This window comes from Heloderma suspectum, chromosome 10 (assembly GCF_057233095.1).
Source record: "Heloderma suspectum isolate Gila_16-S chromosome 10, 16-S_ref, whole genome shotgun sequence".
Taxonomy (NCBI): domain Eukaryota; kingdom Metazoa; phylum Chordata; class Lepidosauria; order Squamata; family Helodermatidae; genus Heloderma; species Heloderma suspectum.
This window is the reverse complement of record NC_139467.1, coordinates 7,409,598-7,513,400: the sequence shown is the minus strand read 5'-3', so window position 1 is coordinate 7,513,400 and position 103,803 is coordinate 7,409,598. Positions and strand designations below refer to the sequence as shown.

The 103,803-nt window shown below is 47.2% G+C and overlaps 1 protein-coding gene across 2 annotated transcripts; it reads right to left on the bottom strand.

Moving 5' to 3' along the window:
• Positions 1 to 9,381: 9,381 nt before the first annotated feature.
• MEIS3 (Meis homeobox 3) lies at positions 9,382 to 71,246 on the bottom strand. 2 transcript variants are annotated; one of them, XM_084814324.1, is made up of 13 exons: positions 70,660 to 71,246; positions 67,327 to 67,529; positions 59,321 to 59,468; positions 52,661 to 52,711; positions 50,716 to 50,766; positions 43,576 to 43,725; positions 35,787 to 35,898; positions 25,186 to 25,331; positions 14,731 to 14,807; positions 13,966 to 14,024; positions 13,329 to 13,415; positions 11,208 to 11,290; positions 9,382 to 10,391 (listed from the first exon to the last, which is right to left on the bottom strand). In XM_084814324.1, exons 1-12 carry the CDS (start codon positions 70,669 to 70,671, stop codon positions 11,241 to 11,243), a joined length of 1,146 nt encoding a protein of 381 aa, XP_084670450.1. In that variant the 5' UTR covers positions 70,672 to 71,246; the 3' UTR covers positions 9,382 to 10,391; positions 11,208 to 11,240. The 2 variants fall into 2 exon arrangements, with proteins under 2 accessions (XP_084670450.1, XP_084670449.1); XM_084814323.1 differs by lacking the exon at positions 70,660 to 71,246 and adding an exon at positions 69,180 to 69,915.
• Between the last annotated feature and the right edge of the window lie 32,557 nt (positions 71,247 to 103,803).

Here is a 103,803-nt window from a genome sequence, read left to right as displayed (position 1 = left end):
GGGACATGGATGCCCCGTAAATTAGCACAGCCTAGTTCGGAACCCAGCCCCCTTGTTTGCTGTTAATCTGTCCCTAGCAAAGGCTTGGAATTGGAAATGGTTCAGCAGCGGTTGTTGGCCTGTGTTGCGTGCATGCGTGTGGGGGTGTGTGTGGAGAGAGAGCAAGAGAGCGAGAGAGAGCAGTCTATCGGTGGATATATGCATCTGTAGTGTTTCCAGGAATGAGAAAGGGATAGGGTCCAGGCTTCCAAAAGGCAATCCCATGTAGGAAATAAACATGCAGTCTGCACTGCACGTGGCGCCCAGCACACACGTCCAGCCATTGCACATGTGTGGCCGTCTTTGTTTAAAACTAAAACAAAAAGATCAAGCCAAGGTCCATCCAGTCTCAGCATTCTGTTTTTAGCTGCTCTGAGCCAGATTTCCCTAGGAAATCACCAGCTCATGGCCATGCCCTATTCCTTGTCACCAGCATTGGTATTTAGTGGTAGACTGCACCTGCATAGGGAGGTTCCCCCCAGCCAGCCTGTCTCATAGCCACGGAAAGCCCACAAATTTGTCAAATTGCCCTCTCTCGAACCACCTCTAAGCCACTACCAGCCAATTCTGTAAGCGAATTGTGCGTTGCCTGAAGAAGTTAGGGTGGCTGCTTATGCTGCATCACCAAAATAGGGCAAATGCATCACCAAAAGGACACAGATCTGCATACAAGTTGCGGGTGCTCAGGTATCAATGCCGAAGCAATGACAATGGGCAATGTCCTACACTGCCACTACACTTCCACTGGTCATCTTGTGCAAGCAGAACCATCCTCTCATAAGAACATAAGAAGAGCCCTGCTGGATCAGACCAAGGGTCCATCTAGTCCAGCATTCTGTCCACACAGTGGCCAACCAGCTGCCCACGGGAAACCCACAAGCAGGACACAAGCGCAACAGCTCTCTCCTACGCATGCTCGCCAGCAACCGCTGTACTTAGGCATCCTGCCTCTAATACTGGAGGTAGCATAGATCTGTCAGGACTAGTAGCCGCGGCTAGCCTTCTCCTCCAGGAATTTGTCGAACCACTTGCACTCCCTCCTTATGGCTCTTTATTTTTATACTGTACTCAGACTGGGCAGCCTTTCGAACAGAGGACTGTAAAGCAGGACACACAAGAAGGATTGCTTCCTTTTGCCCATCAGCTTCTTTGTATGAACCCAAATTCAATTATTAGGGGGCAGGGTTGATCTCTTTGTCCCCACACTAGGGATGGGGAGCAATTTGTTCAGTTTGCATGTTAATGCAAACATACCTAATTTTGCACTTTCGATCATGTCCACAAACCAAAATTCAGTTCCCCTTCCAAATTCACACGTCTCCAAATTTTGCAATGGAATTCTCCAGTCAAGAAATGGACACAAAAAAGTATATCTTAGGGGAAATGTCTTACAAAAATGCATGCATTTGGCAATATTGCGCACAAAAAAGCATTCATTTGGAGAAATGAGCAAAACAAGCATATGATTCTTGTGGGAATTCTTTAAAAAAATATCTCAAACGGATATGGAAATGGACAAGATGAACTGGACTGATTTGAAAAATGAGAAACTGAACTTGACAGATTTGTCCTACTCTGCACCATGCAAAGTTTTATAAACGTTTCCCTAAACAAAGTGTCCCCAGTGCTTTTGCTTTGGCCCTTCCCTTGTCAGGAAAAAAACCTTTTCCGTATTTATTATTCCTACACGCAATTATGTTTTCCAGAGTAGGAAAACCATTTGTTATGGAGGGGCCCCTTGAGAAGTGGGGGGATGTGGCGTGGTGCAGGGGAGTTGCTAGGCACTTAAAAGATTTGGGGCCCAGGGCCATAGCACACCAATCTGCATAAAATTTGCATATCTTAATTTATATCTATGTATGCAAATGTAGAAATCATTTCTAGGATTTATTTAAATTTCACAAGAGGCAAAGCCAGTCAATTAATTTCTCATCCAAATCATTTCAACAGAAATTCCAGTTAATTGGCACCCTGCCCCAAACCATCCCAAACCAGGCCGAGATTGGGGAGGGGGCTGCAGCATTTGGGAAGCGGAGAGTTAACCCTTCCCACCCTAGCTACAATCCCCCTGCAAGGCAATTAGGCTTAGCAAAAAAGCCTTCCATTTGCACCAGCAGACACTCAGTACCATGGGGAATAGATCCTGGGCCCAAGGAAATAGATTCAGGGCCCGGGCCCTATGGTCCGAGGTCTTCTAATGCCCCTGGCATGGTACCCATGAAGGTGGGACACTGCAGCATCCAAATTCCAGGACAAAGATGGAGCTGGCAGGTTGGGCCAGACCTGATGGATCCAAGATCTGCTCACTCAGAGAGCTCTTAACGCTTCTCGCTTGCTCTAATCCCTCTCTGGGCCACCAGGCTATCCATCAGCATGTCTGGCTGCGGGCCCTGAGAGGGCCGTTATCCCCTTCCTCTAATCAAGACAAGGCTGACCCACGATGAGATATCACAGCCAGCCGCCTCCCGGATCGATGGCGGCAGCAGAGCTGAGCAGGCGAAGGGGCAGCCACAGCCTCTCTCTCCTGCTGCCTCGAGTGTGAGACGCCAGGCAGCCACATCCAGCACACCTCAAACTGGTGCTGCCAGCATGGAGAGGCTCTCTATAGATCAGCCTTCCCAAACCTGGCACCCTCCAGATGTGTGGGACCACATTCCCCATCAGCGGGGATGGTGGGAGTTGTAGTCCCATACATCTGGAGGGCGCCAAGTTCCGCAAGCCTGATCTATAGGCTAATTCTTAGGACGGTGGTAAACCCATGCCTGGGCAATTCTGCTTCCAGGTGGAATGGGACAGGACAGGTGAGTGTCACACGGCCAAAAGCAAACATAAACATTCTTCACACCTGAGATAATTAGCATGCTAAGGAGAAAGCTTGGCTGTAGAAGCCTGGTCCCTGACACACTAGTTTTTCTACATGCAGGGATTTGTTTGTTTTGTATTGAGGATAATTGTATAATGCGAGCCCCCAATCAGATTTTGTGATAATGCAGCCTTCCTTCTTTTGATTGGTCAACTCTAAAAACAAAATCCTTAAACTGGGTCAGATTCCCAACACGGAGTGACCCATGGAGTGGTTTGCACCTTGGATAGAAGCTTTAGAGTTCTGAATGGTTCTGACTGAAACCCAGAGCGAATTCACTGCCCCACTGATATCAGAGCCCCCAGCATCCAATGAGTTACTGTTAGGAAGTGAGCAGGAGAGTTGGTGTAGCGATTAGTGTGGTAGACTGCAACTGGAAAGACCCAGGTTCAAGTTCCCACTCAGCAATGAAGCTCACTGGGTGATTTTAGGCCTGTGATGCTCAGCCTAACCTACCTCACAGGATTGTTGTGAGGATAAAGTGAAGAAAAGGATCATACACACTGCCTTGGGCTGTGTATGGCAGGATATATAACGTAACAAATAAATAAAATAAATTCCACAGCTTACCTGGGATGGGCAGAAGGTATAGCAGGATCCACTGGATCATTTCCCATCACTCAGCAATGGTTTTTGTCTCCCATTTGTTTAACAGTAGCCACAACAATAAGGCTTCCCCACTGGCAAATATTAGGCTCTTAGATTCTCAGATCTGTAGTAACTCAGATGTAGTTTTTAAAATTTATTCTGTTTATCATTAAATAATAATTAACATTTAATTCTTTAATATTTAATTAATATTTAATTATTATAATCATTAATCAATTGCCGTTTAATTATTATTTGTATTTGTTTATGCAGGACATCCCAGTGAATGGCTCCTGGAGTAAAGTAGGGAATTGGCTCTGCCTCTTGAGCCACCATCTAGCTCCGTCCTTAGCCACTTTCTTTTGCACCTGGTTCTGGTTAGCGGACCTCAGGATCCAAGTTTAAAAACAGAAGCAGAAGGAGATCCTGCAAGCCTTAAGGCTGCCCGTGCCTGGATCACGCAGTTTGAACAGTGGCATGGAATGATGATAATGTTGCTGCTCCTCAGCAAATTCTGGCCTTTACACATACAAAAACCTCTGCGAACTGGCCCAAAGAATTAAGCACTTCCCACATCTCACTTGATAGCTTTCTGAAACAACAGCCCATCTCATAAGAACATAAGAAAGCCCTGCTGGATCAGACCAAGGGTCCATCTAGCTCAGCATTCTGTTCACACAGTGGCCAACCAGCTCTCCTAAAGGTTATAGCTGAAGATGGCGGGACTCCGACAACACTGCAAAGCCATAGGCTGGTATGCAACGTCTGAGCATCCCTTTGAGCATCCCATCTGTGTCTGAGCATCCCATAGGATCATCGCATTGAGCACCATTGCACTGAGCATCGCTTTGAGCATCCCATTGATGTCTGAGCATCCCATAGGCTGGTATGCGACATCTGAGCTTATCTCCTAATGGTTATAGCTGAAGATGGCAGGACTCCGACAACACTGCAAAGCCATAGGCTGGTATGCAACATCTGAGCATCCCTTTGGCCACAGCCGCCTAATGTGATTATGTACATTTATCTGCCCCCCTGGGGATCTCAGAAGGCCATGCCCCCTTCTCCTGGCCCCGCCCCCTTCCCCCAAACACCACGCATTTGGACGTTTCACAGCTTTGGTGCATTCCCCGCCCCTGGTCATTTTAAATGGCTGAAATGCCTCTGCTAAGGCTTCATGTCTGCCAGTAAGAACTTTAAGCTACAATAGGGTGGTATTTTTGGCATTTTGGCCCCACCCCTTTTGCCTTAAACCCTGCCCACAGCTAGAATGCAGCCCCCAAGAATTTCTCCGACATGGAATTCAGCCCTCGGGCAGAAAGAGATTCCGTGCTTCTGCTTTAAACATTTTGATATCATAGATGGAACAGTCATTGGGTCCCCCTCCTGGCCTAAAGCCAAATTGGCCCCACCCCCACCGCACACACCTGCACAGTCCCAAGGGGACTTGCTTGTTCTGCAAGCAAGGTGCTTCCAGGTGGACGTCATGGCCCTGGTGTACACTAGTAAACAAAAAGCGTGAGGTCTGGCAGCCAAACATGAATACTGGCCATCTAGATAAATCTGGCAGGTAATATTTGGAAGCTTCGGTACGCATTAAGGCAGCCTACCCCCACCTGGTGCCCTCCAGATGTGTTGGACTACAACTCCCAGCATGCCTCAGCCACTCATGGCAGTCCCAGCACATCTGGAGGGCACCAGGTTGGGGAAGGCTGTATTAAGGTTCAAAGTATCAGAACTCAGCATGCCACCACCTTACTTGGTCCCTGGGATTTGTACTCTGGGTACATGGCTGCGCTAATGAACATCTGCAGTGGGAAAGGAAACCATTGTCTTTATTTAGACCCAAACAAATGGAATCAAACTTCATTATTAATTCCGCCTCTGCTGCCATAGGTGGTGGGTGGAGTAAATGGAGACCATGTGGCATTGATGTCTTAAGGAATCTCTCTCTGAGTCAGGGAGATCCTGCATTCAGATAATTGCCAGTTCTCCCATTTCAGAAGAAGAATTATTGGCAGTTCATATGAAGTTGCTTCCTGCAACAGAAGAATTGCAGACAGAGACTCCGGTGTGAAATGGCTGAATTGGAAAGAATGATGAAGTTTGATGTGTTTGTTTGGGACTGAATGGAGGCAGTCGTTTCCTTCCCACTGCAGGTGGTCATTTACTCCTCAATGCTGAGATTATTTTGGGAACACTCACCCACTGCTGCTGTTGTGAATGGATGCTGTGTCAGTCTTGCATACCTTTAAGTTGAATGGAATGATCACAGACCAGACTTTTTGCATTTGATAGCAATCCAGACCCACCTTCTGTACTCCCCCTCCGCCCCCCAGGTGCCTATGCATTTGTACCTGCCAAACTGAGGACAACACTTCATGAGTCTAATGAAGTCAACTCCAGGCCATGAAAGATTATGCCGTAATAGACATATTCATCTTTAAGCTGCTACAAGATTCTTGCTTGTTTTAGCATTTTATATTGCACTTCAGATGGTGCAAAGTGGTCCTCGGTCATCCTTACAACAACCCTGTAAGGCAGATCAGCAGCATCATCCCCATATTACAGATGGGGAGCTGAAAGACAGGAGTTTAAAAAAGCTGCCTTGTGGCAGAGGCAAGATCCAAACTGTGTATCTCCAAAGGACAGCCGCTGCTTGGGGGCATCTTCCACTTGGAGGGGCTGCCCAGTTTCAAAATAAGGAGCCGTAGCAAGAAGGGAGAGCAGGCGGGGGGCCTCGAAGTGGCCCATCCACAGTCATGCCCCTGGACAGCAGCAGACTGAGCAGCAGGGGCGCTGCTCACCTGGCCACAGCCATCCCTGCTGTGGGGAGATGCATTGCATCTCTCTTTCCATTATAGCCATTGGGTCATCCTCAACTGCGTCATTCCGTTGGTGTGAATGATGTGGTGCTGGCAGAAACCAGGTTCCAAACTATGCACAAGAGAAGAACCCAACTGAAGCTATGTTGGCGCAAGCGGTTTTGCATTCTGCTTGTGCAACTGGTTATGCAACTGCTTGCACCCATTGTGCAATGCACCCGTTGTGCAACCAGTTGTGCAACTGCTCGCACAACCGATTGTGCAAGCTTAATGGAGTGCCGATTGCACAACAGATTCAGCGGAGCTCTGATTGCGCTATGTGAGTTTGCGGAATGTCGCAGTTGGGCGCTGCCCGTCATTTCCAAATGTGCATCTCTGCCTATAAATTACCATATGCGAATTTCATGCCTATCGGTGCCATCCTTGGGGGTGTTGTGGCAGTGGTCACCGTAGGCTGGTGAGAGCCACTCCAGGGCACCCCAGGGCGCCTGGCAGCCATGCCATGCCAGTTTGGACTTCTGCTATGCATTCGGCTGAAATGAAGAACTTCAGAAGGGCGAGCATGAAAGCAGAAGACACTGGGCCAGGCGAACAATTTGTATCACCAGACAGAAGGAGGTTTCCTATGTTGCTGTGAGTTGACTGTGAGCTAGGTACTGTAGGCCATCCTTCCCCAACCTGGTGGCCACCAGATGTGTGGGACTACAACTCCCATCACCCTGACTATTGGCCATGCTGTCTGGGGCTTATGGGAGGTGTAGTCCAACACACCTGGAAGAGTGCCAGGCACCGATCCTGGGTGCAGAGGGAGAAAACTGGGACTGAACGTGTGAACTTGATGCCATCATCGGCTGGAGAGGAGCAGTTCCAAGCGTTGAAAGGCCAGAGGAGAGAGGCCTGGTGGCATCCTGTGGTGCGCACATTCTGCTTAGCAGTGTTGCAGGTTTCTGTAGTGCTTCCATGGCTCAAAGAACCTTTTTGACCAGAAACGGCAATGGAATAGCCCCCTACAACGGGCTCCATCACTGCTAGGTTTTCGGCAAGCAGCAATGACTGTTTCAGCCTTCTTCAACACGGTGCCCTCCAGATGTGCGTGGCTGTAACTTGGATCACTCCCAGCTGGCACTGCCATAGCAGGGGACAATGGGAATTGAAATCCAACATGTCTGGAGGGCACCACAGATGGGCAATGTGGTTTCTTCCTGGCTGCTTCGTAATAAATCTGTTCTGTTATTCACTTTGGGCTGGGGACAATTGGCTGTGTTTACATGGAATGATGCAGCTGCATTTCTGGTTAGACTGTTTTATTTGCAGATGTTCAGTAGACTCTTGTCAGCCACCTTGATTACTGCAATGGAAAGGCGGGGTGCATGCAAATAGTGGAAAATATATATATATATATATATATATATATATATATATATATATATATACACATATGACAAGTATAGACAAGTGTATAAACTCCCTCTATCATAACACAATCTACTCTCTCAGGGAGCTGGGGGTGGGGTGGGTGGTGGAAATCTGAAAATCTCTCTGGGGATGGTTCTCTAAAGTGCCAAGAGTATATCTATTCCATAGGCTATTTAAACTACTTCCACCATCATTTTCCTTTGCCGGGACTTCTGCAAATTGCAGGTTTGAGATGGGGGCAGACAAGAGCCAGTGTGGTGCAGTGGCTAGAGCGCTGGACTGGGAGCTGGGAGAGCTGGGTTCTAGTCCCCACTCAGCCATGGAAGCTTGCTGGGTGACTTTGGGCCAGTCACAGACTCTCAGCCCAACCCACCTCGCAGGGTTGTTCTTGTGAGGATAAAATGGAGAGGAGGAGGAGGATTTTGTATGCCGCCTTGGGTTCCTTAAGGAGGAAAAAAGGTGGAATATAAATGTAATAAATAAATAGTAAGGGATCTCTAAGAGAATCTGCAGCCCCCATGCCAAACTTCGATGACCAGAATTGATTGGGGGCAGCTGTGACACCTAAGCTGGTACAAAGCAGGTATGGGTTTGTAGCGTGGAGGTGCCCCGAAAGTTGCCCTACCACAGCCTTCCCCAACCTGGTGCCTGCCAGATGGGTTGGACTACAACTTCCATCATCCCCAGCCAGCATGGCCAATGGGAATGACTGGAGTTGCAGTCCAACAGGTCTGGAAGGCACCAAGTTGAGGAAGGCTACTCAAAAGAATTCAGAGAACTATAATTCCCAGTTTTCATAGGAAGAGTCATTCCAACAGTTAAACTGGTTTAAAATGTGTGATGTAGACAGACCATTAGACATTAGTGCTTCCAGGATCCTGAAAGGTGAAATCCTATGCATGTTTAGACAGAAAAAAAGCCCTGCAACTCCCAGCATCACCCAGCCAGCCATGCTGGCTAGGGTATGCTGGGAATTGTATGGCTTTTTTTCCATCTAAACATGCATAGGATTGCACCCTTAGGGTGCAATCCTATGGCTGCTATACAGCAGCTAGACAGCCATAGGATTTTTCATTTTCTGGAAACTGATCTTGGAGCCTGTGCTCTGAGGTCGGTTCCCAGAAAAACCCCTCCCCACCTCATCCCCCGCCGCCTCGTAGGCAGTGCAGTTTGTCCCCAGCTCCGCGCTCAGAAGAGCAGTGTGGAGCGTGTGAACAGGGGGCGTTCCTGGGGGCAGGGACAGGAGGGGACAGCAGAAGCACCATTACAATGCTTCCTGTGCACCATCCAGCCTCCCCCTCCCACTCCGAGGTGCCTTGGCTAGACAGCTGAAATCGGCAAATGCAGGGTGGCCGGAGCATGGAGGAGAAGCTCCCCTCCACACTCCACTTGTCCTGCATTGAATAGTCAGTCACCTCTGAGTTTGTAAGTGGCCAACTACCCCCATAGGACTGCACGCTAAGTGGCTGGTTTTCCCCCAACCTGTTCTCCTTTGATTTCTCTTCACCCCTGGAAGCATTTTCAGGGGAATTCTTCCGACACTCCAGTTCTAATATGACAAGGAGGAGGTAAACAACATTTTGCCTCTCTGTCTTTGAACAACAACAAGCCAACAAGAACAGAACAAAACAAAACAAAAGACACCAGATTGCGCAGTTAGTTCATTTTGGTTTTCTTTTTCTTGAATTATTCTCATTTAAAAAACAAAAACAAAACAAAACAAAAAGCACATAAAAACAAGAACCCCCCAAAAGGGAAAAAAAAACCGTACAATTTAATTTACTTCCCCTTTCTGAGCATCAACACCAATAATTAATTAATAATTAATCACATCCAGACTGAAGAAAGAAAAAAGAAATGAAAGAAAGAAAGAAAGAAAGAAAGAAAGAAAGAAAGAAAGAAAGAGGAAGGCGGGGGGGAAAGAAACCCGAAACCAAAACCCTGCTTGGAACATTGTCTTGTTTTGAAAAGAGGTCCGTGGAGGGACAATTGTGCCCATAGCTGGCTTTTGGCCCCCTCAGACAGTGGTGGGGAGCATACGAACAGTGCATGTGGTCTGTGTGGGGGTGGAGGTGGGGGGAGAGCACAGACCCCAACAAATTGAAAGTTAACTCCACAGCCTTCCCCTCTCCACTTCTCTCTTTCAAGATGACTGATGTTGTCCGCTTCCCTCCTTCTCTTTGAACGCCAGGGGGGTGGGGTGGATCCATTTCCATCAAAGTTCAGCTTGCTTATTGTGATCCGTTGACTGGCCCCTATGACCTCGGCAGGCGAAACGCTGCTGGAGATTCCTGGACCCTTGAAATTTTTGGCTACGTGTTGTCAAGACAGCCCTTCTTTTGTCAAAGGAGGGAGAGGGAAAAGGAACTGTGTGGGGGTGGGGAACAACCACGTGGGACGCTCTGTCTGTGCTTGGTCCATCCGGGAGGGGTGGGAGTGGGGAGGCCGCTTCCTCTGGTCAAGCGTGGCAGTGCGGACGGTGGCCGTGCATCGTGGCTGTAGAGGGTGAAGGGGGGAGAGGGAGGACAGTCCGTGGCACCTTCTTGTAGAGTGCAGGGGAGGTCAGGAGGACGGGCGCACCGGGCCCTGATGCACCAGGAGTCTCGGGTCCGTAAATCTGGTGGGGTATGTTGCCCGCACACCTAGCCGAGTCTGGAAACCTGTGGGAGCCAAAGAAGGGGTGAGGAATGAGCGTCACTGAGGCTTAAAAAAAAAAAAATATTGCATTTCTATACCGCTCAGCAACCAAAGCTCGCTTTGCTGTGTCCATCCACCACTTAAATCTTGGAATGGCGGCAGTTAATGACTGAAGAGATCCAACTCCCGCACCGAGGATGCATGTTGAATCGATCCGTAAATGCACCGGCCAGGTTCGAGGGGAGCCACCACTTAACATTTCCCACAATACCGCTGCTGTGGTATCGCTCCAGAGCTTTGTGGGGAATTCTAAAGGGGCAGTTCAAAGGGCCGGCCACTTCGCTGGGGAGGGCATCACGGCAGCAGCGCCGGCTCCAGGGTTCAGAGGGCCTTTAGGCAGGACACCCTCCTTGGGCCCCCTCCCTCAGCGAATCCACCTTCTCACTGCCATTGTCACCGGCTGCTCTTGCTCTCCCGCCCTTTTCTCGTCGTGGCTGCCTCTCGCTTGCTTGGCAGGCAGAGGGCCAGGGCGCAAGGAGGCTACGGCGGCTCCTGCTCCCCACCTTTGTTGATTGGGCCGGAGCGAGAGGCAGGGAAACGAGCAGGTTGCAGTGGTGAAGAGGAGGAGCAGCTCCAGGGGGCTCTTATCAGAGGGCCCCTGCTGGGGTGTGGGCCCTCGGCAGGTGCCCCACCACGCCGACCCTTGCCGCCAGCCCTGCGTGGCAGGCACCGGTGCCAAGCCCGGCCTTGCTGTGTGCCTGGCTCTCAATCTAGCCACAAGGACTTGAGGAGGAGCCCCAGTGAGCGCCCCGGCCACCTCACGCTCCCACGATACTCACTTCCCCTCTGGTGTCGTCAGCACGTTCAGGGCTTTACATGTAGTGCCATTGCCCCTCCATACCCATAGCCATACCCATCGGTCCTGGAAGCAGAGCAGAAACACCGAGGTCAAAGCCTTCCTGCACCACGGCCAAGCTGGGCCCACTTTCACCTCGCATGCAAGGGCGCAGTTATGGAGGGCCGATTCACACGTGCCCACTGTGGGTAGCTCAGGGACTGCAGCATCTAAGGGCGCAATCCTGTGCATGTTTAGACAGAAAGAAGTCCTACAACTCCCAGCCTGTAGGACCTTTTTCTGTCTAGACATGCATAGGATTGCACCTTTAGTCATTTACTGAACACATATTTAAGGCAATGGGCGTTGTAGGACCATTTTCTGTCTAGACATGCATAGCATTGCACCTTTAGTAATTTACTGAATGTGTATTTAAGGTGCACCATGCTGGCTGGGGCATTTATTAGTTAGATAGTTAGTTATTGCATTTATATCCCGCCTTTTTTCCTCCAAGTAACCCAAAACAGCGTCCATAAATCCTCCTCCTCTCCATTTTATCCTCACAACAACAACCCTGTGAGGTAGGCTGGGATTGAGAGTCTGTGATTGGCCCAAAGTCACCCAGTGAGCTTCATGGCTGAGTGGGTGGGGACTAGAACCTGGGTCTCCTGAGTCCCAGGCCAACACTCGAACCACGAACCATGCTGGGAGTTGTAGGACTTTTTTCTGTCTCAACGTGCACAGGATTGCGCCCTAAGTGTGCAAACAACGCAATAGAGCTCAAGAGCATACCGCCTCTGACATTAGACCCCAGATTTAACGTTCACAAACATTCAGCAACAGGTCGCTAAATTTCCAGTTCTGCCACTCAGACGTGGACTGCAAATGGTTGCATTCAAATTCGGGAGCTCAAATTCGGGAGCTTTTCTGACTGGACCTGGAGAAAATCAACAGGAACCAATTGCAGAAGAGACCGGGTGGGAACAATCCTGTTTTGGTTCCAAACCAGCGTTCCCCAACCTAGGGCCCTCCAGATGTATCAAGCTGCAACTTCTCAGTGGCCAATGCTAGCTGAGGATCGTGGGAGCTGCAGTCCAAGAACATCTGGACAGCCACATGTTGCCAGCCCCTGGCCTAAACGGAGATCGCCTGAAGCACAATGTTTTATCCAGTCGGTTCACGCACTTTGTACACCTGGTGTAGAACCTCTGAATGTCGCTCAGGTCCCCAACCCCCCTTCTCAGCTTTAGGCGTGCTCTCCTTTGATGGGGGCTCATCGGTTCAGCCTCCGCAATGCTCTCTCATTGCCCAGTTTGAATGGAGACACCACGGTGGAGCACACCTAGAATGCGTCCCGCTTGGGAAGACCAGTGACAACAGACAGAGTGTTTTTGAGATGTGTCCCATTGAAGATGGAGCAAATGCTGCCCCAGAGGGCAGGACTAGAACCAGTGGGTAGAAATGGCAGGGAAGCTGATTTCGGCTAAACCTTAGGAGACAGAAAATGTGGCATCCTTCAAACACCTTCTGAAAATGCACTTGTTCACCCAGGCATTCCCCGGGGTTGCAATTAAATTAATCATGGGGCTCCATCTTACTGCTCCTTGTATTGTATTGTTTTTACTGTAACTGGAACAGCTTTTCATGTTGTGTTTTTCACATTGTATATTACATGTGATTTGAGTATTTATATGTGAACCGCTTAGGGATTTTGTCACATTTGGAGGTCTATAAATATCACAAATACATAAATAAATGCACTTTCTAGATGCAAGAGATGGTTGACCGTGGAACAGATTGTGTGTGTGTGGGGGGGGGGAGCTTCTCTTTTGCTAGAGGTGTTGAGCAAGGGGTTGGACTAGATGGCTTCCATGCCTCTTCCGGCTCAAAAGTTCTGCAATTCTATGTCCGCCAGTACAAGGCTGCTTACTGAAGAGCCCCAATAAAGTTGTGTGGAACGCCAGGGCAACTCAGAACACAGTTTGCATAATGGGATGGACAAGACGGTGTCTTGCAGAAACGGTGTTCCACAACTGAGAAGACTGGTACGATCGTGGCATCCCGTCCAATGCTTTGCATTCTGCCCCTCCGTTCCTTCGCTCCCTCGACTTTGATCTCCGCTTACCTGGGGGACGGATCGTCATGTGCTGTTGCCCGTCCATGACGTAGCCTCCCATCGGCTGCCCGTCAGGGCTGTATGGGGCACCCTGACCTGCGTGGAAGAGAGGAACAGGAGAGCAAAAATCCCCCTACTTGCATTCCATTGGGACTTTACAGGATGTAAAAAAGAAAACAAAAAATGGCCCTCGTTTGCTGGGGTGTGATGCCCGGACACTGTGCTACACCCAGAAGCACAGACAGTCGAGTGCCAGCTGGAGCCATCTGGGTCAACCCAGTGGAGGCCGGTGGCTCCGATGTCAGTGGGACGGGAAATCCACTCTGGGTTTCAGGCAGAACCAGGCAGAGCTCTAAAGGAGCTCTCCAAGGTGCACCTTGGAGAGCTCCTTTAGAGCTCTGCCTGGTTCTGCCTGAAACCAAGGTGCACCTTGGAGAGCTCCTTTAGAGCTCTGCCTGGTTCTGCCTGAAACCCGGAGTAGATTCACCACCCCTCTGACCTCGGAGCTAGCAGCCTCCACTGGTCAGCTCAAGCAGAGGAACTGTGTACAGCAAGAGAGTGGCAATCACAGGAATGTTCATGCTGGCAGCCCATCACCACCACAAGAATGCGCCCCATGCTCCCCCTTGACAGCAGGACCTCCTACCTGTACGATTTGATTGGTCGATCATAGGCTGAACTATGCGCCGCCTGGCATTAATAAACCTACAAAAGCCAGGAGAAAAGAGAAGAGCATCAGAAGAGCCCTGCTGGATCGGACTAAAGGCCTGCCAAGCCCGGCATTCCGTTCTCACAGCGGCCAGCTGGCTCTGGGAAGCCCACAAGCAGGACACGAATGCAACAATACCCCCCTGCCCATGTTCCCCAGCCACTGGTGTACACAGGCATACTGCCTCTGATACTGGAGGTAGCACAGAGCCATCAGGACTAGCAGCCTTCTCCTCCAGGAATTTGTCCACTCCCCTTCTAAAGCCACCGAAACTGGTGGCCATCACTACATCCCTCGGTAGCGAATGCCATAGTTTAACTCTGCGCTGTGTGGAGAAGTCCTTCCTTTTACCTGTCCTGGCTCTCCCGCCAATCTGCTTCATGGGAGGACCCTGTTGGGTTCTCTCTCCATACCTTTCCTCGTTTTATGATTTATTTTACTGACTTGTTTACGTGTATATTTTTAGCCCCATTTTCTAACAAGCAATATCTAAAGCAGCTTGACAACATATCCTAATATGTATTAATGAGAAAACCTCGAGCATGTCTGCCTCCATGCAAGTCCACACAGTAGAACTCCCCCCAGCCACCAACAACCACAGTAACTTCAGGACTAGCCGAGGAGGGAAGGAGTGTGTGTGTGTGGGGGGAATTTGGCAGATGGCCCACAAACCCATCTCTGCGGCCACACAGAGGCCCTTACCAGTTATTCACTTGCAAGATCGTCAGTCCTGTATCCTGAGCTAACTGCTTCTTCTGTTCTTCGGAGGGATAGGGGTGCTGTCCAAGGAAAGAGAAGAGAGGTAAGAAGTCTGGCCCCCATTTACTTGGAGACCTTCCCTGGAGCCGTCCTGGAGTTTTCTCGAGCCACATTTGCAACAGCAAAAAGATGATGACGACACAAGAAGCAGTGGGGCAGCGAGGACTGAAGTCTGGAGCCCCGGAGGCCCCCCAAAAGACCACCCACCACACAGCAGATGATGGGGACAGGTGGCAAACTGGTCCACACCTGGGCTGGCAAACTCAATTTTATCCCTGCAGTCATGGTGGTGCTACTAAGGGCACAGTCCTCTGCATGCTTAGACAGAAAAAAAAGTCCTACAACTCCCAGCAACTGAAGGAGGACCGGTTGGGGGCGGGGAGTAAGAATGCAATCCTATGCATGTTTAGGCAGAAAAAGTCCTACAACTTCCAGAGTGCCCCAGCTAGCCATGGACTTTTTGTAGGCCTTTTTTCTGTCTAAACATGCATAGGATTGCACCTTGCATTTAAAGTGCAAAAAGTGAGTTTAAAATGCAAAAGCACACATCTCAGGCATTTGGCAGCATACAATGAGGTTTTTAATTGGATCCTGGGATTTCTTATTGTTGATTGTTAAAATGATTTATACTTGTTAAAAAGATTGTTTATAATTGTTGATAGACAGACAGACAGTGTGTGCGCATGCGTGTGTGCGTTGTCTGTTTACATGTTTGTATGTAAATTGTTTTTTATTATGTACAATATTGTATTTTTAAGGTTTCCAATCTTTGTGAACAGCCCAGAGAGCTTTGGGTGGTAGAGAAATGTAATAAATGAATGCTCAGGGTATTTTTTTTTTTTTACCCAGGTTGGCAAACAGTTCAATGTTGTTGTTGTTCTAACATATCAGTAATGCAGAAGCAGATTTTCTCTACAGATAGAATATACTCTACAGTCTTCTGAACACTTTTCTGAGTCACCAGTGAATTTTAGTAAGAGATATTTATTACAAGAATTTCTGCAGACGTCTTTGTATGTAAGTCTGCAAACTATCTGCAGTTTGCAATGTTTTATATGTTTCCAGCGCTAAAAATTCTATGCTATTTTAGTAATGTGTTGTCCTGTATTATTTCACAGCCCCCTGAAGAAGCCTTTAAAATACCAATAGCCCGAAATGCATTGGTTTTTTTCCCTACAAATATAATATTTGTTTCAGCATCCTGAGATGTTTCTCTTCTGTTCATGGATCTATTTTGGAATAATCTCCCACCTTTGCACCTTTGTCATTCCACCTTTTCTGCCATGAGCTCAGAAAAGCATTTCACAACAACCTTGGGAGGTAGGATAGGCTGAGATACAGTGGCTTGCCCAAGGCCATTCCAGTGCTTGAATGGGATGGGGGGGGCGAGGGCCTTAATGAAAACCGGAAGCCCACCACCCTCTATTTTAGTCAAACCATGCACACACACACATACCCATCGTCTTCCACAAACAGTAGCTAAGAGGGCATTTCAAGAAGGGGGCGGGCTCGAGCAGTTCCTGCCCCTCCCCCCAAAATTCAAGCTTTGGGCCACCCAGTGAGCTATATGGCTGAGTGAGGATTTGAATCCAGGTCTCACTGCTCCAGGAAAAACAGTACATTCACTAGACCACATTGGCTCTCTTCCAGGCCGGGTTCCTGGGCTTTTAAAGCTTCCAGACAGGCAGAAATTCAACAAATTCCACTACCCCAGCAATGCGGTGCTGGGGAAAGCTCCCCTGGCTGAGCTGCCTGCCTGCCACACTAGGCATTAAAGCCATGAGAGCCTGACAAACCCTGGCGAGAGTTTACTACTGGAACTAACTACAAGAGTGCACTAGCCATGGGAAAGTTTACAGATCCTTGATGGTAGTTCTGATTTTTTTTTAAAGGTTTAAGCAGGAAGATTCCACACTAATTCTGATCCTCCCTTTTCCTCCACACCCCCGGTCAATCCACAGTGACCTATTGTCAAGATTCCTTCTGGGAACCATTTGGACAACTTATGTCGACTCTGGACAAGAACATTTGGCTCAAGAATGCTTTTTGTCTGCTCTTTTCTATCAACAGTACAGCTTCTTCTCAGACCTCCTCAGTCCTCACTCCCTCTGGCACAGGAGAGGAAATCTTACTTATTTAATGTATTGATTTAGTTGATCTGTACCCCACCTTTTTGCCAAGAAAAATGGCACTCAAGGCGGCTTACAATCATAAATAAAACTTGATTAAAACAATAAAACAAATGCATCAAAACACAAAGCCACAACAATAACAGGATAAAAACAACAGACCCACTTACATGCCAAAGGCCTGCTGGAATAAAGCAGTCTTTCCCTGCCGGTGGAAGGAAGGCAGAGAGGGAGCCAACCAAGCCTCCCTCAGCAGGGAGTTCCACAGCCAGGGAGTAGCCACCAAGAAGGCCCTCTTTCACATCATCACCAAATGCGCCTCTGAAGGTAGTGGTCCCAAAAGATGGGCCTCTCCCGAAGATCTTAAGATCTGGGCAAGTTCATATGGGAGGAGGCGTCCTTTCAGGTACACTGTTCCCAAGCCATATACAGTTTTATAGGTCATAACCCTCACTCTGAATTCTGCCTGGAAACAGATGGGTAGCCTGTGAAGCTGCTGTAACAAGGGGGTCGCACGCACCCTGCAACTGGCCTCCGTCAACAGTCTGGCTTGCAGTATTCTAGAGCAGCCGGAGTTTCTGAACGGTTTTCGAAGGCAGCCCCACATAGAGCATGTAACGGTACTCCAGATGGGTTACAGTAGTCCAGATGGGATGTAACTAAGGCATGCGTGACTGTTGACAGATCAGACATGTCTAGGAATGGGTGCAGTTGGCACATGAGCCTCAGCTGTGCAAACACTCTCCTGGCCACCACCCTGGGCACCCAGGCTCAAGGTCGAGCCCAGGAGGACACCCAAACTGCAAGCCTGAGTCTACAAGGGGAGTGAAACCCCATTCAGTACTGGTTGAATCCCTGTTCTCTAAGCTGCCTTTAAGTTACCAGGAGCACCTCTGTCTTGTCTGGATTAAGCTTCCATTTGTTTGCCCTCATCCAGTCCATTACTGGCAGGAGACACCAATTTAAAACCAGAACAGCTTCCTTGGATTTGGATGGAAAGGAGAGATAGAGTTGGGTGTCATCAGCATTCTGGTGGCACCGAATCCCCAAACTCTGGACTCCTTAGGGAGCTGAGAGCGGGGAGCGGACTGATGTGCATCCATCACGATGGCAGAGCTCAGCGCTTCCTCGCTCCAGCGTTTCCTGGACACGCGCTGCTTAAGTGGGGAGTGTCACATGAGCATCTAGGTATGGCCGAACATTTCCCACAAACCACTTTTGCCGTTTCCATCCCTTGGGAAGCTTGACAGGGTCTTGCAGCCAAACATTCAGCGTGTTGTCTCAAACCCAATATGCAAACTTCAGTGATCTAGGCCTCCATGACTCCCAGCCCGATGCAACTGCCCCTATCTTGACAAGGGGCCATTTCTAGGATCGGCAGCAAAATCTAGTGGTAGTCCTTTTTCTTGGACCGTACCATTTCAGGCTGCTGGAGGTGTGGGGACTAAATATTTGAATCTTCCACCACAGAAAAAGGTCCTGCACATCCCCGCTATCCCAGAAAAGAAGCATGTCAGAGAGAAGACCCAGCTTAACGCAGGGAGGTCTTTTCCCCTGGGGACATATGCAAACATGCACACTCCCTGCCATCAGCAGCCTCACGTGGAACAGTGCAGGAAAAAGCGTTATCTTTACTATGTGATTCCACCCATCATATCAACAGGCCATTACAAACTTTGTTTTCTTCTCAAGCTTTTCCCTCCTGTTGCCTTCTCTTTCCTTTAGGGCCAAAACAGTCCCTACTTTAAATCTGTGCCTAGCAGCTACCTATGTCTCCCCCCGTGCTCCATTTTTACTCTAGAGTAGGCACAGAGGGGCTAATCTGTATTGACGCCCTAGAGTTGGCGGTTGTTGTTGTTCAGTCGTTCAGTCGTGTCCGACTCTTCATGACCCCATGGACCATAGCACGCCAGGCCTTCCTGTCCTGTGCTCTCTCCCAGAGCGTGCTCAAGTTCATACTCATTGCAACGGTGATGCTATCTAGCCATCTCATCCTCTGCTGTCCCCTTCTCCTTTTGCCTTCAGTCTTTCCCAGCATCAGGGTCTTTTCCAGAGAGTTTTCTCTTCGCATTAGGTGGCCAAAATATCTGAGCTTCAGCTTCAGTATCTGTCCTTCCAATGAGCACTCAGGGTTGATTTCCTTTAGGATGGACTGATTTGACCTCCTAGCAGTCCAGGGGACTCATAAGAGTCTTCTCCAGCACCACAGTTCGAAAGCATCAATTCTTCGGCGCTCAGCCTTCCTTATAGTCCAGCTCTCACAGCCATACATTACTACTGGGAAAACCATAGCTTTGATTAGACGGACCTTTGTTGGCAAGGTGATGTCTCTGCTTCTTACTATGCTGTCTAGGTTTGCCATAGCTTTCCTCCCAAGGAGCAAGCGTCTTTTAATTTCATGGCTACAGTCACCGTCTGCGGTGATCTTGGAGCCCAAGAAAGTAAAATCTGTCACTGCTTCCATTTCTTCCCCTTCTATATGCCAGGAAGTGATAGGGCCAGATGCCATGATGTTAGTTTTTTTAATGTTGAGTTTCAAACCAGCTTTTGCACTCTCCTCTTTCACCCTCAACAAGAGGCTCTTTACATCCTCTTCGCTTTCTGCCATTAGGGTGGTATCATAATCCTAAAAGATGATGCTGTTAAAGTGCTGCATTCAATATGCCAACAAATTTGGAACACTCAACAATGGCCGCAAGACTGGAAAAGGTCAGTTTACATTCCAATTCCAAAGAAGGGCAACGCCAAAGAGTGTTCAAACTACCGCACAATTGCGCTCATTTCACATGCCAGCAAGGTGATGCTCAAAATCCTACAAGCTAGGCTTCAGCAGTATGTGAATCGAGAACTACCGGAAGTCCAAGCTGGGTTTCGAAGAGGCAGAGGAACTAGAGATCAAATCGCCAACATTCACTGCATCATGGACAAAGCAAGAGAATTCCAGAAAAACGTCTATTTCTGCTTCATTGACTACGCTAAAGCCTTTGATTGTGTGGATCACAACAAACTGTGGCAAATTCTTAAAGTGATGGGAGTACCAGACCACCTTACCTGTCTCCTGAGAAACCTGTACAAGGGTCAAGAAGCAACAGTAAGAGTTGGCGGTAGAGGGGCTTTAAAGATCCAGATCAAGGCCCCTGCACCTCCTCTAGAGTAAAGATGAAAAAAAGACGCAGCTGCTAGACACAGATTTAAAGTCACGTCTGCTTAGGCCCTCATATTCCTTTTCCATGTGTTTTATGAATACAATCTCTCTTCCTTTTTCCAGCTCCCAAGCAGATGTTCCGATATACAGAGTTTGCCTTTTGCTTCCCTCTTTGTCAGGCTGGGGACTCCGGCACCGTCCCCCGCCCCAGCCTTTTAGCTGCCAGTCCAAATGATGGATGAGCTCGGTCCTAGCCCATGGGTCACAGCCGGTCCTCCATGGGGGCCCCACTCTGACAGCCTGGTGACGGATGAGCGAAGGCCCTGCTTGGCCTCTCGGGTCATAAGGAGCAGAGCAACGGCCAGGGAGCCCAATTCGAAGCTCCGGTGTCACCTCTCTCAAGGTCACCGCTTGGCTGGCCTTGTGCCCCTGTTGAGGCTTCTTCTGGAACCACAGTCACAGAGATCAATACATCCATCCACAGATCCTGCCATCGCTCCAGACTACCCAGGACAGGCTGATATCCTGATGTCCCTATTTTGCCTGTTTGAAAACCTTTGGAATATCCTGAAACATGATTAAATTTGTCTTCCTTGAGGGGACTGTACTCCTGAACATAAAAAGTGGGAAATCTGCAGTACAAACTTGCATCAATATTTTCCAATCCCATTTTAAATGTCATGGCTTCTTCCCACAAATTAGGATGGGAAGTGCAGGCATGAAGAGTTTCCCAAGCTCCCCTTTGCACAGCTGCGGTTCCCAGGGTCCCCTGCGAAGAGCAAAAGACTGTCAAGCCAATTTAAGCCTGCAGTGTTGATACTCAAGTCCCGCTCTTCAAAATAATGGCCTGGTTTACATGTAATGACAACCCAGAGTATGGGTTGTCATTGAATTGTGGGTTTTCATTGACTCATGGACACAACCCAACAACAAACCGTGGGGTCTCTTTCTGAGTTGTTCATGGTTAACAACCCATAGTTAAACAACAGTGCAGGGTTCACACATAATGGAAACCCACAATTCAAAAACAACCCACGATTCAACCCATACTCCTCCTGTATACTGGGTTGTCATTATGTGTGAACCGGGTCACTACCTGCCTTCGTTTATAAGCAAGCTGCCACCATCATACCCCTCCACTCTGCATAAATGATGTGCTTTGGCCCCATTTGTACTTTTCAGGGTGGGTGGCAGGGCTGAGCCAATATCACCCAGTGGATAATGGGGAGAGGACACTGCTCAGAGGTAAAGGCGCAGGTACGTTGCAGGCAGAAGGTCCCAGCCAGGTCCATGCTCTGAAAAGGACCCTCAGTTCGCAAGGCTGGGAAAGGCCCTGACTGAGACTAGAGCGACCCCCTACACATCGCAAAAGAAAGAGAAAAAAAGAGGACAAAGGAAGACACAGATGTGCATAGAATTTGCATATGCTACTTCATGTGCCTCAGTGCAAGTCATAGTAAATAATTAGCATAATTTAAATAGAAACATAGCACAACTCACCATAGTGGGGAAGACGGTGAGCAGGTGACCTTGGGGGCTTCCTCAGCCTCCCCCTTGTTGATGGGCAATATCAAGGCCCTGCTGTCTTCCCTTCTGAGGGTGGTGTAGCGTTCAGCAATGGAGGCGGGTGGCTCCAGTGTCTGTGGGGCAGTGAATTCGCTCCGGATTTCAGTCAGAACCAGTCAGAGCTCTAAAGGAGCTGTCCAAGGTGCAAAACACCTTGGAGTGCTCCTTTAGAGTTCTGACTGGTCCTGACAGAAACCTAGAGTGGATTCACCGCCCTACGGACATCAGTTGCCAGCCTCCACTGGCTTTAAGCCAAAACTTGGATTGCACAGTCCTTCAAACAGAGTTCGCCTTCAAATAGAGGACTGTCCTTTGAAAAGTGCCTCACTTGGCCACCCCTACCTGAGACCATGGAGAACGGCTGAAGCAGGCAGTTGTGGGGCCAGGTGGATCGGTGGTCTGACATAGTCGATGCCTCATATGTGTCATGTTATGATAAAGTGTCAGACGTGCGCCAGGGAAACATGATTCAAGTCCCCTGGACTCATGGTCTCGGGCAAGTTTTGCCTTTGGGAGCCCTTTTGTTCCCAACACCAAATATTACTACTCCCACTACTACTAATCATAATAAATACTACAACTCCTAATGGTAATAATAAATACTACTACTAATAGTAGTAATAAATACTAATAATAGTATTAAAAATACTGCTACTACTAATCACAATAAATACTACTACTGCTACTCAATTACTACCTCAGCCTCAGTTCCCCACCTGCATTTCTTTTCCATATCTATAACCCATATGGCCCCAACCTGGTGCCCTCCAGATGTTTTGGACTTCAACTCCCATCATCCCCACCCAGCATGGCCCATGGACTGGAATGCTAGGAGCTGTAGTCCTACACCAAGGACTACATTTAGAGGGCACCAAGTTGCTGCTATAACCTATAGATTCTTAAGTTGAAGTTTGCAACATTTCATCACGCTACTGCACAATCAAGTAACTAGGGATGTCTGGCTTTTGAGAAATCTATTCTGTCTGCGTTTCCCGGATTACCAAGTGCCTTTCGTTCCATTATCCGCTCATTGATGGAATCAGATTTTTTCCAATTTCACAAATTTGCGCAAATTCACACTTGCAAAAATGCATAAATGCCCCCAAATGTGTAAATCCTCCCTTCCAAATACACATTTTCATGCTTTAGGCTATGGGGGAAATGTGCATTTTCAGCTGGTGTTTTTTTTTTTAAATTTACATCTTTTTCTATGACTAAAATTCCGGAAAGTAAAAAAAATGGTCTGTAAGCCTACAGAATCTGTGCAACTTGGGAAATGTTGGTCCACTGCAGAATCCACAAGATGGAGCCACAGAAATCTGAACTCACTTGTTTCCATTCTGGATTTCTCCAACATGCCTACATAAAACAGACTCTCTGGCAGCACAGACAGGGGCAGGGGCAGGCTTGATTCTCAGTGACAGGTGGGGTGCTGGGGCCACCAGTGGGCAGGGATTAGGGTTAGCCCAAGTGAGGCCTTTCACATTCTCCCATGTAAGTAAAAAAATAGTCCCAAGAGGCCGGTGTGGTTCACTAGTTGGGGATAATGGGAGTTGCCGTCCAGCACATCTGGAGGGCACCAGGTTGGGGACAGCTGGGTTAGGGGGTCAAACTAAGACTGGGGAGACCTGGGTTCAAATCCACACCCTGTTCACTACATGGCGTTAGCCTAGTGGCTATCTCTCATACTAATCCTACCTCACAAGATTGTTGTGAGAACAACATGTGTGCATGCTGGCGGTATTGAGGAGAGAACCATGGATGTGGCCACTTGAAACTCTCTTCAGAAAAAGGTGGGATAACAAGGTAATGAACAAAGAAAAATACAACACACCTAGCTATCCCACGGCAGAGCAGAGGAAGGCCTGGCCTGGCCTGGCGACCACTAGGGTGTCCCACCTCACCCCCCAAGTCCTTTGGGTCTTAGCTGTAGCTGCTTAGCTGCGGAAGCCCCCTCTTTCCACCACAGCCCCCTCCTCACTCTCTGCCAATGCGTGCAGGGTAATTGGCTAGAATTGATTACCCTTCACCAGCCTCTAATAGCTTTATAGCTCCTTCAATTAGCCACTAATTGGCCAGCGCTCATTAACTCGCCTTTGTTTAACTAACCAGGGAGAGGCCCTGCCTAATTGCCTGGCAGCACCACAGTGAGCGAGATGAGGACAGGAAGAACGCCCGTCTGATGGCGGGCGTGGAGAGATGCCCAGTGCTAGCCAGCTGTCCGCTTGTCAGGCTGCAGGCAGGGAAACAGAAATGCCCCAAGACTCCCACTGCTGCGGCAGAAAACAGCTTCCCTGATAGAAATAAGCTGCAGCTATGCCACACACACACACACAACCCTGGACAGGGACCCTAAAATGCCTTCCCTAATCGAGGCCGGTTTGACTTTGCCCCCTTCTATCAGAAATTTATTTCCCCAAATCTCTGCAGGCGCATTTCCACGATCCTCTGCTCCACACTCATTTGAGATTTGTAGCAGGGGTATGTCTGATACACTCCTCTTCCTCTAGGTCTGGCAAGCCCCATAAGGCATTGTGGGGTACAAGCCCTAATTTGGTCAAGCTCAAGCGGGGCGGGGGGGGTGTTGCCTGACTTGGATTGGGGCCACTGTATTCAAGATGGGGTGAGCAGTAGTTTGCATTTGAATGCTCTGCTTCCCCCTGTGGAACACTCCCCTAGTTGGCGTGAAAAGGATTGTTCCTGCACATGCTCCATTTCTCTCGGAGTTAAAGCAAGGGCAGGCAAGTTGTGAGCCTCCAGATGTTTTGGCCCACAACTCTCAATTTCCATGCTGGCTGGGAATGATGGGGTTGCCATCCAACACATCTGGAGAGCACCAAGCTGGGGAAGGCTGATGTAAACATTTAGGAGACAGATGTGATGGTTTTCCTCCCAAACAGGGGATGCTTCAGGTCAAGCTATATGTAGGACACAGAACCCTGACTCCCATCAGCCTTTGCTCTTAATATCCTGTTTCCTGCTCCTTCCTCCCTAATTGAGAACATGTCATAGGAGCCCTTTTCTTCTGGCACTTTTCCTTGTCTCTGCCCATTAGATTCCATGTCCCCCCGACCCTCTCTCTTACCTGTTTCTCATACCACAAAATTTCAGGTTCTTACCAGGGATGTATGGATTTGGTTAAATCCGTTCCACCTGCGTTTCATGGTTTGTCGGGCATGTTTTGTTCAATCATCTGCTCATTGATGGAATCGGGGGTGTTTTTTTTAACCAGAATGTCATTTTACTTGTGCTAATGTGCATTAGCGCAAGTGCATAGTAGTGCATTAACACAAGTGTGCATTAGTCATAATGCGCACTTACGTAAATACATACCGCGTAAATGTGCACTTGCGCTAATGCACGTTAATTAAAGCAAATTAACACTAACACTACGCATTAGCACAAATCTACACCAAATTTTAAAAAATGATCTGTAAGTCCATGGAACCCGTGCAACTCAGGAAAAGCCAGTCCACTGCAGAATCCATAGGTTGAATTCATAGAAATCTGAACTCATTTGAATCCATTGCAGATTTCTTCGACATCTGTAGTTCTTACCGACAAGTGTTGGAATAACCATGCACGCATAATGTTTGTGGCCACTTTAGGGAAGATCCCTCGTTTCTTGTTCCGTTTTTTGTCTCGGTCTAAGTCGTCGTCATCTCCCGTGCTGGGGGAAGCCACGCTGTTATCTAGACAGTCTCCTGTGATGGGGGAAAGAAACAGAAAAGGGAGAGAAAGAACACTGAGGCGGAAGACCAGAAACCAGAGCCAGCCATGTTTTAGATCTGTGGGACTAAGTCTATCATGGTTCAGTTAAAGCAGCCTTCCCCAATCTGATATTCTCCAGATGTGTCATGGCCATGATGTCTGGGAATGGTGGGAACTGGACTCCAGGTCGGGGAAGGCTGAGTTACAGAGAAGTTTTGGAATCATACCACATGTGTCCACTAGAGGGAGACATGGCATTATACTCAGAAGAAACCTCACCCTCTAGAGGCAAATGGAAGAATTTCACATTTTGTGAGAGTGCTGTGTATTGGAATCTATGAAGAAGCCAATCCCTTCATGATGGTGGGCAGCTAGATACTTTTTATTTATTTTATTAATTTAAAATTATTTTCAGGTCTACATTAAGGGTAGAAGCCTCTCAAGGCAATGTACAAGATTTTAAAATACAATACAAATCTATGCAAAACAAATACAGTAGAAAAGTAATAAACAAATAGTTAATCAAATATTGTTTTGTTTTGTTTTTAAAAACAGATAACACCATTAAAAACTGCAGCCCACAGACCATGGAAAGGCCAGCAAAAACAAATAGATCTTCAGAGCTTGCCTGAAAACCTGCAAAGAAAGGGCCTGATAAACTCCTGATGGAACCTGAATCCAGAGGTATGAGGCCACCACTGAGAAGGCCCTCTCCCTTGTGCTCACCAGCCTAACCCCCCTTGGTGGCAGGCAGGTGAGCAGGGCTTCTGCTAATGACCTCAGAGTGCAGGCGGGCTGGTGTGGGAGAAGATGTTCCTTCAAGTAACTTGGGCCCAAACTAAGTTGTCCTCCCTTCTCCCCATACTCATTTTGCCCCGCTCACACTCATAGCTGACTGAACTATGCAGAACCGGCTGCTACGGTGCCTACCTGAAGGGTGGGATAGAAACGTAGAAGCAGGTATTGCTTTTATCTCGTCTATTCCAGGATTCACTTTCCAACTGCAGCCAGACAGATGCCTCTCAACACTCACAACCCTGGCTAGAAGGTGATGTCCATCCACCGTTTGTCCCGGTTTGGGATATTCCAAGGTAAACTTCCTCTGATCGTGGAGGAATTGATCTAGTTGTCATGGCAAGCAGCTATCAATAGACACTCCCTCCCTGTGTTTCTAAGCTAGCGGCCTGCAACACATCTGGCGTTGAAAAGATCCCCCCACTCCATTCCCACGGGAACAGAACGTGCACCACAGAACCCTCCACACCATCACACAGAACTCTGGGGCATCCAGTCCGTCTGTGGGTGTGTTGCCCCGGCTGTGGGCGTTGAACTACTAGGTTAGAGGTGCCAAGATAGTGATAAATCAGATTCAAAGGTTTACTTACAAGGAGACTTTATTGGGTAACTTACAGCACACAAGCGTACACAATGGTTGGATCAGACAGCTTCTCTGAACCCCGAGCCATGGGGTACAACGGGTTTTATACCATACATGTTAGCAATAAGGCAGCATGACTTCGGCTATTGGGCGGTATAGAAATGAAATAAATAAATAAATAAATAAATAAATAAATGACACTAGCGAGCGCCCCTCGCATTCATTCCCAGCATAGGCTAGAAGTGTTTGGTTCTCAAGTACAGCCACCTGCAGCTCAGCATAAGCACACAGCTTCACTTCTCAGGCACCACCTGATAAGGCTTTCTACTCAATAGCAAGGAATGCGCTGGGGCTGTTATTGGCCTTTTGGCTCATCTGCACACGCTCAGAGGCTTACTAACAAGGGAACTGCACCAATCATGAACCTAAGCGAGCGTTATAGATCTCTAGGCCCCTATAACACTACAAATGACTTGGCTGCGCTAGGAACTGTGTCCAGTTCTGGGCACCACACTTTAAGAAGGATGCAGACAAACTGGAGAGGGTTCAGAGGAGGGCAACAAAGATGATCAGGGGACTGGAAACAAAGCCCTATGAAGAGAGACTGAAAGAACTGGGCATGTTTAGCCTTGAGAAGAGAAGACTGAGGGGAGATATGATAGCACTCTTCAAGTACCTGAAAGGTTATCACAGAACGGAAGGCCAGCATCTCTTCTCCATCATCCCAGAATGCAGGACACGGAATAATGGGCTCAAGTGACAGGAAGCCAGATTCCGGCTGAACATCAGGAAAAACTTCCTGACTGTAAGAGCAATACGACAATGGAACCAATTACCTGGGGAGGTGGTGGGCTCTCCCACACCGGAGGCCTTCAAGACGAGGCTGGACAGCCTTTTGTCAGGGATGCTCTGACTTGGACTCCTGCATTGAGCACGGGGTTGGACTCGATGGCCTTGTAGGCCCCTTCCAACCCTACTATTCTATGATTCTATGATTCTAGGGGCGCCAGTTGTGCCAGCGTTCGCCCGATAGCTCAGACTCGTGCGGTGCTTCCAGCATCCCGGGCAAGCCTTGAGCGGCGCCACCCTAGATAACCATCTTGTCTGCCTGTGCAGCAGGGACCAGAGCTCAGCGTAGTGGAGGCTGGTGGCTGCCATGCAAGTGGGGCGGTGAATCTGCTCCGGGTTTCAGTCAGAACCAGCCAGAACTCTGAAGGAGCTCTCCAAGGTGCGAAGCGGATTCACCACCTCTCTGACATTGGAGCCATCAGCCTCCACTGGGCACTGTCCTAGGAACCTAGGAAGCTGCCTTATACTGACTCAGACCGTTGGTCCATCTAGCCCAGTATTGTCGACACTGACTGGCAGCAACGGCTCTCCAGGGTCTCAGGCAGGAGCTTTTCCTGCCCTACCTGGAGATGCCAGGGACCGAACCTGGGACCTTCCGCATTCAAAGCAGGGGCTCTGCCACTCAGCCACGGCCCGACCTCAGTGTCCACACGCATAAAGTCTTGGTTCCACCCTTGGCATCTCGAGTCCCAAGGATCTCAGTGCACAGCGCAGAGAAGGCCTTGGAGCGCCCCGCCAGCCTGAGCAGGCAGCCCTGGGCTGAGCAGGATAATCCCTGACCACTGGCCGTGCTAGCAGGGAATTACAGGAGTTGCAGTCCAACATATCTAGAAGGCAGTGGGTTGGCGAAGGCTGGCTTAACGTGTCGGACTAAAACTGGGGAGATCCAGGTTCAAATCCTGCTCAGACATGATGCTCACCAGGTGAACTTGGGCCAGTCTTTCTGCCTCTCAGCTTGACCTACCTCACAGGGTTGTTGTCAGGATAAAAAAAAAAAAGCGGGGAGGACCATGCATGCCCTTTCTGTGCTCCATGGAGGGAGGGAGGCATTAAAATGTAATAAATAGAATAATAGATGGTTCTACTACTCTCCGCCTCCCGGTTCTGAAGTGTGGTTCTGCTTGCAAAAACCACCGGCTCCCATCCATTCACCCCAGCTTCTTTCCATGCAGGGCTCCAACCATTAAAAGTAGGGCTTCCTACCTCCCGTGCATGCTCGACAAAAGGGTGAGGGGGGCCATGCAGTGCGGAGCCCCCACTATCTCATGCTGCGCCTTCCTTTTATTGCACACAAGCTTGGCCTGACAAACAAAAAATCCCAACTCTTTTTCTTTCCTCACCTCCCCCCCACCCCGCAATCTTACCCCAACAGAACAGCTGCTACGCTTTTATATCCTCCGGCTAAAAGGCAGCTTAAAAGCCCTGCCCGGAGGGGGACGTAAATTATGCATCAGAGAAAGCGCTGCTGTCGGGGGCTTCAAGCAGCCATCGCCCATGTCCCCACTTGATCACCAGCCCCACCCTGCTTTTCCTTCTCGCCCCCCCACTCCTCCCCCAAAATGCAAAACTAAATCCACCTCCACTGCCCTTTTCTTCCAGAACTCTGCTGGAGCAGGCGGCGGGGCGGGGGTGGGGGGACATTTCATAGCAGGAAATGCAGGAGCCCTTCATCGATGAACAAAACCGGGAGGCAAAATTATTTTAAACAAAAAATAAAATCAGAATGTCAGAGCTGGACATTTCCAGGCAAACTGAAAGGCTGAAGTTCCAACGGCAGCAGCTATATCACTGCAGTGAAGTGTTCACAACGTCAGCAGGCCCTCGCCAAAAACCGTTTGGATGAAGTGCGTATTTGCATTTTTTTCCCCCAATCGCAGGATTTCAGACGCTGTGAGCAGAGGATCTGGTGCTGCCCTCGTACGCTGTTCTAGTCTATTGGCATAATCCACAGTTTGTGACTATGCTAAGCACACCCCAGTCCCATCCCTACAAATGCCCCCCATATTGATTTTCCCTGCAAAAGCCCCCCCCCCCAATATTAGTGTTACAGGAGTGGTAAGATCTAGTTTGACCTCAAACATTGAACTATGTATGGATCATAGTTGCTGTTTTTAGCTGTCTATTATAAACCCACAAATGGATTTGTGGGTTTTTATAGCCCCTCTAGTTTTACCGCCCAAAAGACTAAACAAGCTCCAGAGTTGCTGAAGACCAGCACTGCTGAAGAGTCATTAGCATGTCTTGCAGGGACTGTGGATGTTTAGATCCTCCTCTCTGCACCTTCCAAAACATTCACTCCTCTTATCAAAACGTTTTTGACTTATCTCAAAATCTCTTGCATGTTTCTGTTTCTACTGAAGCAAGAGGGTCATCCAAATTTGTTCTGAATTTTGCTTTAGGAGAAAATTCTGTGGCCTCTCTAGGTGTATGAATATTGCAGGCACCCAACTCAGTTTTGCTTGTGATTTATACAACTCTGTCCTGGTAAAACTGCTGGGACTACTTTTGGAACTGTTTTGTAGCGCAGTTATATGCATGTCTACTCAAATGTAAGTCTCATCGAATTCAGTAGGACTTACTCCCATGTACATATGCAGAGGATAGCAGCCTGTGTTTGGTTTTCGGTGTGGGTGGGTGTGTTTTAAGTGTGCCTCTGCAGAGCACTCATTCGGTTCTACACACTGAGAAAGAAAAGAGCAGGAATGAAATTGACTAGACCAGAAGCATCTCAAAATCTGATCTAGTCAATTTTACTTCTCCGCTGATTTGTAAGGAATTCGCACAGGGGTGCAGAAGGGCTGAATTCCATTTTGGAGATGCTTTGGAGGGCCACATTCCAGTGGTGGGTGGGTTGAGATAAAAAAACTAAACATACCTGCATATTTTAGCTTACGTGTTGATTCTCCCCTGCTAATCCCCACAATAATTTTTAAAAGGTTAGTCCCTATCCCCCCTGCCAGCCAGGCTCTGAAATCAGAATTAAACCCCCCTGGGGAGGGTGAATGGCCCTTGGAGTGCAACTGCAGGGGAGAATCAACAAGTCCAGAACAGGTCAAGCGCCCCTCCCTCCCATATGCCCCTCCCATCCCCAATATCTCAGCAAACATGCAGGAAAGCTCTGAAGACCCACCCGATTTCACTAGCTTTCCCTTAAGCCTGGGCCATTGGAATTATTATTGTTGTTGTTGTTGTTGTTGTTGTTGTTGTTGCTTTTATGTATTGGAATTGGCAATCTCTGTTCTTATGTATTTTTTCTATGGTTTTTATCTTGGATGCCTCTTTGAGAGGTTTCCATCCTTAAAGGCGGACAAGAAACAATTTTAGATGGATGGATGGATGGATGGATGGATGGATGGATGGGACTACACATTTTCCAAGACAGTGTCTAGTTGAGGCTTTAGTAGGTTCTGCCTATCCCAACTTGGCTCCTTCCATTGCAGGACTGCAACTTCCATCATTCCCAGCCAGCATGGTGCCATGGGAATGATGGGAGTTGCAGTCCAACACATCTGGAAGGCACCAGGTTGGGGAAAGTTGAGAAAGTTTCCTGCACTAATGAACAGGTTCCTCTACATGTTACATGTCTGCCTAACCTACTGCCATTTAAGGGGGGGCTTTTACTTTTTCGTTCTGTCCTCACAATTTCCACTGCATCCCCCACCCCTGAAAATCAGAGAGGCAGACTTCCCCTGCAGAAGAATGGAAAGCTGGGCAAAAATGTAGGCGCATAAAGCCCCTGATGGGCATCAAAAACCCTCCCCCACATTCCACTATGCAAAAAGCCAACTGCCCCTCCCTTTCCCATTCAGGCACTGACCCCTCGACCCTTGGAACACTGCCATTCAGCTTGGAATGAGAGGAGAAGCAGGGGGGGACACCCAGGCCTGTCTTCTTTCTCTTGCTGCCACCATTAATGGGGCCCAAGATGCCAGACAGTGCCGAACTGGAGCCAAGTTTATTGATTTCCAGTCGGAGAGAGGAGAATATGGCCTAGTGGTTAGAGCATGGGGATGGAGCAGAGGAACTGGAATCCAGGCCTCTGTGTTGTTTGCTGCCTGAGAGGAAGAGTCCGATGCTATAATGGGTGAGACGGGGCATGGAACTCAGCCAGACCTAAACCCCAGCTCTGGGCAGAAAGTGGGGTGAGGATCATTCAAGGTGCTCGACAGCACACAGAAGTGAGCAGGTCCCTGCCCAAAGGAATTATGATCCACATTTGACATCTGTGGGTTTCGGGAGAGGGAGGCAGGCATTGTCATACAAATAGGGGAGCAAGGGGAAAAAGGCCTGTTGGCAAGTGAGGCAATGATACGGCAAAGCTAACCTATTTATGGAAACACCCTGCCCAAAAGCCCCTTGTCAGCTCCACCACTCCAACCACTCGCCCCAGCGTCTGTCCCATCTTGTTTTATGTTTCTCTCATCTTCCACTGCTCCCCCGCCCTCAATTGCCAGTGTAACAGGTTTGTCCTGCAGAGACTGGGAAGTTGGAGAGAGATCAGCCACAGCCATCCAGCCCATCCCAGGCTATCATCATGACCCTCTAGCACTCCACATGGGCAAATACAGCGGAGGCTGGTGGCCACAATCTCAGTGGGGCAGTGCATCTGCTCTGGGTTTCGGTCAGAACCAGTGAGTACTCTAAAGAAGGTATCCAAGGTGCAGATAGCTCTTTTGGAGTTCTGACTCACTCTGACTGAAACTCAATGGATTCGCCGCCCCACTGACATCACAGCCACCAGTCTCCACTGGGCAAATGGAATACAAGATATGCTGGGGTCCTTATACGCCCCACACAGGAGAGGGGTGAGGCCCAGTGTCTCAGGACCAGGGTAGAGGGAAAGAGAAGCCATTTTTGGAAGACCGGGCTTTGGTTCTGCTCCTTCCCCCATGGCCTGCCTAACCCGCTGCTTCCAACCTTGATACAGCATTTCCAGGTTTTCCCAGACAAATCTCCCCCCCCCGCCCCCGGGAGCCTGACGTCTGCGCTTTGCAAGGTCTGACAAGCCTGAGGAGATTCCATGGGGCGGCTTGGAGCTCAGCAGCCGTGACCCCCGCAGTGACCCCCAGCTTTCAGGTCTGCCAGTTCCCCCCCCCCTTCCTCTTGCCTTTTCTCTCCTTTTCTTCAGTTGGATGCCCCCATTCTCAGGCTATTTACTCAACAGATGGTGAGTGCTGGAATGCAGAGGACTCTGTGAGAGTGTGCACAACACTGTGTGTGTGTGCATAAACACACACGCTATAATTAGCAAAACCACGATCCCCGGCTCTCTGCGGCGCATGCACACAGATGCTTTGTGCACCTGCGCACACCTGACACGTGTGTGCAGACAGATGTCATGCATTGATGGAGACATGGATGAAGCTTCCTTCTGGCTTCAGACACACTGAGGAAACCAGAGGGAGGGCACTCAGCGTGGGTTCCAGCACAGAGGTGCTTGTAGCACCTGCTAGGGATGCTCTGAAGCCAGGCTGGGGGATCTCTTTCTAAGATGTTCAGTTCTGGAAGGCCTAGAATGCTTGATGTGAGCCAACTTATCCCAGAAACCCTTTGCACAGGGACAGTGTCCGCACATAGCTTGAACCAGATTGAAGTTAGTTTCCATGGTAAGCTTGGTTGACCCTGCCTCATTTAGGGATGTCAGAGGAATCTGTTTTGGGCATAGTGCACAACGAGTCATGGCAGCTGGTGGAATTTCTGTAAATAATTTTTTTGCATTAAAAACATTTGTGCAAATTCCAGCTGCAAATTGCGCAAACTTGCATAAGTCACACAAATTACAGCCATAACCTGCACAAATTATGCAAATTTGCACAATTTACAGGCAGGATTTGTGCAAATTATGCAAATTTGCACAATACGTGGATGCAGTTTGCACAAATCTCTAGTTGTGCAACTTATGGCCAAGACAAAAAAAAAAAGTATTAAAAGTTCCCAGGACTTGGGGAAACTGCATGGCTCGGCTTGCAAAAGCAAGCCAATTCAGGCGCGCTGTGGAAGTTCAGCGAGCCCCAAAAGGGCTGGATTTCCTGGCACTGGACATTCCTAGCCTCATTTCAAGTCAGTGTACATTTGTGCGTGTCTGTGTGCATGTGCGTGTGCGTGTGTGTGTGTGTGTGTGTGTGTGTGGAGGTTATGAAGCAAAGGTGCTTCCCTTCCCATGTCCCTGAGCAAGGCCCTCGGCTCCTGGCCATGCCCCACTTTGCAACACCTGGTGCCCCTGGTTTTGTCTGCTAGCCCTTCCCATTGTCAGAGAGCCTTCTGGCCCCCATTTTTATGCCACAAGAAGCAGGACAAAATTGTATAACTGCCTACGCTCAGACTCATGCCGTCTTCACTCCTGCCTCTCTCTTCCTTTTGTATTGTATGAGAAAGAGTTTGGGTTGGATCCAGGATCTAGAGATGGGTGAAAGAACGAGCCAAGATTCTCAGAACATCAGCTTGCCCCTTGTCTCTCTGTGATTTTTATTTATTTATTTATTTATTTAATTTCTATACTGCCCAATAGCCGAATTGCTGTTCATTTTGTGCAAATGGGGAAATTGAGCAAAACAAAAGCTACCAAATGCGAAAGTTGTGCAAAAAACTCCCCAGCTTTGTGCAAGTTTCAACTTGTGCAAGTTTCAAAGTTGTGTGCTGATGCGCCTTAGTGAGTCCAACCCCCTGCTCAGTGCAGGAAGCCTGATTCCCAGGCGGTCTCCCATCCAAGTACTAACCAGGGCTGCCCCTGCTTAGCTTTCGAGATCAGACAAGTTCAGGCTTCAGCAGAAGCATTCGCCTGCTCCTGCTCAGGTTCGGTGTTGCAAACTGGGCATGCTCACATGTTCTGCAAGCAGAAACGAAATTCTCGTACATCTGTATCAGGATCTGCCTCCCTTGAGAGGAAGGAGAGGTCCCTCGCCCTGATTTTTTGGGAGACACGCCTTCAGCAGGATCTCCTGACTGTGTAATATTTTCAGGGCAGGGCTGCCGTGGGAAGGAGGGGCAAGGAAGTCCACTTCTGCCAGCACAGTTGATCCAGCTTAACCCTGGATCCAACCCACTGTTTACATTTAGGTTATAAGTTCTATGGGACAGGGAGCCTGGGAAGCATTTTTTCTTGCTTTTTTTTGTTGTTGCTAATATTCCTTTGTGAAGTGCCATGTGCTTTGATAGTGCTGTGTAAATAATAATGCAAAGAGGTTCTCCTATTCCAGACTCTATGGCCTCTCACATCCGTCACTGTAACTGTCAGCTCAGCCCCAAATGCAGATGCATGCTCATCACCGGATAAAAGATTATTCACAACATCGCACTTGTACTGCAGAAAATATTTCAGGGTATCATTGCTTTTGCACTAGGGAGCCCTGCTTTTTCAGATGGACTCTCCTGGCATAGCCACCTGCAAGTTCAAATCCTACCTCAGCTATAAGCTGACTAGGTAGCCGTAGTGAAGCCACTGTTTTCTTGGCCTCAGCACCCACACAAAGATTTTGCAACATGATCATAAAAACTTGCCTACCTCACAGGGCAGTTGTACAGCTGACTAAATTAAGGTATGAGAGTCACTTTGAACACTGGAAAGCAGAGTTAGGCCAAAGCCAGGTGGGTGCGTGGGATGCTTTTCACAAACCCTTTGATCTGCTGCAAAAAGCATCCTTGGCTTTATCGATTTGGGGGAGGGGGGCTCAAAAGAGAGAGAAAGTATTCAGAGTGTAATCCTCCCCAGTACCTAATTCAGCTGGCAGGGAATGCCAACCTCCCATTCAGAGCGAGGGCAATGTGACTGTTGCCTTTACTCCGATTTGGCTTCATTTGCTGTCATTCAAGTTGTCTGATTGGCTACATAGTGATGTCACTGTTCCCAGGAAGAAGGCAACTGAGTTAAGAAAAAAGAAATGGCACATTTGCAGCAGCCATACTCAATGGTGCCATTCACAGAACAAGGTGAATGAGGTATGGGGGTTATTCGGGGGGAAACGTCACTTTCCTACAAAAATACTCTGTTCACCATAAAAACATTCATGGGCAAATATCCAGTGTAGACCTGCTTAGAGGCATTATATAAATGCTAAAAACTATTATCAGAATTATGATGCGTACTGAATTCTACAAGCAAAATCGTTTGTTGTCTGTGCAAGATTCGCGCCTGCACTCTCTTCCACACTGAAAACCCAGGCTATGTAGGCAAAGTCTTTCCCTGCTAGAACATCACCTCCTCCTAGCTCATTCTGCCACCTACCTTGTTCACTGGAGTTATCTCCGCTTTGCGAGGCAATCCCACCGCTGGAAGGCCCTGGCGTTCCCGAATGTGTGGATCCCGTCTCATCGTGGTCCCGTATCCAGGAGTTGTTCTACACACAAAGAGAGTGCACATGGCGTGATTTGCTGAGAAGAGGCACCAGGCTACTTGTCTAGGCACATGCTTTCCTTTCAACCAGAACCCAGGGGTAACTGTTGTCAACAGAGTGGTGGATCAAGGATGGTACCTTTGGTGTGTTCCAGCAAGGTAATTCTTATGCCTTGATGTTTCCTTAACATTGGCTATTAAGATAAGCTGCACGGCTATTCAGAGAAGCTTTGCAAAGGGTTAAGTTGCTAGGGAGATCCTTGCAAGAACTCAGCTGTTGCATATTCCAGTATAACGTAACTTGAGTCAAATTCATATGGCCCAGGTATGTTCCACAAACCCATTAGACCTTCCTGTGATGGGTGCTTCATTGATCTTGAAGCATTCCCCCATCCTGTAGCATATGACAAGGAGGAGAATAGTTATCTAGGATAACGATGCCCTCTTTTCTTCTCCAGTCACTGTGGGAAGCTAGCTGCATGGCCACTGATTGTCCCCAGCCATGAGATGAACCAGGATTGAACCACACTTGCATCCAGACCTGAAACGTTGGGAACCCTGAATTTCAAGACACCTAGATCTGCCCTTAGAAGAGGAGAGCTGTTCTCAAGAGTGGGTGAACCTGCCTACAAGTTACGATGGAAACATGGACAGTGCAAACTTTGTATTTGGAAATTTGGCCCTTTGGGGGCTCAACAGACGTCTGCCGCTTGCCCAACTGGGCTTGCATTTGCGAGCCGAGCCACAAGGTTTCCCCGAACTCCAGGGACTTTTTCTGTATTTATTTTGGGTGTCAGCCACAATTTGCACATATAGAGATTTGCACAAATTGCACAAATCATGACAGCAATTTGCATAATTTGCACAAATCAGCTGAAATTTGTGTAATTTGCACAAATTGCAGCCATGCTTTGTGCAGTTTGCACAAATTGTGCAAATTATAGCTGTAATTGGTGCAAAGAAAAGAACATGGAAACTCCACTAATTGCCTCTACTCCCTGTAGTCCAGCCAGTTAGTGGGAAATGGATCAAAGTTGAGGGAGCCGAGCCAACGAAAACTTGTCCAGCTCCACCCCCCAAACAGATTCCTCTGATATCCCTAGTGCAGGATGAAGAGGTGTTCGAGAGGGCAATGAAGCAAGCATACAGACAGGATGTGCTAGTCCCAAATTCACATCGACAGCCTGAAATCCCCTCCACTCCCACTGGAAAACACCTGCTTCCATGCAAAACCTCCAAGCTCCTCTCTCAGGCCAAACATAACAGGATTCAGCTACAACCCTCGCAGAAGGGGCAACTCACCCCCAAGTTTGAACAGACAAATGCCCATTTATGCCCTCCAACAACAAGCAGGCAGGGTAGCCACTGATGCGTTGCCAAAAGGGAACAAATGCGTCACCAAAAGAGCAGGCAAAGGAGGACACAGATGTGCATATATTTGCGTATGCTACTGCACACATAAAGCTGCAATGTTAGACATAATGACTATAAGAATTGATCTGAGCATATAAGACTGATTCTAGCCCACTAGCATTGGCAGCTCGTACATTTCTGAGCCCAATTCAAGGTGCTGGTTTTAACCTATAAAGTCTTATGTGGCTCTGGACTACAATACCTGATGGAGTGTCTCTCCCAACCTGAATCTACCTGGACACTAAGATCAACATCTCAGGCCTTCCTCCAAGTGCTGCCTCCGAGGAAGGCTTGGAAGGTGGCAACAAGGGAGAGGGCCTTCACAGTGGTGGCCCCCTGATTATTAAAGATCTCCCCACTGAGGGCTGCCTGGTGCCAACATTGTCATCTTTGACGGTCCTCTTACTCCCAGGAATTTAATAGCATATGATGGGGCGTTTATGCCAGCTCTCTGAACATCTCTAGTGTTTCATTGAAATGGTTTTTAACTGTTTACATAGGGTTTTTTTTTAATGTATATTTAAATTTTTATGCTGTATTTTATCTTGTGAATGGTTGTGAGCTGCCCAGACAGCTTCGACATTTGATGGTATAGAAATGAAATAACAACAACAACAACAGTAATATAATTTAACAGAACATCTCCTAACCACAGGGCCCCTGCTGCTCTCCCGTCTTGGGCTTCTTGAACCAGACTTGGATCAGGCAGCCATTCAAACAGAGGACTGCCCTCTGTAAAATAGGACACATGGCCACCCAACCAGCAGGCCATGTCGACAACATCCAAAACAGCTTTCCCCAACCTGGTGCCCTCCAGATGTTTTGGATTACAACTCCCTGCATTCCTGATCATTGGCCATGCTGGCAGGGCCTCATGGGACTTGAAGTCCAAAGCATCTGGAGGGCAGCAGGTTGAGGAAGGCCAATCTAGAAGGACAGCTGTTTTCCCCACTTGGAGTCAAACACAATGGCGCGATGGTTGGAAGTCGCCAGAAGCCAGCCCTCGGGCCCCCTTGAAGTCATCACCACAGAAATCCATTCTGAAAGTTTGAAGCCCAGCCCATTCTTCCCCCATCCTCACCTCCAGAAAGCCCCACAGGATGCAAGAACAACCACCACCATCAGCCGTAAGAAGAAAGCACAATATACATGCTTTTGAGTTTTCGAACAAAAACAAAAGCCTTGCAAGGCCCTGGCAAGATCCCTGCAAGATAGGACAGTCTGATTATCCCATATTTCTCAGCTGAGGCCACCTAGGTGAGGTCATGACAGAGGCAAGGTTTGAATGGAAGAGGAGCATGTCTACTTTCTGAATAGGGGGAAAACCACTTGATGGGGGGAAACCTCCTGCTCTGCCTCACCTCCAAGCCAGTAATGGGCTTCTGACCCTACGGGACAGGCAGAAATTGAACAGGTGCAGCCAGTTTTCCTGGCAAGGGGATTCAGCGATGGCAATAGCTTCACCCAGTGGAGACTGGTGGCTCCGATGTCAGCAGGGCGGTGGATCCATTCCGGGTTTCAGTCCAAACCAGTCAGAATTCTAAAGGAACTATCCAAGGATTCACTGCCCTGCTGACTTTGGAGCCACCAGCCTTCACCTGCTTCACAGATTGAATTTCTGCCTGTTTCGTGGCTGCTGAAAGCTCGGGAACCCTGCCCAGGTAAGGGAGAGGGGTAGAGAAAGTGGCAATTGTCTTACCCTGGCCTTCCCCAACCTGGCACCCTCCAGATGTGTTCGATTGCAACCCCCATCATTCCTGAACATTGGCCTTGCTAGCTTGGGCCGATGGGAGTTGATGTACACAACATCTGGAGGGTGCCCAGTCGGGAAAGGCTGCACTACCCACAGCTCCCCCTTTGCCTCCTGTGTAAGCCTCTGTGCCCCTCCCCATAAATCCGTTAAGGAGGGAGGCCGAGCTTTAACAGGGATTTCCACAATCCCTCCGCTGGGGCTGTAATTATTTTGACCCCCCCTTACCCAATTGAACAGAGTTCAAAGGGGGACACAGGGGGCCTCTCGGCGTCACCCTCAGGAGGAACTGCACAGCTACCGAAGGGGCTCAGGTTGCACCCCCCCCCCGACTTGCTGGGGGACTAAAACAAAGCCCCCCTGACCTGCCCTCCTCATGCCCTGCCTGATTAACCTGGCAGAGCTGATCACAGGAGCCCCACAAGCGAGAGGCCTTGGGGTTCAAAGGGTTAAGGAGCTGTGGATTTCAAAAGAGAACCCAACACTTGTAGCCCACAATAAACGGGAAGGGGAGGGGGTCAGGGGGTCGCTGTTTCAAGCTCTAGGAAGCGAAGGTAGCAACACTCGCGGCTAATTAAGAACAGACCCCGGAGCTGCTGCCCAAAGCGCTTCTATCAGAGCCGCTTAAGAGTCGAGTCCAGGGCCAAGGCTGAATGGGCAATCCAGAGAACAGCGACTGAGGAGGGGAAAAAGAAAGCCAACCCCCCCAAAGCCCCACATTAACAGGGATCTGGAATATTAATGCTTTCTCCCGTTGGGAAATTCGCTACTGCAAGATGCAGCTACGGTAACACTCGTGTTTTTTAGATGGCTTCTTTTTTTTAAGTGTTAGACCGGCCTGTTCCAGTCTGGCGCCTTCCTGATATTTGGGACTGCAGTTCCCATCAGCCATGACCAATGGCCAAGGAGGCTGGGGATGAAGGGAGGTGTAAGCCCAACACAACCAGAGGGCCGCGGGTGGCGGGCGGCTGCTTGACCCAAACAATCTTCACCAGCTGGGGATGGTGGGACTTGCAGTCCAGCCCATCCAGAGGGCACCTGGTTGGGGAAGGCCGAGTTCAAAGAAACCCTCCATGTAGAAGGGTACTATACCTCTGATAAATGGAGGAGGAACGTGAGTAAGAGGGCCGTTGCTTCCTCCATACCCAGAGGAAACTGACCGCCTGTCGCTGGAGATGAAGCGGTGGGCTCTTCCAAGCACTGTTCTTATGCTCAACATGCGGAAGGAGGGAGGGAGGGGGGGAGGGAGGGGGGTGTTGAGTAACCAGGCCCCCACTTGGAGAGAAGTCCTTAGATGAGAGGTTGCTGATGTTGCTGGGATTAGCCCCCTCCTCCATCTCTTTCTCTCCCCGCCCCTGGAAACACTTCCCCCACCCACCCAAAAAACCCTCCACTCTGCAGAGCTCCCAGCCCGATAGCCCGAAGGCAGATTAAAAATGCAGGAAAGTTGCTATAGGCAAATGAACGTGCTGACTGCATTAGCGGCGCTTGGGAAAAAATGAAAAAGTTGTGGTGGGGGCGGGGGGAAGGGGGAGATCAGGGGCAGCGCAAAAGGCGACCGTGTCTCCTTCATTACCAGCTCACTGTCAGGGGTGATTATATTCCAAGTGCCAGAGCCCTTTTCTTTCAAACTCATGAATGTTGCAAGGATGGAAGTGTTGTGTTCTTTTTTAAAAAGGGGAGCGGGGAGATGAAAGGGACTGTAGCAGGATGGGCGGGGAGGGAGGGGTCACAGGGAGGGAAGGAACTAGATTTATTGCCTCAAACTATTAATCACGCCCTGCCCCCAGTACCTAAAATAAGGCTGGAGAGAGTTGAAAGTGGATTGAGACAGAAGTTTCGCTCCCTATGATGCACACATATTTCTCCCTCCCCGCAACCCCCCAGCCATTGCTCCTGGTCAAAAAGGTGTTTGGAAAGAAGCCTGCGAAACCTGTTGGGGGAGGGGCCGTAGTTCAGAGCACCTGCTGTGCATGCAAAAGGTCACTGGTTCAACTCCGGCATCACCAGGTAGGCCGGGGGAAAGATCCCCATCTGAAATTCTGGAGAGCGGCTGCCAATCAATGTAGACCAGCCATGCAGCCTGGGGGGGTGATGGGTGTTTTAGTCCAACACTTCTGGAAGGCACCGGGTGTACGGTTAGGGTAGGGTAGACACTACTTGAGCTAGATGGGCAACAGCCTGACTAAGCATATGGCAGTTTCCTGTGTCCCTACAGTCGGATGAGCATCGAGACAGTGGAGGCTGGTGGCTGCTACGTCAGTGGGGGGGGGGGCAACAAAGGAGAGGGCCTTCTCGGTGGTGGCCCCCAATTATGGAATGATCTGTCTGACAAGGCCAACCTTGGTGCCAACATTCTCATCTTTTTGGCACCAGGTAAAAACTGCCCTCTTCTCCCAGGCATTTAGCAGCATATAATTAACTTTAATTATGTCTTGAACTGTCTTTGGCTGATTGTTTAAAAATTGTTTCTAGATATATGTTGTCCTGTGTGTGTTAGCTGTTCACATGTTTTTACACAAATTCTTTTTTGTAATTTGTGTAGTGTATTTTAATGGTTTTTAATTTTTGTGAACCGCCCAGAGACCTTTGGCTATGGAGCAGTATAGAAATATAATGAATGAAACAAAATGAATCTATTCTGGGTTTCAATCGGAACCAGTCAGAACCCTAAAGGAGCTATTCAAGGTGCTGAACCCATTTTGGGCATAGGGTTCAGCACTTTGGATAGCTCCTTTAGAGTTCTGAGCAGTTCTTACTGAAACCCAGAGCAGATTCACCACCCCACTGACGTAGGAACCACCATCAAGAACAGCCATCCCTTTCTTTCAAATGACCCTGGGGGAAAAAACCCTACATACATAGTCCCAAAAGGGACTTACGACAGAAATATGAGGGTGGCCACTTATGCATCACTGCCCCCACAAAGGAAACTAAAAGGAAGACAATAGGGGATACAGATGTGCATAAATGTGCATCTGCTAATTTATATGTCAAGGCATTGATTTAGAAATTATGACTACCATTTAAAGAGAAAGACAACCCATCTCACCATAGTGAGGGAAGAATGTGGCCAGGTGACCTGGTTGGTTTCTGTTTCAGCCGGGTGAGCTGTGTGCCTGCTGTTCAGGCTGCTGTCCAACCGCTGACTGTGGATGGGGAACGCCAAGGACCCTGCTGCTCTCTCTCCTCAAAGGTTCTTGATCTTTAAACTAGTCTTGGCCTGGACAACTCTTCAAACAGAGGATGCCTTCCAAGAGAGGACTGTCCTCTGACGGCCTTTCAAAGCGGGGACTGTAAAGGCCACCCTATTAAATATACAGAACCCCAATCGGAAGGAGGACCCCCACTTCTTACCTGTTGCGGCGGTACCCTATTGCAGCCAGGGGGGCCTCACTCCCAGACAAGAGAACCCGGGGAGACAGATGAGGTAGCACACCTGCTCTGGGGAACTTTAATAGCCTTTTGCCCTGGTTCACATGCCCTCGCCTGCATTCGCCCAGGAACCAGATAGCTAGAGCGGAGTGGAGAGTCGGGTACGTTTGGAAGACACGTTTCTTGGTTCAAGAAATGCTTGAAAACACAGCTCAGCACTGGGGGATGCAAGAAATATTTGTGACTATCATTTCCCAAACCAGTGTGTGGGGAATCACACAACGCCAGGACTAGATATTATGTCCCAAATATTGCAAGGTGGTTCTGGGAAGTTATCGCAAATAGTCAAAAAGAAAGGCGGGAGGAGAGAGGAGAGCAGAGATGCTGTACAAGCTGTGAAGGCTGGTGGCTCAGATGTCAGCAGGGCAGGGTCTCCGCTCCAGGTTTCAGTCAGAACTCTAAAGGAGCTCTCTGAGGTGCTTCCTTTACAGTTCTGGCTGAAACCTGGAGCAAATTCACTGCCCCAGTGACATCGGAGCCACCAGCCTCCGCCGTGTACAAGATATTGTGCATTTTAGACTATTGCAAAGTGTAAAGGATCAAGCAAGCTGATTGGTCAGAAACCTTGAGATCACACACCCAGAGTGAACATAAGTTAATTAATAAAAATGTGTTTCCACAAGAGGAAAATGGCATATGTGCTATTATAACAAACCAAAAAAATACAGTTAAAATTAATAGTATAATTAAGTGTGAAAAAAGCAATTCAGAAAATCCTCTACATTGCCAAAACCACATATCTGCTTGCTATTGCAGGTAAGTGTCCTGAAGATGCAATACACCTTTTGGCTAGGCAAAATCATGTATGGAAATAACATTCCCATATCCGTATCGTGCTCCCTCTCTCCTCTAAAACGTTTTGTAACATAGCTGTCTTTGCTATGTTATCCCACTCATCAAATCCCACTCATCCCTGATAGGGCATCCAGACATAAACCTGAAACATCTGAGGACACCCAAGTCAGCAGGCCACGCCCTGAACACCTGCCTCAGGTCTTAGGATTGTAGCAAGGAAAGAGTTCTGTTGAAGCCATCAAAACCTATGTCCATATCACGCTAAGTCCATCCAGCCGGGCGCCCTACCTGATCAGAGAGGCTAGCACAAGATCCCCCAAAATCTTCAAGGTCGGATTTGGAGCCCCCATCTCTGTCGTCAATAACCAAGTCGATGGGCATCTTCCCCTTGAGACAGGTGATGTAGCGGTGGCAGAAATTGTCACAGAGGTCATGCACCTGTTATCACAACAAAAGAGGGAAAACGTTAAAACTGAAGGAGTGGTCAGGAGTGGATGGTTTGAATAGCTGGAATTGCTGGCTGTCCTGTACTCTCCCTGCCCCTGGGATGCTGGTGCCCATTTGGCACAGCATAAGGTATTTTGTTTTGTGGTGGGATGTGGTGGGGCCAGAGGGAAAAGGGAAATGGAGGTGAGGCCAACCCCCCCCCCCGAGCCAGCATATTTTCGCTTAAAGTAGGAATGTCCATTGCTGGGAAATCTGTCTCTCTTTTCGCTTGATGGAGTTCTGCAGCATGTCCAACCCAGCTTGCATTTGTAGGCCGAGCCATGGATTTTTCCCAAACTCTGGTAACTCTGTGTGAGTGTGTATGTGTGTGTGTGTGTGTGTGTGTGTGAGAGAGAGAGAGAGAGAGAGAGAAAAGCAGCCATAATTCGTGCAAGTAGAGTTTTGCGCAAATTGCAACCGCAATTTGTGTAATTTATACAAATTACACACATTTGTGCAAAATTCGGCCATAATTTGCACCACTTAAAAAATACTAAAAATCCACAAATCAGCCCAGCTCAATACAGATCAAGTTGGGCTCTGCAGTGGAAAGCAGGCTGAAGTCTGGGGGGGGGGGGTGAACCATGGAAGCTCATTTCACTTCACCCCCCAAATGGATTCCTCCAACTTCCCTAGCTTAAAGCTCTTCCTGTCAGTAACTGAGCCTTAGGAGAGGCATTTCAGCCTTTAGAAGGGGGGGGGATGCAAAAACTGGGAAACGGCCCAATGTTTGGCAGTTGGGGGAAAGGGGTGGGGACAGGGAAAGGGCCATGGCCAGTTGGAGAACCCCGGAGGGCCAGATTGGCATCTCAGGCAGGCCAGAGTTGGCCCACAGACCAGAGCTTCAACAGCCCTGTTTTAAAAGGAGATTGGATAAATCCATAGAAGAAGGATTGGGGTGCTTCTTGACCCAACTCTTCTCCTAGCACCCCAGGTGGAGGCAATGGTGAGAAGCACCTGTTATCAACTTTGGCTGATACGCCAACTACGCCCATTCCCGGAACATGTGGACCTGGTAATGGTGGTGCACACGCTGGTGACCTCTAGGCTTGATTTCTGCAATGCACTGTACTTGCGGCTGCCTTTACATTGAGTATGGAAATTTCCATTGGTACAAAATATGGCAGCCAGGTTGGTCTCTGGGACATCCCATGGAGACCATATTACACCAGTTTTAAAATCTTTACACTGGCTGCCAATTTGTTTCTGAGCAAAATACAAAGTGCTGGTTCTTGCCTTTAGAGCCTTACGTGGTCTAGGTCCAAGGTACCTTAGGGAGTGCCTTCTCCCCTGCATCCCAGGCCACTATCGAAGGTCCGCCAAGAGCTCTCTGCTGAGGCTGCCTCATGTGCGACTGGCAGCCACACGCAAGGGGACCTTTTCCTTGGCCGCCCCTCAGCTGTGGAATGAACTGCCACTGGTTGAAATGCGCCTGCTGACCTCGTTGAAGGTTTTTAAGCAGGCATTAAGGATGCTGTTATTCCAGCAGGCCTTCCCTTTCTAGAACTTTTGTTCCTTTTGCTGACTTTCGTATATTATTTTAAAGCAGTGTTATTTTAAGCTGTGTTTTATTGTTGGATTTTTAAAATATATTGTTTTTATATCAAAGTTGTTTTTAGTTATATGTTGTTTGTTTGTCTGTATGTTTTTATGTAAATGGTTTTTAAACTTGGTATATTGTATTTTAATGTTTTAACTTTTGTAAACCACTCAGAGAGCTTCGGCTATGGGGCGGTATAGAAATATAATAAATAAATAAAAATAAAAATAAAGGATGGGTCTCCCAGTGGCTACTAGGCAAGAGAACTAGGCAGAACCTCCATGTTCAGAGGCACTGTACCTCAGAATATTATATGCTGGAGACCAAAGGCAGAGATCAGCTGTTGCCCTCATGCTCTGATCCTGAGCTTCTTGGAGGCATCTGGACGGCCCCTTGACCTTATTCAGCAGGGCTGTGCTTATGTCCTTACAGTTTCCATTTTATCTAGGCCAATTTTATCAGTGGGGGGAGTCATCATAGCTAAGTGGCGGCCAGAGACCCTGCTCTGCACACAGACAGTCCCAGTTTTGATCCCCAGCATCTCCAGGTAGGGCTAGGAAAGAATCCTTCCTATGTTCCCAGCCACAACTGGGCTTGTTGAATTGACAATTAAAGTGTCACAAACTCTGTGTCCACCATTGTACTCATAAGCAGGGTTGGATCCAGATATTTCAATACTCGAGGCAGAAAATCCAAATTGCACCCCCCACTCCCATTGATTAACGTAGAGCACGATCCAACTGGGAACTTTTTAACCTATTGTTCTCTACTGCCGCTCCTGTCCACTGCAGCAGAGTTTGCACAGGACAGCGTTCCTAGTGGATTTGGCGCCAGGACACAGATCTGTCTGCCTCCCGCTCTGCAATTCCTAATGGACTCACTTTATTTCAAATAGGGGCTATATATATATACTTCATAGGGAAGCATTCAAACAGAGGACCCTCACATACACCCCTGCGGCCTGGAATCGTACAATCCAGGAAACGCTGTACCGTTTCATTCTGCAGACTATATAAACCAGCTCTAAGAAAACGGGAGTGCTGGAAAAGCAAGGAACTGGGGGATATGAAATGTTCACAGCCTTCCTTATTATTTCTAATCCTTTGCCATTTTTTGACACATGAGACATGACGTTTTCAAAGCTGCTTCTGGAGCACTGAGGTCTAGAAACTTGCGGGGGTGGGGGTTAACCAGATAGCTGAGATTGCCTGGATTCTAAAGCCACAGACTTTGCAAATGTGCCTGAAGGAGCATGTTGCCCTCTCCATACCATTTTAGCCTCTAGTAAACAAAGCAGGGCGGGGGGAATTCACCTAGCCTGAAACAGCCGTAATCTGTGCATGTCAAAGATCTGAGCCACTTGCCGGTTCCTTCAGTGGTATCTGAATGGAGCTGTCCCTCCCGCTCCCCTCCCTGTCTTTTCATCTCCCCATGACCTTACCGCTGACCAAGAGAGCCCCCTGCCAACCTGCTCCCCCTCTTCTGAACTCAAAACCCTTTTCATCCTTTACCCAGGATAAAGGACTAAACCCCCAGCTTCTGGACTCCGCTGCTTCACAGCAGGTGCCCACTGTGCGAATCAAAGGGTTAATTATCACATTAACAAGGGATTTTATCAGGTTACAAACACAGAGATTTATTGTGTGGGTAACGAGCTCATTACCCTGGCAAAGAGGATGCCACTCCATGTGCCGTTGGTTCGTCGTCCCCCCACACACACACGCCGCACCCTGCAGCGGCTGGCGGCGGGGGTATTTGTGGATCTGGGCTGAGCCAATAGTTTCCTTAATTGAGGGGAAGCTTGAAAGAATCCCTCACACCTACTCTCTCCCAGGCCCCACCAAATAACCCACAGAGGTGATCGCCCAGCATCTGGGCTATTTCAGAGGAGAGGAGAGGGATGTGTGAATCAGCAAAACCTGAGCTTGCCGAAGTCCTCCGAATTCCATCTTGAGGCTCGTTCTGACTCAAATCTGTATCAGATTGTGAGCTTTGTTTTTTTCTTTTCACATGAAAATCCATCCGCATTTTCACGCATGTTTTCCCAAATGTATGTATCAATTGTGCGCATTGTTGAAATGTATGCGTTCTTCTCCCATTGATTAAAGCGTATTTTGCACATTTTTCAAATTACACATTTTTTCAAACGCATTTTTCAAAGGAACGCATGCTGTCAAATGCAATGTGGTCTGTGAATCACACTGCAAGCCCGGAAATGTAGGACTTTGACCACAGACTGCATCCGAGTCCATGTTCGGTCCGGAAAATGCGAACTGGATAAATCCTGATCAAAAATGAACTGAAACGAATTTCTCATACATCACTAGGAGAGGTAGGGGCTCCCATGATTGAATGTTCCTCCTTACAACAAAGAACAACAATTCATTCACATAGAAATCTAGCATGTCAGGGGAAAGAGGTTCTAGCATAGCCTTCTCCCCAACATGCTAGATTTCTATATGCAGGGGTTTATTTGTATTTATTTATTATTGGGGAGGATAAAGGACAACATCATGTGGTCCCATGTCTTCAGCCTGAAGTGATACAGCCACCCGAGACACAGGTTTGCTCCCTCAGGGAGAACTAGGCTTTAGTTCATCATTTTTTTGTTTCAGAAATCCTGGCACCTTAGGCTAAGTGCCTCTGAAGTTGTGCAGGATGCCAATTCATCAAGGACAATCATTTTTATTTTTGTTTGAGAAAAGGAGCCAAAGACACAATGCCTCTGAGCATGCACAGAGTGCCTTTTTGTTCTGACAGGCATCGGTTTCTTTTTTCTTTTCTTTTTTCTTTTAAACCAGTGGAGGGATAGCACTCCTGCTCCTGAAGGGTAGTTTTACTTAAATCATGCACACATTAGAAATAATCAAATTAGCCAGGATATCTCAATGGAACCTCTTGGATCAGAGGTGATGGTAGGCCTCACCTTGGGGACAGTTAACAAGGTAGGGCCGTTATTTTCATGTCTGCTTCTTGGAGGGACCTGTCTGGCTGGATTAGAGGGACTTTGGGTGTGATCCCGTAGAGTAGCCTTCCCCAACTTGGGGCCCTCCAGATGTGTTGGTCCACAAGACCTATCATCCCCATGGTCAGGAAGGATGGGAGTTTTAGTGCAACACATGTCAAGGGCACAAGGTTGGAGAAGGCTGCAGTAGGGCAGTGCCACTGGTTTTAAAATAGCAAGGGTACATATCCCCTCCCAGCTTTATATGTTCCAGTCCTGGAAGCTGGCCCAAAGGACGACAGTCTGTTGGGGCTTACACCAATAAAAAGCCTGTACCTTACGCACTGCGGCAGTCACCATAGGAACATCGGAAGCTGCCTTACATGGAGTTAGGCCTTGAGCCCATCTAGCCCAGTACTGTCGACGGATGGGCAGCGGCTCTCCAGGGTTTCAGGTGGATTCTTTCTCAGCCCCACCTGGAGATGCTGGGAAGCAAACCTGCAGAGTGTCTGTTCTGTCACTGAGCTACAGCACCTCCCTTGCATATCCGTGGTTCACATTTCTGGACACTGTAGGCCCAGGCCTTTCTACAAAGGCCTAAAGGCCTACGAACCCCCTAAAGTGGAGTTGTTGCTAGGGAACAACCCCCAAGGATAAAGGATTAAATCCAGCTTTCGGGCCTGTAATTAAAGCGTAGGCAGCATGTGTTCCCCAGCCTCCTGGCCCAGACCTCAAGTCAGAATATGCCTTTTAGGCCTAGGCATGGGTGACTGGAGAAGCAGAGTGCTGGCAGCGGGCTGGAGCTGCTGACCCTCCATCCCCTCGCCTTTGAAATCTGATCCCTTCAGTTAGTGCTTTGCTTCAGCTTCAGCAAAGTTCCCCTAGAACAACTGAAGCTGTCAAGATGACGCTTGAACCTCACTAGCTCAAAGCAAAAGGGAAGCTCAATGAATTTGCAATGGAGATGAGCTGTGTGGCAGAGCACCTCGCAGCATCCTAGCCAGCCAGCTCAGTTTCACACTGGGGCCCTAAATGAGGTCTGCCGAACCCGAGTCCCTAAATCCAAGTACTTCCATGGACAAGGCCACAGTTGCTTTGCTAAATTTGGAACTGCTGGATAGCTCAGATCTCAAGTCTCACAAACTGTCTTTGACAGAGATGCCTAGGTCAGAAAGGGGTGGATGAAAATCTGAGCACAGCAGTGGCTAGGTGATTTGTGGATGGAGCAATTTAACTTACAGGAGTATCATAAACGTAAGCATGGCTATTCACATATTCTTTCACCTTCTCAGGGTTAAGTGGGCTTCCCTGACCTGGTCCCCTGCAGATGTGTTGGAATATTCATCTGGGGATGATGGGAGTTGTAGTCCAACATACCTGGAGAGTGCCAAGCCAGGAAAGGCTAGGGTTAACAAGAGGCCATGAGGAATGTCCAGGGGGTACCCCATCATAGAATTTATTTGGACACCCATGAATTCTGGTGCCGATCCTGGTAAAGAATATAGAACATAATGGAGAACTGGACTCAGAGTCTATTTTTAAAACTTCTCCTCCTCTTCTTCCCATATGAGGAGATTCTTCAAAATTGGAGCCAGCTGTTGCTGCTGCTAGTGAGAAAGGGAAATTATTTGCAAACTTTTTTTTTTGCTTGAGGATAGTTTGGGTTTGGTTTTGTTTTAAATGCTATCGTTTGAGCTTGCTGGGTTTCCCCCCTAGATGAGGCTCTGGTACTTTCCTTCTTTTTTTTTTCAAGGACCACCTCGGGTTTTACTCAGGCCTGTGTGAATACTGCAATTTGGCAGAAACACAGAAAAATGTGTGGGACACCATATTATTAGGCCCAAAATTCAGCTGCTGGAGAGCCAGATACAAGAAGAAGAAGAGGAAGAAGAGGAGGAGGAGGAGGAGGAGGAGGAGCTTCTAGTCCTCCTGTCCTCATGGCTGCAAAGACGGGCTTGAAAGTGTATAGGCAATGCCTGAAGTCTCCAATGCTGAGGTGTGGGCCCTGGGGACTCAGTGCTGTACAGGTGAGGGCCCTGTCCAGCAAACTGCCCCATCCCATGGCAAACAGAATCCTCTCCCCAAAATTGTGTAAAATAGTTCAAATGTAACAATAATGGATGTAGAAATAAGAAAACATATGCAAAATTTGTTCAGTTTGCATAATTTATACAGATTGAAAAATCCAGCTTTTCTCAGTGCAGAATTTTAAATTTGTTGTAGCATGGAATACACGCCACCGTGGCTTTATACTTCTTAGCAAACATGATTTAGCCCAAAGTTTGGTTTCAGAAGCCATTGCAGGAAACCACAGCTCTTTCCATCAAGGATGCCACTAATATAACAGGAATCAACCCCTGCCTAGTTTGCAAAATCGTTAATCCTATTTTTTTGTCCATTGGCAGGAGAGCCACAGTGGGGAGAGGAATAAAGTGAACTGCAAAACAAACATCCGTACCTTTTCTAATTCCAGAAGGTGGAACCTCAGAACTTGGATAGCTTGAATCATCTGTAATTATAAAGAAAAATAGGTTGTCTCTAAAGCACGACGAAGAGACTGAGCACCATTTTACTTTTGTAATTCCTGGGGAGCAAGCCTCTCTGAATGTGATGACTTACTTCTTAGTGAACTTGCATCAGCTCAGACTGTTAAACAGGCAGGGCAGCTGGCTTCTTAAATCCGTGTTCAAAATTAACTCACGTAAATTCACTGCAGAAGTTATGCTAGGTCAGTTCCACACATTCCAGTTGCTATGGGAAACAGTGGTGTTAAATCGGGGCAAACATGTAATGTGTGAATGTTACATGCATTCAGCTGAGCAGTGCCAGCTCCAGGTTTCAGAGGGTCCTTGGACAAGACACCCTCAACGGACTGCCTCCCTGAATGAGCCGACCTTCTCACCACTGTTGTCATCCGCTGCTGCTCCTCTTTTTCCTCCTGGCTCCCACTGGCTTGCTTGGCAGGCAGAGGGCCAGGGAGCAAGCAGGCCGGGGCATCCGCCTCTCCTCCTTCTCACCACCACCGTTGCCTGGGCCAGAGCGAGAGGCAGGGGAAGAAGCAGGTTGCAGGGGTGAAGAGGAGGAGGAACTCCGGGGGGCCCTTGTCAGTGGGCCCCTGCTGCGGTGCGGGCCCCCAGCAGGTGCCCAACCATGCCTGCCCTTGATGCCGGCCCTGCATCTGAGAACTCTGGCCCAATCCGGCTTCCCAGCCACGTGAATACCAAATGTGTACACACATATGAAATACACACATTACAGGTTCATTGCAGGAAGCACCACTGTTTCCCTCAGTGATTGTAATATCTGGAGCTGGCACAAAGGAGCATCGTTTTTAGGCCTCAGACCAAAGGTCTTAGAGAGCAGACTTTCCCAACAGGGGGCCGCCAGGTGTTTTGGACTTCTGCTCCTATCATCCATGCTGGCTGTGGATGATGGGAGTTGTAGTCCAAAACCTCACGAGGGGGCTAGGTTGGGGGAAGGCTGATAGAGAAAGCAGAAAAACCACATAAACACTGACTTCAGTCAGTGGGGGAAGGAGGGTATGTGTGTGATGAGCTACACTTCCCATGGTCCCCCGCATCCCTGGACATTCACACATTACATGTTTGCCCCGATGTAACACCACTGTTTCCCATAGCTCGTGGCAGCACCCGGGGCCTGAAGCAGTTTGTGGGAGCTCTCCTAGCCAAGCACGCCCTTCTCCTGCTAAGTTGGGGAAAGAGGTAGGGATTCCATGCACAGTAGCTTGTAGTGACATCACTGGGAGCTCGATGTGGCCAAGAGGTTTTGCTGATTGAGAATGGGTCTGATTTTAAAGTGGGTTAATTACAAATGTCTGGCAGGCGTCCTCCAAATAAATCCATTTTCATCAGACCCATTCCATATTAGTCTGCCCAACAGCCCTGTAATGGAGGCTGCTATTATTCTTCCCCTTTTGCAGATGGAGCAGATTAAGGTTGAGATGCCGCAGCTCCTTTAAGGCTTCCTAGTGTGTCAAGGTAAACACTGAACCATTATTTTCATGGTTCACGTTCTTACTTCCTTGCATCACCTCTGAGGGAAAGGACCCAAGCTGTCCCATTGAGATGTAGGAGCACTGGGCAGCCAATGGCAGGCCAGGAAGTGGCCTTTCATAGGCCGTATTTGGCCCCATTGGTTGCCAGTTACCAACCACCAGTTTGAAGAATGCTAGTGTGCGTTTAAGGTGCGTTTGACAATGTCAAATTCTGTGGACACTGGTATGAAGGGGGGATAGTTACAGAGAGAGAGAGAGAGAACCCCACAGCCCTGTGTGAAATGGACAAGGGTGACAGATTGACAAGAACAATATATTTGTTTGTGTATTAAACCTTATTGACAGTGTTAAAGTTTTAAAACAGTGAAGAAAGAAGAAGCATCCTTACCAAATTATCCAGCTCAGGATTGGAAGAAAATAAAGGTTTTTCTGTCCTAACCTAAAAATAGACATTTGGGAGGGGGGGGTAAGGAGGGAGGAACAGAAGAAAAGAGAAGGAGCATTAGTAGGGGGAAACCATGATAGAGGGAAGTATAAGATGAGCGTCTCTGAAAAATCTGCTTCTCTCATTTCCCAGAAACTGTAAAGAAATGGCAAAAAATGTGACTCTCGTCCCGGGAGACTTTCAGCTGGCAGGAGTATGTATATTTCACTTTCAAGAGTTTGCAACCTCCCTGTCTCTCCCTCGGGTAGCCCCCCGTGCTTTTAAAATTCCTCAACATTTCTCCTCCCTCTTCCAAAATGCAAGGTCAGTTTCCCTCCATATGTCTCTTTTAAGGAACGAAAGAGACAAAATCCCAGCAGTAAACTGTTTCAAAGCACTAAACTGACCCAGGCTCTGAACCTCACACTCCCCATTCTGGAGGCTAGGAACAGGGTTCCCAACCCTGGGAATCCAGAATTCTGGTACCTAGGCGGGGCCTTTGGGTGAAGCTCAGAGTGAGTTTGGGGGTGAAACCCATTTTGGGCAGATATGAAGGCAGACCACAGGGCAAAACCTTTTGCCCACATTGCCTAGGGAAAATGGGATTTGTAGTCCACAGCATCTGGAGAACACTTGGGGAAGTCTGACTTAAGCATATAAGGAGGAGAAAGAACCATACTTCCCCCTTTGTTTTTCTGGCAAAGGGCCCAAAGGAAGAAAGTTACATCCCAGTAAAAGGGATTTTCTAATTCCTAGCTCTGTCTCAAGGACAAATGGCACATTGCTAACACATAACAGCGCCGTAATGCCCTTCCTTAAACGAAGAAGAAGAACAGGAAGGGGGTTACTTGGAATGAAGATGAGGCAGGCGCTTAACCCTTTCTCTGTTTGCCACTTCTCCGATTCAGGTCGCCCCTCCCCACAGGGTTTCAAATGTGTATTTGCCCCTAGAAAAATATTTCAAACCCAGAAGATACGAGATGCGGGGGGGTGGGGGCGGGTTGGAACAGAGAAAGGCAGGGAAAGATGGAGGGCAAAGATCCAGTGCCCCCTCCCATGTTGTTTCTCCATTCTATTTTCCCTGCTCCTGAGATAGCTCTGTGGGTCGTCCCCCCCGCCCAAAAGAAAGGTTTAGACTCATCATTACAAGCTTTAGCACGTACAGCGTACTTTGTTTAGCCCCCACACACTGTCTGTTTCACCCTGAGGGCAAATCTTGTGGCCTGGTCCGACCAATACTCCAACCCCAGTAAGGTGAGTGGCCTTGAGGCACTGATAGATTTCTCATATCGGTTAAATGCTGAGCAGTGGTGTCGTGGTCCATTTTGAAGTGCGGGCGTTCATCGTGACAGGCCCCAGAGCCATGCTGCCCAAACAGAGTCCAAAACTGCAGGCTGCTGTGTTGATCCATATCAACAAACCAGTTCTGGAAGTTTTCATCTCCACCAGCCAGGAGCAGGTCTTTGGTAAAGCTAACTGGTCTTCATTGTCCATTCAAGACCAGGCCACCCGCAGTGGAGACTGGTGGCTCCAATGTCAGTGGGGTGCTGAATCCAGCCCAGGTTTCAGTCAGAAGCAGTCAGAACCAATCTGCACCTTGGATAGCTCCTTTAGAGCTCTGACTGAAACCCGGAGTGGATTCACCACCCCACTGACACTGGAGCCACCAGCCTTCACTGGCCACCCCAAAATCCTTTGCATTACAACTGGGAACCGTATTTTGTTGTTGGTAAAATTCATTTCCTCCGAGCTACTGTGAGGACTATCGCAGAGGGAACAGGGAATTCTGAGCAGGCTGGAAGATGATGTCAGCGCCTCCGCTAATCAAAATGCCCCAGGGTTTCGACCCCGTCTACCCTGACCCCATTCCACTGCTGATGCGCAATCCAAAATGTGGACTTTTAATCAAACCGCATCCCCGGCCAGAGGGTGTTCCTCACTACTTTGCCGGAAATCATCGACGTAACTGGATTTGCCAGAATTTCATCCTCCTGCCTAGTTGCCAGAACAGAAAGATATCAAGCCAGCTGGAAAAGAAATGTGGGATAGAAATGTTTTGGTTGTTGTTTCTCTAATTTCCATAAAATTAAAAGGAAAGAGAGGGGAAGAGATGGCAATCCTCAAGACCAAATGACAGGCGACAGGAAACATGTCACTTGAGGTTGAGTGATTGTTTCTTCAACTAGAAATAGCAGGCATGGGGGAGAGGTTTAATCAGGATTGCAGCATGGGGGGTTAGGGGGGCTTAACCCTTTCCTCCCACACCATGGTCTTAACAAAAATAATCTGACTGCTCCCCAAGCTGCTACTTGACATAGGAGGGGAGCTCCCATTTTAGAGTGGGGGCATTTGCAGATGCTTAAAAACAAGGGCCATCCTAGGCCTGAGCCCCGGATCAATTTCTCAGGGCCCCAGATCTATTCCACAGAGCTCTGAGTGTCCATTGATGGTAAGAGAAGAGGTCCGTCCCCCCCCCCCCCCGGCTTCATTCCCATGCAGGAGGCAATTTTCCTGGGAGATTGCAGCTGGGAAGGGAAGTGTTAACTCTTCCCTTCCAACATGCTGCAAACTACCACACACACACACACACACAGTCTTCCCCTGCATGGCAATTAAGTTTTCCATTGGTTTGGGATGATCTGGGGCAGGGTGCAAATTAATTGAAAATTTTTATTTTATTTGAGATTATCTGGATGAGAAATTAATTGGCTGGCTTTCCCTCCTGTGAAATATAAATAAATCCTAGTAATTATTTCTAAATTTGCATATATAGATAAAAATAAAAATGTGCAGATTACATGCAGTTTTGTATTGTATAGGCTGGGGGCCGGATCTTTGAAGTGCCTAGCAATGCCCCTACTTAGAAGTACTCCTTACATTCACTAATTTTAAAAGCTGCTTCCTGGCAGAGGGGAGAGGCACTCTGCATATGCTCAAAAGCATTTTGGCCTGAGGCCCTTCTATCAACAAAACTTTGTTCCTCTTGTCAGGGGTGGGGAAAAAATCCTCTGCACATATTCAGAGCCCCTTGGCTTCAGAGGCCAGAATTCATTTAAAACAGAATTTGGCAACACTGAGTATCACATGGCAACCAAGGTGGTTATGTAAGATATCCTCCATCTGCAAAAATCTGAACTGTTTAGGGGAGAAACTGGATGTTATTCGATATTCCCAACATATCACATATTTTAGCACTCCCATATTTGGTCTTACTGCTTGACTGACTTGCTGAATCATAAATGACGCCACTGGATCATCGAGAAAAGGATTTAATTGTTCAATGACCCCAAACATTATTTCTCCAAGACCTCCTCATTTACATTTATGTAGAATAGCATACCCTGTGTCTGACTGCATCATGAAAAACAGTGTTTGCATCACCCTTTATAGACACTGAAAGACAAGAAAGCATTCACACCATGCACACAATTTCAACTATGCTTGCCAACTGATGGGAGGAGAAAAAACAACCAGGTCTGCTCCTGTGCTTTTAAGAGCAACTGGACCTGCAGAAATCAGTGGGTGACATTTTCCCCCCACAGTGTAGAGATAAACGTTCCAACATTCCATAGATCAGCCTTCCTCCAACAAGACGCCCTCCAGGTATGTTGGACTACAACACCCACCACCCCAGCTGACATGGGCTGGGGATGATGGGATTTGTAATCCAACATATCTGTAGGGCTCTGGGTTGTGGGAAGGCTGCCACTGATGGAAATACCAACCTGTGCTGGACTTGTAAATTAGGACTGGCCCTAACTCATTAGGTAAAAAGTGAGGCAGCCACCTCAGGCGGCGGATGTTGGGGTGGCGTGAAGTGGCAACCCACCTAGCCATTACCCTCTGTTGGAGGACACAACTATGTGGCCACTGTCTCATTGCCAGTATTGAAATAAGTTTCAACTGCAGTCCAGTGGGCTTCTGTATGTGGAATTGAGAGAGGTGCAATCTTATCTTTTGCCTCAGGCAGAAAAATGTTTGGGGCTGCTTGTAACCCCTTTCTACCCCCACCCGCCACCCCCACATCCCTGGCTATACCTTGCCGAAGACCCTTGTCCTGCACTGGGTGGGTGCTGGTACACTGGCCATAAATAAGTTTCTTATTTGTGTATGTATTTATTTAGGGTGCAATCCTATGCATGTTTGGATGGAAAAAAAAGTCCTACAACCCCCGGCATTCCCCAGCTGGCTGGGGAATGCTGGGAGCTGTAGGATTTCTTTCCATCTAAACATGTATAGGGTTGTACCCTTATTTATTTGTTTTAAGTTATACTCCACTTTATCACCCTCACGGCGATGGGCACATCTTTTAAAACACAAGGTGCTTTCATAGAACATTTATACTCAGAATGGCGCAACCCTGGTTGCACTTACACTATCATAACTCCAACTCATTCAGCAACATTTACTATCTGGCTGCAAAAGTGGAGTGTCTGTGAGTAAGGGAAGCTAGTGTATTGGAGAATGCATATGTGCACACACTAAAAAAAGTGTGTGTGTGTGTGTGTGTGTGTGTGTGTTTGGGGTGGGGGTGGGGAAGAGATATAAAGCACAATCCTATGCGTGTCTACCCAGACGGAAGCCTGACTGAGTTCAATGGGGCTTACTTCCAGGTACGTAGGGATAGGATTGCAGCCTTAACTGCATCCCTCAAATCTCCCCCAAAGGCAACACAGGCCTGGTGTTTCTTTAGAGCAGGGGTGGGGGTGGGGAGGGAGTATCCCAGGTAAATGGGGTAGTTGGAACATTTGACACGAACATACCACTGCCTGCACATCAAGTTGCTTTTAAAAGGCAAGCTTGAAGTGGATTGGCCCTAACTTAGTAACCCAAACCACCCACTACTTTAGGATGCATTCCTATGGGGATGGCTGTAAGCCTCCGAACCCGAGAGGTTACGGCCGTCCAATGCAGAGCGGGAGGAGCAGTGGAGGCAATCACCACCTCTGCGCTCTGCCCACTCCGTAATTCCTCTAGGTGGACTTTTGCACCCATGTAGCTAAGGTGTCAGGGACGGAGAGGGCAGGAGGCTGGGGAGGTTGGAAGATTCCACGTCTGGTGGCTTCCCCAGCCACCCACCCATGGGAATGCCCACTTTCCCCTTCCCTCCATGGTTGCTTTTCTGACCTTGGAGAGGCAGCCGGAGTGGTTCTGTCCATGCCAGCTGCGAGGGGGAGGGAAGTCGGACTCCTGGGTCCCAGGTCGGAGCGCTGTCTCCAACCTCGGATCCAGGAGTCCAAACCATCCTATAGCCCCACAGATGTTGTCTCGGTGCCATAGGATTGCTCTCCCCAGTACTTAGCTGGAAACTAATTTGACTCTCAGCTTCCCCAAGGAAGGCCAGAGAGTGTAGTCCTGGGAGCAGGCTAATGGTTTCCTGTCAGAAGCCCCCACCCCTGCTGCTGTTTAGATAATGTGCTGTGATGCTTTGTGAGGCGGCTGCTTGGCGATCCAGCAGTGACTGCGTGGGGCGCACACAGCCCCTCCAAGCCTCCGCAGCAACCGCACTAAGCTATGATGGCCACATTGCTCAGCGAGTGACCGGTGTAACGTCCTGGGACATCTGCCTCCAGGTGGCACGATGTCGGGTGTAGAGGGAGGAGCGGTGCCCCCGCCTCGCTCCAGTGTAAGCTCTCTAGCCCTGCCATTGGCTGCTGCCCACAATGGCCGCATTCTGTCTGATCCTGCCAGCATTCAGCGGACTGAGGCCTTCTTGGTTACCACATCAGGACAGGGGCTTCTTGGCTGCTGCTGCTTCCGGCTGACTGGGCCACCTTGCTTGCCTCACCCAAAGGCATGCTGGGAGACTGGCTCCTTCACAGAGCACCCGTCTGATCACGTGCAAAATAAGCGTCTATGCTACCGAGTTAACAAAGAGGCAGCAGAAGCTGGTGGCTCCAATGTTAGTGGGGCAGCGAATCCGCTGCGGGTTCCAGTCAGAAGTACCTTGGAGAGCTCCTTTGGAGTTCTGACTGAAGCCCAGAGCAGATGTACCACCCCACTGACACCGGAGCCACCAGTCTGCACTGCAAAGAGTCCTGTGGCAACCGTGAAGATTAACATATTTATCGTGGCCTACACTACAGCAGGGCAGAGCCCACTTCATCAGATACACGAAACCTTGCGTTGCTCCTGCCACTCTGCACGGGCCAGTCTTTTACAGTGCCAGAGGCCTCTTCGTTGTATACCCTGTGACCAACTCACATGGCTTGCCCTGCTGGAACAAATGGTTGCACAACAGCGCCTCTTAACAGCACAAAGTTTTATTTAACAATAAGAATCTTTCCCCTGATTTTATCAAGAGACCAAAGCCCTAACACAGACTTGCAAACAGCCAGTTGCCTAGTCACCTGTGGTGAGTTGAGAATTGCCTTGAGGTGACCAGGCCAGCAAGCTTTACAGAAGCTTTCTCTTAAACTGATTTACAAAGGCCACAAATGACCTAACAGGTATGAGTGGGTCAGGCAGACTAGGCAACATTCTTATGGACTAGCATCTTAGAAGATGTATTTGCAAAGCCTAGCCTAACATCATATTCATTCCCCTGCCAAACATCCCCACCACAACTGCTGGAGCCTCCAGCGTATCCCTCCCTCCCACGCCTCCCATGCTCCAGAAACCAACCTGTTTGGCAAAGACGGCAATGTCTTCATTGAAGGAGTCCGACGAGCAGACGTCTCCTCCTGGATAGGAGCCAGAAGTATCCCTGGGAGAGCAAGTTGCCAGCTCACATTTTTCAAAGACCAGGGCCAGCAGCGGGAACAAGGGGTGCCTGCCACACAAGAGGAGACACTTACAGCACAGCGTAGGAAGGGTGGCAAATATACCAGCCAACGTTTCAGCTCAGAACAGAAACCAGGGCAACGGGGAGTGCAGGGAGGATTCGGAGCACAAGCCCTTCCCACATGGCCCCGTGCTGGCCATGTGTATTTTATTTATTTATTTGTTTGTTTGTTTGTTGTATTTATATCCTGCCTTTTTTCCTCTTGCAAGGAACCCAAGGTGGCTTACATTCTCCTCCTCCTCGTCTCCATTTTATCCTCACAACAACCTTGCGAGGTAGGCTGGGCTGAGAGACTGTTCTGGCCCAAAGTCACCCAGTGAGCTTCCATGGCTGAGTGAGGGGGGACTAGAACCCAGATCTCCCGGCTCCCAGTCCAACACTCGAGCCACTACACCACACTGGCTCTCCTGAACGGCCGCACCACCAGCATGATGCAAGGCGAAAGGGCACATGGGTCATCAGTGTCTGAAGACCATTCAAAAGGGGGCGGGCAGGGGGGAACTACAGCATATTAAAGCTCATGGATGATTGGAAGAAAGTGCATTGGTTCCCAGTGCTGAATTTCCAGGAATAACATCTGGAAACCTTCACTGCTGCTCTCCATCCATGGAGATGGCCAGAGCCAGCCTCCCCTAACCTGGTGCCCTCCAGATGTGTTGGACTGCGACTGGCTGGGAATGATGGGGGTTGCAGTCCAACACATCTGGGGGGCACCAGGTTAGGGAAGGCTGACCCTGGTCATTAGCTGGGAACAAAAAGGCACTCTGCACATGCTCCAAGACACACTTTCTCCCATTTCGAGTGCACATGCCACAGGAGTGAACCCTGACATAAAAAGGATATATACAGGTAGACCCTGGAGGCTCAATAGTAGAACCACTGAAGCCCACAAAGGTAGATTAAAACACTGAATGCATCCGGTCAATTCACACCTGTGTGTGGCATCCCTTACCTCCCTTACCCTCTGTTATCCCACCAACTTGAGAAATCCAGATGTCTGAACTGGCCAACTCCATCAGACAATATCATCTGAGGTTGTGCAAAGGGTACAGAAGCTCTGTCTGTGGTGTGGTGAGAACATAGGACAGTCACACCGGTAGATCACCACAGCACACCCCTCATCAAGGGAGCAACATGCATGTGTTAGGGAAACAACTCCCCCATGCAAAAAAAGGGGGGCAAATAGTAAATTGGGTTTTTTTTAAGTAAATCCACAATAATTAAAAGCTGTATAAAGTTTGGAATTTAGGATCTTTACTCCAGGGCAGGTCAATGGGTTTATAATGTTCCAGGAAGAGAGCAAATCCTGGGGGGGGGGGAATATAGGGAGAAGTCCCTCAAAACAAGGTCAGTATGTCCTACAAGGAACTATTTCTGCTAGGATCACAGTTATTTCAAAGATCCCGTTTGTGGATAGGGGGAACGCACCGCCATCCTGTTCTGCAATTTATGTCTTCGTGATTTCAACATCCGACCAGTGAAGCCCAGCCCTCAATCCTCCCCTCACACTTCCCCCCGCCCCACTACCAGATTTGGATGGATAGCTAGAGACACAGAGTGTTCCCAGCCATACATTATACAAGTTCACGCACCATATGTTACACAAATATTTGTAGCAGGGGCCCCGCACGGTGTAGCTGTTAAGTGAGCGTCTCCACGGAACTTTTAGATCTCATACGTAAAACAAAACACCCCCCCCCAAAAAAAAAACAGATGGGAAGGCAAAATCCTGCAAGGTTTTTCCCTCTCCCCCCTTCTAAGAGAAAAATTGCAAATTAAAACCATTGCCAGCTGTAACCAGGGATTTGGGGGTAGGGTGTTGGGGGGGGCGGAATGTAGGCAGAGTACTTTAATGTCTCATAGGGTGGAAAAAAATATTTGTTCTAAGACGGCTGGAAAGCGTCAAACTGTAAGATGCGAGTCAAAGACGAGAGGAAGGGAAATCCATCATGTTTCTCTTAGGCCGTTTTCTCCCAGTGACGCTTTTAAACTAGTTTCTGCGTTTCCCAGCCTACAGCATAAGTTGGCTAGAAAAAAAATGCACTTTTGATTTAGTAACTTGTGTCTTTGCAGATATCTATCGTGCATTAGAATTACTGAGTGGCACAATCTACATCAAACAGCATTCTTAGCTTCGTTCATGAAGATAAGAAATGTGGTGCCCAAAGGTTCTACCTGATAACAACCCATTGCTAAGACATTGGCGAAAAGGGGGAGAGACGCTTGCCTTTTAAAGTTCATGTCTTCAATTCTCAGTACCTGTCCCCTTAAAGCTTCCTCTTTTAAAAATATATTTGCTTTACAGTCAAAAAGAGATATTTATATAGTTATTCAATACAGCAAATATACAGCAAATTCATTTAAAAAATCAAGCTGTGCAGAAACAGAACATCCCCAATCATCCAAGGAATCCTCAAGTTGAAAAACTGAAGGAGGAAGGAAAAAATCTGGACTGTTTTCTTTCAATGGGCAAAGGGGAGGACTTATAAGGTGGGCAATTCCTCCCCCTACCCCGCTCTTCTTCACGCCACCACCTTTCTGCTTCTAATGACAGAGCTGTCAGCTGGCTGGGGAGAAGGACTGAAAATATACAGCCCAGTTAGACTGGCCCATAAATCTTTCTGCAGGGTCAAAGATGTTAGCACTGGAAAATTTGGTTGATGAGAAGAAATTTTTGAATGCCCCTGAACCTAACTACACTGGGCACAATCCACCAAGAGTTAGACATGGTCCCCACTGAAACCAGTGGGACTTACTTCTATGTAAGCATGCATAGCATCAGGGTATAAGCCTTCAGGACGACAGCACATATTATATTTTTAAATGTGCACCTAAAAATGTACAGTGTGGATGCAACAATGTATAATTCAGGAACACTGGTTAAGGAGTTGGGATTGGCTGCAGATCCCAACTCAAGTGGACATTTCATGAAAAAACCCACATTTATTTCTGCATGATATGTGAAATGACCCTTCATGAATCACAGCTAAGACCGACCCCATCACTGTTAAAGAAACCTACAACGCAGTCCTAACCATATTTGCTCAAAAACAAGTTCCATAGATCTCCATAAGAGGTGGATAGCTTTGCTGTAATGATTCATGCCCTGGTGACCTCCTGTCTGGATTACTGTAATGTGTTGTATGTGGGGCTGCCTTTGAACACAGTCCAGAAACTTTGGCTAGTGCAAAAGATGGCTGTGAGAATTCGAACTGGGACTAGGCATTGTGATCAATTATGCCAGTCCTCTCTTGCCTGCACTGGCTTTCAATTTGTTTCCAGGCCCAATTCAAAGTGCCGATTTTGATCTCAGTAACTGGTGAAATGCCTCCTTCCATATTTACCTTCCTGATCATCCATGGAAGTCCTCCCTCAGCTGCCTCCTCATTCTGAGGCTTGGAGGGTGGAACAAAAGAGAAAGCTTTTTTGGTGGTGCCCCCCCAAGCTCTAGATTCCCCCTTCCAAGAAAAGCTCACCTGGGGCCCACACTGATATCTTTTCAGTGTCAGGTTAAGACTCTCCTCCCAGGTTTTTTCAGCCATTTAAAGTCTATCTGTTTTATTATTTTAGTCCCTGCAACGTGATTTTACTTCTTAGACCTGATATTATATTTTATGTTGTGTTAGCATGTTTATTTGTTGCATATTGCTGACTGCTTTTATTTGTATCATTATTATTATGTTTTAAAATGGTAAGATGTCTAGAGAAAAATATTTTATGAAATGAGGGAATATGTTCCGTTGAAATAAGTTGGACGCACTTCTGAGTACCAATCATGCACATAGGATCATGCTGCATATTTTGCTGGATTGTGCCTATTACATGAAGTAAGTGTTCTTAAATCTATGGCAGTTGCTTCCAAGTAATGTTTTTTCCCAGGGCATGCATGATCTGAAGGCACATGATGCAGCAAACTTGCCACACTAAGCAAGTCCATAACTGGCCAGTGCCTAGATGGTACATCATTTTGGTACGTAGCATTTACTTCTATCATGGAAGAAATCTGGGATTCTGATTTTTTATTATTATTATTATTATTAAACACAAAGTTCAGGAGTTACCAATTTCCAGCTCCGTTTTGTCCTCGGGTCGCGCAGGAATTGACAGTCTCTTCCCACTATCACCTTCTTCTCTTTTCTCTTGGCCCACAATTTTTAGATCCTGCCCTTGTCAATACATCCTATCCTTTTATACTCAAAAGAGCCCCAGAAGAGAGATTCCAGGTGGGCAACTGCACTAGGTCTGTAACTCTCAAAGAGGAGGGTGAAGGCACCTTTGCAACTAGAGGCCATGGCGACGATTACACCATTTGGAGAAGGCCGATCCAGCTGCACTATCAACCCAAGTGGTTGCTTGGACCACCACTTTGCTGGGGGAACCAACGAAGCTGTTCACAAGCCAGAAGATGCCCCATTGCATCATCACAGAGCCAGAGCCTGTGATTCAATATTCCAAGGGATCAAAGGCTCACTACTCCAGTCAAGTTTTCCATCCAAGGTTCCTGTCTTTCTTTCTTTCTTCCTTTCTTCCTACAGTCCCTGTTTTATAGTACTGTTATTTTATCAAATGTTACTGTATTTTATAGTTGGTTTTCATTCTTGCCAGCTGCCCTTTATATAGATAAAATAAAATAATGCAGTGCAGCCATCTGAGACCATAAAACACTTTGGGTGATTTGGGGTATTTTCTGTATGGACTTGAAGCAAGGCCTTCCTGGAAGCATAGAGAAAACTCAGCTTATGCAGCAACAAGCCATAGCACACAAAGGACTATCCACACAGAAATATCTGCCACAGAGATCAATTTTAAATGTCTCTGTGTGGCAGCTGTAATGCATGGACTGACCCTATGAATTTATTGCCACCCAAGCCACATCCTGCTAACCCAAGAGCCAGGCTACAAGCCTTGGGGCTGAGGAGGGATGCAAAATTAGCTCTCATAGCTAAATAGAGCCTCCAGCAATATACCCTTGAATTCTGGAGACACAGGACAGGGGTGAGCTATGAACTTCTAGGACCATCTGGCTGTCCACTGTTGGAAACAGGGCACTGTGCTAGGTGGACTCATGATGAGCCCTGTGCAATCAGGCCAAAGGTTCTTACACTCCACCAGCCTTACTATAAGGCAGAGTGGTTATAGCAGCCACCTCTGGGAGCCGGTTTTGAATGCTATCATAGGGCAGTAATTGACAATGAATTCATTGCTTATTAAACCTTTTCAAAACAAACCAACCAGCAATTTGGATTGTCCATGTCAAGTATCAAAATATCTCCAAGTCCTTGAGGATGGGAACCTGGGCATGCTACATCCAAACCCACTCACAATAGGCTCTGTGGTACACACTATCTCCCCACCTGTTTGCATGGAGCAATCCTCTAAGAAAGGGCTATTGCAGGAAACAACAAAATCTCTTTGCAAAACAACTGTATGTGCAATGGTAAATCTCTCTCTCTCTCTCTCTCTCTCTCTCTATATATATATATAGAGAGAGAGAGAGAGAGAGATTGAGCAGGGAGTGGGCAATGTACAGGACTCCTCCCTCCCCACACACACCGTTCCGCAATCTTGTTAGAATTCGTAAGTATTGCCATGCTGAATTAGCTCAGAGGGCCATTTAGCCCAGCATCTTGTTTCCAGCCGTAGTTCAGCCTTGATGCATGCATTGGGGGAGCTCACCAGCTGGGCCTGAAGGTAATGGCTACACCCTCTTTATCCCACCACAGTCTGATATTCATAGGTAGACTGCCTGTGAAACTGGAGGTCCCATGGAATGACTGTGCCTAATAATGCTCCGTGAATTTGTCAGCTGAGATTCTGACCACTCAGTTCAAAAGCATCTACTACAATTCCTTAACAAAGCACATTTCATCTGCAAACAAACAAACAAAACTATCTTCTTTACTCTGGGAGGTAGGTGGCTTCTTCAGGTTTACGGACAGGGCAGCTGAGGCAGAGAGCGATTGAGCTAGGCCCATGGGTCAGATCTGTCTCCCACTTTGCCACCCTGAATGATGCTCTGAATTTTGCCGCTTGAAGCAGATGCTGTCTCTGCAAAGCATAGAAAAATGGGGCGGTGGGTATATCTAATCCTTTGCAGGCTGATATTGAAATACGATTGTTTTTGTTCACTCCAAGCCATTTTTAAACCAGCACCGCCTTCTGTTCCGTACCTTTAGCTCGGCTTCAAACTTTTGAGCACCTTTCTCTTTGTATTTGAATCAGAAGATTTTATTATTTATTTTTAACTTCTTCTGGATTTTTGTTGTTGTTGCTGTTACTGTTCTGGGGCCTTAGTAAAATTCTAACATAGTAATATAAACATCTGCCATTCCTTATTTTTGCCATCTTCTGTGTTTTCACTCCCATCACTCTCCCAGAGCGCAAAAAAGGCCTTTAAAAAGTAGATGTGTGCAGGAGGGTTGCTAGAAAAAGGAAAGAGATGGGGAAAGGAAACAGGTCTTGATCTAGTATGGAAGTTCTGAGACACAGCCGAAAGAAGAACAGATCTTTTAGTAAGAAGCCCCAGCTGAGATTAGAAATAATAAGAGGAAGAAAAACAGCCTGCTAGAAATAAGGAACACAGGTTTGTCATTCCTTTGCATGGAGAAACTCACAGGATATATGAGAGAGAGAGAGAGAGAGAGAGAGAGAGAGAGAGAGAATTCTACAAGCCTCTCAGATCTTCTCATCCTAATGAGAAAGACCCAGTATTAAGCAGCAAGTCTTAGAAACAACATGAAAGGATCCAACTGAAGTCCAAATAGATCTTTAAGTATAGAAATCAAGGCACCTCCTGCTGGGATTTAAGTGAGAAGATCCATAGGGAACCCAGGTAGAAAAGATCTAGTGGGAATCTGGTTGAAATGGAAATCATCAAACCAACTTGATAAGAATTTGGAGGGACAGGTCTGTTAATTCAGGCTACAATCCTGCGCACACTTACCTGGGAGTAAGCAACACTGAATACAGTGGCAATTACTTCAGAGTAAACCTGCATAGGATCAGGCTATAGAACATAAAGCTGAAGAGAGCCACTATTAACAGTAACTGGTAGAGGAAGGAGAAAGAGCCGCTAGAAAGCACAGGATCGCGCTGAGTCGATCCATTAAACAAGCACAATCATGATCCTGTTTCATGGGGGAAGGGAGAGGAGGATGTGGGCAGATCTACTGAAGAGACGCCAGAGAGGGGAAAGATCCGACCTACTAGGCTTCAAGAGATCCAGAAGAATTTAGGCATGGAGAAATGTCCCAGCACAACCGAAAACTAGGATTTGCAGTCGGATCTTCTGCATTCGTCGTCGAAGTCGTCTCCCTTCGTCTGCAGGGACCTACTTCCAAGTAAGCGTGCAAAGGGGTTCCGACTTTACAGCACCGCCCCGATGCATGCTTCCTCGGAAGCAAGCCGTTGCAGCAACAAACTATATCCTATACAGACCCATTTCCCTCCGAGGTAAGCAAGTTCCTGGGTTGCAGCTCTTTAGAAATGAAATCTTCCTATGCCCACCGACTTGGTCGGAAGGAAGCCCACTTGTATACAGTGGGATTAACTGCCGAGGAAAGATGCTTAGGAAGATTGAGGCGCACACGGACACGCTCTGGAGTGAGTTATTTATTTATTTATTTATTTCCCTATCCAAGATCCGAGGAGGGCTTGGAGAGAAACGATTCAGATGCGAAAGAGAGATCTTTTTGCGCACAAGTTTGTTTTAAGGCGAACTGGGGAAATGGACCATCTCAAGCCCTGTTGATTCGGCGGGAGGGGGGTTGAACTTTCGGCCCCTCACCATCCGATTCTCGCTCTCCACCCCCCTTTTCATATGGGATGAAGCACCAGCTCGACTTACCCATAAATTTCATCCTTTTCTCTCTTCAAGGCGTCGTTGGTGCCAAGCCCCGGGGGCATCCCAGGCCGGTGGTTAACCCCAGCGGATCCATAAGGGGACCCCTGATTCAAAGCGTGATGCTGCAGACCCCTGCCCGTATGTGGGTCTCCAAATCCCGGCAGAGAGACCCCGTCCATTCCGGCGTAATGTACCAATTCATCGTACTAGGGGAGCAGAACCAGGTACGAAAGAGGGGAGGAGAGAGAAAGAGAAAGTTTAGACATCCCATCTAGGCACATATATCAAATTTCTCACCACACCATACCCCCATATAAATAGCACCCCTAAATATCGGGGTATCCCCAAATCTAAGCATATCTAAGGATAAATTTTACCGGGGTCGAGGGGAAACACGGGGAGGTGCCTTTGAAGTCACTGACCTTTTAAAGCAAGTATGTGGGAGGTTTTCTCTGAGACAAACTTGGGGTGAAGTATTGGGGGGGGGAGCCCAAGGATATAGGCGTACACTGCCAAACTGGTTCTTATCTTCCCCCATCTCGATCTTTCCCCCTTTCCACTGACGTCAGGACGTTCCTGTGAACATTTGCTAGTTTTGTTTTTGTTGTCCACCCACCCACCCACCCAAAAAGTTTTCCTTCACCCAACTGCAGGGCTGCTTCTGAATTCTCCGTCCAGAGGAACACCGAGCATTTCTTTCTAACCGCCACCCACAACAGCCCTAAACTTCTCCATCTCTAGACACACATGTCCATCTTTTGTGCCTTTCACCACTTAAGTCAATTTCATGCCACTGTTGGTCAATTTCACGAAGCCGGCCATGTTAATTTCGACCTCCACCCCCAGAGCCTATATACATACAGCATAGCGCCGTCCGCGCTGTGAACGATATCCTTTTATAGGCAAACAAAAAAACAAAACAAAAATCAGACACCCCCAAAAGAAAACACACACACACACACACCCAAGCTGTTTGCAAATCAACTGGGAAAGTTCCTAATTCGCTTGCAGTTTTATACTCCCTCAACTGCAAAACTCCTCCCTCCCCCCCCCCCAAATCCTTTTTAAATATACATATATTTTAAATATACATATATACATCTGTATTATGTAGAGATCCGAAATGGGCTGCGTTTTTGCTCATGGACCGGAGAATAGAATCGCTTCTTTGCGGGCTTTAAAAGAAGTGGGAAACCCTTTTCCTGACAGGGAAGGCACTGAACTTTTGAGAGGGAGAAATTAAACCCACACGCACTCCACCGCCTCCTATATGCGGTCTGAATTTTCCAAGTTGGAATTTTGACACTGAAAATCGGTATCGTCTCCCCAGCCATTTCAATTTCCACGCTTCTGCAGCCAGACTTTTAGGAAGCTTGATTTCCATTCTGAATTAACTTTACCCTACCTTCTTCCCAGGCCGACCGCATGCCTTCCTCACCAATTGCTACCTTTAAGAAGGAATCAAAATTCACATTTTTGACTGTCTTTCCTTTTCCTTTCCCCCTTTTTTATTTTTAAAAGAAACACGGCCATCGTCTATTATTAATTAAACCCCGCAAGGCACTTTAAATTTCAGGATTCTTCTTTTTTAAGCAGAACAAAAACATTCTCTCCCACCTACCCCCCTCTCCCCGAGAAAAAGTGTGAAATTTTTCCACCCTGCCAACTATTCTTATTTAAATCATGCCTTATCTCAGCTGTTACGTGCACAGAAGAATAAGAACCGTTTAATCTCTTTTGCTCTCTCTTATTTTACAAACCCTTCCTTTAAATTCTGCAGACTTCTCTTTCTACCGGCGCAGTTTTCAAAATACACAATTTTAAAAACAAAAAAAAAACACTAATTCCTCAGTTACACTCTGGGGAGGAAGATCTGTTCGAGGCATCCTGATGTTGTTGTTTTAAGAATCTTTTTTAAATTCTTCGGATGCAGACGATAGTCCATATGTTGGTTCTAAAAATATTGATCATATTCATATTTTGAATTATCTTAACAGCGTGCTTCCTTGGTGTAAGTTTGTAAAGAGTGTCGTCCCCCCCACGCCTCCGCTCTTGTTTAAAGAGATCATTGATTTCTAAAGTTGAAAAACTTTATCAGAATGGACAGAGTATTTTATAAAGCAGTAAAGATTGTCTTTAAATGAAAAAAATATCAATATAAGCTGCATTTCCTTCCATCAGACTATAATACTCAAGAGCAGCTGGCTGAAAAATTAGTCTTGCAGAAGGAAGTTGTTCGTTCTGGGTTGCATGGAACTACAACCCCACCGCAAATATAAAACCTGAAATTCAAAATATGGGGGCTGGAATATCCCCCGTAGAAATAAGTGGAGGTGCTTTGGAATTAGAGTCCCATGAAAAGTTTTCTGAATTTCTTACAACCGGACACATCGAAGAGACATTAACCCCAGGCTTTCAAGCCGGTCACATCTTTTCTGCCGCTCCATGGAGGGGGTCAGAAGAGAAAAGAGACTGGAAAAACTTTAGAAAGGCATCCCAAAATGCCACAAAGCATCCCCATTGAGGCTTTCAAATGAGCAACAGAAAATCAAAGCAAAAAAGTCTGGAGAAAGTCAAGACATAGCTTCCCCTGTATAAGTTTTTTTTTTTTTTTAAGTTATACCCGATGCATATGGTTTGCTATGGAGACGCTCACAAACATAGCGGTCAATGTTTGGTCGGTTTTTAAGCCAGATCTATTAACTCACAAAGTTAGGGGGGTGGGGGAGAACGACACCTATTTATATCAGTTAGAAGTGACAGCTATTTTACTCCCTTGAAAGGCAATACTTTGAAAGGGGTTTTTTAAAAGGTGTAGTCCCCCCTCCCCCCCTCCTCAAAATCCCACTTGCCAGCCAAACCAGGGTGGTGGTGGGGAGATAAATATTTACAAATAACAAGTTGAGAAGGTGTGTGTGTGTGTGTGTGTGTGTGAGAGAGAGAGAGAGAGAGAGAGAGAGACAGACAGACAGACAGACAGAGACAGAGACAGAGATGAAGGTGGGGAAAATGAGCTTAGAAAAGAGACAGGTTCAAGCCCACAACACAGAACTGATGGCTTTAAATTCTAGAGGAACCAACTCGAAGTTGAACTGTGTGAACAATTCACACAGTTGAAATTTCTTCTTGGGGTTGTTTTTTTTTTTGTTTTTTGGCAAAGGAGGAGGCAATAAGAAAGGCCCTTTAAAACTTTTTTTAAATAACCAAGTCAGTAATTGCCTTTTTTATTTGTATTTGTAACAGATCAATCCAGGCCAGAACATTCCCAGAGCATCTTCCAGGAAGGATTTAGCATGTGAGAGAAACAAGACTGATCACAACAAAATCAGAACCTACCCTTTGTGCCATTGGACGCTCGGAAGTTTTTTCTCCGGGGTTTCCTTTCCTTGTTGCTTCTCCCCCCTGGGGGAGTTGGCTCTTGGGGGGGCCAGGGAAGCTTCAGTTCCGTCCAAAACGGAGATCTTTCATTTTGGCCCTCTCCCTAAGCCCATCACTCCAACAAGATCAACGAAGAAAAAAGAGAAACTGTTGCAAATAAGGTTTTTTGTTCCTTTCCTTAGTCTATTTTCCCCCCCAGAAAGGGGTAATTTATCTGTCGATTGCTCAGGAGGAGGAGGAGGAGGAGTAATAATAATAATTAATAATAATAATTTAAAAATTACAAAAACTAAACCTTCCAAAGGTCTTTCCAAATATATATAGATATAGATAACAGATATATAAAACAAACCGAAGAAAGCTAGTTAGCTAGAAGCCGGCATGACAAATCAGCCTGGATGTGTTTGTTTGTGTATAGAGGCGGCCGGGAATAGTTGCTTATTTTCTTGCTTGTAGGTATCTCCTTTCTCTCAAGTAGACCTTTTCTTCTGCCTTTTTGCTGTCGTAGCTGTCCATCAAGTGCTGAGAGATGTCAGACCTCAAGTGACTTATGGTCCTTGTAGGAAAAAAAAATATCAACAACCCGGTGGTAGTTTGAAAGGGATCGGGGGGGGGGGGGGAGGAAGGGGTGTGTGATGATCAAACACCAGCAACACCCCCTTCTCCAAAACAGACTCACTCGGCTCACACTCCTTTCTCTCCCCCTTTCTTTCTTTTCTTTTCTTTCCTTTCTTTCTTTTTCCCCCTCTTTTCTTTTCTTTTCTTCTTCTCTCCTTTTAAATCATGGAATCAACTCCCCCTCCTTTTCCCTCCTCTTCTCTGTTAAATGGTTGTGGTTTCAATCCTATCAAAGCAGGATGCAAGGCATGAAAAGGGGGGAAAGAGAGAGAAGGTGCAAGGGAGGTGTGGGGGGGCTCTGAGGTTCCAAAAAGCCCCCCCACCCAGCATCTCCACCAAGGAGAATTCAGCTCCCTCCCACCCCAGCCCCCTCTACTCAGCAAACAGAGAGGTGGTGATGGGGGGGGGAGACAAGATGGGTTTGTCAGATTCTCCTGATCTCCTCCTTTTAAAGCAGCAGCAGATCTGACGGGGGCAGTGCGGGCGGGGGGGCAGTGCGGGCGGGATGAAATTGACGAGGCGCCCTCTTCTGCTTGGGAGTTTGGAATTTAAAAACAAAACAAAACGGTGATGATAATTCTATATATCTTTTATATTAAAAAAAAATAATCAAAGAGGTTGCCTGCGTTTTCCCCTCGTTGCACGCACGCGCTTGCTTCTTAGGCGCCTGCTTGCTTCCCCCTCTGTATATGTGGAAAGAAAAAGAGGAGGAGGGGAGAGACAGAGAAAGAAAGATGCGCTCTCTCTCTCTCTCTCTCAGCTTCACAGCCCTGAGCTATGAACACATCCGGAAGTAGAAGGGTTTTTTCTTTAACTCATTCTCTGCCTGCCTCTTGTCTCCGATGGGGAGGAAACCAGAGCGGAGGTTATCAGCTGAACAGGGAAGCTGTTTGTTGGAGATCCTCTGCCTTAGCATCAGGAGTCCTCCGGTCTCTTTTCCCATACCCTTCTCTTTTTCTGCCCCATAATTTCCCCTGATCTTCTTCTTCTTCTCCTTCTTCTCCTTCTTCTGCCTCTTCAGTACTTTAGAGGGCCCACTCCCCAGTCTTTAGGCTTCACACCTGTTTTTGATGTGGGTCGTTTTCTGGATTTTTTACTTTTGTTTTTCATCACCAGCCTGGGTGGATCAGATTGTCGCTTTGTTGTTCTAGTTGTTTTCTGGCCCTCCTGAGACACGGAAATGTAGCAGGGAGAGAGAAGGGATTTGACAAGCCTTATAGAGGCAGAATAGGGTCTGTCTAGGCCAGATGTCCCCCAAGCCAGCACTTCCAGATGTGTTGGGACTGCAGCTCCCAGAATTCCCAGCCTGGCTGGGAATTCTGGGAGCTGAAGTCCCAACACATCTGGAGGGCTCCAGCTTCAGAGAAATTTGGTCTATGCTATTAGTCATGATGGTTAGAAGGCAACTCCCATGTTCAGAGGCAGCATGAATGAATACCAGTTCCCTGCCCTGCTTTGGGGTTTCCTGGAGGCAGCTGCTTTGCCCCTGTGGGAAGCAGGATTGTAGACTGGGACAGACGCTTGGTCCAGTCTAGCGAGGCTCTTGTTATGGTCTTATATCCCCTTGCTAGATTTCTGCTGATCAAGGTGCATAGGAACATTGGAAGCTTCCTTATGCAGAGTCAGACCATTGGTCCATCTACCCCAGTATTGCCAACATTGGCCAGCAGCAATGGCTCTCCAGGGTTTCAGGCAGGATTTTTTCCAGCTGTTCCTGGAGATGCCGGGGATCGAACCTAGCACCTTCTACATGCAACACAGATGCTCTGCCACTCAGCCACAGCCCCTCCCAATGGAAGCAGCACCAGAGCAGTGCTGTGAGGAACATTGGCAAGCACGGTAACCCTAGATGAGTTTACAGCATCACTGCTTTTGCATTAAACCAATGCTCAGCTGAAGCCACAGCAATCAAGCCAGGTCAAGTTTGCAGTATAGACCAGGGGTAGGCAGACTTCAGGCTTGTGGGATCTGCTTGGTTTCACTAGAACCCAGCGGCTCCAGCAACTGGCTAACCATTAGGGCACAATCCTATGCATGTTTAGACAGAGAAAAAGCCTACAACTCCCAGCATTCCCCAACTAGCCATGCCCCAAGTTGTAGGCCTTTTCTCTGTCTAAACATGGATTGCGCCCTTAAGGAGCAAGGTGCTTGTGGGCACATGCTCAGCCCAGGAATTTGTGATCGGTAGCGGAACCAAGCTCAAGCCCTTTTGCACAAAAATCCATTCCTGGTTTTCTTCCAGCATTCTTTATCAGCAACCTAATTTAGGCAGGGAGGAAAGGTTTGAGTTGTTGCTACTGCTAGACAACTGGAATTAAGAAACTCTTGCCCATCTATTGCGAACCACCCAGGGATCTACCAGGAGATCCCGATTGTCCTTCTGCCTGCCCCCGATGTGAATGTTCCCATAGACCTGGGACACATCCAGAGGGTGATCCAAATCAAAGTTTGACTGTGAGAGAAGTAGCTCCTGATCCTAAACGAAGAGCCCAAGTCACATTAGGAAGAGTGATGCCTTTTCTGAAAGCCCGGCATCCGTACTTCACCAGATGTACAGGTAAATTAATCAGCATGTCACAATCTCTGCGCGTGGCCCTTCACAGAGGAAAATAAGCAGAATGAATGAATAAATAAATAAATAAATGTAGGAGAGTAAAGGCACAGCCCCTACTGATTGTGTCCTCACTGCTTGGAAGCCTCTGGACTTGGCCATTTCCAAGGGTCCTGTGACCTGCTGGGCTGGAGCTGGCAGGGCCGGAGGAGTGGCGGAGGTGACCTTTGCCTCCCCACCCTCCATTCTCCTTCATTTTAGGCACTCTGCAGGGAGAGGGAAGAGACTGGATGAGGCTCAGGATGTCTCATATCCTGGTCTCTGCATTCTCCTCCCCTTCCCCACCCACCAGAACGCCCCCTTTCCTCCTCCTCTGAGGTCACTTTTCCAAAAAGAACCACACTAGCTGTTAGGGGGCAGGGGGTTGGATCTCCAACTCCCCCTTCCAAGGCCAGAGCTCTGTCTCTGACTTGGAAGGGTTTTTCTGAGCAATCTTGTGGTCCCTGGAACACTCTCCTATGGACCGTAGGATTGCTTCTAACTGTGTTAGTCTGTTGCAGCAAAAACAACCAGGTCAAGCAAGAGCTTTCGTAGGTTAAGCCTACTCCATCAGCTATATATAAATGGGTGGTGAAGAAGGTGCATGTTTGTCTCTGTGCAAGTGATGGACCAAGTAAGAGAGGGGGAGAAACTGATTTTTCAAGGTGAAATTTACGAAAGCACGAGCACAACTTTGAAACCCCAGACATTCTACAGGAGTCCATCAACAGAAGTCAACATGATTCAAGCACAAGGGGCCATCAAGTCCAGCAAAGGGGCCAGGGACAACCAGCTCTGCGGGTTACAGCTACTTTGATTTCAGGGACCTTAAGATGCTGGATTTTGGCCTTTACATTTGTTTGTCTGCATCATTTGTTTGTCTGCATTGTCCGTCCGTCTGTCTGTCTGTCTGTCTGTCTATAAGAGCGAGAGCAGATGCACAAAATTTGCATAGTGCAGCCTTGCGCAACCTGGCACCCTCTGGATAGGCACCTCCATCCAGCATAGCCAATATCTGTGCTGGCTCCAGTTGATGGGAGTTGCAGTCCGACACATCTGGAGGGTGCCAAATTGGGGAAGGCTGGCATAGTGCTTTCCATAGGAACATGGGAAGCTGCCTTATACCGAGTCAGACCCTTGGTCCATCTAGCCCAGTGTTGCCAACATCGAATGGCAGCAGCAGCAATCCAGGGTTTCAGGCAGACATTTTTCCAGCCCTACCTGGAGATGCCGGGGATCGAACCTGGGGCCTTCTGTGTGCAGAGCAAGGGCTCTTCCTGTTAGCTACACCCCCCCCTTCCCAAAGTGCAACAGGACAGGTCCCTCCCTGAGGAGCTTACAGTCTAAAATTGGACACAGGGACAACAGAGGAATGTGTAAAAAGTGGGTGGTGGTGGTTTGCATTTAATGTGAATCTACCGAAATTAGCACTTTCAAATGATTACGCGAACCAAAACTCAGACATCCTTCACAATTTGCACTTCTCCAAATTTTGCAATGGAGTTCTCCAATTAAAAAAAACACACACATCTAAAATGCATAAGTTATGGAAAGTGCAATAAAAATGCATTATATTAGAGAAATTGCTTGCAAAAAATGTGTGCATGCATTTATTAGAGAAATATGCAAAAATGCTTATGAATGTTGATTCAAACTTTTTAAAAAATTATAAAAATTTAGGTTGAACTGAATTCATGACTGGAGTAGTTCTCAAAGTCTGAGACGAACCAAATTTAAAATGGGAAAACAGGAATTGAGAGAAACCAAAATTCACAGGTTTGTCAATAGAAATTGGTGGGAAATGGAAGCAGGAAAAAGCAGAGAAGAATATGCATGTATTTCAATTACATGTAGTTAGAACATGGTATGGGGAAAAAGTTCATGAACATGTACATTGTATCAAGTATTTTATTGACTAAATATTTAATAAATAAGTAAATAAAAATAATAAATATAAACATAGAGCCCTGCCTTCAAGGAACCTCCAACCTCAGATTTCATTGTCCTCCTCCTTCTTGTAAAACCCTTTCATATGGTCAGGGCACACCAACATTTTTATTTTATATGTCCAAAGTTCTCTTAGAATAACAATAAAGTCTATGAGTTTGGGGGAGGAGATGAAGAGAATTATCTCATTTTCTGTGCAAAAACAGTTTGCAAGAAAGGTCCACCAACCCTCTCTTAGAAAATCACCCCTAATGTTTGCCTTCCTATTTGAATGAAAAGAGATTTTGTACCACCACCACCCATTCTGTTTTCCTGTTCTCTTCTGTCAGGGCCCAGGGAGAGAGAGAGAGAGAAGTATTTGTCAAGTCAAAATTGCCCCGTGTTTGACATGCTGATTATCCAAGATTGTTACTTTCAGATTTGAAGGGTCTGTGATGGATAACAGTAATCACACTTGGGCCTTCCATCCAACTCTCTTAGAAAAGGCTCGGCAGACACCTGCTTTGGGCCCAGGAGTTCAGTTACCCAAGGGCTGGTTCAATTATGCATATGGACCTTTGAGAAATCAGCAGTGGATTCAAATGAGTTTGGATTTATGTGAATTCAACCTGCAGATTCCGGAGCAGACCTACTTTTTCTGAATTGCGCAAATTCCACAGACTCGCGGGCCATTTCTTTTTTTACCTTGGGGGGATATTTGCACAATTTTGTTCATTTGCAAAAGTCCACCTGCGGAAATGTGGTGCACAAGAGCACTAGCGTGTTTGCAAACAAACTAAATGCTTGTACAGAGAATCTGATTCTGTCAATGAGCAGATGATGGATTGAAAGACTCCCAACAATCTGTGCAACCGACAGAGTGGGTTTATCAAAATCCAAACATCCCTCCTTACGCGTTCACATCATTTGTTCACTCCACACACGATGGTGAGGAAGTGAATGTGTGGACTGGCTGCAGTGAAAAAAGTTGGGTTTGAACTGAGCTCAGGTGCTAAAAGGGAAAACCTACAACATTCTCTGGTTGTGTTCATTCATGTTCGTGTGTGTTGCACTTTACCCGTATTCATTCCCCTTCATTTTCTCTTTCTCACACAACCTACACACCCTTCACACTGTTCACATACTGTACCTATCTGGCTGCAGCCGCCTTTCCCAATCTGACATCCTCCAGATGTGTCAGACACAACGTCCATCATCAGTGGGGCTACAGTGATTCAGGCCTCAGTCACCTTCCCTTTGGATTACTTTAATGTGCTCTACATGGGGCCACTCTTGAGCAGTGTTTGGACACTGCAGTTAGCATGAAACACAGCAGCCAGACAGTTATCTGGGGTGCACTTTATAGCCACATAACACCAGTCTTGGAACAGCTGTGCTTGTTTGTTTCGGAGTCCCGTTCAAAGTGCTGGTTCTTACCTATTAAGCCCTAAGCTGCTTGGGGGCCAGGGGCCCTGAAAGACCCAATGGTGTGGTGGTATGTTTTGAACTGTAGACATTCAGCATGACAGTCCCCATAGGTGGAATATCCCCCAAGGAGAGTCCAGAAATTCAGGCCACGGTGTTGATCCATGTCAAGCAACCAGTCTGGGCAGTTTTCATCTAGGGATGTCCTGGGCATCCGGTTGGGGCTCGAAGCCCAGCAAGAAGCTGCTGGTTCAGCCCCCCAGACACTAGCTCGCAGACCTCAGCTCTGGCCCAACTCATGGCGCGCTGAGTCAGGCAGGAGCTCAGGCGCCCGCTCCCTCAGCAGGGAGAAGGGAAGAAGGCAGCACCTCTCCTCCTTCCCCCATCATTGCTACAGCGGCGGTGGCGTGGGAGAGGCAGGTAGTTTTCCGTAAGTTTTCCTGGCCTTACGGAAAACGATCCACTTGTCCCCAGCTGCCGCTGCTGTAGCAGGTGGGGACGGAGGGAAGAAGGAGGCACCTCTCCTCTTCTCCCCCTGCCACCTGCTGGAGGCCAGGGCGAGAGGCTGGGGGTGGCTGTGCCAAAGGCCTCCTTCCCCGCGCTGGCCTTTGACAGCCAGCGCGCAGAAGAGGGGCAGCTCTCACAGCTCGCGGGCAGGCAGGGCTTGCAGGGAAGCTCAGCGAGCAGGCCCAGGCTGCGTAAGCTGCAAGGGGGCAGTTCGTCAAGCTCCCCGATCCCGGATGGAGATGGGCTCGTCCATCCCTATTTTCATCTCCCCCAAGTGCAGGTGAGGGATGTCTGCCACCTGGAAATCCAGCCCTTTCAGGGCTCGATGGATTTCTGCTGCCTGACCAACTCAGCTTGCATTGTGAGCCAAGCCACGGTTTTCCCCCAAACTCTAGGGACTTCTTCCGGGGGGGGGGGGGTTCAGGTTGCAATGTGCACAAATTTGTGTAATTTGCACAAATTGCTGACAAAATGTGCATACTATGCACAGCTTACAGCCATACTTGGCGCAATTTGCGCAAATTATGCACATTTGCGGAAATTGTGGCTGTAAGTTGTGCAAATTAAAAAAATGGGAAATCTGCTAACTGGCCCAACTTGCTGCAGACTAGATCAGGCCAGTTACTGGAAAATGGACTAAAGACTGGGGGGGCGAACTTCGTCAAGCTCCACCCCCCCATACGGATTCCTCCAACATCCCTAGGGCAGGTCTTTCATAAAGTTAATGACTCTCATTTGCCCATTCAATATCAAGCCACCCCCAAATACTTTGCATTGCAAGAGTGAGAAATACATTGTTGCTGACAAAATTAATTTCCCCCAAGCTACTGTGAGGATTGCATCTAAGCTCAGAGGAAACAGGGAAGACAGAAGGGAGTGGCAGATGATATCAACTCCCCTGCTAAACAAAAAGTGCCAGTGCTGTGTCCCAGTTAGCCTCCTGCCATCTGAACCTGCCCATAATTTGCAGTCGTCATCTGAGGCCCTCTTGGCTGTTTAACCATGAGGTGAGGCTGGTAGGTATTTCAGACAGGGCCCTTTCTGTAGCAGCCCCTAGGGAGGCTACCTTAGCTCCTTTGCTCTTGTCCTTTAGATGGTTACCGAAGACTGTTCTGCTCTGTCAGGCTTTCAATGGTTAATGTTGCTCTCTGGTTTTATTGTAATGAGGGTCTATTTTACTTTTGCTTCTGTTTTTAAGTGATTGTTTGATGCATTAATTTTTATCTTGTTAATGTCCATTTTAACTGTGCATCACCTTGAGTGCTCACTTAGCAGAGGGACAATTTATATATATATCTCAAAATAAAAAATAAAATATACATACATTTATTATTATTTTATTCCTCAAAATATTTATACATTGCTTCCTATTAAAAAAAATCTGAAGAGGTTTACAGTAGATTATAAGAGAACAAAATACCATAAAACACAATATCACAGAATACAAGGCTCCGACAGACATGACTTAAACATGCCTGGGGCATGCTGGGAGTTGTAGGACTTTTTTCTGTTTAAGCATGCAGAGGATTGCATCCTTAATTAATAGTTGGGAAAAGGCAGGTTAAACAAATACGTTTTTACTAAACATCGAAAGCACATGATCATTGGTGCCTGATGTATCACAGAGGGGAGGTCACACCAGAGAGTGGGGGCCACCACAGGGAAGTCCTGTTGTCGTGTTGCTGCCAGATGGGACTCTGTAGGATTTGATAGGGCAAAAGGCCTTGGCTGAAAACTGTAGTGATCAAACAAGTCTAGATAGGGAGAGACAATCTCTTCCCCTACCCGCACACAAAACCCACGATGCACAGTCTCTTGACTAATATTTCTTACATCTCTTCCTTGTTGAACCTCTTCCCACCAACAACCCATCTGTCCCTGGGCATTGTGTACTGACACCTTTAAAAAAACAAAACTTCTGAGCCATGGGAATGTTCATCCACATTCCATTACACATCAGCAGCTGAATCCATAGTGAGGGAGAGCTCATTCCAATATACTTATGTCAGATCTCTTACAGCCAATAGCTAGAGACTGTAAAGACTGAAACTTGCATTAACTTTGGTTCATCTGTTGTCGTTGTTTATCTGATTTGAGGAAACTTTGATAAAAATGTGCATTTTCTGCAAATCTACACATTCTGTGCTTCCACAACCCTAACTGCCTCTTTACAATCATAGTGACCCCAAAAGAAGATCAAAACATGCTTTTGACTGAGCAAATAGATCTAAAGATTTGGGGGGTGTTGTGTGGTCACAATTTGGTATGGTTCAGACACATGCAAGCCATCGCTTGGTGCTACGGCCAGCGAGCAGGGAGCATGCATCTGTGAATCAAGCCCAGATCTCTGCTTCAGTCAGTGCTGTGAACGACACAGGGCACATATTCCATACAGTCCTAAAATGCTGATATCGATTACTTAGATTTGGGCACCATCTTTGGTAGACAATCTTTGAACCTGGAGGTTGCTCTTCTGGCCATCATGGGTAGCAGTCACTGACAAGGGGGACCCGAACAAAATGCTGGAGTGTAGAGTGTGCCTGTTCAGGGTTCCAGCCAGCCATGCCCTTTTCTAGGATACTCTTTTCCAGGGGTCCCCAACATGGTGCCCACAAGTTCCATTGCACCCATACGGACTTCCAACAGCATCCACAAAGCTCTCCAACCCTTGCCCCCTTCAAAAAGAATTTTTTTAACTAAAAATCTTGGAAAATGTTAGAGTAGTCTTCTTTCTCTCCCTTTCTAGCTTCTAGCCTTGCTCTTTCTCTCCCCTCTACCCCTCTGCCCTGCTGTTTCCCCCTCCCTCCCAGCCTCTCACTTCACTATTTTTCTCCCCACCTCTTTACCATGTGCTTCTCCCCCACCTAGCCTCCAGCCTTGCTCTTTCTCTCCCCTCTCCCCCTCTGCCTTGCTGTTTCCCCCTCCCTCCCAGCCTCCAGCATCACTACTTCCCTCCCCCCACACACACCTCTTTAGCTCACCTTTGACTTTAAACCGGTTTAAGGGCTGTCATGTATATATGCCCTCTAGAGAGAATGGGTTGGAGCTTATACTAAAAGAGACCACTGACTGAGATCGAGGAAAGCCAGCATGGAAACAAGCTCTGCAGCAGGAAAGAATGGGGAACACTTCAACATTCTCTCTCTTCAGGAGTGGCTTTTAATTGGCACTTTGTTACATAAGCCTTCATTGGGGGGTGGGGAAGCCACCAAAGGTAATTCGTCACTAATTGCTCAATTATCTTCCCTGAGAGGAGGCTTAGGAAGTACTTGAAGTACTTTTTGCAAACTTGAAGGTGAAAATACTATTAATCGGAGAAAAGACAACCCAAGTTAAATGTCAATTTTTCCTCTGTTCAAGAAAAGAAGCTGGACACCATGTGTGACCAGGTCGCAACATGAATGCAGTGGATCTTTGCTGGGTTGGCACCACGAGGTACTGAGAAACAGTACTCTTGGTTCTGCTTTTGGGGGGCTTGCCAATGTTTTTTCTGGCCTTGATCCTGTGCCTGTAACTGCAGCCCGACAAGCAAACAGGTAGCAGGTGAAATTTTCACCAACACTTGTGAAAAAGTGATCGGCATGCCTTGAAAAAGGTGACCTGCTTAATTTCCAGGTATGCTACACTGTGAGTTTAAATTTATTTATTTCTATTCTGCCTTTCTCCCATGATGGAACCCAAAGCCACATTCCATCCAAGCACTGACCACAGACCCAGACTTGCTTTGCCTCTGCAACGTGGCCGATCCTGTGCCTTTGGACCAGGCCTGGGACCAGGAACATGGCCAGACCAAAACAACCATGTGCCGCTCTCTAAAAGTAGAGTGCCAGATCATTAAAATCCAAGGAAGGGAGGGAGGCTGGAAGCCAGAACCTTTCTTTCCATTCCTTGATCTGTGGGAACGCCTTGCAATCCGATGTTCAGACATAGTGACAGGTGAATTGGAATGCCGAGGCTGCACACTCAGGGGTGTAATCTCAGTTCCAGTTATAGGTCAGAATGGGAGCAGGGGGCTCTCTTGCCCCCTTTCTAATCCACAGATTCCACTTCCCTGCCCGGACAAGGTAGAGAAAAAGAAGTCTGGAATCCTGCACCGTACCGCCATTTATACATCTGACATCCTGTTCATAAGCAGGAAACAGAATTTATAAAATAATTTCCCCCAATGTGGATGGGGAGCCAATTGTAAGACTTCATTGCCTCGGGTTCTTGCGCTCCAGACCTTGGCTCTGGATTCAGACCCAGTCTTTGCCACGTCACCAAAGGGAGTCTGGCCTGCCTCCTCCCTCCCCCAGCCCCCGCCCCGTGCCAGGCCGTGAGCAGACGGCTGTTAGGCTTCCCCTACAGAAATGATTAATGACCATTCCTTGCACCCCTCACCCCTGTTGCTATGTAAGAGCATTTGAATCTTTTTTTCTCTCTCTCTCCCCTTGCTACAGCCGTACCAGCTGTTGGGATCACATCTGGACTGGAGAAGGAAAGAGTTGGGATGCTGGGGGTGGGGGAGAGAAATTATAAAAACATGCAGAAGAGCAACAACAGGATAGGGGGGAGTCAGAAATCCCCATTTTTGGACTCCTATTAGGGATGTTGGAGAAATCCATTTGGGGGGTAGAGTTCAATGTGTTTTCCTAGGTTCGTTCCACACACACACACACCCCGACTTCATTCCGGTTCCCACTGTGGTGCCCAACTCGGTATGCAGCAAGACGAGCCAGTTCACAGATTTTCCTGGCATTTTGTGATATTGTGTGTGGGGGGGAGGGTTCTGCAATTTGTTCAAATTGCAGCCAGATTTACACAAATTCAGCTAAATTTGCACAAATTGCTTAGAAATGTGCACAAATAACAAAACTCCCCCCCCTCCCAAAATGTGCAAAATTTTCCCCAGAGTTTGGGGAAAAGCCTGTAGTTCGGATCTCAAATATAAATCAACTCATACATGCCACAGAACAATGTTGAGCCAAAAAAAGAAAGAGATTTCCCAGTGACAGACATCCCTAACTCATATATACTATAATGACTGCAATTGAATATTCTAGAACAGCTGGAGGGCACTGAAGAATTGTCTTGCAGGATCAGACCAAGGTCCATCTCATCCAGTAGACGAGTAGACATTCCCAACTGGGGCCAGTCCAGTGCCTTTGGGAGCTGTGAAGCTGGGTGTGATGGTGCGGGGGGGGGGGTGTTCCCCTGTTTGTCCCTAGCATGGAGTATTCAAAGATACACCCCGAGCACCATTTTTCTTGGTAGAAAAGTGGAGTACAAATCAAACGAATAAAATAAATAAAGATATACTGCAGGGGTGTAGAACCTCAGACCAAGGGGCCAAATCTGGCCTGGACTGGCTGAGGGATGCTGGGAGTTGTAGCCTAACCCATCTGGAGGGCACCATGTTGGGTAAAGCAGACTTAGTAGAAAAGGATATTGATCATTTATTTGTCTAATTTTTATTGGCAATATTTATATACCACTTCTCATTTGAAACAAATCCCAAAGAAGTTTACAAAAGAATAAAAACAAACAAACACACATACACACACCCATATCCTAAGCTTATTAGCAGGGATGTACGGACTGTATAAAAGCCATTCCGTCTGCATTTTGCAGATTATCAGGTGCCTTTTGTTCGATTGTCCGCCCATTGACAGAGTCAGAAACATTTTTGTTTCCCAATTTGCATTTGTACAATTCACACTTGTGGAAATTTGCACCTGCAAAAATGTGCAAATCCCCCAAAATGTGCAAATCCCCCCAAATTACGCATTTTCATCCTTTAGCCTATGGGGGAAATTAGCATTTTCAACCATTTTTTTTTTCTTACTTTGCCTATTTTTCTGTTCCTAAATGTGCACAACATTTTGGAAAGTTAGAAAACCAGTCCACAAGTTCCTGGAATCCTCCCGACAGGGGAAAAGCCAGTCCGCTGCGGAATATGTGAGTTGGATTCATAAAAATCTGAACTCATTTTATGTCGTTGCATCCCTATTTATTACAAAGATAGCTCATGGATGGGGAAAAACCAAACTAAACAGAAACATTTTCAGTAAACACCTAAAGCATGCCAGTGCTGAGTCCTGATGCACCCGAGAGTGGAGGTGATTCCACTGGGCGGGCACCGCTGCAGAGAAGGCCCTTGTCCGAGTCACCACCAAGCAGAAATCCGTAGGCCCCAGTCTGGCTGGGGGATGCTGGGAGTTGTTGCCCAACCCATCTGGAGGGAACCAGGCTGGGGAAGGGTGCAGTAAGTTGTCTTGATTCTTCCCACCCACCCAGAACAAAAAGCCAAGCCAGTGGACTTTGTCCTGTCCTGTGGCAATGTGTCCTATAAGTTAATTAATTTCATAATGTGTAAAGGACTTCCCTTTGTTAAATTTGAACTGCCAATCAGTTCCAGTACTATGAGATAAAATTTTCCTTCTTTCTACTCTTTTCATAATATTACAAATCACCCTCAGCCCCAATTTTCCTCATTATTTATTTACTTACTTACTTATTTTTGTATACCACTTACTGTAATAAAATCTTGAGGCAGTTCACATTGAAATGCCTGTGTAAAACAGTATAAAAACAATATAAAAGAGTCAATAATTAAAACTTTACAGCAAAGACGACGATAGCAGAGCAGTGTCATAGTCCGGTTCCAATCAGGGATCGCCTGTATCAACCAATACCTTTTCAAGTGGCATTTGAAGCTCAGCGGAGTTCCTGCCCCTCGGACCACACGTGGGAGAGTGTTCCAGAGGTTGGGTGCCAACACTTTTGTGCCGTTACGTGGCAATGTTCCCTTGGCCACAGAACAACAAATAAGGCCTTCTCTGAAGATCTCACTGGTCAACTTTTGTGTACAAGAGGGAATTCGGCCAGGTGAAGATTTGTCACCTAGGAAAGATAAGGAGGTTCAGAAAAACAGCATTTGCCCAAAACTTTAATGAAAGGATTTAAGATTCCCCTTTGTGGAACTTGGATACAAAGTTCCTGAATAGGACAATTTGCTTTGTGTGCATGGGGTCAAATGGGGGGAGGGGGCTCATAAGCTATCTGGATTCTTTTCCGTTGAGAATCTCCCAACATGGATCTCTTTAACTCCAAGGCAGAAACAGCAGCAGCATACACTGACAATGAGTTGAGGCAGGAGCAGAAGAGTGCCTCCCAAGCTTTTTACACTGGTATTTTTTCCCTGATTGGGTGTCAAATTTCTACATGCTGATTGGCCACCCTCAATGGGTTTGATGATTGGTACAATGTCATTATATATACACTTTCCAGGATGGACAGATCCATTTCCATCCTGGGCACGAGGGAGTTCAACAAGCTGCCCCCCCCCGCCACGCTCACATGGCCCAGACCCGATCAGCGAGGCTCCCTGCTCGCCCTGCCCGCCCACCAAGCTGCACGAGCCGCCCCTCCTCTCCATGCCAAGGACTCCCGCAGTCAAGTCCTTGTGCTTTATGTGGCTAAGGGCTTGATTGCCAGAGTCCTCGGCAAGGCACCCCCCCCAGGACTAGAGCTTTGGGGTGCTGCTGAGGCCCTTCCTCCCACACCGGTTGTCAACAGCGTCCTTGACAGCCGGTGGTGGCAAGATGGGTCCTGGCGCAGCCACCCCACAGCTCTCTCGCCCTGGGCGAAAGTGCTGAGGTGCCGCTGAGGCCCTTCCTGCCTGTGCCGCTTGTCACGGGTGGAGGCAGGATGAATCCTCCTCAGAGGCGCTCCCAGCCGCTCGCCGAGCTCCGGGGAGGTCAGTGGCCAGGCCCGTCAGAAGCCCACAGCTTGGCGAGCGGGGTCCGGGAGGCCGGATGGTGGGGGACCCCACCCCCTCTTCGAACTCCCACATCATCCCTACTTGGGAGCAATGTTCTTCTCTGTGACAAAGGATGCTTGAGGAAGTTGTGAATTCCTATATGAAATGACCAGATCCATGCCCTTTGAAGTAATGTATGGATCAGAATTTAGCTATCCACTGGACTTCACATTTCTCCAACTGTTGTGACTCAGTTCTCAGTACTTTAAGCATATCAATATGCATTTCAATATGTCTTTTGAGAGCAAATACACAATTCATATTTAAATACATATTTTGAGGGGATTTTCGTTTTTTTTTTTTTTTTTCAAAAATAGCAGATTCATGCAGAAATGGAATGGACTTAACGGGAAAGTGGCACAGGGAGAAATGCCCAGCCCCACCTGTGAGCAATGGGCCAGTTGCTATGGACACACTGTGCCCCTGCAATCCATCTGGAATCTTGTTGGTGTTATGAGTGCATCTGTGTATGCACACATGAGCCTTGGATATTATTTTGACATCTCTGGGAGAAAAAAAAGGCTTTTGTTGTAGGTAGACTCCACAAATGCAAATGAACATTGCTTTTACATCAGAGACACATTGATGAGCAGCCAAGGCACATCATGTGCTCTGCGGACCTGCGTGGTGGCTGTGACACATGGATCTGCCTTCTGTTCATGCTCACAGAAGGTGCCTCTGCCTGATTTTCAGGGACACTCCCCCACCACTACCCTGTATCACAGCTCACTCCATTCAACAGGGCCCCCCGACATGGTGGCTCTGATGTCAGTGGGGCAGAGAATCCACTCCAGGTTTCAGTCAGAACCAGTCAGAACTCTAAAGGAGCTATCCAGGGTACGGAGCTAAAAGATTTCTCCTTTAGAGTTGTGACTGGTTCTGATTGAAACCTGGAGCCCCACATACATCGGAGCCACCAGCCCCCACTGGATCCAAGTCAATCCATCTTTTGCAAAACGGGCTGCCTGATTAATTTGGGGTAGGGGGCAGGGACAACTTTTCAATCCATTGCACAGTTTAGAATCTTTTCATCTCATTGATTAATTGATGAAACGTTGCAGACTTAATCAAATATCATGTATCATCTGTTCATAGCATTGCCACCTTTCTTACATGAGCTCTGCTCTTGTGCCACAAAGACTTGTGACCCACAGAAACTGAATGAATGAATGAATTAATTAATTTATTTATTAAATTTATTAATCGCCCATCTGACTGGTCACCCAGCTACTCTGGGCGATGTACAGCCCACCATAAACAATTTAAAACAATAAACTTTTACCATAAATTTTTTTTTTAAAAAATACCCTAACCCACCCCAAATGCCTGCCTGAACAACCACGTTTTTAATGCACGACGGAAGCTCATTAAAGAGGGGGCATGACGGAGTTCCCTAGGGAGGGAGTTCCACAGAGTGGGGGCCACCACAGAGAAGGCCCTCTCCCTCGTCCCCACCAGTCTAGCTGTCCTGGCTGATGGGACAGAGAGAAGGCCATCCGAGGCTGATCTTGTTAAGCGGCCTGTCTGGTGTTGCTGGAATCTCTCTCTTTCCTGTTGTCTCTGTGCAAGGATATCTTTGCCTGTTAAATTCCTGCTGATCAGGGCTGCTGTTCCAAGCACAAGAGCAGACCCAGTTTAAAAAAGGTGGCAACCATGGCCTACCCATTTCTTCCCAACCCTCCTCGTTAATTTTTGGATCACTTCTATTGATTGATCACGACACTCTTTTTCATTTCCTCCTCCTCCTCCTCCTCCTCCTGCTCTTCTTCTTCTCCTTCTTCTTCTTGTTGTTTTTAATTATGCCATTCCAATTGGAGAGCCCTGTAAAACGTCTACAAAATTTCAGTCTCAATTTTTCCATTGCAGGGGGATAAGGAAACATTTTGATTTTTCCCTTTTAAAAATGACAATGGCAAACAACGTTCTCCCCTTTTATTTAATTTATCTGGACAGAAAAGTGATTCGTCAGGGAGGAGGCCTGGTGTCGGGGAGTTGCTTTCGCCCCTTGCTTTCAGCCCAAGAATGAATTATTGGATGGGCAGAAAGAGGGGGCGGAGGGTAGAAGCAGAGAAAAGATTTCTTTTAACTGAAAATTGTATGTAACGAGAGGTCATAAATGTGAGTACTGCACCTTTAAATTCACAGCTGCCATGCAATAAATATATTTTACGTGGTGGGGCATTTCAAAGGCGGCATTCTTGGCATGTTTTCTCGTCTGTAATGGAGGGGCTGCTTTAACGCAGCAACATAAACACTCTGGGTCCTGTTGATTTTATGGACTAGCACACTTGTAATTTATGATAAAGTATCCAAGCATTGGGCAGCTCTGGATGGCTTTGGGGGTTGGGGGGGGAGAAAAAGAAGGGAAGATAAAAGTGGGAGGCGGGATTACAAGGGTGCATTACTTGAAATTTGAAACAAAATGAAAGGCTTTCCTTTCTTTTTTAAGGGTGATGGGGGATGAAATTTAGCGACAGCCCTGCAGGCATTAAGACGGCAAAAGTGCCAATTGGTGGAGCATCTTAGCTGCCCCAGGCTTGTAAACAGCCACTGGCCTGCTTCCAAGAAGGTCAGGACAGTGTTCAAGGTTCTTCCTGTTTTATCCTCACAATAACCCTGCAAGATAGGTTAGGCTGAGGGAGAGGGTGATCGCCCAAGGATGCCCAGCAAGCTTCACAGCTGAGCAGGATTTGAATCTGGGACTGACCGAATTGCCAAAAAGGAGGAAATGCATCACCCCAAAATGGGGGCACCAATTTTATGTGCATAAAATTTGCACATGCCAGTTGATATGCCTAAATGCAGATTTAGAAATAAATATTATAATTTAAATAGAAATATAAGACATCTCACCAGACTGCAGAAGACCATAACCAGGTGAGTTGTGTACCTGCCTGTTCAGTCTGTTCTCCAGGTGCTAACTGGTGATCAGCACCAATTTTTAGGGTTCTTTATCTTTAAACCGGAATTGGACAAGGCAGGCCTTCGAATAGAGGACTGTCTTCTGTAAAAGCGGACACATGGCCACCTCCTGGCTGGGAATGATGGGAGCTGCAGTCCACTACATCTGGAGAGCTCCAGGTTGGGGAAGGCTACTCTTACTGCTACCCCAGATGCTTTTCCAGACACTAGTCAAAAGATCCATTGAAACAAATACGACGTAAGTTAAGCTAACACTGGATACACAGCCCACAAACTAATATATAAGATCACTCTGGGAGGTTACTAGTGCAATCCTGTGCATGTTTAGGCAGAAAAAGTCGTACATTTCCCAGCATACACCAGGCAGCTATGCTAGCTGGGACATGATGGGAGTTGTAGGACTTTTTTCTGTCTAAACATGCACAGGATTGCACCCTAGCTGTATTTAGTCTTCCATGACAGAGTGAAAAGCAAGAGGTTTGAAGTATCACTTGGAAAATTTGGATGAAATCAAGAACTCAGTTTTCAGGTTTGATTTGTTTTGTGATATTTGAAATATTTTTGTCTTATATATTAGTCCTTACTCTTAGTTACTCTTAAACACTTTACCACTGTTGGTATGTCTTCAATTGTAATATGTATTTAAGGGTGCAATCTTGTAGCTGCTAGACAGCAGCTAGACAGCCATAGGATTAGTCGGTTTTTGGGAACCGACCTCGGAGCCTGCACTCCGGGGTCAGTTCCCAGAAAACCACCTCCCCGCCCCCGCCGCCTTGTAGGTGGTGCAGATTGTCCCAGATTCTGCGCTCATGAGAGCAGTGCAGAGTGGGAGGAAAGGGGGCGTTCCTGGGGGCAGGGGGAGTGGGGACCTTGGAAGGGCCGGTACAATGCTTCCTATGCGTTGTCTGGGCATCCCCCCCACACTCTGAAGCACTGTGGCTAGACAGCTGAAATCGGCTGTCTAGCCGATAGGCGGTTGCCCCTGAGTTTGGAAGCGGCCACCTTTCCCCATAGGATTGCTCCCTCCACTGTTCTTTTCTTAAGTAGGTGAATTATTCTTTTGTATTACATGCTTTACAGTTTCCCTTGACAAAGAGATATTCTTGAAACCAATCAGGAACTACAAAGACTGTGCGGTTTTGTTTTACTTTGGCTTTTACAGCTGTTTATGATCCCTTTTCTTGTTGTTGCACACTTGTAATCTCTCCAGTTTTCACCCTAGGGGTTCCTCGCCTGACTCCCAACTCTGTTACACATTACTGAAGCTTTCCTGCTTCTTCTCTGCAGTCACCAAGCCTCCACCTTAAAGCCAGGAGCGTGTTTGTTCTTTAAGTTCAAGCTTTATTTTCGTTTTTGTATTTATTATAGGTATTTTTACCCCACATTTTGATATAGCTCTCAGGGCAGTTTACAAAGGTCCCAAGTAAAATAGCATCGTGTAAAACAGGGCTGTTGAACCTTAGGCTCGTGGTCCCGATCCATCCCCCTGGTGTTTCCAAGATGGCCTTTCAGCCAGCTGAGATTTGTTTGGCAGGTTCTTGGCTTTACCCAGGTTTTTTCCATTCTAAAAGGTTGGAAGGCCTCTCTTAAGGCTGAGTTTCTGGCAGTAAGAGCTTTAAGCTAAAAGATGCCAGTATTTTTGGTCTTTCTTTCTTTCTTTCTCTTTTGACCCACCTATCACTGGATTGGACCTCTTGAGAGCTTCTCCAAAATTGAATTGGGCCATTGGGCTGAAACAGGTTCTGGCTTAAAACATACAACAATATACAATATATTAAAAGCAGCCATCCTAAAACAGCAGCCTCAAACAACTGAATCAACAGAAATTCAAGGTAAAAAGCCTGAGGAAATTAAAAGGTCTTTGCTTGGCACTGGCATGATAGCAACACAAGCACAAGCAAACCTCCTTGGGAGAACATTCCGAAGTCAGGGAGCCACCACTGGAAAGGCCTTGTCTCATGTAGCCCCCTCCTGCCCATTGCCCAGCAAAGGGACCCAGAAAAGAGGCTTTGCAGAAGAACTTGGCAACGGTGAAAGCACATGGGGGCACAGGTAGTCCATCAGGTACCCTGTTCCCAAGCTGTGAAGGGCTTTAAAAGCTGGAATCAACACTTTGAATTGAACTCAGAAACAGACTGGGAGCCCATGCAGTTGGTGAAACCCCAGTGTAATATGATTGTCAACACCCCATCCCAGTTAGTGATATGTCAGATGTTTGTTTGTTTTTTAACTAGGGAGAGGGCCCTTTCAGTGGTGGCTCCCCATTTATGGAATAAGCTCCCTGACAAGGCCTGCCTGGCACCAACATTGTCATCTTTTTGGTGCCAGGTTAAAACTGCCCTCTTCTCGCAGGCATTTGGCAGCGTATAATGAGTCTCTTGGTTGTCTCTGGCTGATTTTTTTGTTCTAGATATATGTTGTTGTGTGTGCTATCTGTTCTACGTCATTATGTGAATGGTTTTATACTTTAAATAATGTATTTTTAATGCTTCTGAACCTCCCAGAGAGCTTCAGCTATGGGGCAGTATAGAAATATAATGAATGAATGACCTAAATGCAGTTTCCATGCTGTCTTTAAAGGAAGTCTATCCTGCATTACAGGAGTCTAGGACAAGGTTGGGCAGATGGTAGATCTCCAGATGTTTTGGACTTCAGCTCCCAGAACCCCTGCCAGCATGGCCAATGGTCAGGAATGCTGGGACTTGAAGTCCAGAACATATGGAGGTTTACTTTCTGCCCACTCCTGGTCTAAGGTGGACTAGGCAATGGAATTGCGCTATGGTATGTTACCAACAGTTCAAACTATACTTCAGGGCCTGCAATGTGCAAAATGGCAGCCTGTCCACTGTGTGGCAACGTAATGTTCATGCACGTGCAAGGACGCTCGAGACGATCTATCCGCTTCTGACTTGGAGACTTAACTTCTAGAAACCCTGGGAGAAACAGCTGAGCCCTGAAGAATGACAGCTCACACACTACACCTTGTAATGAGGTATCTCGTAAGACTACAGTTTACCAGGAACAGGGATCAGAAAAAAGGAACTGCCCCTCGCTAACAGAGACAGCGTGGGGACTGTATGGAATCTGCACGGACTAAAATATAGTCTGTGGAGAGTCCATGCTGATTTATTGATTTATTTACAATATTTATATTCTGCTCCACATCTAGACACATTCTGGAGTGGTGAACAATAAAAGGTACAAAGATAAGATAAACGAATAAAACTCCATGTCAAAAATTGTTGTTATGATTTTGAGAAAACAGAATTCTGATAAAAAAAAAACGTGGCTGGTCATTCAAGGAATGCTTTTTGAAATAAAGATGTTTTCAGGAGGCACCAAAAATGACACAGTGCTGGCACCTGCCTGATCTCCAGAGGCAGGGAGTTCCCTTGGAAGGGGGCCACCACGGTGAAGGCTCTTCTCCAGGTGGACTCCAATCAGGCCATAGGCCCACGAGGAACCACCATATAGTTCCCCAGAATGCCACCCTTTCCTTAGCCCTACCTCCTTTCCCTCAACTACCGATTCTTGGTGTCCTGGCTTTTGTGCAGCCCCCCCCCCCCCCATCTTCTAAAAGGCTGAAATGCCTCTCCTAAGGCTGAGTTACTGGCAGGAAGAGCTTTAAACTAAAATGTGCTGGTATTCTTTGGTATTTGACCCCACCCCTTTTGCCATTTATTTATTCATTCATTCATTCATTCATTTCATTTCTATACTGCCCAATAGCTAAAGATCTCTAGGCGGTTCTCAAAAATTAAAACCAGAGAGCGCAGCATAAAACAATATAAAATATGAAAGCTTAAAACCATGGAATAACAGTACAACCAGAATAAAACCTAGCAGCAATGCAAAGGTTTAAAAAAGAGGTTTAAAACACCAGAGCTAAAAGACTAGCAAGCTAAAATGCTAAATAATGGGAGAATAAAAAGGTCTTCACCTGGCACCAGAAGGAGTGCAATGGATGTTGTGCCTTTCGCTCCGCCCGCAACTAGAATGCAGCCCCTGAGAACTTCTCTGCCATGGCAGTGGGCTGAAAGAGATTTTGCATGCCTGGGCTGAATGGCATCTTCATGCTCAGAGGCTACAAAATCTGGGTTGAAGAGCAACAACAGGAAAGGGCTGCCACCCTGATGTCCTGATTCTGGCCTTCCCAGAGACATCTTGGTGGCCACTGTGAAAAGCAGGCTGCCAGCTAAACGGACCTTTGGTCTGGCCCATCAAGGCTTTTCTGGTGTTCTTTGATTTCCTTCCGGCGCCAGGTGAAGACATTTTTATTTTCCCAGGCATTTTAGCTTTCTAGACTTTTAGCCTTGCTGTTTTAAATCTGTATTTTAAATCTCTGCATTGCTGCTAGGATTTACTCTGGTTTTATTCTGGCTGTATTGTTATATTGTGGTTTTAATGTTTTTATACTTTATATTGTTTTACTGTGTGCTTTTTGGTTTTAATTTTTGTGAACCGCCCAGAGAGCTTCAGCTATTGGGAGGTATAAAAATTAAATAAATTAAATTAAATAAATACTCAATTTATGGCAGTAGTTCTGGGCTGCTAGAATGGGGTGCAAGTGATCAAGGAAGGAGTATCAATCCTTAAACCGGCAGCCATCTTTGGCAGGACAGTGTGGAGCTGACAGTGCTTTTGACAGAGTGGGCTAGATCCAGACTGATGTATGTGGAACTGAGCTGGGAGAAGCTGACCTGCTCCCTGCTTCCCCCACAGCAACACTTCTAGCCCCATGAAAATGTTACACCGGTGGAGGCTGGTGGCGCCGATGTCAGTGGGGGGGTGGAGCCACTCCGGGTTTCAGTCACAACCAGTCAGAACTTGGATAGTTTCATACCTTAGAGTTCTGGCTGGTTCTGACTGAAACCCAGAGCGGATTCACCGCCCACCGGCATGGCAGCCACCAGCCTCCACTGCGCTGAGCTCTGGTCCCTGCTGCACAGGCAGACGAGATGGTCATCTAGGGTGGCGCCGCTCAAGGCTTGCCCGGGATGCTGGAAGCACCGCACGAGTCTGAGCTGTCGGGCGAACGCTGGCACAACTGGCGCCCCAGCGCAGCCAAGTCATTTGTAGTGTTAGAGGGGCCTAGAGATCCATAACGCTCGCTTAGGTTCATGATTGGTGCAATTCCCTTGTTAGTAAGCCTCTGAGCATGTGCAGATGAGCCAAAAGGCTGATAACAGCCCCAGCGCATTCCTTGCTATTAAGCAGAAAGCCTGATCAGGTGGTGCCTGAGAAGTGAAGCTGTGTGCTTATGCTGAGCTGCAGGTGGCTGTACTTGAGAACCAAACACTTCTAGCCTATGCTGGGAATGAATGCGAGGGGCGCTTGCTAGTGTCATGCTGCCTTATTGCTAACATGCATGGTATAAAACCCGTTGTACCCCATGGCTCGGGGTTCAGAGAAGCTGTCTGATCCAACCATTGGGTACGCTTGTGTGCTGTAAGTTACCCAATAAAGTCTCCTTGTAAGTAAACCTTTGAATCTGATTTATCACTATCTTGGCACCTCTAACCTAGTAGTTCAACGCCCACAGCCGGGGCAACACACAACAGACGGACTGGATGCCCCAGAGTTCTGTGTGATGGCGTGGAGGGTTCTGTGGTGCACGTTCCGTTCCTGTGGGAATGGAGTGGGGGGATCTTTTCAACGCCAGATGTGTTGCAGGCTGCTAGCTTAGAAACACAGGGAGGGAGGGTCTATCGATGGCTGCGTGCCATGGCAACTAGATCAATTCCTCCATGATCAGAGGAAGTTGAAAAGTTGTAGAACCAAGGTGCTCTGGATGAAACCCGGAGCGGATTCACCACCCCACTGACATCGCAGCCACCCGCCTCCACTGTTTGGATCACAACTGGAATTCCAGTTGTGCCGTGGAGCTTTCCTACCTCCTCCTTCCCACTGCAGCCCCGGAAAGGCCTTCCATGAGGAACACACAGTGTGGGAAGCTGGTGTGGGAAGCTGCCGCCAGTGGTTGAAACGTAGGGCCCAGGCCGAGGGCCCCACAGCCCAGGTAGGCCCAGGTGAACACCCAGAAAGCGGCAGGTGCACAAGCAAACTCTGTTTCATTGCTGATGGTGCTGTGATTTCAGTGAGTTCAGAATGCAAAACTGCACGTGCTCAGAGGATGTTGGCGGGGGGGGTTAAATCAGGGTTGGCAAACAGTTTTGTTGCCATTGCTCTAACATATCAGGAATGCAGATGCGGTTTTAGAACTTAGAATGGCAGTCAGAGGGGAGGGATAGAGAAACGTTCGTGGTGTGCCCCACAACTGAAGCAACGCACACGGCTGTCTAAAAGGGGCCTCTATAAGGCCATTATGGTCTAAAATTACCCAGCTGTGTCACGGGCTGCAACAGGGCTACAAGGAATTGGCAGAAATTGGTGAGCCTACTGATGTGAGCAGAAGAAGGGCCTTCTGATAATGGGCTGAAGTTACAGGAAGCCAGATTCCGGCTGAACTTCAGGAAAAACTTCCTGACTGTTAGAGCAATTCGACAATGGGACCCATGACCTAGGGAGGTGGTGGGCTCTCCCACACTGCAGGCATTCAAGACGAGGCTGGACAGCCATCTGTTAGGGATGCTGTGACCTGGATTCCTGCATTGAGCAGGGGGTTGGACTTGATGGCCTTGTAGGCCCCTTCCAACTCTACTATTCTATTATTCTACCCACATAAGGAGTTATTTGGATACAAGCCATTATTTTTAAGTGCTTACAAAAGCCATGTGCAGCAGTGGCCATCTTAGAAGAGGCATTCCTCCTTTTCACCCACATGGGACAGAATGCCTCTTCTAAAATGGCATTTGCTGTGACACTGTTGTGTGTGCTACATCAAAACAAAGAAAATAAGGACACACACACCCCAATGCAGATCAACTAAGGGCACAGTCCTATGGGTGTTTAGACAGAAAACGTTCTACATGCTGGCTGGGGGATGCTGGGAGCTGCAGGACCTTTTCTGTCTAAACGTACATAAGATTGCACCCTAACTGACTGAGATTACTTTAGTGCGGTGACAGCCCCAGAGCTTTTGCCTTATGATCATCTAAATAGGACAACGGATTTGGGGAGACAGGAACAGGTTTGGAGGACCAAATTTTGTGTTCCAGGAATTATCTTGCTTACATGGATAATGAACAAGAAAAAAGAAAAAAAGGTAATATGTAATTCTACACGGCGTTCCTTCATTTTTAAGTCCATCTCCCTGATTTCCAGTTACATATCTAAATGTCCAACATGCCCCCATATCATAAACTTTGCAAAAAATGAAAATTGTAGTAATAAACTTTGCCAAAGCTTCTCTGTTAGCATTTAAAGGTTTCTGTAGCTGAGCTCCACGCTTTTAATCAACTGATTTGCCAGTTCAAATAAATATTACAATATCTCTGTACAGATGATCCTTTAAGGATAATTTATTATTCTAGTGGTGTGGATTTTTTTAAATAGACTTAAGTGATCCGGAGATCTCTTTGGATTGCTTGGGAAAATCATCTTGGAGGTGGGAGGGATCAACACATAATACATATTTTGTTTATAAGAACTCAACAGAGTTGAACTCAATGGATCCCTTTGTCCTCCAGATGTGTTAGAACACAGCTCCCATCATTCCCATGGCTGGGAATGATGAAAGTTGTAGTCCGACATATCTGGAGGGCACCAGATTGGGGAAAGCTGGTGTACACTATTAAAGCAAGTCCAGTTTTTTTTTTTTTTTCCCAGACTGGTATTATCATATCAGCTGATTGCTTCTGGGACCTGAACTGCCTCCTCATTAAATAGTTTTAGCCAATTAATTATCAGCCTTTCCCCAATTTAATGAACTGATCATAGATTATATGTAAAGAAATCTGCATATTGCACAAACTTCAACACAGGTGCCTTCTTGACTTATTACCAGCCTTGTGAAATCACTTGCAATTTAATAAGCAAAAAGCTCCATTTGAGAAGGAGAGGCCATTAATATTTTTGCTTTCATTCCCTTGCGGTAGCACGTCTGAACAACAACAACAAAAAACCATGTGTGCCCTTAACACGTAGTAGCTCAGCCCTACCAATCAAACAAATAAAGCTGTAGCTGTTGATTGATCGACCAAATTACCAATTAAAGGTTGCAGCAATTCCATATGTCTGCAGATGCATGCTTCTCACCTCAGGCTTATCTCTGTCTTGTAAACCACATGTGTGCTTCTAACTTGCTGTGATTGGCTTCATCTTCCTACGGATCCGAATCCTCACTGTATGCCATGCTTTTGCATCATTCACAGCACCTGTTTCCTCCAGAACAGATCCATCCAACTCAGTGGAACAGCTTCAGAAGCAAATGGGTTGAGGTTGAGGATGTGGCCTCCCAATTTTTTGGCCTACAACTCCCATCATCCCTCACCATTGGCTATGCTAGCTAGGGCTGATGGGAGCTGAAGGCCACAAAACATTCGGAGAGGCACAGGTAGGGTGGCCACTTATGCATTGCCCCCAAAGAGGAAATGCATCACTCAAAAAAGAGTGATTTGCATATGCTAATTTATATGTATACCTGCAAATGTAAATAGTATTTATTTATTATTACATTTATATCCTGCCTTTTTTCCTCTTGCAAGGAACCCTAGGTGGCTCATATACTCCTCTTCTTCTCCATTTTATCCTCACAAGAATCGTTTGAAGTAGGACTCTTAGGCAGGCTGAGAGTCGGTGACTGGCCCAAAGTCACCCAGTGAGCTTCATGGCCAAGTGGGGACTAGAACCCAGATCTCTGGAGTCCCAGTCCAACACTACACCACACTGGCTTTCTAGACCACACTGGTTCTATAGGGCAATTATTGTGATAGTGTGATATGAGCAGGTGATTATTAGGGCTGGATGAATCTGTCAATTTCGGTTTCTCATTTTTCCTATCTTAAGTTCAATTCATCTCAAACTCTGAGAATTTCTTCAGTCTTAAATTCAGTTTATCCTGAACTTTGAGGGGTTTTTTTTAAGTTCTCATGAAAATTCATAAGCTTTTCATGCACATTTCTCCTAATACATGAAATTTGTCTAATATAATGGTTCTTAAAATGTTGTTCGCCCTAATACAGGCATTTTTGTACCCATTTTTTGATTGGAGAAATCCATTGCAAGATTTGGAGATGTGTGAATTTTGAAGGATAACTGAATTTTGGTTTACATAGCAGTTCAAATGTGCAAAATTAAGTAAATTTGCAGTAAAATGCAAACTGATTGAATTTCTCCCCCATGTCTAGTGATTATTATTTTATTGTTTTCACAGCATGAAAATAAACATTATCACCTGGTTCAAGACCAGTAGACAGGCCTCTGAGCCTGAGTCCCTCTGCCAGGAATGCAGCTGGGGCTGGAGAGGCCATAGAAAACATCACCTCTCCCTGCCCCTCCCCTCCCTGCCCACTGGAATGCCCCCTTTCAGACCTCTCTGAGGTCCTCCAAGGCCACTTTTGCAACCTCGAAAAACAGCTGGCGCGGTGCTTTCCATGGCAGCTGCGAGGGGATGGGGCAGGGACAGGGGGAGGGATCAGATTCTGGAGTCCCCCTTCCGAGGTCATAGCAGTGTCTACGGTCTTAGAGGGGGGACTCCAAAGAATTTTATGGTCCCTAGGATGTTCCCCCAGGACCATGGGATTGCTCTGTCCGAAAGAAAGCTTCTTTTCCCCTCTACAGAATCATTGTTTGTATTTGTACCCCTATGCAAATATATGCAGATTTAATCAATCAATTTGATTGGTGAATCAACTGAAACCTCATTGATTAAGATTTTCCTAAGCAGATGACTTACAACCCTCACTGCAATGACCCCTTTTGCTCCAGCCTTTTAAGGGTGGGCACAAGACCCTGAAGTCTACCTAGGGTGCAGCAATGTATGGTTTTGAATGCCCGCACATGTATAAGATGCCTTTTGCAGCAGTCTGCTCACTCTTTCAGGTTTTGTTCTTTGGGAGAGCTATTTTTCTCTATAGTATACGCGTTGTGTACACACGCTCTCATCTGCACAGTTCTGCCATACTGCACTTGGAGAGCATGCCCAAATCAGATAAGGAGAACTTGGAGCAAACTGGAGCTATTCTGGAGTGTGTGTGTGTGTGTGTGTGTGTGAGTTGGGGAGTGGGTACGGGGTTAATATTGCTGAAAGCAATTTTCCCCTTGGATGCCATGGAGGAGGGGTGGGGGAGAGAAGAGAAAAAACTCAACAGAATTGGAAATTAAGTGGTCCCTCTCTCCCTCCTGCTCAACCTCTTTCTTAAAGTAAATCTCCATGGGACGGCCTTTGAGTATTTTAAGGATTGGATTCCAAAAGAAAAAGCAGAGGGGAAGGAGAAAGAGTCTTGGTACTGGATAATAAAAGTTCAAAGGCTCCTGTCTTTAGTATGGTAAATAGATCATGCAGAGGCAAGCGGATGATAATCACCTTCCTTGGAGAACAAGAAGGTTTGGGAGAGAAAAGGCGGGGGGGGGGGGGAGGCAAGATGGCTGGGATGGAATTTCATGATCAAACATGCCTCCCATCATGGTATATCTCTGACCTTAGCTCCTCTGCCTTCCTTCCTGTTCTTGAGTGCATTTACTTTGAAGTAAGCCCCATTGATTCAATTATCGTTTTTTATTTGGTGCAGTACATCTGAGTGACAAGCTAACATCAGCAAAGGAAAGCCAGGCCTCTGGCCCGAGGAGCCTACAGTATGAATTTCGACAATAAGGAGGGTGAACAAGGCATGGATGCAGGCAGATGCAGTTACAGGGAGTTGGCGTTTGTATGCTTCCAGATGGAGTGAGCTCTTGGAGTTAACCATCAAAAGGCATTGCGCAGCTATTCTGTCATTTCTTCCTGAGGATTCTTTATTTTTTCTGGTAAGGAAAAAAAACAAAAACAGGAAAAGGGGTGGAAAACATGGGACAGCTACAAACAGATGACAACATCTGACTTTGGACCCTCCATAAATTCTGTGAATGAGGTAGTGCGATTGCCCAATAAAAGCCCATCTGGAAGCACACTTTGTCCCAGTTGTGGGTGAGAACTGAGGTGTTAAGTCAAAGGCTAACCTGGGGGGGGGGGGGGCCTTTGAGGAACTGCCTTGGGTGGTGTTCTGGTATGGGCCAAAAGGCAGCATGCAAAGTAAACACATTTGAAGGGGGATAGAGAGAGCAGGACCCCACATAGGTCAGTTTTCCCTGCCCTGGTGCCCTCCAGATGTCTCGGACTACAGCTCCCAGCATCCTCCACCAGCTATGGAGCCCAACACATCTGGAAGGCACTAGGTTGGAGAAAACTGGAATAAAAGCATCAGAAATGCTGAAGACTTAAGAAACACATCCCTACCACTCCCAGACAAATGTATGTATGTATGTATTTATTTATTTTATTCATTAGATTTCTAATATTCGAAGCTCTCTGGGCGGTTCACAACAATTAAATAATAAATGTACAAGCTGTTCTTCTTAATGCAAGGAAACAAAGTCGCTACTGCAAAATTCATCCATTGAGGAGATGGGCCCCGTAAGCCATTTAGCTTTTATTCACTGAATGAACTAATTCAGTAAATGCTACTCTACTACTAACCAACTAGTAAAGGCACAATCCTAGGCATGTTTAAAGTAGACAGAAAAAAGAAGCACTGATTGGGGAATGCTGGGAGGTGTAGGACTTTTTTCTGTCCAAACATGCGTAGGATTGCACCCTAACTGAAATAGGACTTGCCTCCTACAAAAAAAAAATCACTGTTCATATGAGTAAGATAGAATAGTGCTCCAGTGGCCCAGAGCAAATGCTTCTTTTGGCATCAGTACCTGCAACTATTATTAGGGGAGCCCAGTTTGAATCTGCTCTTAATATTTTTCACTGCTCAATTGCCCCAATTCATCAGTGAAAGAGTTGCAACACTACAGAAAACATGGCATTAAGATGGCGCAGTCAGATGCCATAATGCATGCAGTGGGTTTTGAACCTGTCAAGCTTGGGTGGGGAAACGGTTGCCCTCCCATCAGCCCAGCCAGCATGGCTAGTGGTTAGGGTTGATGGGAATTGTAGTCCAATGACATCTAGAGTGCCACAACTCCCCCCCCCCCCAATCAAAGAATCCTTTCAATATCAAGTCTGCATGCTGCAAATGATTCTGGATGATCTCCTAACTGGTCCATCCTGTTTGCCTCATCCATTGCCCCCAAATGAACTGAGCATACAACACCACAAAAACTAGGGATGTCAGAGAAATCTGTTTGGGGGGGTGGAGTTCGATGTGTTTTCTTAGGTTTGGCCCCCTGGACTTCGTTTTGGCACTGTGGCACCTGACTCAATCTGCAGTAGGTTGAGCCAGTTCACAGATTTTTCCGGGCATTTTGCCCATTCTTTTTTCACAGGTTCTGCTATTTGCACACATTTCTGAGCAATTCATGCAAATGATGGCCAAATGTGCACAATATGGCTGAATTTGTGGAAATTTGGCAATAATTTTCGCAAATTGCTTAGAATTTTTTCAAATGGCTCAGAAATTTGCACAAATTGCAGAACCTGCAGGGAAAAATGTGCAAAAAGGTTCCAGGGTATGGGGAAAAGCCCACAGCTTGGCTCACAAATACAACGCAAGTCATACATACCCTGGAACTCCCTCAAGTCCAAAAAGAACCAGATTTCCCAGCGACGAACATCCCTACCAAGAACACATAATGTTCTCCTACATCTGCATATTCAGTAGTGATGAGAAAGTTTATCCTCCATCTTCTCATTGATCAACTCCCAAGGAATCCCCTTGAAATCGCTGTCTTGACCAAATATTTGGGATCACATTGCAAGTCAAATCTCACTTTTCAGCTCTGCTATGAGAAAAAAAGTGAAAGTGTGAAAGAATGGGGGGAAATGTGTGTTATATTCCTTTGGAAATAGTTATTTTATTCTTTGGTGCATTGAGGTTTTATACCTACCAGAAATGTATGACAATGGAGAACAGAACAGGCCTCATCTTTGTGAAATCCAGTTTTGTTTCACTTACCATTTCACCGGGGGGTGGGGAGAGGAGGAGTGTTCCAGAATTCTTGAAAGAATGAAGCAAAGACTCAGGAAGAGAACTTGGAGTATCAGCAGTACTTTCTGTAAACTATTTGAAAGAAATGGAAAAACATATTCATGGTAGAAAAGAGGGGGGTTGTTTTTGTTTGTTTTTTAAAAAATGCAGACACCAACAGGGGCACACAATATTTGCCGCCATTCTATTATTCCATAGGAATTCTGTTCTGCTCGCCTTTCAGTTCCCTGAGGATTTGGAGCTTAATTTTCCTTTTTCTTTCAACAGCACTGCCCTCTAAAGCTGGCAAAAACTTTAATCGGAGTTCAGAGTTACTATACAGGACTCAACCAATCTGAAAACATGATGGCAATGTTAATGGCAATGCTGATGATGTATATAGCATCTTCAGTATACATAGCACCTAAATGCGTTACACAGGCACGATAGACAGGCCTCTGCCCCCAAGATCATACAGTTGTGAGGCAGTGGGGAAAATAACTGAAGACAAGGGAAAGGGGAGGGGGAAGAAGGCAAATGACATAAATGTATGACAAGAATGAAAAATTAGGATGTACATGTTCAGAAATGAGCAAATAAGTGGTGGAATGAATAGGTATGATACGGGGGTACATTTGTATAGATGCAGGGCATACTTTTATAAGATGCGGATGCTGAAGAAGTGTATTTTATTTCTGGAACAAACTTGAATATGTTTAAAAACACACACAACCTCACAGATAGCCGTGCTGGTCCATGAAAAAAAAAATCCAAAATCCACATTTGGGCATTCTTTAATTAGGACCAACCAAAATTCCACAAAAATGTGCAAGTATTTGAGTTCTCCAGAACTCTTCATCAGGCTAGGTGGTTCCCTGCCGTTTGTACCACCTCACCTGATGAAGAGTTCTGGAGAACTTGAAAGCTTGTATGTTTTTGTGGAATTTCAGTTGCCTCTAAGAAAGATATTGGCCCAACTGTGGATTTCAACGGCGTTGCCTCTCATATGGGTTTGTATTTTTCCAAACATATAAAGTTAGTTAACAATAGATTAAAGGACCATCATTCCTTGGGACTAGTTGTTAGGAATGTAACTAAGTTACATTTCGGGGGGCATTCCTTTTACCACTTCTTCCTACAGGCTTGGTCCCAAGTGGCTTATGTTCCCTGGGAAAATAAAAGGTTGCCTGCCATTCCTTGAGTTAAGAAACACAGTCCGTTTCTGAGCCATTCTCAGCACTGGGCTGTAAGTAGTGAAAACAAAGCCAGACTTGAGTACCTCTCTGCAAGATTGGAAGCCAGCATTAGTGGTCAGCTCCACAGGAAGCAATAGCTCTGAAGTTGAAGGTGTTGTGCAAAAAAGAGCTATCCAAAACCACATTATTCACTGGCCAGGGTCAAAGCCATAGGAACAGCCCAAAGGGAGCAGGGTGTACAGAGGCAGCAGACAAGGAAAGAGACAGTCTGGAGATGGTTGCAAGAGGGTAGGCGAGCAGCCAGATGAGGCCTAAATTCCACCACTGCCTGGGCAAAAGACCCAGCTCAGAATCAATCTCAAGCACTGATACCTAGGACAGAACCAATAGGCCAGGGGTCCCCAACTCCTTTAGGTCGGTGAGCACATTTGGAATTTAGAGATGGTGTTACAGAAAATCTCACAAAATGGCTGCCATGGTGGGTTTGGCCAGTCACAAATCACTCGTTTCCCAGAAGGCAATTGATAAGACTAAAAGAAAAGTAACTTGCCCAAGAAGCTACATACAAGGCAAGAGATGGGGCCTGAATGCTAAAACACAGAAACATTCTTTTGAACTGAAGTACAGATGGCACTGGAAGGCAGCACTTTGTCAGCCGCCAGGTAATTTTTTTTTTTTTTTAAGTCTTAAGAAATAAAATTAAAATCAGGAGGGTCAGGGAGCCCTGAGTCATAGGCAGCATGGGGTCCCTAACTCAATTCTGGGCTGATCCTGACTGCACCAGAAATCTAAAAACACTTCCCTAAAAGAGTAGAGAGCAGGAAGATACATGTCAGGAGTGAAAACTGTCTCAGGCAGCAACAGCCATAGAGGATATTCTAAGAGGAAACACTGTTTAGTTTTTACAACTGCTCTCAAATGGGAAGGATGCCCTTCCTTCCCCAAGAGCATGCTGGGTCATCCAAGCAGCATTCTTAACACCCAGGCAATGACCTCCATCTTGAAAGATGACAGAAATGATTGCACAGTACCCATACTTATCACATGATATCTTTTCTTGGGAGGTAATCACTCAGATCCATGTGTTCATGAAACATGTGGAAA

Excerpts from the sequence above, each read along its gene's own strand:
- MEIS3 (XM_084814323.1), bottom strand. The coding sequence starts at position 69,209 with ATGCCTCGAACAGATCTTCCTCCCCAGAGT. Across the intron at positions 52,712-59,320 it reads TTGCCGTCTTTGCCAAACAG|GTTAGGACAGAAAAACCTTT; the intron begins GTTGGTTTCTGG and ends GTCTATTTTTAG. Across the intron at positions 14,808-25,185 it reads GGTTATTCCAACACTTGTCG|CACCCCTATCCCTCCGAAGA; the intron begins GTAAGAACTACA and ends TTCCTTGGACAG.